The 132,061-nt window shown below is 41.3% G+C and overlaps 2 long non-coding RNA genes across 4 annotated transcripts; both read right to left on the bottom strand.

The window, feature by feature from the left end:
* Positions 1 to 10,489: 10,489 nt before the first annotated feature.
* On the bottom strand, positions 10,490 to 45,608 carry LOC121816804 (uncharacterized). Its single transcript, XR_006056512.2, has 4 exons — positions 42,600 to 45,608; positions 32,547 to 32,801; positions 29,845 to 30,040; positions 10,490 to 29,748 (listed from the first exon to the last, which is right to left on the bottom strand). It is a non-coding gene; the product is annotated as an uncharacterized LOC121816804 (long non-coding RNA).
* A 187-nt stretch (positions 45,609 to 45,795) lies between these two features.
* Positions 45,796 to 92,732, bottom strand: LOC121816803 (uncharacterized). Of its 3 annotated transcripts, XR_009596713.1 has the most exons (7): positions 92,639 to 92,732; positions 92,088 to 92,154; positions 51,940 to 52,024; positions 51,455 to 51,550; positions 51,207 to 51,361; positions 46,410 to 51,002; positions 45,796 to 46,320 (listed from the first exon to the last, which is right to left on the bottom strand). It is a non-coding gene; the product is annotated as an uncharacterized LOC121816803 (long non-coding RNA). The 3 variants fall into 3 exon arrangements; XR_006056509.2 differs by lacking the exon at positions 51,207 to 51,361; XR_006056510.2 differs by lacking the exon at positions 51,207 to 51,361 and having other exon boundaries at positions 50,923 to 51,002.
* Between the last annotated feature and the right edge of the window lie 39,329 nt (positions 92,733 to 132,061).

Raw genomic sequence — 132,061 nt, 5'->3', positions numbered from 1 at the left:
CGGCCAGGGACACTTCACCCTCAGGGCTTGGCCAGCTTCCACCTGGAATTTCATTTTTAGATATTTGGTGATGAAGGTGGGGGTGCTTTCCTTTTTCTAACTCCACATATATTTATAACTTAGATTTTTATAAGAATACTTTCCTGCATTGCTTCTTTTAAAATAAAATAAAATACTAGTCTTTCAATTCGTCCCAACAGCACTGAAATATATACATTTCCATATGTAAAATGGATAGCTAATGGGAAGTTACTGTATATATAACACAGGGGGCTCAACCTGGTTCTCTGTGACAACCTAGAGGGGTGGGGTGGGGGGTGGGAGGGAATGTCAAGAGGGAGGGGACATATGTATACTTATGACTAATTCAAATTGTTGCATGACAGAAACCAACACAACATTGTAAACTGATTATCCTCCAATTAAAAATAAACTTTGAAAACTAAAATAAATAGAACTTTGCAGTATTATATTAGTTAAGCCTCTGACTTCAATTAGACTCTCTTAGACTTATTAACCTTAGACTTAGCCTGACCTCTCTTAGGCTTATTAACCTTGGCTTGAACCTGCCTTCTGAGGCTTGAAATAGGTCCATCTCTTCCCCATAATTGTCCTGCCTCCATCCCTCATTCTCCTCTTTGCCTGGGCCCCACCACCGCCCTGTGCAAGGTCTCAATGGAACACCACACCAGGATGTTCTCAGACCCCACTGTCTTCTCTGTTCTCATGATAAACCCAGGCATTTCACAAGGTTAGTAACTCTCTTGGGCACGATGAGAAGGCATAGCTGGTCTCCCCACCATTTTCAGCCCCTAAGGCAGCAGAGTCCACATTCTCTCACTGTCTACCTTTCTCAGCTCTCTCGGGAACTCTGATGAATCCATTTCTTCCCATTTGAACGGAAACTAACTCCAGCTAGCTTAAACCAAGAGAAGTATATCATGATGGTACTGGGGGGTCTCAGGAAATTTAGACGGACTGTAAGAGGAACTGAGAAGTCTGGGGAGGACCATCTCTGTGTCTCCTCTCTGCTTATATATCTGCATTCTTCTCTCTCTACTGCCCATTTCCTTTGCTTCTTCACCACATGAGGGGATGTGGCTGCACCTTAGTAAACCAAGTGTCCAGCTACATAGAAAGACAAATTGGCTACCTCAGAATCCCAGTCCCAAATTCCTGGGAAGAGTGTCAGTTAGTCCTTTGTCTATCACCAGCCAGAAGAAAGAGGGTCTTATAGCAGCAGGTCATGTGAAAGGAGAATTGTTCACAGCTAGGCACCCTTTGGTGTATATGTATCACAGTCTTATAGAATAGACAAGTAATATTCTTTTTTTTTTTTTTACAAATAATATTCTTTCTAGGATTTGAGATTTGATTATGCTTTCAAGAAAGCCATTTTTTCTATTTTTACTGAAGTGGAACAAACCACAGACTTTGAGATGAGATGCATTTTCTTTTGAGTCTTTGCTTAGTTATTTAATGACTGGACAATGTTGAGACAATCACTTAACCTCTCTGGTCCTCAATGCCCTTGATTATGACATGCATTCAGAGGGTGATTGTGAATGGGGGATGATACCACTTTTCTGAAGCACCCACTTCACTGAGGGTTCTCAGTAAAGGTTGATTCTCTTCTTTTATTTAGGCTCTTAATAGTGAGAGTAATTCTTGTATAACGTCCTCGGTCCATGTCATTCCCTTGCTTAAAGCCTTCCTGGGGCCGCCCATACCTTCAGAATAAAGTCCTAGCTCCTCAAGATCATACAAAAAGCCCTGGAAGGTCTGCAGTCCCCACTATTCACTCCCCATCACACCTATGCCAGCTACACTTGCAGTTCTCAGCCCTCATCCTGCTCTCTATCCTTCCTGGTTCTTCTTCCCACCCAAATCTGAAACTGGGTCTGCCTAATGTCTACTCCTTCTTGGGGACTTTTCCTGGGAAAGTCTTCCTTGGCTATCACTTCCACCCACAAGACTATACTAAGAATCCCTCCCAAATGCTACTAATCAGGAACTTTCCTCAGCTTCCCTGGGAACCAGCCTGCCCAACTTAAAAGTTCTAGCGAGTTGGCATTGGAAGATAGCCCAGTCTACCGCTAATTTCCAGAAGGTTCCACCACTCTCATCCCAACTGACAACAAAGCTAAAAATGATTCCCCAGGACTTCCACCCAGTAGTCTTAGCATTTACCCTGGTGGTTGTTCTTCAGTCACGCAATCATGTCAGACTCTTTGCAACCGCATGAACTGCAGCACGCCGGGCATTCCTGTCCTTCACCATCTCCCAGAGCTTGCTCAAGTTCATGTCCATTGAGTTGGTGATGCCATCCAATCATTTCATCCTCTGTTTCCCCCGTCTTCTCCTGCTCTCAATCTTTCCCATCATCAGGGTCTCTTCCAATGAGTTGGCTCTTTGCATCAGGTGGCCAAAGTATTGGAGCTTCAGGTTCAGCATCAGTCCTTTCAGTGAATATTCAAGGTTGAATTCCTTTAGGATGGACCAGTTTGATCTCCTTACTGTCCAAGGGACTGTCAAGAGTCTTCTCCAGGACCACAGTTCAAAAGTATCAGTTCTTCCATGTTCAGCCTTCTTTATGGTCCAACTCTCACATCTATCTACTGGAAAAACCATAGCTTTGACTATACTAACCTTTGTTGGCAAAGTGATGTCTCTGCTTTTTTAACATGCTGACTAGGTTTATCATACCTTTTCTTCCAAGGAACGAGTGTCTTTTAACCTGGAACAACCCTCAAATTACTGGAAGCTTGAGTCAGTTACCCTCTCCCTCACTTCCCCAAATCTATCTCTCCATCCCTTTACTGGATCTCAGGAAATGCTGTTCAGAGAACATTCATCACCCCATTCATACTCTAGCTTGTCCCTATTCTTCTCAAAGTTTGGTGCTCAAGCCACCACCTCCCTATTACAGATCCTATAAACCTACTCAGTGTCAGACTGAGTCACTCTGGTGAGCAATCTACCTATATCCTATGGAGCTTCTGGTCAATCACACCCCCTCCAAACCCTTATCATATAACCTGCTGTCATGCCAAGTCCCGTCTCTCCCCACCCCTGGACTTAACAAGTGACTGAAGTTACACAACAAGCCAAGGGCCAAGACCAGAAGTCATTCCAAGATTTATGGTCTCTAATCTATCAAGGTCCAGCAATTTGTCTCTCCACAGTTCTCTGATAGCCTTCCATATGTTGATATAACAGTTTAAGTGTGACTGATGTTTACTAAGGGTCTACTCCATGTCAGGTTCTGGGCTAAGCAATATTTTCTCATTTAACCTTACTACAAGGACTTTACAGATGAGGAAACTGAAGTTTAGAGAGATTAAGAAATGTAATCAACAGCCCAATAGAATGGCAGGTTAGCTTAAAGAGCAAAGCAAAGTCTTAGAGCATACCAAAAATGGCAGCTTTGGATTCCCGTATTTCTCCCCTACAATTAGGAGTTTCCTAATTTTAAGCCATTAGTATACAAACTTGACTTCATCTAAACACAAGCGAGAGAGAGAAAATTCACGTCAGTCAAAGTCTGAGGGTCCAGAGAAACAGCCTAGCCCTCAGCTATTCATCTTCTCAAGTGTTCAGGTGCCTTCTTAGAAGATGTAGAGAAGACACACAGCTTTTGCCTCTCTCATCGACTCCTTTTGTTAACCTGAATGTGATGTAAGAACAGGTTTTGCAACCTTGAAAAGCTTCTACAGACATTTGCTGTCTGTCTTATACAACTGCATCTCTGATTAACTTGATTATTCCCAGTCAATCTGATGTCTGGACCACAAATTATTGTAAACTTTGGCTTGTTTACTTAACACAATTCCAAACTTTCCCTATATTCCATTTTTGAAAGGCAATAGTTACTTATTGTTATAGCTAAACCATGAAATGAGAAACCTGTGTTGGTTGTGTTGCTTCCCATGTAAAGAAGAGCTCATAAACCTTGTGACCTTCTGATGGCACTGACCAGCTTGACTGGCAGGTAGAGAAGTTCTCAATCATATCACTATCATTGTAATCACTGTAAGATGAATAGATATCTGTCCACCAAACCTTTCACCCACTTCTGGAACTCAGGGGGACCAGAGGCTATTAGCCAACATGCTGGGCAAAAGCTTCCAATGGAAATTTCTGCTGGTTGAACACGAGCTTGTTCTGAAGCGGGATCAGACATCTGACTGCTCAGTGTGTGGCTTCCCAGAAGATTCAGAAACATGCTTGATGTGGGTATGGGATGGGGACAGGGGAATTCTTGCGGTCTACAGGGCAGAGAAGTGCTCCAAACACAACATTAGGGTTTGGCAAAACCCAGGAACATCATGCCAAGACCTTTTCCCTTCACTTTTAACCCCATATGCATTTCAAAGGGAACTTAATCCTCATTTCAGGAGCAAATACACATTAGTCATCAGTGTATAGTGATATTAGCAGTAAGGACTCATTCTAAAATGCCCCACTCTTTTTTTCTTTCCCTATCCAATTTCTACTTATCCCTCAGAATCCAGTCTCTCCATATTAAGACTTCTCCATTGAATCTTCCCTGGAGAAGGACACAACAAACCACTCCAGTGCTCTTGCCTGGAGAAATCCAAGGATGGGAGCCTGGCAGGTTGTAGTCCAAAAGGTTGCACAGAGTTGGACACAACTGAAGCAACTTAGCATGCATCGACTCTTCCATAGACACTGTAGACAAGAGTAACCATTAGTCTATGACAATATAACACTCATTACTGAAAAGGTGGCTCTTGACCATATACAGCCTTATGGCATCTTTTGAATTATTTAACTATATGTATATGCGTATGTATGTCCACATTCATCTCATAACTTTCAATGCATTTAGTCAAAAACTGAGAACCTGCTCCTGCCAGACCTGTGCTTGCTGTTAGGGATGCAGTGGAGCATAAGAAAAGTGGATCTTGGCCCTTCCCTACCTCACCATGGGGAATCACATCAGTCAGAGTCCAGACAAGGGAACACATTCATAATGTTATTTCCAACTGAAAGGGATTTAGTGAAGTGAACAGAGTGCTTACAAAACTGTTGGGACAAGGAAGTCAAGGAACCATCACTGGACCATTTATCTCCACGGTATACAGTTTTAACTCTGATCTTGAAAATGGGGAGATGCTGTTACTACTGACACTGCTGTCTCTTCACAACTAACTCGAAGCTGGAGACCAGAACTGGGATGCCATGTGTACCCACCACAACCAACTCTAACATCTCTATGGCCTTGCTCACCAGCAAGATAAATTTACATGTATTTTCTGAATTTTGGAAAGGAAGGAAGGAGGGGATGAGCACGGCCAAAGACTTCTGTGTTCTACGCAGCCCAATACAGCAGTCAGGCATGTGCTAAACACAGATGACTGAGCTGCCTTCTCTTTCTTGCACCTGGTAGATTTCTTTTTATTTATTTTTTTATTGAAGGATAATTGCTTAACAGAATTTTATTGTTTTCTGTCAAACCTCAACATGAATAAGCCATGGGTATACATATATCTCCTTCCTTTTGAACCTCTGTCCCATCTCCCTCCCCATCCCACCCCTCTAGGTTACTACAGAGCCCCTGTTTGAGTTTCCTGAGCCATACAGCAAACTCCCACTGGCTATGTATTTTACATATGGTAATGTAAGTTTCCACGTTCCTCTTTCCATACATCTCACCCTCTCCTCCCCTCTCCCCATGTCCATAAGTTTATTCTCTTTGTCTGTTTCCCCACTGCTGCCCTATAAGTAAATTCTTCACCACCATTTTTCTAGATTCTGTATATATGCATTAGAAAATGATATTTATCTTTCTCTTTGTGACTTACTTCACTCTGTATAATAGGTTCTAGGTTCATCCACCTCATCAGAACTGACTCAAGTGTGTTCCTTTTTATGGCTGAGTAATACTCCATTGAGCATTCTTTGGCATTGCCTTTGGGATTGGAATGAAAACTGACCTTTTCCAGTCCTGTGGCCACTGCTGAGTTTTCCAAATTTGCTGGCATATTGAGTGCAGCACTTTCACAGCATCATCTTTCAGGATTTGAAATAGCTCAACTGGAATTCCAGCACCTCCACTAGCTTTGTTTGTAGTGGTGCTTTGTAAGGCCCACTTGACTTCACATTCCAGGATTTCTGGCTCTAGGTGAGTAATCACACCATCGTGATTATCTTGGTCGTGAAGATCTTTTTTGTACAGTTCTTCTGTGTATTCTTGCCACCTCTTCTTAATATCTTCTGCTTCTGTTAGGTCCATACAATTTCTGTCCTTTATTGAGCCCATCCTTGCATGAAATGTTTCCTTGGTGTCTCTAATTTTCTTGAAGAGATCTCTAGTCTTTCCTATTCTGTTGTTTTCCTCTATTTCTTTGCATTGATCGCTGAGGAAGGCTTTGTTATCTCTCCTTGCTGTTCTTTGGAACTCTGCATTCAGATGCTTATATCTTTCCTTTTCTCCTTTGCTTTTCACTTCTATTCTCTTCACAGCCATTTGTAACGCCTCCTCAGCCATTTTGCTTTTTTGCATTTCTTTTCCATGGGGATGGTCTTGATCCCTGTCTCCTATACAATGTCACAAAACTCTGTCCATAGTTCATCAGGCACTGTATCTATCAGATCTAATCCCTTAAATCCATTTCTCACTTCCACTGTATAATCATAAGGGATTTGATTTAGGTCATACCTGAATGCTCTAGTGGTTTTCCCTACTTTCTTCAACTGAGGTCTGAATTTGGCAATAAGGAGTTCATGATTAATCCATAGTCAGCTCCTGGTCTTGTTTTTGTTGACTGTATAGAGCTTCTCCATATTTGGCTGCAAAGAATATAATCAATCTGATTTCGATGTTGACCATCTGGTGATGTCCATGTATAGAGTCTTCTCTTGTGTTGTTGGAAGAGGGTGTTTGCTATGACCAGTGCAAACATCCTCTTGACTGTGTGGATCACAATAAACTGTGGAAAATTCTGGAAGAGATGGAAATACCAGACCACCTGACCTGCCTCTTGAGAAACCTGTATGCAGGTCAGGAAGCAACAGTTAGAACTGGACATGGAACAACAGACTGGTTCCAAATAGGAAAAGGAGTACGTCAAGGCTGTATATTGTCACCCTGCTTATTTAGCTTATATGCAGAGTATATAATGAGAAATGCTGGGCTGAAAGAAGCACAAGGCGGAATAAAGATTGCCAGGAGAAATATCAATAACCTCAGATATGCAGATGACACCACCCTTATGGCAGAAAGTGAAGAGGAACTAAAAAGCCTCTTGATGAGAGTGAAAGAGGAGAGTGAAAAAGTTGGCTTAAAGCTCAGCATTCAGAAAATGAAGATCATGGCATCTGGTCCCATCACTTCATGGGAAATAGATGGGGAAACAGTGGAAAGTGTCAGACTTATTTTGGGGGCTCCAAAATCACTGCAGATGGTGAGTACAGCCATGAAATTAAAAGACGCTTACTCCTTGGAAGAAAAGTTATGACCAACCTAGATAGCATATTGAAAAGCAGAGACATTACTTTGCCAACAAAGGTCCATCTAGTCAAGGCTATGGTTTTTCCAGTGGTCATGTATGGATGTGAGAGTTGGACTGTGAAGAAAGCTGAGCACCGAAGAATTGATGCTTTTGAACTGTGGTGTTGGAGAAGACTCTTGAGAGTCCCTTGGACTGCAAGGAGATCCAACCAGTCCATTCTGAAGGAGATCAGCCCTGGGATTTCTTTGGAAGGAATGATGCTAAAGCTGAAACTCCAGTACTTTGGCCACCTCATGCGAAGAGTTGACTCATTGGAAAAGACTCTGGGATTGGGGGCAGGAGGAGAAGGGGACGACAGAGGATGAGATGGCTGGATGGCGTCACTGACTCAATGGACGTGAGTCTGAGTGAACTCCAGGAGTTGCTGATGGACAGGGAGGCCTGGCGTGCTGCGATTCATGGGGTCGCAAAGAGTTGGACACGACTGAATGACTGAACTGAACTGAATATTCCATTATGTTTACATACCACAACTTCTTTATCCATTCATCTGTCGATGGACATCTAGGTTGCTTCCATGTTCTAGCTATTGTAAATAGTGCTACAATGAATATTAGAGTATATGTGTCTTTTTCAATTTTGGTTTCCTCCGGGTATATGCCTAGGAGTGGGATTGCTGGGTCATATGCTGGTTTTATTTAGGTTTTAAAGAAATCTCCATACCATCTTCCATAGTGGCTGTATCAATTTACATTCCCACCAACAGTGCAAGAGCATTCCCTTTTCTCCACACCCTCTCCAGCATTTATTGTTTATAGACTTTTTGATGATGGACATTCTGACTGGTGTGAGGTGATGTCATTGTAGTTTTGATTTGCATTTCCCTAATAATGAGCGATATTGAGCATCTTTTCATGTGTTTGTTAGCCATCTGTATGTCTACTTTGGAAAAATGTCTGTTTAGGTCTCTTTCCCACTTTTTGATTGGGTTGTTTGTTTTTCTGGTATTGAGTTGTATGAACTGCTTGTATATTTTGAAAATTAAATCCTTTGTCAGTTGTTTCATTTGCTATTATTTTCTCCCATTCTGAGGGTTGTATTTTCATATTGCTTATAGCTTCCTTTGCTATGCAAAAGTTTTTAAGTTTAATCAGATCCCACTTGTTTACTTTGGTTTTTATTTCTGTTACTCTAGGAGGTGGGTCATAGAGGATCTTGCTTTGATTTATGTCATCGAGTGTTCTGCCTATGTTTTCCTTTAAGAGTTTTATGGTCTCTGTTCTTACATTAAGGTCTTTAATCCATTTTGAGTTCATCTTTGTGTATGGTGTTAGGAAGTGTTCTAATTTCATTCTTTTACATGTAGCTGTCCAGTTTTCTCATTTATTGAAGAGGCTGCCTTTGTTCCATTGTATATTCTTGCCTCCTTTGTCAAAAATAAAGTACCCATAAGTGCATGGGTTTATTTCTGGGCTTTCTATCTTGTTCCATTAGTCTATATTTCTGTTTTTGTGCCAGTACCGTACTATCTTGATGACTCTAGCTTTGTAGTATAATCTGAAGTCAGGAAGGTTGATGCTTCCAACTGCATTCGTCTTTCTCAAGATTGCTTTGGCTATTCGGGGTCTTTTGTGTTTCCATATGAATTGTGGATTTTTTTGTTCTAGTTCTGTGAAAAATGCCATTGGTAATTTGATAGGGATCACATTAAATCTGTACATTGCATTTGGTAGTATAGTTGTTTTCACAATATTAATTCTTCCAACCCAGGAACATGGAATATCTCTCCACCTGTTTATGTCATCTTTGATTTCTTTCATTAGTGTCATATAGCTGTCTGTGTACAGTTCTCTTGTCTCCTTAGGTAAGTTTATTCCTAGATATTTAATTCTTTTTGTTGCAATGGTGAATGAGATTGATTCATTAATTTCTCTTTCTGATTTTTCATTGTTAGTATATAGAAATGCAAGTGATTTCTGTGTATTGATTTTGTATCCTGCAACTTCGCTAAATTCACTGATTAGCTCTAGTAACTTTCTGATACTATCTTTAGGGTTTTCTATGTACAGTATCATGTCATCTTCAAACAGTGAGGGCTTAACTTCTTTTCTGATCTGTATTCCTTGCATTTCTTTTTCTTCTCTGATTGCTTTAGCTAGGACTTCCAGAACTATTTTGAATAATAGTGGTGACAGTGGACACCCTTGTCTTGTTCCTGATCTTAGGGGGAATGCTTTCAGGTTTTCACTATTGAGAATAATGTTTGCTATAGACTTATCATATATGGCCTTTACTATGTTGAGGTAGATTCCTTCTATGCCCATTTTTTGAAGAGTTTTAATCATAAATGGGTGCTAAATTTTGTAAAAGGCTTTTTCTGCATCTATTGAGACAATCATGTGATTCTTATCTTTCAATTTGTTAATATGGTTATAACATTGATTGATTTGTGTATATTGAAGAATCCTTGCATCCCTGGAATAAACCCAACTTGACCATGGTGTATGAGCTTTTTGAAGTGTTGCTAAATTCTGTTTGCTAAAATTTTGTTGAGGATTTTTACACCTATGTTCATCAGTGATATTGGCCTATAGTTTTCTCTTTTTGTGTTGTCTTTGTCTGGTTTTGGTATCAGGGTAATGGTGGCCTCATAGAATGAGCTTGGAAGTGTTCCTTCCTCTGCAATTTTTTGAAAGAGTTTTAGAAGGATAGGCATTAGCTCTTCTCTAAATGTTTGATAGAATTCTCCTGTGAAGCCATCTGGTCCTGGGCTTTTGTTTCTTAGGGAGATTTTTGATCACAGCTTCAATTTCAGTGCTTGTAATTGGGTTGTTCCTAATTTCTTTTTCCTCCTGGTTCAGTCTTGGAAGATTGAACTTTTCTAAGAATCTGTCCATTTCTTTCAGGTTATCCATTTTATTGCAATACAGTTGTTCACAATAGTCTCTTATAATCCTTTGTATCTCTAATAGTCCTTCTTCATTTCTAATTTTATTGATTTGATTCTTCTCTCTTTTTTCCTTGATGAGTCTGGCTAAAGGTTTGTCAATTTTGTTCATCTTCTCAAAGAACCAGCTAAAACTAAAAGTTTCATTAATCTTTACTGTTTTTTCTTTCATTTCTTTTTCGTTTATCTCTGCTCAGATCGCTGATTTTCTTTCCTTCTACTAATTTTGGGGTTTTTTTGTTGTTCTTCTTTTTCCAGTTGTTTTAGGTGTAAAGTTAGGCTGTCTATTCGATGCTTTCCTTGTTTCTTGAGGTAGCATTGTATTGCTATGAGCTTCCCTCTTAGAACTGCTTTCGCTGCATCCCATAGGTTTTGTGTTGTCATGTTTTCATTGTCATTTGTTTCTAGGAATTTTTTTTTATTTCCCTTTTCATTTCTTCAGTAACTTGCTGGTTATTTAGAAACATGTTGTTTAATCTCCATGTGTTTGTGTTTCTTATAGTTTTTTTCTTGTAACTGATATCTAGTCTCATAGCGTTGTGGTCAGAGAAGATGCTTGATATGATTTCAATTTTCTTAAATTTACTAAGGTTTGATTTGTGACCCAAAACGTGCTCTATCCTGAAGAATGTTCCATGTGCTCTTGAGAAGAAGTTGTATTCTTCTGAATTTGGATGGAATGTCCTGAAGATATCAATGAGATTTATCTCATCTAATGCATCATTTAAGACTTGTGTTTCTTTATTAATTTTCTATTTTGATGATCTGTCCATTGGTGTAAGTGGGGTTTTAAAGTCTCCTACTATTATTGTGTTCCTGTCAATTTCTCCTTTTATGTCTACTATGGTGACTGCAGCCATGAAATAAAAAGACACTTACTCCTTGGAATAAAAGTTATGACCAAACTAGACAGCATATTAAAAAGCAGAGACAGTTCTTTGCCAACAGAGTACTGGTCAGGTCCTCCTGTCTGCTCTCAGCTAGTGTTCTGCATCCACGTCTGTCTGACGGTGTATTCCTGATGTATCCATGGAGAGAGATGTACTCCACATCTACCTATTCCTCCACCATCTTGTTCTCTTATGTGGTAGATTTTTAAGTCAAGTAATAGTTTACATTTGACATTTCTGTTTGGGCTGGATTGGTCTTCCTCTCCCTTACCTTTTTTTACTTAAGCTAAAAAATCTCTATTCATCTTTGAAAATACAGCTCAAGCATGACCTGTTCCTGGAAGTCTTTCTCTTTTTTCCTCTTGCCAACATAAGAACTGACCACTCTCTCCTTAGGTTCCCCATGCAAGCAAGCGTAGATTCTCATCATGAAGCCTACTCTACTTCTTTGCACTCATACCACCTGTCTCTTTACTTGACTGTAAAGTGTTTGAAGCAATTCTGTGGCATGTGATAGTGACAGAATTAATGATTGCTGAATGAATGGGCAAAGCTGGGGTTTTTACCACAGACTGAAAACATAGGTGGGGATTCCAGTAGTACCTATTACCCCATCTAGCCAAAGAAGAACTAAATAAATGAGTCTTCCTGTTTTCTTCTAGGCTGAAATTTTGGGCAGATTTTGTATATCTTAGCACTGGAATGTGCATACCATGTGCTAAGTCACTTCTGTCATATCTGACTCTGTGCAGCCCTATGGACTATAGCCCCCCAGGCTCCTCTATCCATGGGATTCTCCAGGCAAGAATATTGGAGTGGGTTGCCATGTCCTCCTCCAAGGGATCTTTCCACCCAGGGATCAAATCCACATCTTACATCTCCTGAATCTGCAGGCAGGCGGGTTCTTTACCACTAGGGCCACCTGGGAAGCCCTGGTGGTACAGGGCTTAGGGAAATTGCAAGATAATGTAGCAAAGAACTGAATAAGGGCAGCCTGGGCAAGGAATCGGTTCAGTTCAGTTGCTCAGTCATGTCTGACTCTTTGCAGCCCCATGGACTGCAGCACAACAGTCTTCCCTGTCCGTTACCAACTCCTGGATTCTCCTCAAATTCATGTCCACTGAGTCGGTGATGCCATCCAATCATCTCATCCTCTGTTGTCCCCTTCTCCTCCCACCTTCAATCTTTCCCAGGATCAGGGTCTATTCAAATGAGTCAGCTCTTCCCATCAGGTGGTCAAAGTATTGGAGTGTCAGCTTCAACATCAGTCCTTCCAATGAATATTCAGGAAGTCAGGAAGGTTGATTTCCTTTAGGATGGACCGGCTGGATCTCCTTGCAGTCCAAGGGACTCTCAAGAGTCTTATCCAACACCACAGTTCAAAAGCGTCAGTTCTTGGGTGCTCAGCTTTCTTTTTAGTCCAACTCTCACATCCATACATGACTACTGGAGAAACCATAGCCTTGACTAAACAGACCTTTGTTGGCAAAGTAATGTCTCTGATTTGTAATATGCTGTCTAGGTTGGTCATAAATTTCCTTCCAAGGAGTAAGCATCTTTTAATTTCATGGCTGCAATCACCATCTGCAGTGATTTTGGAGTCCAAAAAAATAGTCTGCCACTGTTTCCCCATCTATTTGCCATGAAGTGATGGGACCACATGCCATGATCTTAGTTTTCTGAATGTTGAGTTTTAAGCCAGCTTTTCTCTCTCCTCTTTCAATATCATCAAGAGGTTCTTTAATTCTTCTTCACTTTCTGCCATAAAGATGACATCATCTGCATATCTGAGGTTATCAATATTTCTCCCAGCAATCTTGAATCCAGCCTGTGCTTCATCCAGTCCAGCATTTCTCATGATGTTATAACTCCATATAAGTTAAACAAGCAGGGTGACAATAGATGGCCTTGATGCACTCATTTTCCTGTTTGGAACCAGTCTGTGGGTCCATGTCCAGTTCTAACTGGTGCTTCCTGACCTGCATACCAAGTGCAGGTTTCTCAAGAGGCAGTTCAGGTGGTCTGGTATTCCCATCTCTTTAAGAATTTTCCAGTTTGTTGTGGTCCACACAGTCAAAGGCTTTCGCATAGTTGATAAAGCAAGAATAGATGTTTTTCTGGAACTCTCTTTTTTTGATGATCCAACGAATGTTAGCAATCTGATCTCTGGTTCCTCTGCCTTTTCTAAATCCAGCTTGAACATACGGAAGTTCACGGTTCACATATTGTTGAAGCCTGGCTTGGAGAATTTTGAGAATTACTTTACTTGCATGTGAGATAAGTGCAATTGTGCAGTAGATTGAGCATTCTTTGGCATTGCCTTTCTTAGGAATTGGAATGAAACTGACCTTTTCCAGTCCTGTGACCACTGCTGAGTTTTCCAAATTCGCTGGCATATTGAGTGCAGCACTTTCACAGCATCATCTTTTAGGATTTGAAACAGCTCAACTGGAATTCCATCAGTTCCACTAGCTTTGTTTGTAGTGATGCTTCCTAAGGCCCACTTGACTTCACATTCCAGCATGTCTGGCTTATGTGAGTGATCACATCATCCTGATTATCTGGGTCATGAAGATCTTTATTTGTACAGTTCTTCTGTGTATTCTTGCCACCTCTTCTTAATATCTTCTGTTCCTGTTAGGTCCATACCATTTTTGTCCTTTATTGAGCCCATCTTTGCATGAAATATTCCCTTAGTATCTCTAATTTTCTTGAAGAGATCTCTAGTCTTTACCATTCTATTATTTTCCTCTTTTTCTTTGCATTGATCACTGAAGAAGGCGTTCTTATCTCTCCTTGTTATTCTTTGGAACTCTGTATTCAAATGGGTATCTCTTTCCTTTTCTCCTTTGCTTTTTGCTTCTCTTCTTTTCACAGCTATTTGTAAGGCCTCCCCAGACAGCCATTTTTCTTTTTTGCATTTCTTTTTCTTGTGGATAGTCTTGATCCCTGTCTCCTGTACAATGTCACGAACCTCCATCCATAGTTCATCAGGCACTCTGTCTATCAGATCTTGTCCCTTAAATCAACATCAAAATCAGATTGATTATATTCTTTGCTGCCAAAGATGATGAAGCTCTATACAGTCAGCAAAAACAAGATCAGGAGCTGACTGTGGCTCAGATCATGAACTCCTTATTACCAAATTCAGACTTAAATTGAAGAAAGTAGGGAAAACCACTAGACCATTCAGGTATGACCTAAATCAAATCCCTATGATTATACAATAAAAGTGAGAAATAGATTTAAGAGCAAGGAATAGGAAGCAGAAAAAAGTTAGCATTGGTTAGGACTCTTTTATTTACAATTAAATTAGTTGAGCTAACAGAAACTAGTTGACAGAAACTCAACTCAAATGAGACAAAGGAATAAAAGTAAATGTTCTGATCAGCATAACTGACAGGTCAGGATTCTGGCTCAGGCATAGCTGGGTCCAGTCTATACTCCCTGTTAGCCAGGGTCTATCACTCTGGCCCAGTTTTCCTCTGCAGCCTATGGATTTCTCACAGTGACTCTTCCCATATGAAAGCAAAGGTGATCACCAGAGCTCCCAACTTGGACTGTACATAGCCAGCACCTCAGTGGAAATAGAGAGTCTCTTTCCCGATACTTCTCCCAAATCTTTCTGCTCAGGATTGACTCTGTTGTGACCCAGTCTGGGTCCCAACTATCCCCACACAAAGCCAGGAGGCTAGAAGACCAGGCCAGGGTGCTGTGCCCACCCTGAAACCAGGAAACCTCATGGTCAAATCAATCCCATCAACATCCATGGGCTGAGTGTGGCTCTCAAAGGAAAATTGAGGTGGTGTTTTAAAACAGAGAAATGGAGATGTTGGGCTGGGAAAACAGCACATTTCCTGCAGTGGACATCTAGGACTTTGCTATCTCCAAAGCTACACTCTTCATTTTGAAAGAGACTTTAAGCTCTTCTGGGGCTGAAGAGCAACAGCCAAACTGGAGACATTCTGGGGGTGCTTCCCTGATGGGCTGCCCAAGGAGACTGGTACAAAACAGAGAAACTTTTTACATCATTTCTAAGTTTCAGTTGAGACTAGGGGGGAGAAGGGGAAAAGCCATCAGTGTGGGGTCTTGAGTAATAAAACAGAGAGTAAGAAGGAAGAGGAAAATGCTTGAGATGTAAATGTAATGAACAACAGGAAATAATTGAAAAGGAAGTGGCTTCCTCTCGTGTGTCAGGCCAGCCTTGGGAAGAACAAGAGAAGCACCTTTTCTGGAGCCTCAGCTGTTCTGCTGCCTTTCCAGCCGCCTCCTTGGAAAGAATGAGGCTTTAACAACCAGCGTGGTATTGGCGCTGGCTTCCACCCAAGCCTGAACAGTGCCCCCATTGAGGGACCCCGGGGCCAGCCCTGGATGCCTCTCCTTTCTCCTGCACCCCCTCAATGGGCCATTTGTGGGGCTAACAAGGACCGGGAGACACACTGCCCATCTTCTGCGAGCCCCCAGCAGCTGCAGGATTCCTCTACAGGACCCCTGCACATCTCTGCTAAGAGCCCAGCAGGATGGATGCTGGGTTCAGAAAGAGGTCCCTAGGAGCCTCCTAGATGGAAGAGAAAAATACTCCTCAGTTCTCCTCTCCCTTCCAGGCCTTTCTTCCATCTCCTGGGATGGTGTCGCTTTACCCTGCAAATATTTGGTATCCTGTCTTCTTGCAGGGTAGACACCCTCCCTGTTCTACTCTCCTTGCTGGTTGGGAGAAAGAAGAGAGACAAGGAATGAGCTGAGAGTTTATGATTGCAGCTATGTTCAAATAATCCATCTTTACAGCCCTCTTCAAAGGCAAGATAAAGATGACCTAGAGTGAAAAGGTGGCTAAAAAATTTCTATCAAACACCAAGATCACAGCTACTGTTTGTACTGATCTTATTGATCCCATAACAAGACAAAGGAATGGTAGAGAGCGATCTATTTCTCCAGCACCCTTTAGGTAATGACTGCTATTGTCCTGAGGAAACAGACCAGCATACTGTCCAGAGTAGGCAGATGAGGATGCATCGTCTGCAACTTCCTACCTCCATGGAATAGAAGGATGTGATTTTATATTTTCATTTAGGAGGTGCAAGTTGACCTCTGCCTAGATGTCTCCCTCCAAGAGCTTCTTCTTGCATATAAAAATCTCCCATTCTTGTAACACTGCCTTTGTTTGTAGGCTAAAGCAAGTGTCCATTTGTCCTAAGTTGCTTCCTGTCATGTCTGACTCTTTGTGACTCTCAGGACTGTAGCCCACCAGTCTCCTCTGTCCATGGGATTCTCCAGGCAAGAACACTAGAGTGGGTTGCCATTTGCTTCTCCAGGAGATCTTCCCAACCCAGGGATCAGACCCGCATCTCTTGCATCTCCTGCACTGGCAGGCAGCTTCTTTACCACTAGCACCACCTGGGGAGCCAAAAAGCAAGTGTGGTCGCCATGAAAAGAAGTGCTCCATGCTATTTGGTGGAAATTTATTGAAGTATCAATTTCTCAAAACCTCAAGTCTTATGAGTCATCAATATTGTGGTGGGATGCAGGTGATCCTGTCATTCCCAAAGTAACAGCTGGGCTAAAGGGGAGACGGGACAGCTCTAGAGACAAACTTTGCCTACTTAATAATGGACGGACTCTGAAAGGCAACCTAGAGCATCATCACACTTCAGTCTCCCCACAACCTCCTTGCCAGAAGGTTGATCTCTGGCCTCATTCTGCAGGACCAGGGGGCTTCCCTCCTTCCATGCCAGGGCATTTCACTTTTGAACAAATCTAGTTCATCACAGAATTTTCCTTTATTTTAACCCCCAAAGGATTTCCCTTGCAATCCTCAGACATCAACGCCAGTCTTAGACCAGTGCCAGACTGTCAAATTCCAGAAAACTCTTACCCTTTCTGATAAATATTTCCAGACAGCAATCATTCAGGACTCTTCCCAAGCTTTTCCTCTTTGGGCTAAATCATGGCTCCTGAAATTCCTGCAACAGTTTCCCACAGGATAGAGTCACTCAGTTTTTGTCTTGGACCCTTTTAAAGACACGGAATTCAGGAGAAGTTTGGCCAGGGTTAAAATAAAGGCCCACACTTAATAGGAGAATTCTAACTCCATGAATGTACTCTAAGAGTTGATGCTTGTCATGTGATATTGCAAGTTCCCGCTGAACTTCCTGGGGATAAAACTCATGAGACTTTTCCCATGGACATCTGTTAAGCCAGTCATCTCCAGTCAATTGAACAATTTTAACCTAAAATCTGGGATTCCCTGATGACTCAGATGGTAAAGAATCCACCTGCAATGCAGGAGACCCTGGTTCGATCCCTGGGTTGTAAAGATACGCTTAAGGAGGCCATGGCAATCTGCTCCAGTATTTTTGCCTGGAGAATCCCCATGGACAGAAAAGCCTGGCGGGCTGCAGTCTGTGTGGTGGCAAAGGTTTGGACACAGTTGAGCGACTAAGCACAAACAAGAGCACAACCTAAGATCTAATGTTCATTTCTTATAAAATTTTATCCTTTTTGTCTCAGTCCGTCAGTCTAACATGTGGACTTCTTTTAGGAATATTGATTCAGATTGTAGAATTTATGTAAGAGTAGTAGAATTTATCCTCAAATTTATGTAATCTACATACATCCAAATGGGTGTCCCCTATTTGGAATCAAATTATTAAGAAAAGAGAAGGCAACACTGACAAGCTCAGATGAATAGTCCTGAACTCAGTGTTAGAGACCTTCCAACGCTGTGTTAATACAAGAAAAATAGATTCCAGGATGCTGAGAACTCACTCCTGCTTTCCAGCCCAGAGACACCTCACATAAAAGAATACTCTACTGTTAGACAGAAGGAAGTATTTTTATGTTTTTCTTTAGTTGATTTTTGATAGGGGTGGTTGGTACTGGTTTCATACTATGCAAACATAAGATTCTAGGGATATAGCAGAAGCAATGGCTGTTTAACCTAGCTTAGGCATTAAGTAATGGGTCTCTGAGCTTTAAAGATTATGTTTTATTAAAACAGCCTTCTTGCCAAAATCCGATATGCTTCTTTCTAAGACAGATTCCCAAACCAAAGCTTATCCAATCAATATGACAATAAAAGGCTCATTGAAACATTATGTCTGTATTTTCCCAGAATCATCCAAACCTTTCCCTAAGAGGTGCTATGTTTTTATTTCCCAAGGAAAAAAGAGAACCACTCTATAAGTTATTTTCAGAAACTATTATGAATTCCACATCCAAGTTCTTGCAATCATATTTGAATGTTCAGTTAAGGCAGTTCTCAGGGTAGAAGCCTCCCAGGCTGAATGCAGAAACCCCTTCTGGCAAAGTCGTGTGAAAAATGTCTCAATCAGATGCTTTTTCTAAGCCATTCCCAAGCTTCACATCAAACAGAGGCTGAGTGTGAGCTGAAAGATGGCTGGATAATAGCGTGAGAATAAATAAGTCATTTATTTCAGGTTTCTAATGAAAAAGAATTTTCACTAAAAAGAAATGCACAGATAATTTCAGGTTTTGAACGAGTCTAATCATGGGGTGAACACCCAAAGGGAAACAAACCCAAGCAATTTTGTTATTTTGGGAGGTCAGGTCCATTGGACTATTAATCCCTTTCCTATAAGTACCTATTACAAATCATAAGTTGGATGATAGCTTACCTTGCCACATTTCAGTTTTATAAAGGGAAGTTTACTTCTCTCTACACAGAGCTTACCTTTTTCCCTTTCCAAACCCTGTTCAGTTTATCAATTGATATTGATACTCTTATTGATACTGATACTGGTACTCTTCTCAATCATTTTGTAGCAACTCTTCTGGTAAAATATTACTTCCCTCATCTAGTTCTAATAACCAATATCTTCCCACACAATGTCACCAAATCCATTCCTCACACTATCTCCTCATCCATCCCCTCCTTTATTTCCCTATTACTTTCTCTTGGGCTTCCCTGATGCAGAATCTGCCTGCAAAGACACAGGAGACACAGGTTTAATCCCTGGGTCAGGAAGATCCCCAGAGGAGGGCATGGCAACCCACTCTAGTATTCTTCCTATAGAATCCCATGGACAGGGGATTCTGGCAGTCTACAGTCCAAAGGGTCACAAGAGCCAGACATGACTAAACAACTCAGTGCCTCCTATTGGAGTGACATATAACGGGTCCATCAGGCTTTGGGGTTGCTCTTTCTTTTGATATCCATATATAATTCTTAGAACTACAGAAGGGTCAGCCACAGGATGCTTCCCCTGGGGGAGAGCCAGTCACCTCTCTCCTCAAACCCCTGGTCCAGGATCCTCCCAATCAGTCCTGACCCTCTTGTCCACTCTTTACAACCCTTTATCCTTTGTACACTCACTGTTCTTGCCTCTTCTATCAGTCACTGTCAACAGAAGTCCATGTTGCATGGACTAACGCTGAAGGTGTGGAAAATTTGGAAAGGAATTATTCAGTACATCATAAAATCTAACTCAGCTGTCACTGCTGCTAATGTCCATTTGTAAGGAATCCTTACCTGGCCAAGTTCCTGGGCATACCCTCAGAATGGAGTCCCAGCTACCACTTCTTCCTCACCCACCAAAAGAAAACTCAATCTTCCTCAATATTATGAAAAAGAAAACAACCCATCAAAACTCTACAGTAATTCAGCCATCTTGAAGTACAGGTATGTCTGTAGTCAGGTTTTTCAGAATCAGTTTCTTTTAATTTAGTAAAAACTTTTAATGACATAAAAATGCAAAAAGAAATAATGATATAAAAATGAAAAATTACTGGAGAATTATTTATTAAAAGTCAGACTATGTCAATATGATATAATAGCATTCAGTTCCTTAAGGTTACTGTGCTACCTCTAAAAGGAGCAGCCTCTGAGCAGATATTCACATCACCTTTCAGTTGTGGGAAAATTGCTTACTATGTAATGTTAGAGAAACCTAGGATCCAAATGGTATACAGAGTGTGATTTCAACTCTGTAAAAAATCTGGAAGAAAGCGTGCCAGATTATCAGTAGGAATTACAGGAATATGGGCGATTGCTATTCTATCGCTTCAGTTTTCTGTGCTTTTTAAGCCCGCTGGATAATCACTGTCTTTTAAGAACATGCAGACCATCAAGATTTGCATACACCAACACCTGCCTGACAGATGTAAGCCTGTTTTCAGGCTGAGGTTTAACCTAATCCAGAGGAAATGTCTCATTCTATGATTCTGCTCAGACATCACCTGTGAAGCCCTCTATGCCCACCCATCTTCCTCCCACGGGGCAATTGGTTGCTTCTTCCACCTCCAAACTATAATGCTCTGTACAACCCTTTTTAACACTTCTCACATCCGTATCAGTCAGGGTCTGTATCAGCTTATTACAAAGAAGCAATATAGAAGGAAATCACAAAAGATGGTGCACCCCCAGGGAATAGAAGGGGCTGGTACCACCTCTAGCCTGAAAGGGTAACAGGAAGGAGTGGTTCTCAGAGCCTGGCAAAGGAATGAGAGGGATGTTTGGCAGGAATTGGAACCAGCCTATAGCAAACCCTCAGGAAAGGAGCAAATTCACTCTCCTGGCTTCTTCTAAAAGTCTTCTGGTGTTTGTCAAGGGCTAAATCCAGCTAGAAGCCAAGAAGCAAGAAAGCTCTGTAACGTGATCTATGGATCACGGCAGCCTCCCAGGAAGAAAGCCGAGAGAAGGATGGTGAGTGGACCTGGAGGGGTAAACCAAAGGCCATTGCCTTCTCCAAAGATCTGGTACAGTCACACAATTTTTGATTTACAGGTGCAGCCCCAGTGTCTGTTACCTGAGGTCTCTCTTTCCCTTAATATTGCAAAGCATGCAATATTTCAGTGTATGGGCTGAATCTGCAAAGTCCAGACTCCTTGCATTTTCTCTCGAGTAGATTTCAGGGGATGAAACTTCTCCTGAGCTGGGCCTTACTTCATCCTGCCTGGCTTCTCCATCTGCCCTCCTCTCACTAGACCACTTCCTCCCGTGCTGGGCACCACCCTTCTTCCTTCCTCTTTCTCAAAGCAGTATGAATCCATGGATTACTGTATGTATCAGACATCTAACTGAGGGGTAGGGGGCAGAGTAGGCAGTTGCAGCACAGTGTAAGGAACAACGTCAACCATTTCGAACCATTTTTTCGTAAATATTTATCAACCATTCTCTGCTGTGAAGAATTTCTCATTTATGCTCACCACCATCTTCCAGGGACCCCATGCCCTCAAGAGCCTTCTCCTTCTAATGAAAAACCTCCAAAACCCTAAACTCTGTACCACTCTTGTCTAAATCTTGAGATATTTTACTGCAATGGTTTTAAAAAGTCAAACTGGATTACTTTCTAAATAAAAAGTTTTATTGGAACCAGGACCAGAATTAGGGTGAGGAAAGTGAGATAAGATTATACACTTGCAGGATCAGATTCTCTCTTCCTTTAAAATTTGCACCCTTTGTTCATCATGGACTTTTTTATTTTTTATTTTTTAAGTGTTACATTCTAATAGTATTTATCTTGATCACTAAGTTTTTTGGCATCCCCTTCTTTCTGCATCTAAGGCAAATGCTTCACATCACTTTTGTCCTGACCTTGCCAGTTCAGGAGGAGAGGGAAGGGCTCATCTTTCCACATTAAATATGCCCATTAAAGTGCTTTTCCAAACCAAAAGGTAACTCTTTTCCAAACAGAATTTTGAAAACAGCCAGTCAGTGTGTGTGTGTGTGTGTGTGTGTGTGTGTGTGTTTTGGCCACACCACACAGCGTGTGAGATCTTAGTTCCCCACCAAGGACCAAACTTGTGAAACAGGGTTGTGTTAAAAGCTCAGTGTCTTAACCACTAGACCACCAGGGAAGTCCCCAGACTCCTGCTGATTTTGAGAATAATTTCTTCCTGCTATCCCTCCCCATTAGACCATGAGATCCTCCAGGAAAATTCTACTTTCCTGCTTCCGTATCCCAAGTGCCTATATTAATAGATGAATTATAAATATTTACTAAATATAGAATCTAGGGCAAAAATTTGTAAGTAAGGTCAGTTTATTACTTGTTGAACCTATTCAGAGCTTCTCTTTTCCATGCTGAAATGAAAAATCTTAGAAAACTAGCTGGCAAAGTTTTAAAGAGCCTTCAATCTAATCTTTTCATTTCACGCATTAGGAGACAGAGGCTTATTTCCATGGTTATATTTGCATGGTTAATTTGCTCATGATTTACCAAGAGTCACTAGCATTTCCTACTGTCAGAGTGCCATCCTACCTGAATAATTTTGACAGCCTCCCACTGGAAAGATAGGAGTAAAAATTTCCAGGGCTTCAGGAAGTCCCCCCACCACCCTTATAACACTATCATCTCTCCTAATAGAAACCTAAGTAAGGGCACAGAAAGTGGAGCTCATCATGTGAGCACACACACGAGATGGGAAGTGGGAAAATTCCTGCCACAACCTAATGACCCGAGTCAGAACCAGGGTTTGAGACACAGAAATACAAACATTAAATGAAACTTTTCTATCCAAGCCAGAATATCTGTTTGCCCGAGGTAAAGGCATGCGTGTAAGAGCTACAGAGAGAAGGACACCGGTGCTAAGGAAAGTTTGTTTCTTTACAATGAACTCATTGTGTCAAACTGCTGAGGCACCCAGCAAGCTGACAAGAGTCCCTCACCCCTGTGCCCAGGACAGGCTGGCCAAAGGACATCTAGGGTGACAAGCCGCAAACAGTCAGCACTAATCTCTTATCCCGGAATAGCCCAAAGAACCCGTCCAACCTGACTGGCTGCCCTTCAGAAACGCCTTTGGAATTCTTTGTTCAGTCCTGCTTGGTTTACACTGGACTGTCTCTCCTGGGACTTCTCTGGTGACCTGATCTCCGGCCACGACAACATCCCCCAAGAGATCCACCAGCCCCTAGATTTGCCCAGCAGGGAACACAAATAAGATCCAATGAGAAGTAATGCATTCAAAACAGACGAGCAATGCATTCACACACAAGTCAGAGTTGCTGCAAAGTCTCTTCCTCACCGCATTCCCCAGGCAGAAAAGAGGTCAAACCGACCTTGAAGGAGAAACGGCCTTTTTTGGTCAGTTACCATGGCAACACCAGCCTTGTCTCCCTAGGGCACCTGCCCCTGGGGCTTGCACCTGCCAGCTGGTAGCCAGAGTGGCCCAGCAGCCTTAGTTCCCTGACATTGGGCTCATTTCACCAACAAAGGTGGCGGCAGTGCCAGTTGGCTTCATGCTATGGATACCTGCCCACTAAGCATTGGCCTGGACATCGGGGACTTTCACAAAGGCCAGCCAACAGCTGGCAGGCAGGCACCACCAGGTCACTGTCATTCTGGGCTGAGTTGGAGACAAAGGCTCTGTCTGTAACATGGTATCACCGCCCCCCACCCCCCTGCCCCCGGTGTTTTATTTTCAGCTCCACGTCCCTTCCTATGGGAGGACAATGTGGCTGAAGACGCCTTTCTTGGCTTTTTGTTCCTTTAGCGTTAACCTGCCTGTGTATGCTGCTGAGAAAAGCTCCCCTGTCCCATGTCTCGTTTTATTGCACATCAGAAAGCCACCCTCAGCCGGTGGTTCAGATTTGGAGCTGGTAACACAAAGCCGCATCAGACTTCCCCACCCTGGCTCTGCACCAAGGCCTCGGAGGATTTCTTGTCACATGAGGTTAGTGGAGTTTCACATCCTCTAAAGCAAGTCTCTGTTGAAACTCTCGAGTCTCACATGGCTTCAGCTCAAAACAACCACCCCACTTAGCTGCTCCCGAACTGTTTCAAGCATCGAATCAAGAGACTTGGGTTCTTGTTCAGCTTAGTCTACATAACCCTGAGCAATCACTGGTCCTCTATTACTTCATATGGAAAATTAAGGGCCAGTACAGCTGTCATTAGGGTCCCTTTCAACTCTTCCCTAAAAAAAATACCTTCGTTTTCCCTTTTCCCCTACTACTTTCTAAATATTTGCTAACCTGATTCTCTGAAAATGTGAAAATGAATAGAGATTTTTTTTTAGCTTAAAAAATAAATGGATATACATAACAATATGGATGAATTTCAAAATTTGAATGAAAGAAGTCTCACGAAAAGCTCTAGAACAAAACTAATTTATGGTAAAAAGAAATATAGGAAAGTGGTAACCTCTGGGAGTGAGGTGGGAGCAGGGACTTCCTGGAGAGAGGCATGAGGAACTTTCTGAGGCGAAGACTTTTATATCTGGATAAGGGTTTGGGTCACACAAGTGAAAGCCTTTGTTAAAACTCTTAGAATGTTCTTCTTGAGACAGATTGATAGAGGGATGAAGAGATAGGTAATAAAATAATTCTAACAAAATGTTCATTGTAGAATTTAAGTGGGTATATAGGTGTTCACGGTGTGATTCATTCACTTTTCTATATATTTCAAAATCTTCACAATAAAATATTGGGGGTAGGGGAATATGCTATAACAAATTACAAAATTCCCTTCCTACCCACTCTCTCCCTCTTCCTTGACTGTCATCTTTTTTCCCGCAAAATGAGTCAGTGGAAATGGCAGTATTTATTGACCTGAGTGGACAAGTCAACAGAGCTCTGCGGTGAGTAATTCCTTTATCACTGCCCATGGCCTTCAAGGAAGGAGGACACAAGTCCTGCATATCCAGAGCCCTTCCTTCCACCTCACCTTCCACTGCACAATGATCAGAAATGGGTTTCCTGTGAGGCTGGCTACCCGCCCACATCAGGGGTTGGTCTCTCTTTACTCCGCATGAATCTCTGTTCTGATTTTCAACATCCTAACAGCCTTAGAATGAATACATGCCAATTATGACATTTAATTTCAAATGAAATGGGAACATACATTTTTAGAATCACTCTGGAGGTATGTCAATTACCAAGAGACAAATTACAAACACATCTTTTACTAGACTCACTATGCTGCTACCCTACCATAAATAGAAATATCATAAATATGTTCCTGAAACACTGACTTTCTTGACCACTTCCCTTTAAGACTCTCAAAACACATTCTTCTTTGTTCCTTTTCAAGTTGATTTCTTCTCTCTGAAAATCTTTAAGCCAGACCCACACAAAAGAGCTTATGTTACTAATGTCTTTGCAGATACCACCAGTTCAGTTCAGTCACTCAGTCGTGTCTGATTCTTTGAGACCCCATGAATCGCAGCACACCAGGCCTCCCTGTCCATCACCAACTCCCAGAGTTCACTCAGACTCTCATCCATCATGGCACCACACTCCAGTACTCTTGCCTGGAAATTCTCATGGATAGAGGAGCCTGGTAGGCTGCAGTCCATGGGGTCACTAAGAGTCGGACATGACTGAGCGACTTCACTTTCACTTTTCACTTTCATGCATTGGAGAAGGAAATGGCAACCCACTCCAGTATTCTTGCTTGGAGAATCCCAGGGACGACGGAGCCTGGTGGGCTACCGTCTATGGGGTCGCACAGAGTCAGACACGACTGAAGCGACTTAGCAGCAGCAGCAGCAGCACGTCTATCGAGTCAGTGATGCCATCCAGCCATCTCATCCTCTGTCGTCCCCTTCTCCTCTTGTCCCCAATCCCTCCCAGCATCAGAGTCTTTTCCAATGAGTCAACTCTTGCATGAGGTGGCCAAAGTACTGGAGTTTCAGCTTTAGCATCATTCCTTCCAAAGAAATCCCAGGGCTGATCTCCTTCAGAATGGACTGGTTGGATCTCCTTGCAGTCCAAGGGACTCTCAAGAGTCTTCTCCAACACCACAGTTCAAAAGCATCAATTCTTCAGCTCTCAGCTTTCTTCACAGTCCAACTCTCACATCCGCACATGACTACTGGAAAACCATAGCCTTGACTAGACAGACCTTTGTTGGCAAAGTAATGTCTCTGCTTTTCAACATGCTATCTAGGTTGGTCATAACTTTTCTTCCAAGGAGTAAGCATCTTTTAACTTCATGGCTGCAGTCACCATCTGCAGTGATTTTGGAGCCCAAAACAACAAAGTCTGATACTGTTTCCACTATTTCCCCATCTATTTCCCATGAAGTGATGGGACCAGATGCCATGATCTTCGTTTTCTGAATGTTGAGCTTTAAGCCAACTTTTTCACTCTCGTCTTTCAATTTCATCAAGAGGCTTTTCAGTTCCTCTTTACTTTCTGCCATAAGAGTGGCGTCATCTGCATATCTGAGGTTATTGATATTTCTCCCAACAATCTTGATTCCAGCTTGTGCTTCTTCCAGCCCAGCGTTTCTCATGACACCATAGCAGACCTAATTCACAGCTAATTTCTTTGGAGGGAAAGAAATTGAAGGAAATTTAAAAAATACTAAGAAGGCAGAGTAAATCTATTTCCTCAGGGTAGAATTCATGATTTTTGTCTATTATTCTCATTGGCAAGTTAATAAAATCTGACAGAAATGCACATTTATTGAGTATCAGATATGGTCAAGGCCTTGAGTTACCCAAGGGATTAGTTTCTTCACTCCAAGCCAGTTTATAGTCTGATCCAGTGGAGGATTTCAAATATAAGCTTATACAAGGTTGAACAGTAAAATATTCAGATACTTGTTCCATGAAGCAGTGGAAAAGGTGTCCAAACTGCATGAACAATGAACCAAGGACTGGATGGTGGGAACTCTGGGAATTTAAGAAAGGACCTAACACCTCTGACACGAATGGAGCTCAGAGGTCTTACTTACAAGAAAGGGATTTCAGCTATGTCTGGAAGAATAAGTAGGATTTGGGGAATGCAAGAAGGGGAAAGACCACCTTGGGAAGGTAAGATTGGTAATTAAAGGGGCACTTCTGTTCTCAATACTTGAACACCAAAGCATCATTACATTTATTTACTTTAAATAAACAAGTAAAGCCATAATATGTCAGATATTGAGAAGTGCCACGGACAGGAGGTGTCGACTGAAGGGGTAAGGAGGGTAGTTGCTATGTTTTATATTTAAGATGGTTTTGCTGATAACCTGGGATGAAAGAAATGAGAGGGCAAGTTTTGTGTGTATCTGGACGAAGCTCTTCTCAAGCAGAGAGTCAATAGTGCAAAGACCCGAAGCAGGAAGAGGATCTACTTGAAACAGCAATAAAACCAGTGTGGCTACAACAGAATGAGTGCGGGTCCAGTGGAAGGGGATGGTGTCTGAAAGGTGGTTGATGCCAATCATGTGAGGGCTTTTAGAGCAATGGAGGGGCTCTGCTTTGTATGCAAGGTGAGATGGCAAGATGTGGCAGGTATGGAACAGAGGAGTGACTGGGTCTGATTTCTATTTAAAAGAATCACACTACCTACATGCTGAAAAACAATTGTAGTCTCTTATTGGCTATGACAATAATCCAGGTGAGAGATGATCATGGCTTGAACTATGATGGTAGTGGTAGAGATGGTAAGAAGGAGGAAGATTTTTGGAGGTTCAAGCCATGGGACTTCTTGGTGAATTGGACATGGGGTATGAGGAAAAGAGAAGAATCCATGACTTCAAGCTTTTCCTCTTGAGTAGCTCTTGGGAAGAATTGCTTCTTGCTTAAATGAGAAAGATTATGGGAGTAGTGGATATGGCTTGCGGGGGAGGGGATCATGAATCATGAGTTTAACACCAACTTGTTAGACTGGAGATGCTTTTTAGGTACTCAATTAATAGATACAACATATTACAGACATCCTATTAGAGATGTGTCTCAAGTATGCAGTTGAATATGCAATAGAATTCAGAGCTAAAATCCAGCCTGGAGATCCAAATGTTGATATTGTTAGCATCTGGATGATATTGAAAACCATGAGATCATAGTGAAGGTGGATAAAAAAGTAAAAGAGCCTTGAGACACTTCAGTGTTTGGAGGTCTGTGAGATGAAGAGGAACCAGCAAAGAAAGGGGAAGAACAGACCAACAGAGATACAAAGGTCAGAGACCAGTACCCCAAGTTAGGTGAGCTATCAACGTATCCAAAGCTGCTGGCTCTGGATACAAAATGAATTATAATGGGCAAAGCAAAAAGTAGCTGCCTGTGTCTCCTGCTGTGACATCTACATGCATGCATGCTCAGTAGTTCAGTTGTGGCTGACTCTTTGCAGCCCCTGGACTGTAGCCCTCCAGGCTCCTCTGTCCTTGGGATTTTCCAGGCAAGAATACTGGAGTGGGTTGCCATTTCCTCCTCCAGGGGATCATCCCAACTCAGGGATCAAACCCACATCTTCTGCATCCCTATTGCATCCACAGCCTCCTGTTAATAGTAATAACAGAAGAATAGTAATAATTAAGAACTACCGCCTAGTGAGCATCAATAAAATTCGAAGGATTGTGCTTTGGCAAATCTTGCATGCCAACTCTGATAGATAGATAGTAGCTACCTAGGTCATTGTGTTGAGGAGTCTGAGACTGCTTCTTAGCTTAAAGAAAAGGACTGAGTTGCAGGACTTCTCTAGTGGTCCAGAGATTAAGAATCCACCTTGTCATGCAGGGGATAGGGGTTCGATCCCTGGTTGGGGAGATAAGATCCCATATGCCGCAGAGCAACTAAGCCTGTGCACCACAACTCCTGAACCTGTGCACTCTGGAGCCTGTGTGCCATAACTAGAGAACCTGTGTACTGCAATGAATGATCCCACATGACATTAAAAACAAAAAAGATTTAGTTGTGATTCCTGCCACGGACATTGAGGAACTGGCCTCCTATTTGCCAGTTGTTCATGATCCCTGTAATAGGACTTTACATACATTTTCTATAGGGCTCACAACCCTTCAGTGGTGGTGTAATGAACACCATGTTACAAATGCAGGAACTTAGTTCAGGAAAGTTTATTGCTTGCCCTGAGTTGGCACAGCTAGATAAGGCAAAGGGGAGACCTGGCCCAGGTCAGCTGGCCTTGTCCCATGCTGCACAGTTTCCCCCCACCGCCGCCCCTATCAGAAAAGTGCACAGAATTTCAGATTCCCTCGGGTACACCCCTTCTAATTGAAGCCTATGCCACAGAAAGCATCTAATGAAAGGTATAAACTTCAAAAGTAATGGTTTCTTCATGCTTATATAGAGTATGGTCCAGCTGGATCCATGGACTGATTTAGAGAGATATGTTTGCAAATTTAAGTACAAGAGAAAAAGGAACAAAACATGACACAGGAGTAAAGTGATTTTAGCAGAAGTTTTTTTCAACCTAGGACAGTTGAAGATGACACAAATAAGAGCAATCAAAAATATGACTATTATAAGTCTTCATCATTCCCATAGCAACCTAGTAGTATTGCCTGCCAAAAAATAACTCAGTAGGCACCAAGAATTCTCAGCTTCTCTTTTAGCACCAAGCCCTTCCCACAGTCATTTATATTAACATTTGCAAAAGATTTATTTCCCTTTGATTCAAATAATTCCACATTCCCAAGAATATCTGGACTGGAGCATGGCCAGTTGCCTGCAGGGCCTGCAGCCGTCTCCCTGGTCCTGGGTAGCTCCCCGGGTGTGCATGAATGGCTCATTGTTAAAGACAAACCCACTGCAGAAAACACAAAACACAGAAGAGGAATCAGTCTCCTGTTCTGAGGACTAGTCTGGATTTTGAGCAATGAAACTGAGTGGGCGTGGCAAGCACCTAAGGCTGTTGTGAGTCAGTGATAGATGCCTCTCAGCAGGCCTAGGGCTCCTCTGAGATGCTGCCCGAGGTCACCATCAACAACTCATCCAGGAGATTCTGAAGCCAGATCCTTCCATGTAGCCATGCAGAAGGCTAGAGCGGACACAAAACTGAAAGTCATCTTCATCACCCCTCGGAATCTGTTAAGTACCAACTGTAAGCAGGAGGAAACACTATTCAGAGAAAATGGAATGGAGGTCATCTTCCAACGGTGTATGGCTTGACCCCCTGACCAAAAATCCAAGCAAAATGTGACCCCATATTTTGCTCTGATTTTTGCTGTTAGCTTTCTGCATATATATGTTTTCTTTATATATTGGCACACTTTGGGGAAAGATCCAACTGCCCACTTCAAAGTCTCTTAAAATCAAAGATTAAAAAGTGCTATAATTTTAGCATTTCTTGGAATTGATCAACTTTTCGCTAAATTCAATTGCAGACTGGATTAACTGCTTTCCTGATGTAAACTTTCTACATTTAGACCATGTTTATTATTTCAGAGATATATTGAAAAATGCCACAATTAATGCTTGATAAGTATAATTGAGTAACCACAGGCCTATAGTTCAGATATGGCTATTTTCAAAAAGTTACACCTTCTGATACTTATTTAGGCTTTTTACTGTCTTTATTTGAGCCGTTTCTTTTTTTAATTCACTTATTTTTAATTGTAGGATAATTGCCTTACAATATTGTGTTAGTTTCTGCCGTACATCAACATGAATCCAGCCATAGGTATGCATATGTTCCTTCCCTCCTCCTGATTCTCTATCCCACATCCCCCCTGCCTCCTGCCATCCCACCCCCTTAGGTTGTCACAGAGCACCAGGCTAAGCTTCCTGTGTTATATAGCAGCTTCCCAATAACTATCTATTTTAAATATGGTAATGTATATATTTCAATCCTACTTTCTCAATTTGTCCCATCCTCTCCTGCCCCTGATGTGTCCATAAGTTTGTTCTCTATGTCTAAGTCTCTATTCTTGCCTTGCAAATAGGTTCATCAATTCTATATATATGCATTAATATACTATATTTGTTTTTCTCTTTCTGACTTATCTCACTCTATAGTAGGCTCTAGGTTCATCCACCTCATTAGAACTGAAGACTACCATATTTCAAGATAAAATTTTCATATCGCATTTCTTCTCCCAGCTCTCAAAAACCCACCAAAACATATCAGGGAAAAGCAATGAAGTGATCCAGAAACAATAGACTAATTCAGCTAGGGTCATAATTCATTTATCTGCAAAAACAATACCTATATCTGCTCAAGTGAACAATATATCTGACTTTATGCCTTGGAGAAAAATAAACCTAACTTGTTAAAACATGCTTCTCTCTTTCAACTGCCCTACTTAACATTCTGCAAATAAGGCCAAAAATAAATAAATAAATAAAAGCTATATGGAGTCTAAACTTCTACCCTGTGGACATATCTCCATCTTCATTGAGGCCATTAATATATTAAAAACACTGATGAAGGGCTAGTTGTTGGGTAAAGTCATTTTTCCCTTGACATTTATTATCAGTAGAAAAGTTTTTCTGTTTTAATACCCACATTCTGGCATATAATTACTGTAATAAAGTCTATTTCACTCTGGGTGACTGCTGCCAGTATTATGAAATCATGGCAATGGTTGTAAAAATAAGGGAGGTCACAACCTTTCCACACACACACACACCCACTCTGCAGCTGATATTAAATAGCTTTGGTGGGAAAATGCAGACCTTTAAACTTTCTCTACCAAACTCAATGCATTCTGTATTTAACTTCTTCTTTAAAATGGTTTGTGTTATAAGAATTCAAAAACTGCGTATGGCCATGAAGGGGAGAAAAAGAAGAAGAAACTTATACTTAATTAGTTACCAAGTCCAACTTGGATATAGAACAATAACAACTATTTCCTTGTGCTAACTATTTTTAATGATATGCATTACATGCATCGGCCTGTCTATTGCCCAGACTGTTCCAGCCTCAATCCAGGTTTACTAATACGTTGTTGGCAAAGGACAGCATTGGAAAAAGTATCCATTTCGATGTTTTGCATTTTGATAGGGATAATAATGCTTAACAGCATAAACTGCCTCTAAATCCTTAAACCACCACCATGGCTTCCTGACAACAAGACAGTCAACCTCGAAGTACATCAGACACTGTACAAACATCCTCCTTATACCTCCAGCAGTACTCAGTATTTTGATTCACCTTCTCTGGGCTTAACCTGCTCAAATATTTTAATCCAATTTCTTTATTCTCTTACGTAACTGTAGGATGCATTTTTTCTCAATTCAAGTCAAGCTAATTCAGGATCATAATAAGGACAGATAGGCCCAGAAGGAGTATCTTGTGCATTTTTTAAAAATTTTCCATATGGAATAGGAATTTCTTTAGGAAGGATCTAAGGAAACACTGATTTTAAAAGTAGAGTTTTGGCTTTCCAAATAAAATAACCTTGAATAAAGATACTGCTTGGGAGATCAGAAGATCAGGATCTCTCTTTGCCCTTGAAATGGGAAATCCCTAGAATCCATTGTCTTTCAAAGTAACAAAGAGAATATGGATGCAAATAGAATGTTGGAGAACAAGTATGTTAGACCAACAAGAGAGTACCAACGGAGTACCATACAGAGAAAGCCAACCCTGGGACTGTCACTTACCCCTGCTTTGATCAGAATTCTGCTGTCATCTACTTTATTTCCTGGCCTTATGCATCAGGCTTTGTTTAGGGAGGAAAAGACCTATAATGACAACACTGGAAAACAGTTTGAGGCATGCACACCCTTGGACCAGCAATTCTGCTCCTAGATAAGTCTCCTGGAGAAAGTACTTATGTGCCCAGACTGCATGTCTAGGAATGTTCACAGCACATATGGGGTCATAATGGCTCCAAACCGGAAGCAACTCGTGTCCATCTGTAGAACAAAGGGTTAATACATTGTGGTGAATTCATACAATGGAAAACTATACAGCACTAGAAATTAATAAACCAGAGATTTGTGCCAAAAGATGGATGAAACTTGCAAACATAAGGCTGTATGAAAAAGGCAAGAATATACAAAAAAACCCACATATAATTATTCCATTTATGTAAAAATTTAAACCAGCAATATTAATCTATACTGTTTAAAGATATCAGTTCAGTTCAGTTCAGTCGCTCAGTCGTGCCCTACTCTTTGCGACCCCATGAATCGCAGCATGCCAGGCTTCCTTGTCCATCACCAACTCCCGGAGTTCACTCAGATTCACGTCCATTGAGTCAGTCATGCCATCCAGCCATCTCATCCTCTGTCATTCCCTTCTCCTCCTGTCCCCAGTCCCTCCCAGCATCAGAGTCTTTTCCAATGAGTCAACTCTTGCATGAGGTGGCCAAAGTACTAGAGTTTCAGCTTTAGCATCATTCCTTCCAAAGAAATCCCAGGGCTGATCTCCTTCAGAATGGACTGGTTGGATCTCCTTGCAGTCCAAGGGACTCTCAAGAGTCTTCTCCAACGCCACAGTTCAAAAGCATCAATTCTGGGCTCAGCTTTAAAGATATACATACAGGCAATAAAACTTCGGAAGAAGCAAATAAATGATTTTCACAAAAGTCTGAAGACTATTTCCTTTGTGGGATGAGATAAGGTTGTAATCACAACTCAAGATGGGAACTACAGGAAACTTCTGGGATGATAATAATGCTTTGTTCCTCATCCTTAAAATTTTTTCTATGTGGATATTTTATCTTTTACTTCAAACTTAAAAAAAAAAATCACTCTTAAAAAAGAGAAGTTTGAAAATTCACTTCTTCGTGGCAAAGATAAAGGCCTGAAGGTCGGAGAGATTAAGTCAATAGCCTATTTTTTCTGACACCTAACGCGTAGCTCAGTCACAGAGCCTCTTCTCCAGTGCTTTGGGCAGGGGTATATATACATTCTGAAGACTCAGAGAGCCTGTCTTTGCTGCATTCGTTTCTTCAGTCCAGTTTGCAAATTGGCCTACTCCTTTTCCTCCCTCAGCATCTCTCCTTGTGGGCCCACAGCCAAAGTCCACCTCTGAGCCCACTGGGCAGATGTGTACACGATACATGAATTCACAGATAGATACACACACCCACTGTACCTTGTACCTTCTCTTAGGTCTACCAGGCTTGACAATATTTCATATTTAATCTATAACCTAAAACCTATCATATTTTGCATTTTACAGATATCTAAAACCAAAATAAAGCTTGTTAACTACTAATATTAAATCTAATGCATCTATAGATACTTTTCAAATTGTTAATCATTCAGTTGTGTCCAACTCTGCGGGACCCCATGGACTGTAGCCTGCTAGATTCTTCTGTGCATGGAATTCTCCAAGCAAGAAAACTGGAATGGATTGCCATTTCCTTTTCCAGGGAATCTTCCCAACCCAGGGATCGAACTTGGGTCTCCTGCACTGCAGGCAGATTCTTTACCATCCAAGCCACTGCTTTTTAAGCATCCCTCCAATAAACTGTGGGGAGGACAGTACAAGTTGCAGACTTGCCATTTGAGGATTCTCTTCCTGAACTACTTCAGAGCTGCACAGAATATACTACTTTCATAATGGAGTTTTAAAAAAAATCTTTATTATCCCCTTTCTTTCTAAAAAACAACCAGTTGCTGAAAAAACATTTAGCCAGAAATTTTTTAGAAAGTAAAATTCTGAATTAAGAAATTCTAGGGAAGGCATTGCATACAGATACAAATAATAAGATGATTTTAAAGCTTACGCAGGAGTCTATTACTAAATTTCTCCAAGTATTATTGATGTTTTTTCATATTTAAAGATTTATTTTCTTACAGCAGTGGGAGCAGTTTTAGGTTCACAGCAAAAGTGAGAGGAAGATGCAGAGATTTCCCATTTACTTCCTGTTCCTACAAAAGCATATCCTTCCCCATTATCAGCACCCCCCACACACGAATGTTCTGTTTGTTACAGCTGATAAACCTCCATTGGCACATTATCACCCAAAGCCCATAGTTTATAGTAGGGTCCACTCTTGGTGTTGTATAGTCTGTGGTTTGGACAAGTGTGTAATGACATGTATTCATCATTATAGCATCACACAGAGTCTTTGCAGTGCCCCAAATATCCTTGGTGATCTACTCATTTATTCCTCCTCTTTCCTTTAACCCCTAGTAATCACTATAAAAAATAGTCTCCTTAGTTTTGCCTTTTCTAGAATAGTATATAGTTGGAATCAAACAGTACATAGCTCTTTTTAGATTGGTTTCTTTCACTTAGATATATTCATTTCAATTTCTTTCATGTTTTTTTCATGGTTTGATAGCTCATTTCTTTTTAGCACTGAATAATATTCTGTTGACTGGATGTACTTCAGTTTATTCATTCATTTACTGAAGGACATCTTAGTTGTTTCTAAGTTTTGGCAGTTTTGAATAAAGCTGCTATAAACACCCATATGTAGGTTTTTGTGAGGACATATGTTTTCAAATCATGGAGTTAATGCCAAAGAGTACAACTGCTGAATTGTATGGGAAGAGCATGTTTGGTTCAAAAAAGAAAGAAAAAAACACCAAACTATCTTCCAAAGTGACTGCACCATTTTGCATTGAACCAAAAACTTCAGACTGACAAGGTAAATGTAGAAAAGTGAAGCTTTATCTCATACATGAGGAATTCTAAGATAATTCTCCTAAATACCAGAACTACAGCAGAAGCTAAAAATCCAAGATAGACAATCCCACCAAGCAGAGAAAAAGTACAGAAGGGAAGAACAGGTAAAAACATAGGCCACAAAAGAAAAACATTTCGTAAGAAAAACCAAATAAAGGAATTGAGGACTTTCCTCCAAATTAACTTGCTGTCATTCTCAAAGAAGCCCTATGCAAGTTGGAGTTTTCCAGCCATGGATAAATAAGAAGGAAATATCATTTCAAGAAGAAATGGCCATAGGGGAAGAAATGCTTTTGTTAGAAGAAGGGCAGTATTTCCAATCTTGCACCTTATCAGTAGAAGGACAATGTAACCAAAGACATCTGAAGAAGTCAAAATCCTCTGTGTGTCATGCTGGTATCATGCCAGTAGCAGATAAAGCAAAACAAGAGGCATGATTGTTGTTTTTTTTTTCTTTGAAACAACCCCATGCACAAAGATTTGGTTTCCACTTTCAGTAGGATGAACTCATTTAGTTAAGATTCCAGACCATACCATTTCTTGAAAAATAATTCTCAGGAAATTTGCTCTCTGGTTCTCGTCTGTGCCTGACAGTTCAATCCCCACCCTTTACCATGCTGCTCCAGCCCAACAGCCCGTGGTGAGAGCCTCTTGGCTTTGAATTCCTGGGACCCATCACTCATTTGAACTCATTGTCACAGAGCACTGCAGAGGGGCTTCACCATTCCCCAAGCAGGCATGGTTTGTTTCCCCACCCAGATTCAAATGTCATGGGAGACAGACTTCTTGTGCTTTCTTGAGCATCCCCTACCAAAGTGCTGGGCTTACAACAGGGGCTCAAACCTTCCCCAGCGGTTCATCACTCCATGCAGTCTTCCCATCTGTAGCTCGGAATCACCAGAATTAAATTCCCTCACAGCACCACCCATCACGGGAGTCATGGCTTCCCCGACCTCTGTTCCTCCAGTGCCTTCTCTTTTTCTGTTTTACTTTAAAAGCAGATGGTGGACAGAAACAAAAATCACATCCAGGTCTACGAGTGTGCCTTTTAGGAAAACAACAGCTCTCAATACTAGGATACAGAGCAAGTCACCACTAAACTTGAACATACTCTGATGGTAACACAGCTCATAAATGGTGATAAGCACCTGGGCAGGATCACTGTGAACAACAAAGCAAATCAAGGAACAGATTGAAGCTTTCATAGTAATTTGGAATTGGACTCTCAAGGCTTTCAGTAGTACTGTTTATTCTGCTACAATGGGATATGTAGGTTCCTGAAAATTATCTGGTTTGTCAAAAATTGTGATATTGAAAAAACTGACTTTGTGGAAGGGGAAAATATGGAGATTAGGATTAAAGTTTCAGTCACAACAACCAACAGTAGAGAAATTTTACAATTACAAGTAAATATTATTATCTTAACCTAAAATGTATATATCCGTTGATTAAAGATGACAATCCACACTCAAATGTTTCATTCCACATACTCAGGAATTTCTCAGTCTTTTCTAGGTCCTTTAACTTTTATTTTGAATTCTGTGTGTTGAGCTCCTGGTCTTCAATCAAAGAACAAAGGAATATAAACCAAATGGCAGAACAACTCAACAAGGAGACACACAGCAGCATCTTCCCAGGCTTTGCGCGACCATAACTTTTCTCCCCCTTCTTGGGGTCCTACTCCTTCAATCACCCACTATAATTAAAGGTAGTTGTATAATGCAACAATGCTCCTTGATTAATAAAATACCTCATATCTAATTTCCATTATGAAAACTCCTAATATAAGAAAAATGGTTGGACTCCAGGTTCAAAATTAAATTGGGGCTTTTCACATCAATCACTGGCTTCCTGGGGCCACATCCACGATGTTTCTGCAAGAATTCTATGGCCATAAAGATAGCCTTGCATGCATGCGTGCTCAGTCGCTTCAGTCATGTCTGATTCCTTGCAACCCCATGGACTGTAGCCCACCAGGCTCCTCTGTCCGTGGGATTCTCCAGGGAAGAATACTAGACTGGGTTGCCATGCCCTCCTCCAGGGAATCTTCCCAGCCTGGGGATCAAACACACATCTGCCCGCATCTCCTGAAATGCAGGCGGATTCTTTCTCCACCCAGCCACCTGGGAAGCCTGACATTAGCCTTACCCATTCTTATTGAGCCCCTCCAGATTCACTTTTCCCTGGCAATGCAGGAAATACGGTTATTGCACAATAAACAAAATCCGAAAATCTAGTAGAAAAGGCCAGGTATGTCTCGTTAAGGTATAGGCACTTCTCCACAAGGATAATTTTGGAGGTAAGACTGAAGGGGCCTGTAGCCATACCTCCACGGTAACTCTTCATGTCCTATGTCTCACTGGGATATGGTTTTTAAAAAGAATGTCATCAACAGTGAAAACTAGCAAATTCCTGATGAAGGTGGAAAGAAATACGTATTAGGAAAAAAAAAGTCATCTGGAGTATCTTCTACAGAATCCACCAAGTCCATCCTAGATGAATGGGTGAGGAGTCTCACTTTCATGACATCTAATTAAGCCCATTAATCCCATCTGGTACTAACATATCAGTCTGAGCTTATTTGGGATTTTGACTAAAAAGCTTATATAAACTTTTGATTAACTCATTCTAAGTTATTGTGAGACCCTGGGAAAGTCAAACCTGATTGCTAAGTGCTCTATCTGGATAATATAATCCATCCCCACACTTCCAAGGAAGAGTTCAAAAGGCCCATTTCACAGATGAAATAAACAAGACTTTGCTCAAGAACATGTGCCTGGTAAACTTAGTGGAATCAGGATTAAACCCAGACCCTCTGATACACCCATATAGGCTTAACCACTACCCTACACTGCCTTTCCTGGATAAGCCACAAGAACAAAAGGTAGAAAAGATGATTGGTGATTTGCTGGTGCCCATATCACATCCTCAGGGGCTGGGGGGCTACAGTCCATAGGTTCGCAAAGAGTCAGACATGCCTAAAACCACTCAGCACACACACAGCCTTCTTTATGATCCAGCTCTCACATTCATGCGTGACTACTGGAATAAACCATAGCTTTGACCATATGGACCTTTGTCAGCAAAGTGATCTTTGCTTTTTAATACACTGTCTAGTTTTATCATAGCTTTCCTTCCAAGGAGGAGGGAATGGCAAACCACTCCAGTATTCTTGCCATGAGAACCCCTTGAACAGTATGATAAGGCAAAAAAAATTTGTATTAAATTATCCAAAAAGCAGTTCTGGTCCTCATGTTGTCATATGCTGCCCTTTTATACAATCTAGACAAGTCTTGAAGCTTAATTGACAAGTTCTCTTCATCCAAGTAAAACTTTTTAAGGCCAAGCTCTAATTATGTGACTTTAAGGGGCATATCCAGGACCCTATTGGTGACAGTCCCCTTAAATTCCTGAGGGTACATCAATAGAAGGAGCAGTGATAGGATGAGAAGAGACACAATGTTCATCCAACCCAACCCTATGTTTTCACAAATGAGAAAAGCAAATTGCTCAGAGCGTTGTTGGGCTGTGCACCATGCCCCTTGGGCACTAAGAACTGGAAGAACAGCCCAGTTGCCCACACTGCACTGCCTTCTCCACAAAAAGCCAAGCACGGACAAAACCCAGCCTGAAAAATCCTTCGTGGTCCCTGTCTCCTGTTGCTCTAGAATCAATATGGGATACTGCCTTGTGCAAATATCATAAAGACTCCCATCCTGCCTGTATGAACAGTAATGAAAAAGCCATAGTCCCTGAGAAACATACCATACAGTCAATTATAATCATATGTAGTAATCATAGGTTTGCAGAGTTCTAGAGCTGAAAGAGGACTGGTGGATGGTTATACATTACTAGGTGTCATTAAATTGGAAAAACCATATATTTCTCAAAATAACTAGCAAATTGTTTCTTTTTTTTTATTTCTCCAAATGTTTTATTTTTCCAGAGAGAGATAAAAATAATTAAGATTTATTGTGTGATTACTATGCTAACTGCCTTAAATGTATTACATATTCCCTACATTGTAGGTGCAATTAACACCCCTCTTTAACCCTGGTAAGTGTCAGTCGCTCAGTAATGTCAGACTCTCTGCAGCCCTATGACTGTAGCCCACCAGGCTCCTCTGTCCATGAAATTCTCTAGGCAAGAATAATGAAGTGGGTTGCCATTCCCTTCTCCAGGGGATCTTCCATACCAAGAGACTGAACCTGGATCTCCTGCATTGCAGGCAGATTCTCTACCATCTGAGCCACCAGGGAAGGCCCTTAACCCTGATAGCTGCGCCATAAACTCAGAGTAATAGTTAATATTCAAAAAAAGAATATCTGTGTATGCAATTCCTCACATAACAAGACCTCATAAGTATTTTTTTAGAGGCCTGTGACAGTAATGTTATTTTGACTGAAGACTTATTTTCAGTACACTGATTATTACAGGGGAATGTTATTTATTTGTTTGTTATGATAAAATACACATAACATAAAACTTACCATCGTCACAAATTTTAAATGTGCCATTTAGTAAATTATATTCATATTGTTGTGCAACCCATTCTAGAACTATTTCATCTTGCAGAACTGAAACTCTGTACCTACTAAACAACTCTGCACCCCACCCCCTCCCCCAGTCTTTGGCAATCACCATTCTACTTTCTGTTTGTGTGACTCTGACCACTTTAGATAACTCAGATAACTGGAATCATGCAGTATTTGTCTTTTCGTGACAGTCTCATTTCACGTACCGTCACGTCCTCAAGGTTCACCCAGGTTGTAGCATGTCAGAATTCCTTCCTTTTTATAGCTGAGTAACATTCCATTTTAAGCATATAACACACACTGTTTATCCATTCACCTGTTATGGACGCCTGGATTGATTCTACCTCTTGGCTACTATGAGTAACGCTGTTATGAACATAGGGGGTACTAGCAAATTGCTCTGAAGTAAGATAAACTGGTTACATTTTGTAGTGTTAATTCCAGCTCATAGTCATACATTTGTGTTCTCAAGAAAAGTGAACCTCAGTCCCTCTTATCCAGTTATTTACATTTGGAATAAGTTTAGCCTTTTGGCCAGTCATGATTGGGTGTAACCATTCATCTCATCACTCAGAGATGAAGAAATAGGCTCACAGAGGGCTGGCCTTGCAAGATTCATTTTACAAAGTGGTGATAAAGTTCTTTAGGGAGATAATATAAGCATAGTGATTATAAATATAAGTCTGGCATCAGAACTCCAGTTCTATCATTTACCAGCTGTGTGACCTTCAAAAAGTTACCTAACTTCTCTAAGCTTCAGTTCCTAGTCTCTAAAACAGAAGCAGTGATAATAATAATAGTCCTTGTGTCCCAGAGTCAAGGTAAGAAATAAATGAGATAATCATGTAAAGAATTCAGTGTAGTGTCTGGCATGCAGTAAGTGCTCAAGAGTTGTCAGCCTTTATTCTGTGGTTATAGGTCACCAATCCCAACCCCCTCATTAAAGATGAGGTCCAACAAGATAAAGCCCACACTGCTGCCTTGATGGGCACAGAGCTCTGGATGGGCAGAGCCCCCTTGTCTGACATGAAAGTGATCAGAGACTGACTACCTTTTTAATCATAGAAGTTTGCTCTATTTCCATAATTTGATTTTAAAAAATACACCACTTAACCTAAGGTTGACCCTTTTAAGCACACAGGCTTAAAAAAAAAAAATAAAAGCTAAGAAACAGGAACTGAAAATGTTAAAAAAATAAAATAAAATAAAATCTGAGCAAAACCAAGTAAACCTCACAGACATCTTGCTCCTAGAAAAATCCTTGACCCCATAAGTGTGTCTTAAAATCTTGTTCAAAATGTTATTTGGTTTTCTTTTGCTTTTGCATCAAATGTGAGTCATCATAGCCAGCGTGCAAAGATCACTATATTTTAAATAATGATCCCTGTGTTTACTTGGCTTTTTCTCAGGCTGTGCCTCAGCATTTCTGCCTTTGCAATTCTGATGGACTTAGAGTTTAACATATTTGGGCAGTTTGTTGGACTCAAGGCAACTAGGAGCCACATTAGGATAGAATCAAAAACTTTCCCTCTATCACCTTATACCTGAGTAATTCCTAGTCCCAGAGAGGAGTCTTCCAGCTCCAGCACCCTACCTGAGCCCCAGATCACAGCACCTTTCCACCCCATGGTATGCTTCCTCTAGCTGTCCACACAACTTGAGGAACCTACTTGGCCCTTCTTTGATCAGATTTACATTCCACAATATTCAGGGTTCATAGTGAGAAACAACAGTAAAGACTTCTTTCTTTCCCAGGTCATGCTGCTTTGCTCCTATTCACTGGTGATGCCTGCAGGTCAAGAACCACCCAGCACAGAAGTGGCTAGCAACTCTGGCTGTGCATTAGAATCCTCAGCAACACATTTTTGTAAAACTGCAAATGCCTGGAGGTCACCCTAGTTCATCTGAAACGGAACTTCTGAGGATAGAGTAGAGAATTCAGCGGTTCTCAGAAGCTCTGCAGGTGGCTGCGATGGGTAGGGAGGTTGAGAATCTCTGCCCTAACCAAAACAGGACGTCAGATTGCAGTATCGGGCACCATGCATCAAGATTGGCCACGCTCAAGGTGAAAGGTAGAACACCTCAAGCCATGTCATGGACCCCAATAAGTGACCCCAATTCATCACTAAAGGGAAAGAGGTCCTCTCCCCAGCTAATCTAGACATCAAACCCACACAACGCATTTCTAACTGCAGCTACTGAAGGCTTGATCCAACCTCCAGTCAACTGCACACCCTGAGTGCTCATCTTATCCAGCCAAACTCTGCTTCCAGTCTCTCTGCAGTGACTACGCCTGCACAACTAGACTTTACTGAAGAGTAAGCCAAGGAACAGAGAATTGTATTCAGCAATGGCTCTTCAGTTCACTTCAGTCGCTCAGTCATGTCCAACTCTTTGCGACCCCATGGACAGCAGCATGCCAGGCCTCCCTGTCCATCATCACCCACTCCCGAAGTCCACCCAAACTCATGTCCACTGAGTCGGTGAAGCCATCCAACCATCTCATCCTCTGTTGTCCCCTTCTCCTCTTACCTTCAATCTTTCCCAGCATCAAGGTATTTTCAAATGAGTCAGTTCTTCGCATCAGGTGGCCAAAGTATTGGAGTTTCAGCTTCAGCATCAGTCCTTCCAAGGAATATTCAGGACTGATTTCCTTTAGGATGAACTGGTTGGATCTCCTTGCAGTCCAAGGGACTCTCAAGAGTTTTCTCCAACACCACAGTTCAAAAGTATCCGTTCTTCAGTGCTCAGCCTTCTTTATGGTCCAAATCTCACATCTATACATGACTACTGGAAAAACCATAGCTTTGACTAGATGGACCTTTGTTGGCAAAGTAATGCCTCTGCTTTTTAATATCCTGTCTAGGTTGGTCATAACTTTCCTTCCAAGGAGCGTCTTTTAATTTTATGGCTCGGAGCCCAAAAAAAATAAATTCTGTCACTGTTTCCATTGTTTCCCCATCTATTTGCCATGAAGTGATGGGACCAGATGTCATGATCTTAGTTTTCTGAATGTTGAGTTTGAAGTCAAACTTTTTACTGTCCTCTTTTACTTTCATCAAGAGGCTGTTTAGTTCATGGCTCTTAGGAGATCACAGAGGCCACCACCAGCACTCTTTATAAACAAGACCAGAGAACACGAATATGGTCAAGATCTAGAAAGCAGGCAGATCATCGAGCTAGACATCACTCAACAAAGATGAAAGAGGCAGACATGCTGAAAGTGTTCAACAACAAGATTAAAAGGAGAAGAACATACCTGGAGGCCCATCCTAGTACAATCAGAGTGGCAGACAAAGAATCAAGGCAGAGACTGTAGAAACAGGATGAAGAAGCAGAGTGGCATGGTGGGTACATAATTGGGCTCTGGTAGTAAACTGTGTGGACTGAACCCTGGCTCTGATCCATAATTTGGAACAGGTGAAAAAAAAAACAAAATACTCGGAGCCTCAGTTTTCTCATCTGCAAAATGGGATAGTAAGTATTAAGATTAGCATAATAGCTGATACTCAATTAAATATTAGCAATATCATTGCAAGAAAAGGAAGCAGTTCTTAGCACCCAAGATAGAGGCTTAGTCAAAAGGAAATAAGACAGGGACTTCCTTGGAGGTCCAGTGGTTAAATCTCTGCACTTGCACTACAGGAGGCCTGGGTTCTATCCATGATTGGGAACTAAGATCCCACAGGCTGCGCACAAGACCGAAAAAAAAAAAAAAAGGAAATAAGACAAAAGGCCCGCTATCCTGTTACAAGTCAGAGCAGACCCTGCAGCAGAAAGGGAAGCCAGGTTACTGTGGTCATGGTGGTGATAGACCAGAGCTCTCAGTTCTAGTTTCTTTGTAAAAACAGGGTTTGACCCAGAGCCTTGGGCTGAGTGGACAGTGTGGCCTTAGCTGCAAAGGTTAGAGGCATGTAGGCAAGGGAGCCAAGCTGATCATTATACCCATCCATGGCTTGGCACAGGTTCAAAGCTGAGGGCACTCCCTGGGACTGCTACAGGTTACTTTGCTTTCAATCCACAGGTCCTTCCCCACGTGGCCCTTACCTTCAGGAATTACTTTAAAAAAAAAAAAAAAAACTAGTATTTTCTAACTCCAGCTGCAGGTTCCCATCTTAGTTTCCCTAGCACCTCTCCTGTTTTGCTTAGCCTCCCCATCAGCCTTCATTCTAGGCCCTTTAAACAGGCCCACGGAGTGCCCAGAGTCCAAAAGAAGGCTTTCTTCCCTACCCTTTCTCCCCACCCCCAGCCGGTCCCACACCCTGCCCACCCCCAACCAGCTGGAGTCTTATTAGCCTCCAACTCCACCCTATAAAGCCTTCATTTAGGAATTCTCATACATATTCCATGTTAATAACACCCACCATCTTCCCTGGAAAGTTCCCATTAGCTTTTCCTTAAGCTCTCAAAATACAGTAAGACTTCACATTCATGTCTTAACACAGAAACCTCTGTCCTGCTGGCTCTTCAGTTCAGTCATTAGGGAGAAGGGAAGCATTTGACAATACTCTGAAAACAAACCACATCAGGAAGTGGATAAATGGGGACATTTTTCTAAACATGTTTGCTTCTGACCTTCTCCCCTCCAGCCCCCCAAGCTGACATACCCAGGAGACTAGACCCGCACTCTGCTACTCATTGCAGCACAGAAGTATTTGGGGGTCTGTCCCCAGGACAGACCAATAGACCTATTCTCTTTCAGGACAAAGCTTGAGCGTTTAACCCTGTGCAGCCATTTCACAAATTAATGGTAAGGCAGTTATGCTAACATAGCTCAGTCATGTCCGACTCTTTGCAACCCCATGGACTGTAGCCTACCTGTAGGCTCCTCTGACCATAGGCTTCTCCAGGCAAGGATACTGCAGTGGGTTGTCATTCTCTTCTCCAGGGGATCCTTCTGACCCAGGGATCAAACCCAGGTCTCCTGCATTGCAGGGAGATTCTTTACCATCTGAGCCACATGGGAAGGCAGTTTTAGATCTGCGGTAAGAGGAACCAAGCTAGAGAGCCCACATGGAGCCATCTGAGAGCATTAATGTGGCTCAAGATCAACAGGCGTCCATCATAGAAGGTCAGAAACTATAACACAAGTTATAATGCAGAGGTGAAATCTCACAACTACATTTGGAAAACAGCACCCATATGCAATATTAATCTTCTAACATTAACTCCAAAAATTTTAATATTTCCAATATTAAGAATTTAGCACTAGATAACCACATACTGGGAAAATGCCAAAGAACTGATTAAAAGTTCACATTCCTTTGCTCATTTATTTTAAAAAAAATGATTTGGTATATGATAATAACATCTTTGGGAGATATGTTTTGCTTTCTTTTATGATTATTCCACAGCTGGAAATCAATTTAATTTGCATGATTTCTTGCACAGTTTCTTCTTTTGTTCTAAAGATTTTCTTGACCTCTTGTGCCTCAAAATATTTTACTATCAAAATAGCTGAGTTGCTATTATTTTTGAAAGACTTAATATAGAAGACTTTTAACAGTTACAGGAAGTTGAAGTTGACTTGAAAAGACATTATTGATTTCAATAGATTAATTATAATTTTAATTGACAGTGAAAAGCTGGGGAAAGAATTGAAGAGAACAAGAAGAATATGAGAAGAAAGGAGCTTCTTCAGTAAAACAATGTTTGTTAATTTTTTAACCCAAAATTGAATCTACTTTTTATTCATTTTCACCTTAAATTATAAACACATTTTGAGGTATTATTTTTAGATGTTTTTAATTTGTCTAGTCTAATATACAATCTAAAAATTTTCCATTTAGGGTGTGACAACACTTAAAAACAAAACCAAAACAAACACTTTTTCCTGTTCTGTATAAGGTGGGTGGATCAAAGAATGTCTGGGCAGATAAGGGAGCTTCAAACTTTGGGCAGCCCCGGTTACTGAAGAGGATAAAATGGAGGGTACTTAAAAATCATATCTGTGAACAGTTTCTTGCCCCAAAAGTCAAGGCAATTCTCTAAACACTTACTGGTAAATGTGCAATTCAGTTTGCTACATTTCACTTCTTCACAGGCTTCAAAGGCTACAGATTTGAAATTTTATTGGGTGAGAAGGTTTTGAAACTCAAGTTCCATTTATCCTTGGCCAAGTCCAGCAGTCGGATTCCTGGGATGCAGACAGGGGAGGGTCAAACTGTTGAAATGGTTTTTGATGATTTCTTCATCACTCAAGATCCCCAGAGAAGGAGTCAAAAATGGTTGGTGTTTTGTTTCAAGTATGAGTCTAAAATACAACCGAGAAGAGTTTTTATTTTGTTTTGTGTTTCAGCAGCCAAGACCTAAGATATTCTGATTCTGTAGATTGAGTCCTACCTTTCTTATTGGGTAACTTCTGTTTGTTTGGTTGGTTGACTGGTTTTTATACTGGGTACATTGATGCTTTGAAAGAAATCTGAGACTTGTTAGAAAGGGAAAAAGGAAAAAGAGATTTTGAGTAGGTGCATTAACTATCTGGGCTTCTCTGATGGTTCAGCAGGTAAAGAATCTGCCTGCAATGCAGGAGATGCAGGAGAAGCATGTTCAGTCCCTGGGTTGGGAAGATCTCCTGGAGAAGGGCATGGCAACCCATTCAAGTATTCTTGCCTGGAGAATCCCAAGGACAGCTATCTGTTGCTATATAACAAATTACCCACCAAACTTTTGGCTCTAAGCCTTTCAAGGCAAACCATTCAATATCACGGTAATCCAAGTCTACGCCCCAACCAGTAATGTGGAAGAAGCTGAAGTTGAACGGTTCTATGAAGACCTACAAGACCTTCTAGAACTAACACCCAAAAAAGATGTCCTTTTCATTATAGGGGACTGGAATGGAAAAATAGGAAGTCAAGAAACACCTGGAGTAACAGGCAAATTTGGCCTTGGTGTACAGAATGAAGCAGAGCAAAGGTTAATAGAGTTTTGCCAAGAGTACGCATTGGTCATAGCAAACACCCTCTTCCGACAACACAAAAGAAGACTTTATACAAAAAGTGCACAGAGCCCTAACCACTGAACCACCAGGGATTCCTGACCCTTAATTTATATTTCATATACCACTGTTGATATTTCATACAGCCACAGAACCTGGGACACACAAACAAATATTTTTTGAATAGGTGAGTTGAGAAATGTACACTTCAATGTACACTTACTGTGCCACACTGCCAGCTTTTGGCCAACAGTTAGCAATATAACCATTTTATTAGGACTTCAGCATTTCCTTCGGCAATTATTTCATAGGAGTGATTTTCAAATGATATTCTAAGGGGGCCCAGATGGAGTACCCAGAAGATATCTCCTCAACCCTTCTTGATTCAATCACAGCAGCTCCCCTGACGTCTATTTTTACATGTTGGCCTTCCTCTGAAAAATAATTCTTTAACTAAAAAAGGCGGGGGTGGGAGAGTTTGAAACTAAAACTTTCTTATGCATTTTGCCTATGTTATTTTAAACAAACATTAGAAAACGGAAAAATGAAACTGTGGATAGTGCTAAAAAGTACTGTACTCTAAAGTTAGAAATACTTGGGGAAGCCCAAAGCAGTAAACACTTAATGTCAATTCAGTCATTAGGTTTAAGCTGGTTAACTTTGGATTCAACTACACAAAAATTACACACGCAGGGACACACACACAAAAGACGGGAAAATATATGCAAAAATCTAGACGGATGTAATTAAATATTATGTCTTAAAAATAAGTTCAAATTAATTAAAAAATTTTTTTTCTAGTTCTTGAAGAGTAAGGACTTTCTGAGAACATATGAACCTATCTTTTGACCTTTGTGTCACTTTCCTATTAGTTTTGGGGTACAAATTACATAGAGAGGTAGAATCTTATCTGGATGTCTATAAATTTTCTGGATTCATCATTTCATATCTAAAATTCCCCACATTTCCATGGCTAGCCAGACCCTAGTCAAATACTGAAAGTGTTTCAAAGGGCCCTTTACAGCCATTGGGCCTTGACCTCATCTGAAGCTAGACAGACTATTTGGATTTATAGCAAAATAGCCTTCCTTCTCCCAAGTCTCAAAAATCACAAGTCTCTCAAGTTATCTTCTAATTTTGTGTGTTCTATCTTAGCATAGGGCAAAGGTCATTTGCCTTACCATTAGCTCCAAGTCCCTGTTGATTTTAAAGTACTCAAATATCTACGCATTGACTCTAAAACTTCATTAAGGTATATCATAGCCTCTTAATTATTCCCATAGAAAGAAACAAGGAAAAAATTAATGAATTAGTCCTGACTTATAAGGGAAACAAAGACCTGAGCTATTGAATTACACTATCTAAAAGTGAATGTTATGGATTGAATTGTGTCCCCAAAACGGTATGTTGAAGTCCTAACCCAACTCTGTGACTTTATTTGGAAATAGTCACTGCAGATGTAATCATAATGGAGTAGGGTGAAGCCCTAATTCAAAGGTAATTTTTTAATCTATTTTGGCTCCAATTGTAAAGTTGAGAGACTTCCCATTAAAATCTAGATTCTAGCTTCTCTTAAGAAAATCTGGCAGCAAACTAAAACTCAGGAGGATTCTAGTCCTTCTGCATCTTATCTGCCTTGAATTATAGTTGTTTTTATACCTGTTTAACCCTCTTCCAAGGGCTTCCCTGGTAGCTCAGATAGTAAAGAATTTGCCGGCAATGCAGGAGACCTGGATCTGATCCCTGGGTTGAGAACATCCCCTGGAGAAGGAAATGGCTACCCACTTCAGTATTCTTGCCTGGAGAATTCCATGGACAGAGGAACCTGGTGGGCTACAGTCCATGGGGTCGCAAAGAGTTGGACACAACTGAGTGATTAACATGCACATACCTTCTTTCAAACTTAAATAAATCTCACTTATCTATTCATCCCTTATCACAGCAGTTGTCAAACTTTAGCAGGCCCCAGAATCACCTGGAAGCCAACCCACTGGCCCTACCCCAGAGTTTCTGATGCAACAGGTTTGGGGTGAGGCCAGTGATTTGCATTTCTAGAATTTCCCAGGTGACACTGTGGCAGATGGTCCAAGGACCACACTTTGAGAACCATTGCCCTACAACACAGTGTAGGGTCCTGCACATAAAACGGGTTCAATAAATTGCTCAATTATTATAATTATTCTATAGAGATTAAGAGGGGCTTCCCTGGTAGTTCAGATGGTAAAGAATCTGCCTGCAATGCAGGAAACCCAGGTTCAATCCCTGGGTCAGGAAGATCCCTTGGAGAAGGAAATGACTACCCATCCAGTATTCTTGCCTGGAGAATTCCATGACAGAGGAGCCCATTCCGCTACAGTCCATGGGGTGGCAAAGAGTCAGACATGACTGAGTAACTAACAGTTTCATTTTCACTTCAGAGATTAAGAGCACACAGATACCATTTGCAACTTCCAATTTCATCACTATGACTTTTCACAAGTTACTGAATTTATTTGTACCTCTAGAGCCCTCCTTGTTTAATTAGAAAAATAATAGCACTTGTGTACCCCAAAAGGCTGGTATCAATATAAAATGAGTCAATACAGGTAAAATGCTGCAGCTGATCATCAGTGCTCAGTAAACATTAGCTATTATTACTATTTATTAATTTTCTTAGTCTGTATGTTTGAAGCCAGAGTCTTTCTCTCATTTTCCTTTAAGTAACCACCCCCTGGACCTTCACCATTATCTAAAGCTGTGCCTCACCCATTACAGGCACTGAATAAACATTTCCTGAATGAATGAAGGAAGAAGCTAACACACACTCAAATTGTGTGGGCTGAATATGTCAGTTAGGACAACCAAGCTGAGTTGACACTTTTCTAGAACCCTTATAATTCTAACACAAAGCTGAATTAACATGGGTATTCCCCACATTAAAGTGTAAACTCAGAGATGATTGGTAAGTGTAATAATTCCCCAAAGGGGCATTAACAGCTCGCTTTTTGCACACACCCTTGGCGCCAGACACTGTTCCCTGTCCTCTGCTCATTCACCCGTCGAATCAGACCTCGTTAATGTAAAACCTCAAGTTGATATATCAGTTAGCAATTGCATTTGACTGCTTGTGACAGACACCAAAAATAATGACCTGAACACACAAAGGAATTTTCTCTCCTAAGGAAAGACCAGAGGAGGCAGGTCAGAGCTGGTGTGACAGCTAAACCAAGTCTTCAGGGACCAAGGCACCTTCTCTCTTCCTGCTCCACAGCTCAACCCCCAGCTCTGTCTTCAAGGTCACTGTGGTGTCCAGCATGGCTAACTGGGGCAACAGCCTCATATCAGCTTTCCAGGCAGCAGGGAGACGGGAAGGGCAAAAGTATCTGCCCTCCCTTTGCAGAAGGCTTCCTGGAAGTCCCACAGAATCCTCTGCCCAAGTCCAGTCAGCCGAAACCTGGTCACACGGCCACACCCACCCCAGGGGAAACTCGATCTTTGAGCTGAACCCATTGCCGCCTTGGGAAGCCAGCTTCTGTTAGTAAGGAGACAGGGAGTGCCGGTCTAGAGAGCATTTGCTGTGTGTGTCTGCAACAGCTAACCCATGTACACACATACACACTCACACTCTTCATCCTGGGCTCACACTGAACAACAAATCACACGTTCGGAATACACGTTTCAAGCTTGTTAGGTAAGTTACTATGAGGGCAGGTTTCACTCACACGTTTCTGCCATCACTTTTTTAATGAGGCAAAACATGAACCTTAACCGTATCTCAGCTTTGGGGAAAGCAGCTGGCTCAGGCCTCTGTGCTGTGCATGTGAGGAGTGTGAATTTGGATCACACACACACACACATACACACTGTGATGACGCTGGCAGTGGGGATAAAAATAAATACCTCCCAACACCCTCCACATTGTGATCGTAGAATTCAAACCTTGAGCCTGAGGGTGCTGAAAGCAAACAGCAGGAAAATGAACACCCTGTAACACCTCCTTCAAGGAAAGCTGATAGGATCTGCAAAAACAGGAGACATCTTTCAGCCAGAAACTCTCCTCTCTCTCCCTCTCTCCCTCTGTCTTTCTCCTCTCCCCCTCCCCATTATCTAAAATGTATCAGGGTTGCAGTTTTAATTAACTTTGTGACTTAAGTTGTAAAGCACCTGTATACAAACACCCAAGAGCACCTCCTCCATTGAAACCCTCTAAGCCCGCAGCTAACCTGGATTTCCAGCTCCTCTGTGGTCGGAGCCTCACAAGGCAGACAAAAACTCCTTTATAAAAGTGCTCGGAAAGAACTGAACCCTGAAACGATAGGGTCTCTGTTCTTTGTGCAGGTAGGCAATTTCCCAGCTAGGTTTCAGGTTTTGCAGTTAGCTTTTGTAATGACAATAAAAGAGAGATAGTAACCTTTACAGTGAGTGGCAGCAGCACGCTAACACTAGGCTGTGTGAAAACGGATCACATTACCTGGAGCCTCACATTGCAGTGGGGGGTTACTGTACAAAACTGGGTTCTGTTGTGGGCATCCAGGTAGCCTTTCTTCACTGAGGCAAGCCACTGCACCTGTGTGAAGAGGATTTTTTTTTCCATTAAAGGACAAATTCCCTCCCAGCAATTCAACTGATATTGAAAGTCACTTGCTAAGTGGATTTGCTGTGGGTTGGGGGCCGGGGAGGGGGGAATGGGCAGAGAGGAAGAAATCTTACAAGGAGCAGGGCAAGCCTCCATAGGCTGTTACTACTAAGTATACTACGAGGCTAACTATACTACATAGGCTAAGTCTCATCACAGGGTGAGATTGTTCAGGGATACCCTTGGTAGCTGTGTGCGACCTTTGGTTACCTGGATTAAACTGCTGGACTAACAGATTTTGGAAATTGCTGGTCATCGTCAGTTACACTTTCCTGTGATGAGAATGAATGCTATTGAATTAGGAACTGATTGGGATTTACCTGGTCACTTGGTGGTTAGGACTCCACGCTTCCACTGCAGGGGTCATGGGTTACATCCCTGGTCCAGGAACTAAGATCGCGCAAGCTGCAAAGTGGCAAATAGAAAATAACTGTTTTCAATTCTGAAAACTTTCTTTTAACTTAGTTCATGGAACATGAGCACTGCATACAATTATACCCTTCCTAATAAATACCAACATTAAAAATCACATTTGCAAGTAGAAAATCATTCTTCGTGCTGACCTTCTGCTAGTATCACTTAAAGAGAACGGTTCTTACCTATCAATATTAATAGGCCTTCTCCACATCACCATGGAGGGATTGAAACTGTGTGGAAGAAGGGGTGGATGTTGGAAATTCAGTGTCAATAAAGGCTGCTCAGTTGACAGATGTGTACTGAGGAAGACAGTCATGCAATCAATAAACATGTATTTATTGTATTGTACACCACTCTAAGACACGGTTCTAGGAACTAACTAGACCAAATGCCTACCCTGGTAGAGCTCAAACCAACATTTCTTACTCTGATGCACAGGCAATTTTCTGCACTTTTGCTGAGGCAAAAAGATCAGTAAATGCACAGCTGTTAATAATCCTCAGGTGTTTTACCCTTTAGCAAGGGAGATAACCAATTCCATGTTAGGAGCTTTAAAGGATACTGTCAGTGCTCAAAAGAGGTTGCATATGCATGTGAGGTGGTCTGAGACTAATAAACTTACAGAGAAAACCAAATGGGTACCAATTGGGAAGTGGCTGAAGAGTTGCAGAAGGGAGCATGGTAAGATGAGCTCAGCCCAGGAGGGTGGTGTGGGATTGGCTAACTTTGTATTGGAAGTCTAGGGCGGGCAGCCCAGGTCCCTGGCGTGCTGTATAAATTCCTGCTGGGCCCAACAGGCCATCGCTGAGGGCCAGAGCCCATCAGGATCATTTTAACCACGTGTATGTGTCCAACTCCATCTCTGAGGCTTCCTAGAGGCTGAAAAGGATGTACCTCGGGTCAAAAGCAAACTCAAAGAAGTATTGTGTTTGGCCTGCAAAGTTTTTTTTTTTGTTTTTGTTTTTTTGAGTCAACATTTCAAAATCAATGGAGATAAAAATTAATTTTTAAAATAAAAAACTATAGCAGCCAAAAACAAAGTACCTGTGGCACTAAAATTAAAAAAATTTAAAAACAGGATGGGGGACACATGTACACTGCAATATTGTAAAGTAATTAGCCTCAAATTAAAATAAATTAATTAATTTTTTAAAAAGGAAAAAATCAATGGAGATTTCTGTCCTCTTTAAAAGAAGCTAGAAGATATGCCAACACTAGGCCTGAACCATGGAAATCTGAGTCCAGAGCTTAAATTTCTGACCTCCACCTCACCATCCAGGGTAGGCAGCCCTTGCCTTCCCCACACACAGTCCCCACCACTTCCTGCAGCATCGTCTACTCTGAAGTCATCCATCAGATGCCATTTCTTATGAGAGTTACAACACTGGTATTTTATAGCAAAGAAATATCTTCTTTTAATGTCACTGTCAAATATGGGGACATGACAGACCTGAAGGACTATGTATCAAGGGGGAAAAAAAACCCAAATATCATTTGCTTCATTCTACAGTTATTTGCTTCATTCACAATTAGTACCTATTGTGAGCCAGGTACTGTTTTAAACACTAAGGATATAGGGGTAGGTGGTGTGAACATGTTCCTTCTGTGTCAAGTTGTTCCTTATTTGTGAGCAATAGACAATCATCATAAATATAATTGCACTTCAGAGGGTGGTACACAATATGAGAAGATAAAAAAGCAAGGATAGGGTACTGGTGGAGGGTCGGTGGCAGGGTCAGGTTGGGCGGGGTGGGTAGGGACAGATATGTTAGTTACAGAAGGCTGCTCCAACGAGGTGACGTTTGAACAGACAGCAGAATGAACTGGAGGAGTGAGCACTGAGATGTATTTCTTTGTGGAAGGGGAAAAAAAGTCTTTCACTGTATTTAATATGCAAAGGGTTTTTGTGTCAGAAGACCCCATGACATTACTATGAAATAAACCAAGGTAACAATTACAGAGCAGCACACAGAAAACCTAAGGCCCAGTTTTCAAAAAGCCTGCTTTCTAAATGAAATGATTTTCAAGTTTATATTCAGTTCACTAAAGACAAAAATTCAGGTTGATACTAGTAATCAAATTATTTTTCAATCTTAGCAACCTTATGGAATAGGGAAGAATATCTCCATTCTATAATAGAAAAGTAAGACAGAACAGTTAATGAAAGCCCTTGCTTATGGCAGCATGGTTACTAAGTAGACAAGACAAGACAAGGCTAGTCTGACTCCAGTCCCAGCATCTTTCTAAGGCTAGAGCTTTAATACTGTTCCTCCTCGGCAGCACCTGTAACAAGAGCAGAGTGTGAGCAAACCTGGGGGAGGAAGTGAAGTGGTACGGAGCTTTAGAGGGCCAGAAGGTGTTTTTGAGCATTAGCTCTAGGTACAAGGTTTCTTCATGATCTCATGTCATTTTTGAAATACAAACGCATTTTACATCTGTTCCTTAATGTATCTGTATTCTTTCAATTTGGGTCAAATAAACATACTACACGAAGATATGCTGATTTTTTTTTTTTTTGGCTTTTGCTTTTTTTAAATTGGGTATAACCAGTTTGATTCCTGGGTGGGGAAATCCCCTGGAGAAAGAAGTGGCAACCCACTCCAGTATTCTTGCCTGGAAAATCCCATGGACAAAGGAGCCTGGTAGGCTACAGTCCATGGGGTCTCAGAGTCAGACACGATTAAGCAACTAATTAGTACAACTATAATTGCTTTACAATGCTATGTTATTTTCTACTGTACAACGAAGTGAACAAGCTATATTATACACATATCCCCTCCCTCTTGGACCTGCCTTCCACCCACCCACCCACCCCCATCCTCCATCTACGTCATCACAGAGAACCAATGTGTCATTTTTACTGCTTAATTTTGCCTATGCGTGTGCTAAGTCACTTCAGTTGTGTCCAACAATTTTGCAACCTCATGGACTGTAGCCCACCAGGTTCCTCTGTCCATGGGATTCTCCAAGCAAGAATACTGGAGTGGGCTGCCATGCCCTCCTGCAGAGGATCTTTCCAACCCAGGGATCAAACACACAGCTCCCGAGGCCCCTGTATTGCAGGCAGATTCTTTACCACTGAGTTACCATCTACCACACCCCATGAAATTAAAAGACACTTACTCCTTGGAAGAAAAGTTATGACCAACTTAGATAGCATATTCAAAAGCAGAGACATTACTTTGCCAACAAAGGTCCGTCTAGTCAAGGCTATGGTTTTTCCAGAGGTCATGTATGGATGTGAGAGTTGGACTGTAAAGAAAGCTGAGTGCCGAAGAATTGATGCTTTTGAACTGTGGTGTTGGAGAAGACTCTTGAGAGTCCCTTGGACTGCAAGGAGATCCAACCAGTCCATTCTGAAGGGGATCAGCCCTGGGATTTCTTTGGAGGGAATGATGCTAAAGCTGAAGCTCCAGTACTTTGGCCACCTCATGCCAAGAGTTGACTCATTGGAAAAGACTCTGATGCTGGGAGGGATTGGGGGCAGGAGGAGAAAGGGACAACAGAAGATGAGATGGCTGGATGGCATCACTGACTCGATGGACGTGAGTCTGAGTGAACTCCGGGAGTTGGTGATGGACAGGGAGGCCTGGTCTGCTGCAATTCATGGGGTCACAAAGAGTCGGACACGACTGAGCGACTGAACTGAACTGAACTGAACGTCCCAAATGCACTGAGTACCCTAGTTTAGAAAACAGGGCCAGAAGCCCTGCAGAATTAACTAGCAGAACCAGGGCTAGCAGTCACTTGAAGACCTACCAGGCTACAGACCATAATATTCTACATCACATGCAGGATTTTTAAGATACATAAATATGATTAAACTATTTTTTACATCACAATAAGCAAGCACGTATTACAAAGTGGTATCCAAGTATCACACGTTCAGATTACTTGCTGTAATTTTCAAGATGTTGAGCACATCTGGAGATAAAATAGTGCAATCTAAGAAAACTGGGGATGGCAAGATCCAAGAATGAAGTTACTATCATTGAACACAAATCAGTGGATTACTGAAACAAGTTTCCCTTTACTGCATTATGTCATTTTTCATTAAGAATAAAATGCAACGTTATTGCTCTGGAATGTATCACAAAGATGCTTTCAAGGGTTGATATCTCTGCTCTCTTCTAATCATAAACTATTACATATGGGTTTCTGGGGTTCTATGGATTACACATGCAAAGAACTCTCCCTTCCCTTGTCTTTCAGTCTTCGTGTAATTGCAGGGAGTACTTATCAATTTTTAGCTCATCTGTCATCTGTAATGGACAGACCCCCTTCCCTGACTTTTCCCTAAAGTGAAGTGAAGTCTCTCGGTCGTGTCCTACTCTTTGTGACCTCCGAGGCTCCTCCGTCTATGGGATTTTCCGGGCAAGAGTACTGGAGTGGGTTGCCGTTTCCTTCTCCAGAGGATCTTCCCAACTCAAGAGATTGAACCTGGGTCTCCCGCATTTGCAAGTAGACGCTTTACCCTCTAAGCCACCAGGGAAGCCCTTTTCCCTAAAGGACTCTATTTATACTGCACCTCGTATTTTACCCAATCTCCAAGGAGAAGGATGAACTTGGAAAGAGTCTTTCCTCAACCCATTCATCATGCTTGCAAATGGCTGGCGTCAGTCCGCATTATTTCCCTCACATTCCAACACATGTTGTTCCAAGGCATCTTTCCGTACCATGTAGGAAAGGGCTCCACACGCCGAGAAACAACCAAGGAATCTGATACTCAATCCAAAGACCTTTGAAGAAGATGCTGATGTTGGTTCACTTGAACTAAAAGCTGCTAGAAATGAATCCGGGTGTTAAGTTAGTAGCGGGTTTAGAAGGAAGATGCGGAGCTGTCCTTCCGGGGCCCATGTCAAGGGAGGTGGTTGGGGGAAAGGCTTGTTTCACTTGTAAACCATCTGAGGAAGCAACTGACAAGGCAGTTCTTTTCAAATGCTTTCCTGTGGCCTCTGGCCCTCTGCTGCTTCCCTCTGTTCACTTCCTCTGCCTCCTTATTTCTGTCCTCTAAAAGGACTGATGATGCAAATCACTTCAGCCCCCACTTGCTCCATGGCCCTGGGTCAGGCTGTCCTTATCTGTCTTCCCCTTTGCTGGAACTGCCTGTCTAACATCTCCTCCCTCAGGTCTACCCTCCTACTGCCGCCAGAGCAAACTCAGCAAAGCACAGACCTGGTCCAGTCCCTCTCCTAATTAAAAGTCTCAGAGGCTTCCCATGCCTGCAGGACAGGTCCTTTTCATAGGACCTGGGTTATATTTCTCTTCCATCGCCCCCTGTACTCCAGGCCCTACCCTCCCTCCACCTCACCTGTGCATCTCCTGGCCTCTCCAAATGCAACCCATCCCCGCCTTCTCTCTGCCTGTTTGGCTGATGCTTGAACTCTTTCACAATTCAGCTCCCCTCTCTCAAACATCCCCACTCCACCCCAGCTCCACTCAGAGCACCTCAAATGGAGCTCTAACTTAGCAAGTATATTTTAACTTCATTTGTTCTACCACCTCTCCCCAGATCCCACCATCCCACAGAAGATAAAAACTGGGTCTTCCTTTAAAATCCCCTCCCTCCGGGGCACAAATTCCCCCCCACATCCAAGCTACCCTGCCTTGAAGAAACCCCAAGACTGGGAACTGAGAGGTGCTGTAACAGGTGCTCAGGATGGGCCCCCAGGAGCAACACTGGGGCCTGTCCAGCACAGCTGCAGCAGAAATTGTGTGAGCTGAGGGCGCACGCAAAGGGCATAAGATGTGTTTGCTGCAGTCACTCAGATCTGAGTAACCATGGAAACTCAGAGTAGGAGAGCACCGCAGAGACCCTGGGACCAGCCTCTCACGTAGGGCAAGGATGCTTTCCCAGATCACTGACAGTGGGCAGCTTTTGCTCCTCTCCTCCCTTGACCTAGCGAAGTGTTATCACCAGACAGCTCACTGCTTGGCATCTCTGCTTGCCTGCCTGCTCATTCACTAAGTGGTGTCTGACTCTTTGCAACCCCGCAGACTGAAGCCCACCAGACTCCTCTCTCTCCATGGGATTTCCCAGGCAAAAATACTGGAGTGGGGTGCCATTTCCTTCTCCAGGGGATCTTCCCCACTTGGGGATGAAACCCACATCTCCTGCATTAGCAAGCAGATTCTTCATCACTTTTCATCAAACAAATTGATCTGATTTTAATAATATTTAAAAATTAAATAAAGTAACATTGCGTGTGTTCTAAGTCACTTCAGTCATGTCCAACTTTTTGCGACCCACTGAACTATAGCCCACCAGGCTCTTCTGTCCATGGGATTCTCCAGGTAAGAACACTGGATTGGGTTGCCATTTCCCTCTCCAGGGGTTCTTCCTGACCCAGGGATCGAACCCGTGTCTCTTACATCTCTTGCATTGGCAGGCAGGTTCTTTACCACTAGCACCACCTGGGAAACCTTGAATGCTTAGTATATGCCAAGTACTATACTAAGAGCTTGGCATGTACCATAATCTTGATAAGTACCTCCTCTGGTAGATACAGTCATCACCTCCATCTTCTAGGTGAAGACTGTACCAGATGCTGCCTGTGCTTGCCCATCCGCTCCAGACTCCTCATTTCAGTGCAAGCTGGCAGACTCCCCTGTGCCCACACCTGCATCTCTGGGCCAGAGCTGAGTTTCCTGGACTATATTTGGCCAGAAGTGCCAGAGAATTAACACCGCCTTAGAAGCATCCTTCACCCAATGGTCAAGAGGACCACTCCTCAAGTGGACTGGCTCTGCAGTGGGTGGCCTACATTGGCTCTCAGAGTTCCCCAGTGGGGCAAAGCTCTGGTCCCACAGTAGTAACACACTTGATAACTCCGCTGTCCTTGGCCATCTTCCCTTCAACTGCTCACTTCCTCATCACCCTACAGTGTTTTCTGAAGATCACCTCCCAATATTTGCACTGAAACTGGGTCTACTTCTGGACAGCCTAATGAAGACAGGGAGCCAAAGCACAGAGATGTAGGGAAACGCTCAGGATGATGTCTCACTCCAGGGCCCTCACTTGTCTCCACTAGCCTATACTGCTTTCCCACCCAGGCTCCCCACTGGAGAAAGAAATGCCGTTTTCTCCTTCCTCTATAATCAAACACATGAAGACCATTCAAGCAGCTCCCAACCTTTCTCCTGTGACTGTTACAAATGTGGTTTCCATGCGCATTGCCCCCTCATCAGGCACCCTGTCTAGCTTCAAATTCTCCACTTATAATTAAACATATGAATTTTTTTCTGCTTTAAACCTTTCATAATTACGTACACATGTTTCTTAATCCTGTTTTATTGTAGAAGCAGAGAATTCTAGTAAGCCATTCAATTTTAACCCTATTTTAATATGAAAAAATTCCTAGGACTATTTTTATGTTCAAAATAGCATCCAAATAGGCACAATGTTGAACTGATTACAGTGAATCTTATTAAATATGGCAATACCAGTAATGATTATGTTCCTAAGTTCTTATAGATTTAGCAAGATATAAATATTGACCATCTACTATTTGTTCATTAACAAAATAACAATAAACACGCTAATAGACTCCTACTGTGCATCTTACTCAATGCACCCTCATCCAGAGATCCTGGATTTTCTTCTGATATAATTTCTCTAGCATCTTCCAAATTGGCTATAAATAAAAATTCAGGTCTCAGAGATGAATTCAATAGAAAGTACCCCTAGAAGTAAGCACTTCAGAGCAGGTTGTGTAAAACATCTTTAATAAGTTTAAAGTTCTTGAACTGGAATCAATCTAGGTACAAGGAATCAATCTAGGTACAGTGTGTGTGTGTGTGTGTGTGTGTGTGTGTGTGTGTGTGTGTGTTAGTCACTCAGTTGTGTCTAACTCTTTGCGACCCCATGGACTGTAGCCCACCAGGCTCCTCTGTCCATGGGATTTTCTAGGCAATAATACTGAAGTGGGTTGCTGTTTCCTTCTCCAGGGGATCTTCCCAAACCAGGGATCAAACCCAGGTCTCCTTCAGTGCAGGCAGATTCTTTATCTTCTGAGCCACCAGGGAAGCCCAGGTACAACATAGTCAATGTTAAAAATTGATAACTTCAGGAATTATGTCGCAGATTATGAGATGACAGTTTACAGAATATTAGGGTAAGAAGAACATCAGAGAACATCTATTTCGATTTCATCTTTTGCAGAAGTAAGACAATACAAACAGGTGGTGACATAATCAGAATTAGAACTTGGGTTTCTAAGCGCTCAATTCAATGCTTAATCTATTTATCATAATCTGTCACATATCCTGAATAATTCACTTTCCATCCATTTACAATAGAGTATCTTTATGTATGGAGTCACAAATTCATCTCCATAGTAATCAGCACCTGGTTTGGTAAATGAAACTAATCAAATTTATGTCTCAGGAATTTAAAATTAGGACAAGAGACTGAGTCAGTGGAGAGAAACTGAACTGAAAGACTATGCTAAATAGTATAGAATTAACACTAGGTGCCATTTTGGGCCTATACAAAAAGATTAGTGTAAGTTACCACAGAGTCCCAAAGCATAGAGAGTAGCCTGAGTTTCACTTTCCCAAAGTTTTTCTGGAGTCTGGTGACATTTGGACTTCATGAAGGTTATTTGTATTTTTAAGTAATATCCCTCAATGAGCTTACTTGAACCAGCTTAAGTAGATTTCCCTTCCTTGTAACAAAAGTCTCTGAGTAGAAGGCTCCTCCCTCTTTTTGCTTCTAAACTAAGCAACTATAAAGGTGAGTGTTGAATATTGGGATAGTAAGAATGGGCTTTGGGATCAGCACAGAGGACTGAAATAACGCAAGAGACTGAGTTTAGCCAAATGGCAACTGTGGTTAGAGGCTGTCGTGTTGGAAAAGAGGCTGAGATCTCCAACTTGTTAAGTCAGTTTAGCGGCAGTCCCTTAATATGACAAATATATAGGTTTTGAGTGGTGCATTTTCTGCCCACTTCCAAATCTAGATTTACCCGGGTCATTCCAAACCAAATTAATTTTCACAAACTGAACTCTCATGTGAATTTTCACAATGTGAACGCCCATATTTTAGGGGCGGGTCAGTATTTAAGTGTGGAGTAGGAAATGGCAACCCACTCTAGTATTCTTGCCTGGAAAATTCCATGGATGGAGGTGTCTGGTGGATTACATTCCATGGGGGTCGCCAGGGGTCAGATGTAACTGAGCAACTGACCACCACACACGCAGGCACAGTACCTAAGTCAATACAGCCTCTTCTAATTTCACACTGGTCTTATTGGTTTCCTGGACCCCTCAGACAGTCAATACACCTAAATATAATACAGCATTTTAAAAGATCTTCTACCCAGTAGCATTAAACACAGTTGTATCAGCACTATTTGTTCTCAACCAGCAGCCATTTTCCTACTTCTTTGTTGACAGAATCCTGATTATTCAGGGTTCTGTCAACAAGGTGACCCCATCCCTAGCTTACCAGCTCAAGAAAAAAAAAAAAGATGAATTTAAGATAATCATGAAAATGCCATTCCCTTTTTCAGTGATTGGTACAGACATGTCCTTGTCTAAATCTAGCCAGTGAAATATCAATAACCTCAGATATGCAGATGACACCACCCTTATGGCAGAAAGCGAAGAGGAACTAAAAAGCCTCTTGATGAAAGTGAAAGAGGAGAGTGAAAAAGTTGGCTTAAAGCTCAACATTCAGAAAATGAAGATCATGGCATCCGGTCCCATCACTTCATGGGAAATAGGTGGGGAAACAGTGGAAACAGTGTCAGACTTTATTTTGGGGGGCTCCAAAATCACTGCAGATGGTGATTGCAACCATGAAATTAAAAGACACTTACTCCTTGGAAGAAACGTTATGACCAAATTAGATAGCATATTCAAAAGCGGAGACATTACTTTGCCGACTAAGGTCCGTCTAGTCAAGGCTATGGTTTTTCCAGTAGTCATGTATGGATGTGAAAGTGGGACTGTGAAGAAGGCAGAGTGCCGAAGAATTGATGCTTTTGAACTGTGTTGTTGGAGAAGACTCTTGAGAGTCCCTTGGACTGCAAGGAGATCCAACCAGTCCATTCTAAAGGAGATCAGCCCTGGGATTTCTTTAGAAGGAATGGTGCTAAAGCTGAAACTCCAGTACTTTGGCCACCTCATGCGAAGAATTGACTCATTGGAAAAGACTCTGATGCTGGGAAGGATTGGGGGCAGGAGGAGAAGGGGACGACAGAGGATGAGATGGCTGGATGGCATCACTGACTTGATAGACATGAGTCTGAGTGAACTCCGGGAGTTGGTGATGGACAGGGAGGCCTGGTGTGCTGCGATTCATGGGGTCGCAAAGAGTCGGACACGACTGAGCGACTGAACTGAACTGAACTGAATATTTATTGAATGATAGCTATGTGTCCTCCTCCAAGGATTTTACAGGAACTCATTTTTTCTTTCAATACAATTCTATAATATAAGGTCTATATCTGTCCCTACCTCCTGTCTTCTTGAAAAGTGAGATAATTTATTTTCTTCATGGTTTAAGTCATTTTGATTTGGATTTTCTATTACTTGTCACTACAAACATTGGAACTAATATTCCTATTAATTTGTTCTCTTCTCTTTAGAATCCCATTTCAACATGTATACAAAGATAGCAAATGGCAATTCTTTCCTTCCTAATTCCTATAAGAGTGTTTTTCAGATTTTTTTTATGTGGAACGTTTTTAAAGTCTTTATTGAATTTGGTCCAAAATTGCTTCTGTTTTTGGTTTTTTGGCTACAAGGCATATGGGATCTTAACTCCCTGACCAGGGATTGAACTTGCACTTCCTGCATTGGAAAGTGAAGTTTTAACCACTGGACCACCAGGAAGTCTCTATAAGAGTTTTTTCTTATCATTACTTTGAGTGAAAAAGAGGAGGCAGAGGAGAAAAAAATCTCATTTTCATGTTAGATTTATTATTGTGTGTGCGTGTGTGCTCAGTTACTTCAGTCATGAATGACTCTTTGTGACCTTATGGATTGTATCCTTCCAGGCTCCTCTGTCCACGGGATTTTGCAGGCAAGAATACTAGAGTGGGTTGCCATGCCCTCCTACAGGGCATATTCCCGAACCAGGGATTGAATCCACATCCTCTTTATCTCCTGCATTACAGGCAGATTCTTCACCACTGAACCACCAGGGAAACCCAAGATTTATTATTAGGATACCTTGTTATTAGCTTTATTCATGAAAAATCACTTTGTAAGTAAATGAATTTGAAGTAGATTTTCAGTGCAAAGATGTACAAATAGCTCTTTCCACGCTTGTATTGTTTCACTTAGGAGTATCATTTGCTGAAGCAATGATTGATAGATTCCTCAATTTTTCATCTCAGGACTCTGACTGCATAGTTACTGAGTGCAATCCAGTCTTTTAATTTTTATGATTTCAATTTTTGGGCCATTTCAAGTTATTTGTTCATTAGTAAAACATTCCCCCATAAAATAACATTTTCACTACATGCTTCTTGGTACATTGTACATTGGTTACATTCGTACATACTTTTGAAGATATAGGAAAAACTATGTTTATTTAGTAGATGTATGTAATAGCCATTATATAGGCTCTTGGCTATTACATTCCTAATAGTATATTAATAAATTATGATTCATGTGTTTTCTTGTTGCTCTCTGGCCAATAAAAGGCAATTCAATCTGACAACTTTTATACGTTTTATATAAATATTTGAACTACATTGACATAGCTTAATATAGTAGTAGAACCAAATAACTAGATGTAAATGCTAACTCTGCAATTTACTCTATTTGTAGCACTGGGCGAGTTAATATTTTTGTGCCTCTATTTCCTCAGATATAAAATAGGGATGATAATAATAATAATAACTATCTTTTAGGGTTATTGTGAGGATTAAAGGAATACATACAAAGCACTTAGTAAGTTCCTAGCACATAGTAAGGACCCTAAGTGTTCTCACTATTATTATTACCAGGGTTAATCCTAATTAACAGACAACTTGGTTAACAGTGGCTTAAACCATGAGATTCTTTACCAACTGAGCAGATAATACCACTCTAATGGCAGAAAGTGAAGAGGAACTAAAGAGCCTCTTGATGAGGGTGAAAGAGGAGAGTTAAAGAGCCAGCTTAAGACTAAATATTTTAAAAAACTAAGATCATGGCATTTGGCCCCATCACTGCATGGCAAATAGAAGGGGAAAAGGTGGAAGTAGCGACAGATTTCCTCTTCTTGGGCTCCAAAATCACTGTGGATGATGACTGCAGCCATGAAAAAAGAAGATGATTGCTTCTTGGCAGGAAAGCAATGACAAACCTAGACAGTGTATTGAAAAGCAAAGACATTACTCTGCTGGCAAAGGTCCATATAGTCAAGGCTATGGTCTTCCCAATGGTCATAAACAGTTGTGAGAGCTGGACCATAAAAAAGGCAGAACAGCAAAGAACTGATGCCTTCAAACTGTGGTGCTGGAGAAGACTCCTGAAAGTCCCTTGGACAGCAAGAAGATCAAACTAGTCAATCTTAAGGGAGATCAACCCTGAATATTCACTGGAAGGACTGATGCTGGAGCTAAAGCTCCAGTATTTTGGTCATCTGATGCTAACAGACGACTCATTGGATAAGTCACCGATGCTGGGAAAGATCAAGGGCAGAATGAGAAGAAGACATCAGAGGATGAGATGGCTGGATGGCACCCCTGATGCAATGAACATGAACTTGGGCAAACTCCAGGAGATGGTTAGGGACAGGGAGGCCTGGCGTGCTATAGTCCCTGGAGTCGCAAAGAGTGAGACACACCTGGGTGACTGAAAAACAACAATACCATAAGAACACATGTTATTAATATTTACTTAAGAAATGTGTTGGCCTTGGGGCTGGTTTTTAACTCAAAGATACCATTAAGCAGTCAGGCTCCTCCCATCTTTCTGCATTGCCATTCTCATTGTATTGGCAAAATTTCCCCTCAAAGTCTGCCTCTATGGCTGCCTCAATAGGATGAGGGCAAAATTTTTTAAAAAAAAATTCATCTCTTGATTAATATTTATCTTTTCAGAAGAAAAACATCTCCCAGAAATAGTCAATAGATGTCTTCTTTATGTCTTATTGGCCAGAACTGTGTCACATGACCACTTCTAGACCAATCACTGGGAAAGAATACAATTGCCATGATTGATTTAGACTAACCACGAGTCGCTTTTCTGGGGCTGGGCCTTCTGTTGCCTGATCAAGACCAGGTTTCTATCACCAAGGGGAAAAAAAGAATAACCACTGGGTATACGACCAATAGTGTGTGTCATCAACAAGCATTCATTTGTTGCCTGCTATATGCTCAGCTTGTGCTCCTAATGAAACCACCAAAAGAACAATGATATTTTCTTTTCTCCTACTTATTTGACATCTTTAGATTGAAAGCTACTTCTGCTAGGCCCTGCTAAATAACTAAACTAGAGCCTTTAAGCCCACCTTCCTAATCCACTCACTCTGAGTGGCTTCTGTCCCCCAATATGGTGGATCTTCCTTTTCTCGGTTGAATCTTTGCATTCCATCTCCAAGTTCGAGTAGTGATAACTGAAGGATTGAACAAAGAGTGAACGATCCAAAACTCCATGTTTAGAAGAACTGAGCACCCCAGATACCCAGGGGCAAATTCCATTTGTCTTCTTTCTTCATTCTATTAAGGACCTACTATGAGCCAGGCACTTTCATAAAATTCTTTCCATTAATTCTCATCCCTAAAACTCCATGAAATGTGTTTCAGGTAGAGGAAAGAGAGATTAATACAGATAAAATGACTTGTGCAAAGCCGTCAGCTAGTAATAGGAAAAATAATTATCCCTTATTGACCATACTCTACATTTGAGCCATGCTCTGTCCTAAATACCACTCATGAATTCAGTCCTTTAATTCTCTTAACCACCTAGTGAAGTAAGGATTCAATCACTGATACTTCCCAAGCACCCTCTATAGATGAAAAATCTGCAGCTTCAAAAGCTAAGTAAGTTCAAGTTCACCCAACTAGAAAGTAACAGGTATTCTACAAAGCTGGGTGTAATTCAAACACTTCCTGTTAAGTCCCACCCACCCCTACACTGCAGGAAATTGAACCCAGGCCTCCTAACTTCTGGGCCTATTCCAAAATCCCTAAATCAGAATGGAACACTCTGATGTTTTATTCTACCAGTTTGTTCTGTGAAGTGCTCTCCAAGTAGTTCATAATTGGTCCAGTTGTCTAAAACAAAGTTGGGAATTTATCCAAAAGTATTTAGCAAATTAACAACTCCATCTTTCCTTTCTGAGAGCAGATAGGCAAAGCTAGCTGATTCTTATTGAATTTAAAGAAAGAGACTCTTGGGGAGACAGATTATCAACATTCATCATGTTTTTGCTTCGCCCTCAAGACCCAGATTAGAGGTTAACATTTGAATTAGGCAAAATCACACAGTTGTACACTTTACCTATGCTAAATTTTGTTAACTGCTCTGTGTTTTAAAAATAATATGACTAGGGACTCTGCTATAAACCGTTAAGACCTTTTATGTGCTGTTAGCCCCAGATTAGAGCTTCCCAGGAAAGAGATTTCACAATTGCTAACTGCTTCAACTTCACCCCCGAAGGAAGATTTCTATTCCTGAGTATCTATGTTATGTGGCCTTCCTCTGGGAGCCTCCTACTCAAAAGTCAACTGGGGTGCTATCCATAGAAACATAGAGTTCAAAGGATCATTCTTTGCCTGTTTGCAACCCTACTAGGGACTTACAAGTAGTGTAGAGAAGTATTTCTTTTATTTCTTTTTCTTTCAGTTTTTGTTTGTTGCTGCTTTACCTTGGGTACCTAAGTGTTAAATATTCTTTTGTTTTTGTTCAGGCACTAAGTTGTATCCAACTCCTTTGTATCCAGCCCCAGTACTGTATCCCATCAGGCTCCTTTGTCCATGGGATTTCCCAGGCAAGAATAGTGGAGTGGGTTACCATTTACTTCTCTAGGGTATCTTCCCAAGCCAGGGATCAATTGACAGGTGGACTCTTTACCACTGAGCCACTAGGGAAGCCCAGGTTTTAAATATGTCACCAGTCAAAATATTATCAAATCCTGTACCAAAATGCATTTATTTTCATAAAAGCATGAGGTTTCAGATAGCAGAACCTGATAGCTGAACTCTGACACTAACTCCATAGCCCTATACAGCTGGTTCTCAAGTAGCTGGGAAATTGTGTTTTAGGGAAGCACATGTGTGCTGATCAAGCCAACTTATATAAACAACCCACCAAGTTATTAAAAGATGGTATAATAATCCTAGTGACCAAGATATTTAAGAAGATTCAGATGCCTGTGTAAAATAAATGATTAAAGAAAACAGTGTGGTAGTTATATTTACAGTTTTCTTTCATTTGTATACCAAAACAAACACATATATACACCCTCCAGAAACCATGTCCTGGGTTAGTATCTGGCTTTGCCTTCCTTCATGTCTAGTGGTAGGAGATAGAAGAAAATGTCCCTTCTAAATATAGAACAATGAAATATAATTAGTGCCATAATGCATGGACTTATAAAGAACAGGGGAAATGAGATGAAGAAGCAAGGTTTTTGACCCCCAAAAATCCTTTAAAGATAATTTTCTGGTCTAACAAAGACTTGTTTCATAAAGAAAAAATTGGGGCTCAGAATTAAGAAGACTTCAGTATCCTCCTTCATTTGTGTGAAGTACTGATATATGTACCCTGCCATGTGTAAAACAGATAGCTAGTGGAAAGCTACTATACAGCACAGAGCTCAGCCTGGTGCTTTGGGACAACCTAGAGGAGTGGAATTGGGGTGAGTGGGACGGACGCTTAAGAGGGAGGGGATGTATGTATACATACAGCTGATCGCTTTGTTGTACAGAAGAAACTAACACAGCATTGTAAAGCAATTATACTCCCCCAAAAAAAGAGTATATATGTGTATAACTGAGTCAATTTGCTATATAGCAGAAACTGGCACAACAATGTAAGTCAACTATACTTCAACAAAACAAAAAAAGAATTCCAGTCCTAAAAAACAGTCTCCATCATACTTTCTCTCCCACTCATAAGAACTTTGTAAAAGATATTCTGGAGAGAAAATGTTATTTATAAAAACAATCCCAAAACATTAACAAAATGGCAATAAGAACATACATATCAATAGTTACTAATACTTTAATTAACAATTTAATGTAAATTGGCTAAATAATCCAACCAAAAGACACCAAGTGGCTGAATGGATACAAAAACAAGATCTGTATATCTGCTGCCTACAAGAGATTCACTTTAGATCTAAAGACACACAGAAACTGAAAGTGAAGGGATGGGAAAGTGTATCCCATGCAAATGGAAATCAAAAGAAAGCCAGGGCAGTACATATATCCGACAAAATAGATTTTAAAGTAAAGAATTGCAAGAGACAAAGAAGACATTAATAATGATTAAGGGATTAATCAGAGAAGAATATGAATATATATACACCCAACATAGGAGCAACCAAATATATAAGCAAATATTAACAGACATAAAGCAAGAAGAAATTAACAGCAACCCAAGAGAAAATGCTTTCTGTAAGGAGCTTAAAATGTGAATAGCATAAAAAAACCTTAGAGCTGAGACAGATTTCTAGTTTAGGATCAAAAGCACCACTGCCATAATTAAAATTGTTCTCTAACACAGAGGAACCACAGCCCAGTGCTGCCAACTTCCAGCCCTAGTGTTTCAGCTAACCACAAGGAGTTAATAATTATTGAGTACTTACTATACAGGCTAAGCACCTACATGCATTATCTCTTTTGAAAAATCGTGTTTGGAACAAAGATTTACTTTCATGCCTAGAGCACAGAATCTATGCTAGAGATTATGTTCAAAGAAATTATTTCACCAAAATAATTGTAGTCACTTTATCAGCTGCTTTGCAAACACTGATTTTTTTTTTTTCTTTAAGACTTTGGCTCAGAAAACACATTGCACAGTCCTCTAAACCCAACCTTAAAACTGTCCTTGTCTCAATTTCTTGCTCTTGTTTGAAAAGCCAGACTTGACATAAAAGTACGACTTCACTGGGTGTGACTGGCAGGTCCAGACAGGAGAGGTGCACATTTCTTTTTGGGGATCAGCAACTTCAGAGCAACGTCTCCGTGTGGCTAACATGCGGATCTCAGGGTGAAAGCTGATCTAAGTAAGCTGAAAAAGAGAATATCTGATAACAAAACAGGGAGACCCAACTGCAGGTTAACGTGGAACAACTGCCAAGTCTGGAGGCCAGTTGAGGCTGAGAGGAGGCGTGACAGCCGTGGATCCTGACAGAATCAGATCAGGTCTTCCAACATGCCTGTTGGTGCACCGAGGAAACCAGGAGAGCCTAGGGTAGCACCTCACAAAACCAGCTCAGGAGAGCTGCCCAAAAAGTGGTCCATAAGGCAGCCTGTACAGTCTGCAACCCTGAAACAAATATTGCTCACGAATGTGATGCCAGATGGGCCACCTCTCAGGAGCAAATGCCATCTTTCTTTCCATTAGTTCAGAAACTTGCCTTCCGGAAATCAGAGGAAATCAGCTCTGGAAAGGTTGGATGTAGTGGAAGTTGTATATGTTTACAACTCTGTGACCATCTTTTTAATTCTTTTCTCCCCTGCCTGTTCAGTAACCTTTTTCCTTCCATGAAAGTATTTTTTTCCTTTGCAATGGGATTTTCATCTTAGGGTTAGATTACATTCATTTTCATTTGTCCTACAGTGTGTTTTCTTTAAAAACATTTCTATAAAAATAAAAGTTGTCTACTATAGAATATACAGGAAAAAAAACACAAAGAAGAAAATTAAAATTATACCTAATCCCACCACCTGATTACCACTGCTAATCTTTGTCTTTATTGAATTCAAGTCTTTTAATTTTTCTTTGTTTGTATGTATATATGCCCATACTTATATTGTGTGAATGTTTGTACATATAGTCAGTTATTTTATAAAATTGGGATCACTCCAAGGTACAGTTTTGTGATCTGCTTTTTTCCACTCAATATGATGGCAGCATATTCTCAAGCCATTACATATTCTCTGGAAACACATTTTTTTAAATGACTATAATTACTCTTTCTATTCAGCCTTTGACATTGAGCATAGTACTTTAAATGGAGTGATATATGGATTGCTCCCCCTTTTTAATGTAACTTTGAGCCATTTGTATTTGATTGCACTCAGCTTAATGCACTTTCCTATTGTTTTTCAAGATCAGACAATTTAGGTGCAACCAATTAAACTGGAAATACTAAGACTGAGAACATCAGGAAAGATTTATTGCTGGTATAAACTATCAAGGAAGCCTAAGCCAGCTATATTTCTCAAAACAGCCATATTTACAATCAAATAAAGTTTGTCTCCTTTAAATAAGAGATAACTTATTTTTTATGATTTTAGATATTACAGTAGGCTGACTTAGTCAGGTCACGACCTGGGATGGCACTAGGCTAGCTACTGGATATTGACTTGCAAACATCTGAAAACTTTTATCCCATTAGATGTTATTTGTTAGCATAGAAAAATCTGGATAATTGCCTGCATTATCAGTAGGACTTAACTTTTGAACAGCTTTTATTCCCAGTGTTTGAGTCCACGTGTTTGGCTTCAACATGGTTGTTTGGAGCTCTCAGGAAACATTCTCCCGGAGAAATAGGCTCTAAGTGGTAGCTGACAAGGAACCAGAGGCATTACATGCCACACTCAGTTCAGTTCAGTCGCTCAGTCGTGTCTGACTCTTCGTGACTCATGGACTGCAGCACACCAGGCTTCCCTGTCCATCGCCAACTCCCGGATTCTACTCAAACTCATGTCCATTGAGTTGGTGATGCCATCCAACCATCTCATCCTCTGTCATCCCCTTCTCTTCCTGCCTTCAATCTTTCCCATCATCAGGGTCTTTTCAAATGAGTCAGTTCATCGCATCAGGTAGCCAAAGTACTGGAGTTTCAGCTTCAGCATCAGTAATTCCAGTGAATATTCAGGAATGATTTCCTTTAGAATTGACTAGTTGGATCTTCCTGCAGTCTAAGGGACTCTTAAGAGTCTTCTCTAACACCACAGTTCAAAAATATCAATTCATCAGCACTCAGCTTTCTTTATAATCCAACTCTCATATCCATACATGCTACTGCTGCTGCTGCTAAGTCGCTTCAGTCGTGCCCAACTCTGTGCGACCCCAGAGACATCAGTCCACCAGGCTTCCCCGTCCTGGGATTCTCCAGGCAAGAACACTGGAGTGGGTTGCCATTTCCTTCTCCAATGCATGAAAGTGAAAAGTGAAATTAAAGTCACTCAGTCGTGTCTGACTCCTAGAGACCACATGGACTGCAGCCTACCAGGCTCCTCCATCCATGGGATTTTCCAGGCAAGAGTACTGGAGTGGGTTGCCATTGCCTTCTCCGCATCCATACATGACTACTAGAAAAACCACAGCTTTGACTAGATGGACCTTTGTTGGCAAAGTAATGTCTCTACTTTTTAATATGCTATCTAGATCGGTTATAGCTTTTCTTCCAAGGAGTAAGCGTCTTTTAATTTCATGGCTGTGATCACCATCTGCAGTGATTTTGGAGCCCCCCAAAATAAAGTCTGTCCTGTTTCCATTGTTTCCCCATCTATTTGCCATGAAGTGATGAGACCAGATGCCATGATCTTTAATTTTTGAATGTTGAGTTTTAAGCCAACTTTTTCACTCTCTTCTCTCACCTTCATCAAGAGGCTCTTTAGTTACTCTTCACTTTCTGCCATAAGAGTGGTGTCATCTGTGTATCTGAGGTTATTGATATTTCCCCTGGCAATCTTGATTCCAGCTTGTGCTTTATCTAGGTCAGCGTTTCTCATGATGTACTCTGCATATAAGTTAAATAAGCAGTATGTCTGGCTCTAGGTGAGTGATCACACCATCGTGGTTATCTGGGTCATGAAGATCTTTTTTGTATAGCTCTTCTGTGTATTCTTGCCACCTCTTCTTAATATCTTCTGCTTCTGTAGGGTCCATACCATTTCTGTCCTTTATCAAGCCCATCTTTGCATGAAATGTTCCCTTGTTATCTCTAATTTTCTTGAAGAGATCTCTAGTCTTTCCCACTCTGTTGTTTTCCTCTATTTCTTTGCATTGATTGCTGAGGAAGGCTTTCTTATCTCTCCTTGCTATTCTTTGGAACTCTGCATTCAGATGAGTATATATTTCTTTTTCTCCTTTGCCTTTAGCTTCTCTTCTTTTCTCAGCTGTTTATAAGGCCTCTGTCTTTTTGCATTTATTTTTCTTGGGGATGGTCTTGATCACCACCTCCTGCACAATGTTACAAACCTCCATCCATATTTCTTTAGGCACTCTGTCTATCAGATCTAATCCCCTGAATCTATTTCTCACTTCCACTGTATAATCATTAGGGATTTGATTTAGGTCATACCTGAATGATCTAGCGGTTTTCCCTACTTTTCTTCAATTTAAGTCTGAATTTGGCAATAAGGTGTTCATGATCTGAGCCACAGTCAGTTCCTGGTCTTGTTTTTGCTGACTGTATAGAGCTTCTCCATCTTTGGTTGCAGAGAATATAACCAATCTGATTTCGTTATTGGTGATGTCCAGGTGTAAAGTCTTCCCTTGTGTTGTTGGAAGTGGGTGTTTGCTATGAACAGTGCATTGTCTTGGCAAAACTATTAGTCTTTGCCCTGCCTCATTTTGTACTCCAAGGCCAAACTTGCCTGTTACTCCAGGTATCTCTTGACTTCCTACCTGTGCATTCCAGTCCCCTACGATGAAAGGGACATCTTTTTTGGTGTTAGTTCTAGAAGGCCTTGCAGGTCTTCAAAGAACCGTTCAACTTCAGTTTCTTCAGCATTACTGGTTGAGGCATAGGCTTGGATTACTGGGATATTGAATGGCTTTCCTTGGAAACGAACAGAGATCATTCTGTCATTTTTAAGCACTGCATTTCAGACTCTTTTGTTGACTATGAGGGCTATTCCATTTCTTCTAAGGGATTCTTGCCCACAGTAGTAGATATAGTGGTCATCTGAATTAAATTTGTCCATTCCTGTCCATTTTAGTTCACTGCTTCTTAAAGTGTCGATGTTCGCTCTTGCCATCTCCTTTTTGAACACTTCCAATTTCCCTTAATTCATGGACCTAACATTCCAGGTTCTTATGCAATATTCTTTACGGTATCAGACTTTACTTCCATCACCAGTCACATCCACAACTGGGCATTGTTTTTGCCTTGGCTCCATCTCTTCATTCTTTCTGGAGTTATTTCTCCTCTCTTCTCCAGTAGCATATTGGGCACCTACCAACCTGGGGAGTTCATCTTTCAGTGTCATATCTTTTTGCCTTATCATACTGTTCATGGGGCTCTCAAGCATGAATATTGAAGCGGTTTGCCAAGGGGTACCATATAACTTCCCTGGTGGCTCAGATGGTGAAGCGTCCACCTATAATGCGGGAAACCTGGGTTCAATCCCTGGGTCGGGAAGATCCTCTGGAGAAGGAAATGGCAACCCACTCTTGCCTGGAAAATCCCACGGATGGAAGGGCCTGGTAGGCTACAGTCTGTGGGGTCGCAAAGAGTCAGACACGACTGAGCAACTTCGCCTTACCTTACCATATAACAGTGTAATAATCACACTGGGAGAACATCAGTTCAGAGTACTTTAGTGGGACCACTGACTTTTTTCTCACAACAACCCAGCGGCAGTGGTAAGGATTCCAGAGAGCAACCTCAGAACATTCAAAGAATCAAAGTCCAGTCCTGAAAAAAAAAGAAAAAGGCCCAAGGGCTCCAGGGAAGTGTGTCTGCTCCTCAGAGCCTTCTCAGTGGGGTTCACCTTCCAGACCCTCTGCTCTGAGCACCTCAGGGTGATCTACCTGCTTCAACTTTCTGCCATTACCATCTATGGACACTCCTCAAGCTTGACTCCCTACACTCGCCCTCTTTCCAAAATTTTTAAACCTGACTTTTCCTCTAAAAAGTTTAAAATCTTTTTTGAAGTTTGCCTAGGAGTTGGTGCTTCCAAGAATACTAAGAAAAAGTGAAAGCTTCCCTGCCAAGTCCAACCACAATTTTAGCATTCTATAGAAAGACAAGGAGGAATTAGAGAATACAGAGATCTAGAGGAAAACAGGCATCTACATTTCAGAGGAACACTCCATTCCAGTGATTCTCCTGAATATCAGGGCCGCTGGAGAGCAAGAAGGAAGAGTGAAAGGGTAAAGTAGAGACTAGGCTTCTCCCACGAGGGACCTCAGGAATATTACAGGAGAAATCTATTGGAGAATCAGCTTCCCGTCTTATTTTCCTCCATGTTGCTACTATAATATCACCACTTACGTGGATAGTAAACAGGGAAGTCAACGGTTCCTAAATTCCTACCATTGTCCAGGCACTGGGGCTTTTACAAATGAGGAAACTGAGCCTCAAGGAGGTTAAGTTAGAAACAAAGAAAAGCAAGAAGAGGATGAAGCTCTTAGCAGGAGTGAAGCCAAGAAGAGCAAGTTGGAGGACAGAAGGAAGCCCCGGAGAGTGTCAGCTGGGAAGGGGAAATGGCTGTCTCTTCCCTGTCTGCCATTCCCTATCCCTGCTTACAATGGGGCTGCCATTCCAAAGACCATTCCTACATATGGAATGAAATTAAGGCGTGCATCTGTTGATGGGGCTGTATTCTGATTTGACATCATGTTTACGCCACCATGATATATTTCGGTTTCTATCAAAAGAGGCTCAGAAAAAATTACTTACAGTTAAATGTTTCTATCCAGGCATTTGTTCTTCCCTCCCTTCTCATCCTGCACTGTCAAACTGAATTTTGTTCCAAGATCCCACTTAAGTCTGCAGTTTTTAATTCTGCAAACGAGTTGTGGTTTAAACATGAATTCAACTATTTTCAAAATGGATCGTGTATGTCTTACTTTCAGTTGTTCTTATGTAAACAGGACTTTTTTTTCAACCTGGGACATAACCAAACTCTAAATTTCATTTCTTTCCCTTTAGCTGGTTATATCAGTTTAAGATTTTAAGCTAATTTGTTTTAAAGCCTTCTAACAAATCGAAGTTATAGGATCTCTCCCCTAGGAGAGTCTTTCCTAATCTCTAGGAAAGTTATCTTTCCTATGATAATTTAGAGCTTTCTCATCTTATTTTGGGGCTTCCCAACTGGCAGTAGTAGTAAAGAACCCACTTGCCAATGCAGGAGAGATAAGAGACAGTTCAGTCCCTGGATGAGGAAGATTCCCTGGAGAAGGTCATGGCAACCCAGTCCAGTATTCTTGTCTGGAGAATCTCCTGGACAGAGGAGTCTGGAGGGCTACAGTCCATAGGGTTACAAAGAGTCAGACACGACTGAAGCGACTTAGCCTAGCATAGCATCTTATTTTAATAAATCATTTAGCATTATTCTCACTGATAGGTAATATTAACAACAACAACAAAACCCATTCCTAAGTGAAGGAGATGGACTAGAAAGCTCAGACAGGAATTGATATCTTAGTAAATATTCTCTGATACTTTAGCAAAGTTCATATTTCTGCTCAGTTTAGAACTCAGCATTACAAATGTTGGAGAAACAAAAACATGAGCATTCCAGGGAAAGTCTTATTTTTGAAAAGCAGGAAAACACTCGACAACATGCAGAAAAGGTCCAAACTTTTCAACAGTGAATCAGGAGGAGTGTGAAGTTCCTACCAGTACCAACATCAACAAAAATGGCTATTTCAGAAGTCTTTGGACTGCCTAGTATATAGAAAAAAATTCCTTGGGTTTCTTCCTGTCCCCACTGTCCCCTAAGCATGGAAAATAAGCAGCAGCTTCATTAGCACTACCCTCAGTGAGGCTGCTTCTTCGCAATCTAAGCACACTGGACAACTTTATTGCTGAAGAAAAGCAGGGTCTAGCTCCTCAGGCTATAGCCATGCCAAATCCCAGAGGCAAAACAAGATTGCCTTCCTTATCATGATGGGATGTAAGATGTCTCTAAGGCTTACAGTTTGACTTTTACAGCACTTCCCTTGGCCTTCAGAATTACTCTGTATTTACAAGGTACAGTCTCTTCATTCCCAAAGGCAAATTTATTTGCTAAAACTGGAACAAAAAGTCAAAGTCTAACGAGTTCAAAGACTTCAGGTCCAAAGAATTTCTGAAGACTTTGGATTCAATTTCTATTTCGTGCCTTGGGGTTATTATCTATGTGGATTAGGTTATTGTGGATATGGAGAACTTGCTCTTTCTTTTAAAAAATTATCCTTAAAATTAGATGAATGTAAAATTATGGCAAGTCAATGTATTTATAGCATATTGGTATGACCTATTATGCTATACCATGCATCATTGCTTTACTTTCCCCATTCAGTCACTAATAATTATGTTTTAAAATAATAAGCCCTATCTTTCATCATATTTACAAAGCACAAGTTTTCAATAACTGTAATTTTTCTTTATAAAGAGTTACATGATATCTTTCAAATGAGCCTGCAGTTTAAAGTATCCAGTTCCATTATTACGACTTCCCTTTATTTTAAGTGTACTTATTTTATAGTATCTTAATTTTCATATTGCCTTAATAAGTTCCTGGGATATACATTTTCCTAATTTTTATTCTGTTTCATCTTGTGATATGTGGTGTGTGCGTATGTGTGTGAATGGATTCTGTATGCTGTGGATTGTAGAAATATGCTTATTTTTATTTTTTTCTCTAAAGGGAGCCCTAGGGGTTTCATTAGTCTACAGTAAGTTCCTATATCGATTTTTCAGCTTGGGGGTCCCCAAGAAGCAGGTAGGGTAAATTTGGATTTCTAGAATGAGAGGGTTAGACAGCACATCAACTCAATGAACAGGAATTTGAGCACACTCTGGGAGACAGTGGAGGACATTATGAGCCTGATGTGCTACAGTCCACGGGGTTGCAAGAGTTGGCTATGACTTAGCGACTGAACAGCAACCTCAAAAACATAGAATTTCAATTTGTCACGAGAAGTACTTTTTCCACCAGGACCCTGGGTACTCCTGAGCTTCCTTGGAGCTTCCCTGGGCCTGTGGGGAATTTTTAAAGTTTACTTTTTACTAAAAGGGAAGGCATCCATAGCCCTGGCTTCAGGCTAGGATCTCAGCAGCCAGGAGTAAGCCAAAGACAGGTCTTTAGGCATTGAAACCCTACCATCTATCTCCCTAGGCATTTGGGGCATGTATCAAAGTCTAATTCTCTTCTGGACCATGATGACAGCTCCTCATGAGCTTATCATCTTAGTTTTGAATTCCCTCTTTTTTTTTTTTCTGATACCTGGAGATTTCTCCTTCTTCCTTCCAAGTAAATCTTTCTATTTTTAACATTTTATGTTAAAATTTCTATTTTATTTTAAAAAATTTATTTTATATTGAAGTAGAGCTGATTAACAATGTTGTGTTTCTCTCATGTGTACACCAAAGTGATTCAGTTATACATATACTTGTATTGATTCTTTTTCAAATTCTTTTCCCATTTAGGTCATTACTGAATATTGAGCAGAGTTCCCTATGCTATACAGTAGATACTTGCTGTTATCTATTTGAAATATAACAGTGTATACATATCAATCCCAAACTCCCAATCTACTCCTCCCCTGCCACCCTTTTCCCCAGTAACCATAAATTCTAAGTCTGTGAGTCTGTTTCTGTTTTGTAAATAAGTTCATCTGTATCATTTTTTTGGATTCTGCATGTAAACAATATCATATATTTGTCTTTCTCTATCTGACTCACTTTACATAGTATGATAACCTCCAGATCCATCCCTGTTGTTGAAAATGACATTATTTCATTTAAAAAAAATTCATTATTGTTATGTGTTTTTTGTGTGTACAGAGCTTCTACAACAGCCTGTCATGTTGCTGGAACCAATGATCTAAAAAACCTTTATGTAATTTTCTCATTAATTCATCAGGACAGGGAAGTAAGCATATTTCCCCAATTTTAGAGGAGAGTAGAAATTCAGATGTTTTAAGTCATAGAATCAATTCATGATGGAATAAGACTGGCGACAGCTAGGCCAGTGCTCTTTCCATTCGGAACTGTGGCTCAGACCCAGTCTACTGGAGATTCCTCGTCAAAAGAACCTTTTGGCACTAGAAATTGTCTTCAGGCCCAATAAACAATGCCTTGACACATATATCCTATTATGTTTCAATTATATCTAAATTTTGTAAATAATGAAATGTAACTTCATTTAAAAGTAAAACTCCAAGTAAATCTACTCGGTGCCTAATTCAGAGATATTGGCCACATAGTCCTAAGGAGATTACACACACACATGCATACACACACATACACAAATATATAACAAAGGATGACTGTGCACTAGTTCTCATAGCAGCAAAACGTAAGAGAAAATGTAAATGACCAATAATAGGGCAATGAATAAACTATGATATTACATAGGGGTTAAAAAATTGTGGCTCTGTGTAAACTGACATGGAACAACTTTCAAGACAGTGTTGAGTTGCAGCATAATACAGAATGATGTAGTTTGTTAAAAATGCATATACCACACATAAAAAGCAGTACCAAGTCTTTTTATAGATGCACATCTGTATATGAGAGTAGAGAAAAGTTAAGGGTGGATACAAGCTACGCTACTAATAGCAGTTCCCTCCAGGGAGGGGTCTGGAAATGGAGCTCAGGTCAGGAGATGGAAAGCAGGCTCCATCTTTAGAGGCTGTATAACTGAAATTCATAACCAGTTGTATTTAAGTGCTTTCAAAAAGAGGCCATGTAACTGAACTCACAATAGCTTTTTTTTTTTACATTGTGTTATTTCTGTCAACAGACACTAAAAAAACATATGTTAAGCCATGAAAATTGTTGAAGCACTGTGGGCCTCCTAATCACATTACTGGTGACCTCTGTCCTTAGCCACACGCCTCTTTGTGTAATTAATGGCTATGCTAATAAGGCTAGAAAAGCAATCCGGAATTATTGTGAAACTATAAATCCTGGGTACACAAAGTCCATGACTAAGGCTAGTAGGTCACACTGAGGTGTACATTAAGAAGGAAAGAGTCATGGAAAACAGACTGTAGTTTCTTCAAAAGATTAGAAATACAGTTGTCACCTGATCTAGAAAACTCACTCCTGGGCATATATCTGGACAAAACTCTAATTCAACAGAATACATGCACCCTTGTGTTCATACCAGCACTATTCACAATAGCCAAGACATGGAAGCAACCTAAGTGTCTACTGACAGATAAATGGATGAAAAGATGTGCTATTCATGTACAATGGAACCTTATTCAGCTACTAAAAAAGAGAATGAAATAATGCCATCTGCAGCAGCAATATGGACGGACCTAGAGGTTATCATATTAAGTGAAGTAAGTCAGGAAGAGCAAATATCGTATGATATCACTTACATATAAAATCTAAACTATGACACATATGAACTTATCTATGAAACAGAAACAGACTCTTAGACATTGAGAACAGACTTGTGGTTGTCAGCAGTGGGAGGGGAGGCAGAGGGATGAATTGGGAGTTTGGCATTAGCAGATACAAACTACTATACATAGAATGGATAAACACCAAGGTCCTACTATACAGCACAGGGAACTGTATCCAATATCCTATAATAAACCATAAAGGAAAAGAATTTTTAGAGAAAAGAATGTGTGTGTGTGTGTGTGTGTGTGTATAACTGAATCAGTTTGCTGTAGAGCATAAATTAACACATCAGTAAATCAACTATACTTCAATAAAATAAATTTAAAAGGAAAACAGGAAGTATCATATGAACCTGCTGCTGCCACAGAAGTTAAAATATCACAGGCTCTCACTGTGCAAGCCTGCCTTTACTCCTACATCAAACTATAAAATCGACCAGATATAAAGATCAAGCAACCAAAAAAATTCATGTCTTTCTTGCGTCTTTGTTGTATATTGTTTTCTCTCTTGGAGATCCTTGCTCATTGCTATGGCAGAAGCACACTAGGTATTTCTATTACCACTGAGAAAACAGCACTTTTTTTGTTTTCCCCTTAGATTCACTAAGTTTAAAAAAAAAAAAAAAGTAGCCAAAATGTATTGAGATCCCCTTCTGTTACAAATGTCTAAAAATACAGGCTGAACGACCTTTAGGTTCAAATCATTTTTAGCTACTAAAGATCAGGTGGTGTTCCAGGAGGGCTCCTGGTGAAGAGGCCAAGAAAGAAATGGTCAGGGAAGGTGCATTCTCAGACAGACACTGACTATGAGTTAGCTTCTCAGGTGGCTCAGTGGTAAAGAATCTACCTGCCAATGCAGAAGTCACAGGAAACGTGGGTTCGATCCCTGGGTCAGGAAGATTCCCTGCAGGAGGAAATGGCAATCCACTCCACTATTCTTGCCTGGTGAATTCCATGGACAGAAGATACTAACGAGCTATAGTCCATGGGACTGCAAAGACTCAGACATGACTGAAGCAATTGAGCACCCACACAACAATGATAATAATAATAAAAAGATCTAGCATAATATCAATGAAGAAGTCAAAACACTCATGGATGTAAGTGCCTCTCAGTGAGGTTTAGACCCATGCTGCCAACCAAAGTCATAACTCAGGGTTTAGAGAAAGCAGTTCTTATTCAAAATAAAGCTCAAAGGTCATGGGAGGAATTCTCCAAATGCTTGCTTTCAGTTCAGTTCAGTCACTCAGTCATGTCCAACTCTTTGCGACCCCATGAACCGCAGCACGCCTGGCCTCCCTGTCCATCACCAACTCCTGGAGTTCACTCAGACTCACGTCCATCGAGTCAGTCATGCCATCCAGCCATCTCATCCTCTGTCGTCCCCTTCTCCTCCTGCCCCCAATCCCTCCCAGCATCAGAGTCTTTTCCAATGAGTCAATTCTTCGCATGAGGTGGCCAAAGTACTGGAGTTTCAGCTTTAGCATCATTCCTTCCAAAGAAATCCCAGGGCTGATCTCCTTCAGAATGGACTGGTTGGATCTCCTTGCTGTCCAAGGGACTCTCAAGAGTCTTTTCCAACACCACAGTTCAAAAGCATCAATTCTTCAGCACTGCGCCTTCTTCACAGTCCAACTCTCACATCCATACATGACCGCAGGAAAAATCATAGCCTTGACTAGACGGACCTTAGTCGGCAAATTAATGTCTCTGCTTTTGAATATGCTATCTAGGTTGCTCATAACTTTTCTTCCAAGGAGTAAGCATCTTTTAATTTCACGGCTGCAAGCACCATCTGCAGTGATTTTGAAGCCCCCCCAAATAAAGTCTGACACTGCTTCCACTGTTTCCCCATCTATTTCCCATGATGTGTTGGGACCAGATGCCATGATCTTCGTCTTCTGAATGCTGAGCCAACTTTTTCACTCTCCTCTTTCACTTTCATTAAGAGGCTTTTAGTTCCTCTTCACTTTCTGCCATTAGGGTGGTGTCATCTGCATATCTGAGGTTATTGATATTTCTCCTGGCAATCTTGTTTCCAGCTTGTGTTTCTTCCAGTCCAGCGTTTCTCATGATGTGCTCTGCATATAAGTTAAATAAGCAGGGTGACAATATACAGCCTTGACGTACTCCTTTTCCTATTTGAAACCAGTCTGCTGTTCCATGTCCAGTTCTGACTGTTGCTTCCTGACCTGCATACAGGTTTCTCAAGAGGCAGGTCAGGTGGTCTGGTATTCCCATCTCTTTCAGAATTTTCCACAGTTTATAAAAAAACATCTATGCTTGCTTTAGACTACAATTAATTTCCTATCACTTTTTAAAGAACACATATCCTGATAAAAGAACATTTTCATACAGATTTAAGCCCTTTAATCCACTTTCAAATGCAATAAAATCATTCCTCAGATATTAGCTGAAAAACACAAAGACTCCAGAGTCTTGTGGAACCATGGAAATAAGGAAATGATGGTTTTTAAATAAAGCATTAACTTTAGAAATGCCAACCCAGCAAAGCCCTTAGCTGTTTTTGTTTTTGTTTTTTTTTTTCAGTTTCTTCCTCGTAAGTGCCACTATACACTTTGTCTACTCAAAATTTAACGAGTTTTAATGTTATCCCTTCAAGTAAGGGTTCATCTGTATCCACTGAAATTTCCTTATAAATCTGAACAGAAGTATCTTAATTTCCCCCTCTAGATAGAACCTTGGTTGACAGGTTGCAATGAAAAGTTGCATTGCATAGGAAATTAAACCATGTATTCTCATCCTTCGTATGTGGCTTAGTTGTTCTCAGCTGTGCGTTAAAATCTCTATCTGACATCAAATAGGTGGGCAGTTTGGGTAGATACAGGGATTCTCTGATGGCTCAGACGGTAAAGCGTCTGCCCAAAATGCTGGAGACCCTGGTTTGATCCTGGGTTGGGAAGATCCCCTGGAGAAGTAAATAGCACCCCACTCCTGTGCCTAGAAAATTCCATGGATGGAGGAGCCTGGTGCCATGGGGTCGCAAAGAGTCGGACACGACTGAGCGACTTCCCTTTTTGGGCAGATATGCTAAAAGTAAACAGAGTGAGAATTAGGTCTGATATTCCAACAAGAGCATGTGTTATCACACAAGTCAAAGACCAATAATCACAGGAGTGTTACTTCCACCCAGGTCTTTACAAATCTATTTAATTTTTCCATTTAACAGAGCAGGAAACAAATTACTAGGGCTGCCATTGAATAGAGCACTTTGCTTTAACGCATTCTCCAATTCTCAGTGCTACTTTGTGAGGGAGACACTATCCCAACTAGAGATTAGGAAACTGGGACTGAAAAATACTAAGACTTCCTTCAGATCTCCCCTCAAATGTCATCCGTGAGGTAGTTCCTTCTTAAATAGAAATCCCTCCCTGACACTGCCTTCAGTCTACTCCTCATCTTGCTTTTTTCTCCCTGCCACTTACTTCCAGCCTGACACATCATACATTTACATCTTGTTGTTTGTCTCACCGTTCTTGCTTATAAGCCTCATGGGCTTTACTTTGTTCACGGCTATATCCCCAGCACAGAAGAGTACTAGGCCCATAGTTGGTGCCTAATAAATATTTGTTCAATGATGAAATTATTAAAGAAACCTGTCTAAGGCCACTGAGCTAGTATTTGGTGGACCTAGCACTTGGATCCAGGACTACATCTCTTGAGCATGAACTTTTAAACATTTTGCTATTACTTGAGGTCACTTCATTTTCTCTAAGGAATCAGCTTATTTCACATCAAGATATTTTGCAGGAACTCCAGGCCATTCTTAATTTTCTCTGGTTACCTCCCTTGCTGTGACTACACTATGAGGATACTTATTCGAAGGACTCCCAGACGGACTGAGAGGCCTAGATGAGATTCTACCCTTAGCTAATGAGAGATCAAATCTCTCTACATCTCACTTCTTTAACAAAGAGCATTCTTTCTGTTCCAGCTTTCACTCTATTATTCTAAATTTTCAGAACGTGCCAAGGACTCCCAAAATGATGGCGAAAGCCTCCAAACCAATTTCAATGAAATTAAAAAATAACTGTGTATATCTTACATTCTGCTTACCCAACCCCCACCACCAAAAATAAACCCAGAACACCTATTGATAGAAAAATCTGCAAGAAAACACACAAAAATATTAACAGAGGTGGTTTGTGAGACCTGGGATAATTTTAAAAATTTGTTACTCTGTACGTACTATATTACTTTTATAATGATATAATACACTTTATTTTAAAAATAAATCTAAAAATAAAGATACAGCCAACATAACTCTTAGGGAAAGCAACAAGGGAAAGCAACTCTTATCAAGAAAGCAACAATTCATCTGTTCTATTATTTTTAAAATACCATTCTGTGTTAGTCAAGAAGCAATAGTTAGAACCGGACATGGAACAATGAACTGGTTCCAAACTGGGAAAAGAGTACCTCAAGGCTGTATACTGTCACTCTGCTTATTTAACTATATGCACAGTACATCATGCAAAATTCTGGGCTGGATGAAGTACAAGTTGCAATCAAGATTGCTGGGAGAAATATCGATAACCTCAGATGTGCAGATGACACCACTCTTATGGCAGAAAGCAAAGAGGAACTGAAGAGCCTCTTCAGTTGAAAGTGAAAGAGGAGAGTGAAAAAGCTGGCTCAAAACCCAACATTCAAAAAAATGAAGATCATGGCATCTGGTCCCATCATTTCACGACAAATAGATGGGGAAACAATGGAAACAGGACAGACTTTATCTTCTTGGGCTCCAAAATCACTGCATATGGTGACTGCAGCCGTGAAATTAAAAGACACTTGCTCCTTGGAAGAAAAGCTATGGCAAACCTAGACAACATATTAAGAAACAGAGACATTACTTTCCTGACAAAAATACTTATAGTCAAAGCTATGGTTTTTCCAGCAATCATGTATGGATGTGAAAGCTGAACCATAAAGAAAGCTGAGTGCCAAAGAACTGACACTTTTGAACTGTGGATTTGAAGAAGACTCTTGGGAGTCCCTTGGACAGCAAGGAGATCAAACCATCAATCCTAAAGGAAATCAATCTTGAATACATTGGAAGGACTGATGCTGGATGTGAAGAGGTGACTCATTGGAAAAGACCCTGATGCTGGGAAAGATTGAAGCCAGGAGGAGAAGGGGATGACAGAAGACAAGCTGGTTGGATGGCATCACTGACTCAATGGACATGAGTTTGAGCAAGCTCCAAGAGATGGGGAAGGACAGGGAAGCCTGGAATGCTGCAGTCCATGGGTTTGCAAAGAGTCAGTCACAACTGAGCAACTGAACAAAAACAATGACAATGTGTTAAGCACTATATTATTCCTCTAAAAAAACCCAGATGATCAGTCTTTATAAAGTTTAGAAACAACAAGAGTCAATGATTACAAGATTTTCACTTTAAAAAGTGGGTTAGATTTACTGAGAAGATAGGAAGAAGAGAGACCTACCCTGACCCTGAAGCATGTGTATTTTCCATAGACACCATGTAACTGCCAGGTTTCATTCTAACTCAGGCATGTGTAAGAGTCAACTTAACACTACTCAGTTTGAGGGTAGGCCATGAGTTTTGATCAGAGCCAGGACACTTTTCTAATGAATATAGGGTGGAATTCTCAGTTTGGAATTCTCCCCCTTTCCTTCCTCCCATTATGGTAGTCCCCTTGACCGTCTCACTCTCCTGGTCCCTGGAATCTCTGCCCCTCTGATATTTTCTTTATCCACCTCAGTCATGTTGACAGCCAGCATCTCGATGCCCACTCTCTCAGATTTGCCATAGCAGAACAACACATCTAACAAGAGAGACAGGGCAAAAAGAAAGCAGCCAGGCTCTTCTGTAGCCACAGTTTATGGACTCATTAATAGTCTCAGTGTTACCTAGTCTTTCAAAAACAATAGGGCAGTAATTAGCTTGGCTTGGCCAGTCAGCCAGCCCACAGTAAAAGGCAATAAAATGGGAATAAATGGAAAGATAGAAAATAAAAGAGGTTTATAAGCAACATACCTTAAAACATTTTATTATCTTTTAAAATGAGAAGGCTTAGACTTTTAATTCCATAATTAATAGCCCATGAAGCTACTTGTCTGGACAGAAGGCATACCATCTTTAAGCACCAGAACGAGACTGCCTAGGAGCACAGCAAGGCGCAAATTATGAAATTTTTTATAGACAGCAATGATGTCTCAAATCCTCTGATCTTCCTCATGAATTCGCTCCCCGAGAGTAGTAAGTGTTCTGCTCTCCCTGAAGGAGCCACCTGGACTGGCAGCCTAGCAGCTTCCCAGGGCAGTTAGCAAGCACTTCTTTACCTTTAGTGGAAGCCACAAGGTTTATTCCTGGACTTGGTTCCCGCTTCACAGACACCCCAGTAAGCTTTCAGTGTATACACACACACACATAGACACGGGCTTCCCTGGTGGCTCAGAGAGTAAAGAATCTGCCTGCAATGCAGGAGACCCAGATTTGATTCCTGGGTCAGGAAGATCCTCTGGAGAAGGGAATGGCTACCCACTCTAGTATTCTTGCCTAGAGAATTCCATAGACAGAGAAGAGCCTGGCAGACTGCAATCCACGGGTTGCAAAGAGTCAGACACGACTGACCGACTATCGCTTTCACACACACACACACACAAACACATATATATATTAGTGTATATGTGTGTACACCCATATATATGTATATATTTGTGTATATGTGTGTACACCCATATATATATATTTGTGTATATGTATGTACTAAGTCGCTTCAGTCATGTCTGACTCTTTGTGACCCCCTGGACCGTAGCCCACCAGGCTCCTCTGTCCATGGGATTCTCCAGGCAAGAAGACTGGAGTGGGTTGCCATTCCCTTCTCCAAGATATGTATATACATATGTATGTATTTCAGTATGTTTCTGTAAATATATTGATATATACACACTCACATGCATATATATTAAATATATATAATGAACTAAGCACAAAGCCAAACATAAATGCCACTTTGGTTTACACCAATGCTGGATTTCAATTTATTCAAGTTTTTTCCATGGTCCTTCCGACTTGCAATGTTACAATGGAGAAGGCTTAAATGTTTCAGACTAGAAGTGAGACAGTTGGGATCGTCTCACCACCCCTATCTGGTTCATCTCCAAATCTGTTTCCTCATCAGCAAAAATTCCCTGGTGGTTCAGACAGTAAAGAGTCTGCCTACAATGTGGGAGAACCGGGTTTGATCCCTGGGTCGGGAAGATCCCCTGGAGAAGGAAATGGCACCCCACTCCAGTGCTCTTGCCTGGAAAATCCCATGGACGGAGGAGCCTGGTAGGCTACAGTCCATGGGGTCGCAAAGAGTCGGACACAACTGAGCAATTTCACTTTCACTTTTCACTTTCATCAGCAAAAAGTAATGCTACTGTTGTTGTTGAGGAGGATGGTCCTGGTGGCATTGTCCCCACAGTCTTGTTTGAGAAGGTGCTGCTACTGTGGTATCTTGAGTGGTGCAGGAGCAGTGAGCTATGCTGAGATCCTAATGCCCAGGAAAAACCAAGGGAGGGAGGAGCCGAAGCTAAGGGAACATAGCTGGGCAGAAAATGAGCCCTCAAGGGTAGCAGCCAGCAGCCAGAACTATAGTGTGCAAAGGGGCAAGGTGACCTCAAACTAAGCACACATCAATATGCATAACGCTCTGAAGCTGAGTGGACATAGCACCTAGAGACCCCAGACAAACAAGTACCAGCACACCAATTTAGGATGTCCTGGTGCAAAGCAGGATCTAACTCAGGGGAAAAAAAATCTGGAAAGGGTTAAGGAGTACATATTGTCTCCAGTTAATCAAGTTACACTTCAAACCTAATTCCAAGGTTGAAAAGTAATCATGAGGGGAAAGACCACAGCTCTTACCACAGTGCTCAGACCCACTACCATCCCAGGATCAGGGAGAGCCAGGTGCAAGGCAGGAAGAGGAAACAGAATTGCTAATACCCTCCAGCCTTCATCAAGATGGCTCTGGACTGGAATTTATCAGTGGAAGATCCTTGATATTATAGCAAATGTGCGGGGGGTGAAATAGGGAAATGAGGGACTGCCTTGAGATTCATTGAAATTTACCAGTGAAGGTTCTCAGCTCCCTGGCATTAAGTAATTGAAAAGCCCCAATGGGAAAGCAAATGTATTGAGATAAGTACCATGATAGTTAACATTTGACATCCACCCTAGCACTGACAGTTAGCGGAAAACTGCTTTTAAATCTTTGTGCTTCCTGAAAGTGAGCATGTGCATGAAAAATCAATACCTCTGAATTCATCAGTGTATTTCTACTATCAGTAGACGGGGAACATGGCTCCTTGGGGCACAGGCCTGGGAACTGTCTCCTTAGGTATCAAGTTTAGCAACAGGGACAACTATCTTCCAGGTTCTACATGGAACCACCCTCCAAAGCTAGGAGAGAATACTCAAGACTAGGAATTTTTATCAAGCTCCAGTCTTGACACTTTCAGGGAACCCAGTGGTTACAGCTGATCTTGACCAGGAATTTCCTAACCAGCTTCTGGATAAATGCTTAGATAACATTATTCTCACTCTGTCTGGGTCAGTGACTAAAAGGTTAGTGGTGTTTTGTTTTAAAACTTTGGGGGAATTTGGTCTCTTCCAAACAGAGCAGCTTGCTCACAACAATGTTTTTCAGGCTGCTCATGGAATCATCTGGAAACTTAAAAAAAAAAACAACATCAGCATCAGGGCCTCACCCCTAGAGATTCTGACTTACTGTGTATGGGGTAGGCAATATGCCAGAGAATGTTTTCAAAAGCTCTTCAGGTGAACCTTAGCCCTTCTCAAACTATTAATGTGCAGCTGAATCCCTCAGGATCTTTCAAAACTCACAGATCCCAACCCAGTAGGTCTAAGGTGGAACTTCGAATTCTGTATCTTTAACTATTATGCAGGTGATGCCCAAGCTGTTTGTCTATAGGCCATGTATTGACATGTCAGAAAATGGGGGATAGGGTCAGAAAAGAGGGTTTCACCCTCATTTCCTCCCAGGGGTAGGTGGGTAGGTAGGTGAGTCCTTCCTAACCAAAGCAGACTCCACCCCCACCCCAGATCTGTGGCTTTTTCTTGAACTGTCTGCCAAGTTGAGCAGATGCTCCCAGATCTCAAAGATGACCTTCTGAGTTCGCTACGAAAGTAAGCAATTATCTAAATGCCCAGGAAGGCCTCAAATCAATCAAGGCGACACTAATGGGAATCCAGGAGCCAAGCAGTGAACTTTAAACAACAACAAAAAAATGAATCTGCTTTTGTTTCACTCTGGCTCTGTGCTTGTGGGGAAACTCCATGAGCAGAAGCTTGTGTGGCCCTCACCCCATCAGATGGTGAGCAGGGGCTGCAAGGGAGGAAGAGGGCCCCCTTGATGCACGGTGGCTTGGCAGGGCTCTCCTCACAGTCCACAGACCTCTTGGACTAAGCCTTGGCCCCTTTGAGAGGGGCCCGGTGAGGTCCTCCTGCGGTGGGCGCCGCTGTCTCCTCCGTCTTCACCTTCCTGACCACCTGCTCTCCTCACATCCCTCCCTGATCAGACACGCGGAGCAAGAGGAACTGCAAACCCTGTCTGACCTCCAGATCTGTGCAATCCTTCAGCCTTACCTCCCAGGATATTCTTGTTTCTCCTCCCAAGCTAGGGGGGACTGTCTGCTCCACCAGAGCTCTCAGAATGGAATCCCCCACCTGGAAAGTCTCCCTGTTGCATTTCTAGTGACCAAAACACTCCTACTTTCCAAGGTCCTGCTTCAGTCCTATCTTTCTTGTCAATCCTACCCTCAGCTACCAGCCCCTACACCTTCCTGGACACTTCTAGAACCTTCCCTTGTCAGCTACAGCTTCCATTAATACATGCTCTGCTGCTCTCGACTTACTATCTTTTCACAAGAATATGGCGTTTCTCCTTCAGCTCATCAGAAACTGGCCAGCAGCACGGTGTCTGTACTTTCTAGTACCTCCTGTCCCTGGGGCAGTTCTTTTGTAAACAGAGGCTCAGTAAGATTTGCCACCTGTTTACAGAGAGTGGATGAAGCTGAGGTTCCCGGAGGCCAGATTCTCGGTTGTGTTCACTGACAGACAAGCCTCCCCGCCACTAACAAAAGCCTCAGCCGCCTCACTGCCTCAGATGCCTCTGAATCCAGGTGTGTTCAGCATGAGGTAGCACCAAACCATCCCTCCCCGACAGTCCCCCAGAGCCCTGGGCTTCAATCCAGCCGGTCCAGTCCAGGCCAACCTTCGTGCTAGGATGTTCACTCAGTTCAAAAACGGAACCTCGGGCCTACATGATTTTCACTCTTTGTAAAGAAGTCAAAGGTCTTTGCAGGATCAGGCCCTCGGCCCGTTCCCTTTGGACAGAAAAACAATAGGGTGTGGTTGGCAGAAAAGTAGAGACCCTGCCAAATAACCGTCTCGGAGAAAAACCACTCACACAGCTAGAACGAACAGATATGGCCACTCCACCAGCCCTGAGCAGAACTCTGCATCGGTGCAGGGTACACAGAGGAATACCATCCAGTGCCGACTAGCCAGGAACCACCACCAAACTTTTCAGTGGGGGGAAACTTTTCCCAAAAGAAGGAAAACAACAGCAATGGAAATTACCATGTGATTCTTGGAATGTACCATGGGAATCCTTGGAAAGCAGAATCTTGCTAAGAGGTCTCAGGAACGTCCCAGTGTACTGGAAGCCCTTGACAAACAGCAAAAGAGAAATGACAGGGCTCAAAGCTCTACCTGCTTTTTTCTCTCCCAGGACACACGGCCAAAGACACTGCCCTCGCAGGCACAGAGGGCCTGTCCCAGCCAGCTTCTGTGCTGGCCTTGGGCGCTAGACTGTTCTGAGTCCTCCGCCACCGCCCTCAGGTGCCGCCGCCCTCAGGCTCCTCTTTTGTTCAGTCCGACTTCTCCCTGGGTCCCAGTGATCAGGCCTCACAGAGAGGGAAGAGCGTTAGATGCACTCAAGGTGGGGTGGGGTGGGGGGAGACTTAGCAATTAAATTGCTAATTAAGGAACTACCAACCTGAAGAAGCTAATTTGCACTGACCTATTTAAAATATCTAGCAGCAGATCAGGCAGCCATTGAGGCACAGCCCTTTTATGCGTCAGCCAACTGGCTTTCTTTCAGAGCAGCGGCTATCAATAATTCCATGCTGAGGACCATCTGATAGGAAATCAACCACTGGCCCCTGGAATGCCAGCATTCCCCACTGCTCTGTTTTCCCAGTTGTCAGCTCTGTTTATAAATTGTCCATTTATAGCAAATCCAGCACCTGCTATGAACACCTCATCCTGCCAAGTGTTGGAGTACGTCTCAGAAAGAGGCACTATAGACTTTTTCAGTTCCTTTTAACCTTTTCCCGGTCCGGGAGTTTGAATATTTGCATAGGAATTCTGAAGGAGGACATATTCTGTACAGAAAAGGCTAGATGATCTATTAAAAGTTAGCATTTTGCTCTACTTAAAAAAAAAAAAAGACAGCAAAGCATCATTCTCTTGGGATACACAATGCTCTCTTTCTGAACAAGTCTGACATTGGGACACATTTAAAATAACCCCTAAAAAAAATTCCTCAGGGTAAAAATGCTCTGGAGAAAACTCAGGGAAGGCTTTTTTTTAAACTCTATTATGTAGCTTTTTAGCTCGCTGTCAGCACAGCCGCTTAGCAGATAACGCTGCCGGCTGCTTGAACCCATTATGTAAAATATATTTTAAAATACCATCTTCGGTGCTGGAAACGCACTATGTGACCTAGAATTTTTTTTTTTTCTTGTCAAATTATCCATCTATAAAGTGCCTAGAATTAATTCTCAAAATTCCACCCCTGCCCCCAACCCCAACATGTTTCTGTTCATTTTGCTCTATGCAAAACAAAATAAATCTATGGCACAAGCAGAATATTCATGGAGTGTGGGTTCCTGGTTTCTAAAGGGTTGTGAAGGTCAAACCAGACGTGTGTGGATAACCTTGGGGTGGTGGGGCAGCCGGCTTGATGCTTCGGTTTACAGCTTGCCATGGTAATCCTCCTCAAGCAGAAGATTGTCACCCTTTTAAAGCCCTGAGGGAGACCCTGAGGAAGACCACGTGGGCAGAGGCAGCTGGACTCAGGGGGCAGCATTCCTGAGCCCCAGCTCTGCCTTAAGCCAAGGAGGCAGACCCATACTTTTAGGAGAGGACTCAAGGGCTTGATGTTTCTTCTCTTTTAAAAATAGAAAAGTTGCGTTATCTGGCTATAAAAGACAACCCAGGCAAGATTATTATTCATGTTAGAGCAAAGTTAGGTGGTCATGAAATCAGGAGAAACTGAAGTGATTCAAAAAATAGAGTCAGAGAGCATGAAATTAAACACCTGTGATACTAGAAATGTTGCTCTGACACAACGTTTCTTTCTTTGCACAGGCTAAGGTCCTCAGCTTTCCAGAGCATTCCAAAAACTTGTAGCTTTTTGTCACAGTCCATATAGATTAGGCTAATCTTATATTGCATAGGCATCAATTATTTCCTTCCATAGTAGGACTGTGCTTCATCAGTTGCGTATTACTCCCAGGCAAACATCCTCGCTTACTTTTTCGTCACTGGATGGCTATCTGTTTTACCAACCTGGATTCTCTCACTCATCACAAAAGTCAAGCCCCTGTTACCGGAGATGATCTCTGAGATGCCCCTGCTGGAGAAAGGAATGTGCAAATTAGGAGACTACAAATCAGTTTGAAAACTCAATGACTCGTTCCCATAAATCTGTGTCCTTAATATTAAAAATCATTTAGAGGTGCTGAAAAGAAAGAACTGATCGCTAACAAGAAGCAGCAGCCCTACTCTCTTTAGGGCATGGATTAGTAGTTGAGAGGAGTAACTCAGATCTAAATCCATATTCTGCTACCAAAAATAGAAAAGAGGAAACCTTTGAAAGCAAAGGAGGCCTAAGAATAACCATCAGCAACTAGCTAGAGCGACATGGGCAGGAAGCAATGCTCAAGTGGCAATTTTGTGCTGCCTTTTTTTTTTTTTTTTTTTTTTTGTCCCCCTTCCCAGTGGCTTTCACATTCATCCTGTTAAAAAGATAGCTTCCAAAGACAACCCCTCCACACAGACACGGAGGCCTTCAGAGCCTGCCCTTCTGCAGCAGCTCAGAGGTCTGGAGCTCCACATACCTTCCACGAGGCCTTGGGTTGGGTGCTACTTCCCCCCATGAATCACTTCAATCTGTTTAAGGCTGCACAGTGAACCCTTCACAGGCCACGTTCTGCACAGCATCCTCAGCAGGAAATGGTTGGCTGAGCAAACATTTGTTTCCTGTTTTGCTTTTGATGATTTTACATTTCAACTCAAGCTAGCTTTCCTCTTTTTGTTTTTGTAGTAATGAAAATCAACACACCGAACCAACAAAATTGGTTATATCTCACGTGCTTTGAATGATGCTATTAAAAATACACTTGAATATATCTTATAAGAGGTATTGGTGTTAGAAGAGGGCGACGAAGCTTCGGAATGGCCTTGGGACTGCTGGAGAGGCACAGAAGATAAGAGCATTAGTAGAAGGAGGTTGAGGCAGCTTAAAAGCCTGAGGTTGGAAACTAGGGGATGGGGAGAATGCAGATGAAACAGACATTGAGAAGACAGAGCCTCTGCAAGCCATACAACTTGATGCAAATTAGAAGGAGGTGCCCCTTTTGCTGAGCACACACAGACCTGTGAGGGCACAGGGCTGGTTTGGCCAGGTGCCCTTCTGAAAGGCAGAACCTGTGTATAACATATGTGGTGCTCGGGAAAAATGTGTACAAGAGACTGCAAGGCCCAAAGGAAAAACTGACCAAAAAAAAAAAGTCACTGATGCTTCTGGTAGCATACAGGAAATCCTGTTTTGAATCATAGATCTTTGCTGGCGGGTGTGGGTGGGGGAGGACGGTTGGCAAATTTGATTTCCCCAAACTAGCTATATCAAAACGTCCTAGTGGAGCTTTTTATCCTCTGTCATGTTTTACATGATACCTGTATCATTCATCTCACAAGAGCTTTGCGTTCATCACATCTAATGAATAACATCACGGATTAATACAATTTATATTTGTCAGGATCAAAATCCGTGCCTAGGCAAAAATTGCTGTAACTAGTTATAATCCGAGCACAGCCCTCAGCCAAGACCTAAAAGCACTTGGATTTCACAGGATGAACAGTTGGGGACCCTTTACAGCCTTGATCTCAAAACCCTTGAATGTCTTATTGAAATAACTGGTTAAAATTCAGCCAAACAAAAAAATACAAAAATCTCCACTCCTCAGACAGATTGTTTTCCCAAGGTCATGGCCCCAATTTGTAATATAATTCCTTATCAAATCTGTCTGAGTTAGGTCCATGAATTGCATCATGGTTAGGAAAACTGAAGTGGGTGAAAAATGAAAATCTCATAGAAAATAGAGAAGAGAAGAAACAGAACGTGACATTTCATACCTATAACATAATCAGTATGTAGCAATGCACTATTCTCACTCAGAGCATTCAATGACCACTAGGGAAACATTAATGGTGACAATTTACAGATTTTATAGCTCCTCAACCGCTGTCCATGCACCATCTTGTCAAATCCTCGTAACAGTTCTCTGAAGTACGCGTGGTTTGTCATCACCTTTCAGTAGATGAGAAAACTGAGAATTATACAAGCTGAGAGACTTGCCCAAGACCATCCAAACAGTGAATGACAGGCCAGGCTTCAATTCCAGGCCTTCTGACTCAAACAAGCAACCTTGCTAATATGCTGGCTTTCTAGTTCAAACAGAGGCATTGTCTCTGAAGATGGTCTTCTGCATCATGGACAGGTCTACCTATTTCTGGGATGAAAAACAGCCTGATGTGGGATGGGATCAGCAATGATCCCAAATAAGTTTATTTGTTTAATTTTTTAATTAGATTCCACATATAATGATATCAGATGATATATATCTTTCTCTGTCTGACACTTCACATAGGATGGTAATCTCTAGGTCCATCCACGTTGCTGCACATGGCATTATTTCATTCTTTTTTTGGCTGAGTAATATTCCATGCATAGGCATGCCACATCATCTTCAGCCATTCCTCTGTCAAGGGACATTTAGGTTGCTTCCATATCTTGGCTACTGTAAATAAGAGTTACTATGAAGACTGGGGTTCACGTATCCTTTTTGGTTTTCTCTGGATATATACCCAGGAGTGGAGTTGCTGGATCATATAGTAATTCTATTTTTAAGTTTTTTAAGGAGCCTCCAATACTGTTCTCCATAGTGGTTGTACCAATTTACAGTCCCACCAACAGTGTAGGAGGATTCCCTTTTCTCCATACCCTCTTCAGCATTTATAATTTGTAGACTTTTTGATGATAGCCATTCTGACCAGTGTGAGGTGATTTTAACAGAAAAGTGTTTAAGGAAGTTTAAAATAAGTCTTGCAGGGAACCCAAGGCTAAGGCTGATTCTACAGGTGGGGTGCATAGTTGATCACTTATTTGACCAACCATCCAAGTGAGAGTACAGTCATATGTGCCAGCTCAGCATCCAGCTCAGTAACTTCATGTTAAAGGCTAAGATTAAGATCCTTCAGACAGTTCCTCTGCCAAACACATTTTTGGAGAAGTAAGATGATAACTGGTTTCAGTTGACAACAGTCTCTGAGTTGTGTGTTTCTGTAACATCCTATCTTAATTCAGATTGCTGATTTTAAAAGTATTTTTCAAAATTGAAGATGGCTCTTTACCCTTTAAAGAGTCTGAAACCCATTTGAGTGGCTATAGAATATCGTTATCTCAAGTTGTCTAACAAGTACCGATATACTTTGGGACATTGTAAGGTCAAGGATGGCAGTGATCCCTTAGAAGGTCTGCTTCCTCAAAGATTTCAGCCATGAAACCAAACGATGATGACAGATGGCCAGACTATCTACCATCACATCTTTACAGTAAAAGCATCAGCCCTTAGAATACATCTAGTATAAATGACAGATACAATCTAACCAAGTATCAAGTGATAGTTCCAATAAGTAAAGCCGTACTGCTTATCTTCAGTCCTGCGTGTCCAAATTACGTTGTTTAAAAATATCATTTCCCAACCTACTCTATGATACCAGTTCCACTTGTAGTTCTCTAACCTAGAAAAATTCTCGTTTTTATGAGATGCATGCAAAAATGTTCATGGCAGTACCGTTTGTTATTTTTTTTAAGTTAGAAAAAACCTAACTGGCCCTCATGAGAGAAATGGACTTAAGTGTTTTGACTCAGTGTGAATACAGAAGAATGATGATGAATACAATGAATGGACTGATGTACACATTTCACGATGGATAAATCTCAAAATATTGTTGAATGAAGAGAAGCAAACTGGAAAAGACCATGTTGAGTGCGCTAACTGTTGCAATTAATTCAGGCTGCTACAACAATATAACCACAGACTGGGTAGCTTGCAAACAGCCAGAATGTATTTCTTACAGTTCTGGAGGCTGGAAAGTCCAAGATTATTGTGCCTGCATGACCAGGTTCTGGTACAGACATCTTCCAGGTGGCAGATTTCCAACCTTTCACTGTGATCTCACATGGAAGGGGCCAGGGACCTCTCTGGAGCCACTTTAACTCTATTTGTGAGGGCTCTGCCATCAAGATGAAATCACTTCCTAAAGCCTCCGCCTTCTAATGCCATCATCCTGGGAGATTAAGATTTCCATGTGCATTTGAGGGAGGTGTCTCACAAGTACTCAGACCATAGCACTACTATCTAAGCAAAAACTTAAAGCATAAAAAGTAAGCTATGAGTACTTACAAACATGAAATAAATATATCAAAACATTCATAGAAATTACGCATGTCGACATCACAAATGCTTATCTCTGGGGAAGGGTAAAAGAGATGAGGAGAGCTTTACTTATAATTCTTTTCATCTTTAGATAGATTTAAAATTCTTTTCACAGTAATTAAAACAGTATGCTACTGGCATAAAGACAGGCATATCAACCAGTGGATTGGAAAAGGAAGCCCAGAAATAAACATCTCTGCCTATTTGGTTAAATAATTTTTAACACAGTTGCCAAAACCACTCAATGAGGGGAAACGATAGTCTTTTCAATGAAAGAAAAGGGAAAACTGGATATTTATGTGCAAAAGAATGATGTTGGATTCATACTTTATACCACATATAAAGCTAAATATATAAGATTAACTCCAAATGGATTAAAGATCTAAACATAAGAATGAAAACTATAAAACTCTCAGGAGAAAGTGTGGGGGGAAAGCTTCATGGCATCAAATTTGGCAATGACTCCTCGGATATGACACCAAAAGCATAGGCAACAAAAGAAAAGATAAATTATTCTTCATCAAAATTAAAAATTTTGTGTATCAAATAGCACTATCAACAAAGTGCAAAGGCAACTCACAGAATGGGAGAAAATATTTAAAACTCATATACTTGATAAGAGATAAATATCTATAAAATATAAAGAATGCTTACAAGTCAACAACAAATCCAATCTTAAAGGGCAAAGAACTTGAATAGATAGTACTCCAAAGAAGATATACTAATGTGCAACAAGCACATAAAAATATATTCAACATCACTAATCATTGCTACTGCTGCTGCTGCTGCTGCTGCTGCTAAGTCGCTTCAGTCGTGTCCGACTGAAGCCCACCAGGCTCCTCTGTCCCTGGGATTCTCCAGGCAAGAATATTGTTGAGTGGGTTGCCATTTCCTTCTCCAATGTATGCACGCATGCTAAGTCGCTTCATCAGTTCAGTTCAGTCACTCAGTCGAGTCTGACTCTTTGCAACCCCATATACCACAGCACGCCAGGCCTCCCTGTCCATCACCAGCTCCCGGAGTTCACCCAAACTCATGTCCATTGACTCAGTGATGCCATCCAACCATCTCATCCTCTGTTGTCCCCTTCTCCTCCTGCCCTCAATCCTTCCCAGCATCAGGATCTTTTCCAATGAGTCAACTCCTCACATTAGGTGGGGTAGCTCCTCTCGGCCGCCGCGCCTGACCTCAGACGTGGGGAGGTCAGGGTAGGTCAGGTGCGGGGAGGTTAGACGTGGGATAGCTCCTAAGTCACTTCATAGGGTACTGCAAGTTAAACAAATGAGATACCACTTCAAATCCATCTGGATAGTTATTTTTAAAAACAAGACAAAACTGTAAATATTACAGAAAATGCAGAGAAACTGGAATCCTGATGCATTCCTGATAGAAATGTAAAATGGTGCAGCCATTGTGAAAGGCTACATGTTGGTGCCTCAAAAAATTAAACTTAGAATTGTCAAATAATCCAACAATTCCACTTCTAAGTATATCAGTTCAGTTCAGTCGCTCAGTTGTGTCCGACTCTTTGCGACCTCATGGACTGCAGCACGCCAGGCCTCCCTGTCCATCACCAACTCCTGGAGTCTACCCAAACCCATGTCCATTGAGTCGGTGATGCCATCCAGCCGTCTCATCCTCTGTCGTCCCCTTCTCCTCCTGCCCCCAATCCTTCCCAGCATCACAGTCTTTTCCAATGAGTCAACTCATTGCATGAAGTGGCCAAAGTACTGGAGTTTCAGCTTCAACATCAGCTTCCAATGAACACCCAGGACTGGTCTCCTTTAGGATGAACTGGTTGGATCCCCTTGCAGTCCAAGAGACTCTCAAGAGTCTTCTCCAATACCACAGTTCAAAAGCATCAGTTCTTCGGTGCTCAGTTTTCTTTTAGTCCAACTCTCACATCCATCATGACTGCTGGAAAAACCATAGCCACGACTAGACGGACATTTGTTGCCAAAGTTCTGTTTCTGCTTTTCGGTATGCTATCTAGGTTGGTCATAATTTTCCTTCCAGGGAGTAAGCATCTTTTAATTTCATGGCTGCAATCACCATCTGCAGTGATTTTGGAGCCCCCAAAAATAAAGTCTGACACTGTTTCCATTGTTTCCCCATCTATTTCCCAGGAAGTGATGGGACCAGACACCATAATCTTCGTTTTCTGAATGTTGAGCTTTAAGCCAACTTGTTCACTCTCCTCTTTCACTTTCATTAAGAGGCTTTTTAGTTCCTGTTCACTTTTTGCCATAAAGGTGGTGTCATCTGCATATCTGAGGCTATTGATATTTCTCCCAGCAATCTTGATTCCAGCTCGTGCTTCTTCCAGCCCAGCATTTCTCATGATGTACTCCGCATATAAATTAAATAAGCAGGGTGACAATATACAGCCTTGACGTACTCCTTTTCCTATTTGGAACCAGTCTGTTGTTCCATGTCCAGTTCTAACTGTTGCTTCCTGACCTGCATACAGGTTTCCCAAGAGGCAGGTCAGGTGGTCTGGTATTCCCATCTCTTTCAGAATTTTCCACAATTTATTGTGATCCACACAGTCAAAGGCTTTGGCATAGTCAATAAAGTAGAAATGGATGTTTTTCTGGAATTCTCTTGCTTTTTTGATGATCCAGCGGATGTTGGAAATTTGATCTCTGGTTCCTCTGCCTTTTCTAAAACCAGCTTTGAACATCTGGAAGTTCACGGTTTGCTTACTGCTGAAGACTGGCTTGGAGAATTTTGAGCATTACTTTACTAGCGTATAAGATAAGTGCAATTGTGCAGCAGTTTGAGCATTCTTTGGCATTGCCTTATATCCCTCAGTAAAAACAAAGTTTAAACAGTTACTTGCACACTAATGTTCATAACAGCCGAGAGACGGCAACAACCCAATTGTCAACTGACGGACAGATGGATAAAAAAAATGTGTACACAGACATAATGGAATATTATTCTCCCTTAAAAAGGAATGAAATTCTGATTCATGCTACAACGTGAGTAGCTCTTGAAAACATTATGCTAAATGAAATAAGCCAGTTACAAAAGGACAAATGTTGTATGATCCCAATTATGTAAGTTACCTAGAAGGACCAAATCATAAAGGAAGGTGTTATTGTTATTCAGTTGCTAAGTCATGTTCAATTCTCTGCGATCCCATGGACTATAGCATGCCAGGCTTCCCTGTCGTTCACCATCTCCCAGACCTTGCTCAAACTCATGTCCATTGAGCCAGTGATGCCATTCAACCATCTCGTCCTCTATCGCCCCTTCTCCTCCTGCCCTCAGTCTTTCCCAGTATCAGGGTCTTTTCCAATGAGTCAGCTCTTTGCATCAGGTGGCCAAAGTATTAGAGCCTTATCTTCAGTTTTCCAATGAATATTCAGGATTGATTTCCTTTAGGATTTATTGGTTTGATCCCCTTGCTGTCCAAGAGAGTCTCAGAGTCATATCCAGCACCACAGTTCAAAAGCATCAATTCTTCTGCCCTCAGCCTTTTTTATGGGCCACCTCTCACATCTGTACATGACTACTGGAAAAACCATAGCTTTGATGATATGGACCTTTATTGGCAAAGTGATGTGCTGTCTAGGTTTGGATAGTGGTTACCAAAGGCTGGGGGAGTTGTTGTTTAATGGGTTCAGAATTTCAGTTTGAGAGGAAAAATTCTGGATATGGAAAGTGCTGTTACACAACTATGTAAAGGTACTTAATGTCGCTAATTGTACATTCAAACGGGTTAAACCTATCATTTTTGTGTTATGTATACTTATCACAATAATTTTTTATAGTGTGGGAGAGAGATGAATCAAATATGGCAAAATGCTAAAGTTAAAATCTTTTTAAAACTCAATCTACTGATGGTCTGTTACATTAGTTTCTGTACTTTTCTGTGTATTTGAATTGTCTCAGCTGTTAATTTTTAGAAACTTCAAAGTAACAGTTTTCTGAAAATTATTCTGACCCCTACTGTCAGGTAGAATGATGAGAATATATAATAAGGTATTAGAGGCTGAAGGTTGGCTCTCTAATTACTTGATTAGATTCCTGTGATCTAAAACAATGCTTCTCAAATTTAGCATGCATACAAATTACCTAGAGGTCTTATTAGAATGCAAATTCTGATTCAGTTGGTCTGGGTTGTGTGCTAAGTCACTTCAGTCATATCTGACTTTTACTATCCAATGGACTGTAGCTTGCCAGGCTCCTCTGTCCATAGAGTTTTCCAAGCAAGAATACTGGACAGGGTTGCCATTTCCTACTCCAGGGGATCTTCCCGACCCAGGAATCAAACCCCATCTCTTAAGTCTCCTTCATTGGCAGGCAGGTTCTTTACCACTAGTGCCAAAATGCAAATTCTGATTTAGTTGGTCTGAGGTAAATTTCCATTTCTAAAAAGCTCCCAGGTGATGCCAGTTCTGCTGGTCCTCAGATATATTTTGAGTAGCAAGGACAGAAAGAATGATAACATTCTACATATATTATCTTCCATTTAAAAGTTTTCTTAATTATGTACTTCTAGATAGACAATTGAAGCTAGATTTGATTATTCTTAATTGTCATCTTATAATTTGTTTGATAGGTTACTGTAAAGCAAAAGTAAACAAACCCTAACTATTATTGAAGATATTTCACAAAGACTACATGTTTAAAAATCCTAAACTGGAAACTTTGACTCAGCTGTCAAAATCTATAATAAATGCATACTTTAGGACATACTAATCTGTCTTCCCCAAACGAGTTGTGAAATAGGAATTGCTTTAGCATACACTGATGGCAAGTTACTTCACTTAATTATATGGTCCTTAAACCGGCTCTTTATTTTGTAAATTCCAGGATAATCCTAGGTTGGGAGCTAATAATTTCACCTACCATAAGAAGACTGATTAACTGCCCAAAACTGAAAAAAAAAAAAAACCAAAAGAAGATTTCTTACCAGAATTGTTTAGGATCTGTTCTGTCTGGTGGGCTGCTAGGTGCTAATCTGGTTAAGTGAATTAAAGCTTCAGGAGATAATACTCCCAGAATGGGCTTAAATGTGATCCACCCCATTGCCAAAAAGACATCCTTTGTATCCTCCAGTTAACCACTGGCCTGCTGGGCTCCTCTTAAGAACCAAGTGGTGCCTGCGTGTGTGCCAAGTCACATCAGTCATGTCCAGCTCTTTGCGACCCTATGGACAGTCGCCCACCAGACTTCTGTCCACGGGATTCTCCAGGCAAGAATACTGGAGTAGGCTGCCATGCCCTCCTCCAGAGAATCTTCCTGACCCAGGGATCAAATTCTCCTTGCCTTGCACGTCTCCTGCACTGGCAGGCAGTTTCTTTACCACTAGCACCACCTGGGAAGCCCCCAGAACCAAATGGTGAGATTCTCTAGGTGAGTGTAGTTGATTAAGAGTAAGCAAATTCAGGCATAATCATCCCACTATGAGCTTGTGGTCTTTTTTTTCTCAAATCCAGGAAAGTTTTAAGTAATGTAAGGCTATGTGTAACATTCACTAATATTTCATCAGCCTTTGCTTTCGGAGGCATGAATTGTCTTTAGTCCAAACTGAAAATTTTGACAAATACCCTAGGTCAATGGTTGTTTGCTCTTCCAAACAGAATAATTATACTAATACATATGTACAGCTAACTTTCATGGTGCCCTACCTCTGTGCCAAGCTTTGTTCTACCTGCTTCTCATGAGTTCTCTCATTAAATCCTTATATAACAACCCTGTGAGGCAGGTATGACTATCATTAACTCACAGTTAAGAAAACGGACTCAAATCACTATGTTGTACACCTGAAACTTATAATATTGTACCGACATGAATTTGAGCAAACTCCGGGAGATAGTGGAGGACAGAGGAGCCCGGCATGCTGCAGTCCGTGAGTCACAGCTTAGCGACTGAACAACAACCTCAACTCTACCTCAAAAAAACAACAACAACAACAACAAAAAAAAAAACCCCACAGCAAACACAGATTCAGAAAATAAAAAAATATGTCCAAAGCCACAAAGTAGCAGTTTCTTTCCGATGCTCAATTGCTAGTGTTAATTGTAATTGAGAATCCCAGTCATGAATGGTGTCAAACAGGGCTGCACCAAAATACTTAGTAGAACTCCAGTAAGTTGGAAGCATGCCCCTTTCTTACAGCAATCATTCTCCTCCTGTCTTTATTCATGCTCATTTGGAGCAGTCATTAGAAACATATGGGCCTGCTACTAATCGCTGTCAAAATTTTTTTGATTTTTGGCAGAGTCTACAATATTTAAGTAAAAGTTCACTAGAACCTCTGTTGAATTACTCAGCTCAGTTTAGCCACTCAAGGTAGTTAATATTAGGAGGGCTAAAATCTAAGGGTGTGCTGAAGTTTCTTTCTGAAGAATGGCTGGCTATAGTGTGGGCCTGGAAATAAAAAGCTGGGGCTTGGATGGTGTCAGTTTGCTTTTGTTTCTAAGGCAATTGAATTCCCTCCCAAATGACTTACTTTCCGCACAAAATCTAGTTTTTTGGCAAGTAGAAGAACTCTATATACATGTGAGATATTACTAGTTCAAAAGGAGGTCATGCTGAATCAAGAATCATCTATCCACTTGCTATGTGAGTGTCAGAGAGCTCACACTCTGGGTAGGTCAAAGGAGGAAAGAGCTCAAAAATATTGATAGCATCAAGTCAGAAAACAGAAAGCCCAATATATTTCAATCCCATTTCTAGTCTTAAATTATAGCTTTTACTGATGGAGTCACTATTTCAAAAAGACATTCTGCAATTAAACATAATTCAGGGGCAATTTGCTTGTCAGAGGCTAATGGCCGACTCTTCTGGATTCACAGAGCACATATTTCTCAGGATCTGAAGACACTAAAGATTTATTTATCTTAAGATTAGGGGACCAAGAGGCTTCCTAACAATACAGAAAAATGAGTGATCATTCTTTTCAAATTAGCAATTACAAACACAACCAAAAAATATCAAAGAGAAGAAAAGCAATTATAGGGCCTAAAGTACATTTCCCTTAATTTTCTTTAACCTCACAAATACGGAGAGAAAATGGCAGGTAAAAGTTGCATCCTGAGAAGAGTTAGAGCTACAGCAAGGCCATGAGATATGGAACATACTGTATTTCTTAGTTTGTTTATTTACACATTGAGCCACCTTAATTACTTCTTTGGGGTTATGCTAAAGGCATGGGTTTATTTAATGAAAAGTAGAGTTAGAGATCATCTCTAGGCCACTCGCCACAGATGCATAAGCAGAGATTGATGGAAATGCTGGGTTAATGCACAGGCTCATGGCAGTTTTGCACAGAGCACTGGCCAGTGCTTAACTGATGAGGAAACATAGGAAACACAGATACTGTAAAACAAAGATCATTTATTATTATACTCACTGTATTTCCAGACTTCATGATTACCTTGTAGAATTCAACCGATTATTCTAATAGACTAGGGCTTGTCAAGAATTTTGGTCTTGGAATCTTTTCACACTCTTAAATTACTGCAAACCCCAAAGAGCTTGTTTTTAGGCAAGTTATATCTATCAATATTTACTGTGTAAAAATTAGAACATTTTAAAATATTTATTCATTAAAAATAAACCCATTATATGTTAATATAAATAATGTTATAGTGAAAAAAAAACTATTCTCCAAAACAAACAAAAAATCAGTGAGAAGAGTGGCTTTGTTTTACATTTTTGTCAATGTTGATGTCTGGCTTAATATAATGCAGCTGAGTCCAGAACAACTGTTCTGACATGTTTTGGTTGAAGTAATAAAAAATTTCCACCCTCATTCACATATACAACTGGAAAAGAGGAACATCAATAACTTTTGCTGGTAATTGTAGATATTCCTTTTTCGATATTATACCAAAATTCAATAAGTAGTTTTCTGAAGATTAGTTGCAATGTGGAATTTATTTATTTATTTATTTTTTCAATGTGGAATTTAAAATTGCATGAATAAACTTTTCATACTGGTACATTAAAATTCATTGATTTTATGCACTTCCATAGATCTTTTACCTGTGTTATAATGTAACACTACACATTGTTTAGGAAGTGTTAGTTCACTAAAATTATGTGAATCTTCCAAATTGTTGGACATTTCTTTATGCAATAACAAAAATGTACATATTAATATATAGTAACACTGATCTCATAAAATCTAGATGTTGGGATGCTGTCAAGCTCGGTGATGGGCACAGTATTAGACTTTCAATTTTTGCTTCAAATCTCAGAATTTTTAACACTTATTTTTAATTGGCAAAGCTCAGATTTTAACATTAGCAAAATATCATTTGTTTTCCTTAAAGTGGTGTTTTCCCTTTGTTTACTTTGGAAAATAATGTCAGCCAAATACCTGTATTTGAATATCCACGATTTGTCTGTCAGTCATTCCTTCAAGTAAAAACAGTGTTCCAAAATAAAGTTCTAATTCAAAAAATAAAATAAAATAAAGTTCTAATTCAAACAATTGAGTTGCATTCTTTTTTTTTTTTCAAGACAACATGCTGTCATTGATGACAGAAGTGCTTCATAAAGCAGGCTTCCCATATCATCACACAGAATATTAAAAAGTCATGCTAACTGTATGATGGTGAAGAATGAACACAACTAGTGCAATCTGGTGCCACTGCTCTGATTTGTGTTAAGGCGCTCTCACCTTTACCCACCATAGCTTTTGTGTCATCAGTGCAAACGTCAATGCAGTTGAAAAGGCAAGTTTTTAATGAAACATTGCTCTGACCTTGCAGACTCCCTGCAGAGTTCTCAGGAACACCCCTACGGGTTCCAGGGTCACATTTCGAGAACCACCAGAGTGGACTCCAGCCCGCATAAATACTTGTCTTGCTTGAATGTGTGTTCTTTAGGGATAATGACTCTGCAGTTCTGTAGCATGTGGTTACTGAGCAGATGTTCCACCAGCAAGAAGACTCCTGATGAAGACCAAATGTTTTATGCTGCAGTGCCACTTTCATTTGGAAACTTGTCACTCTGCTTGTATGTCATTGTCTAAGAGATAGATGATAGTAACCATGAATGTGGGGAGAGCCGAACTGCAGCAGGGAGTCAGGGGGATGAGACTGGAAGGATGTGGGAATCTCAACGACAGACCTAACCTAGCTGATTCAGAGCCAGGGCCTGAGCCCCACATCTGGCAGGCCATCACAGTGCTAGGAGCCCCTGAGAGGGAAGCCTGGCATCTGGCATTCCAAAGGGCCTCAGGCAAGAGAGAGCTGGCAAGGAGATTGCTGGGTCTGTGTGCTGGGCATTTCCAAAGAGGACGTTATTAAGCCCTGGGGCCCCTTCCCACCACTGTGGCTTAGTTGGTAGGACTTCTTTGTTCATCATCCTAGATCCCTTTCAACACACACCACCACGCTCCAGTCCCAAATGGACAGTGAAGTTTCAAGAGAGGAACAAAGTAGCTGCTCGCCTCCTCGTAACCCAAACTGGGGACCCATTATCTGAACAGACATCTTGAGGTTGGACATTAGAATTCAAGAATTCATGTTTAAAATATCTGTTTCTGATGTGAATCACTTTCTTTGTAATGTTGTGGTTTTTTTTTTTTTTTTTTTACTTTATTTTACTTTACAATACAGTATCGGTTTTGCCATACATTGACATGAATCCACCACGGGTGTACAACAGTTCCCAAACATGAACCCTCCTCCCACCTCCCTCCCCATAACACCTCTCTGGGTCATCCTCACGCACCAGCCCCAAGCATCCTGTGTCCTGCCTCGAACATAGCCTGGCGATTCATTTCTTACATGATAGTATACATGTTTCAATGCCATTCTCCCAAATCATCCCACCCTCTTCCTCTCCCTCAGAGTTCAAAAGTCCGCTCTACACATCTGTGTCTCTTTTGCTGTCTCGAATACAGGGTCATCGTTACCATGTTTCTAAATTCCATATATATGTGTTAGTATACTGTATTGGTGTTTTTCTTTCTGGCTTACTTCACTCTGTATAATCGGCTCCAGTTGCATCCATCTCATTAGAACTGGTTCAAATGTATTCTTTTTGATGGCTGAGTAATACTCCATTGTGTATATGTGCCACAGCTTTCTTATCCATCAGCAGATGAATGGATAATGTTGTGTTTTTAAAACTCATAATCTTATTATTCAAAAGTGGCATCTCTCTCTCCACGGGTTCTGATGAGATTTTCATTGTTTGGGTAACAAGAAGGAACAGTTGAGGGAATGGGTGTATACAATGTCTTTTGTGAACAGAAAATACTTAAGGGGCATTGTGAAAAGTTCTTTCACCAGTACTACATAATTTTATCCATAAGCAATTCTTCTTATATTTTTAACATCTGTAAGCAATTTCCACCTTATAGATGGAGAAATTGAGGCACCTAGGGCTTAGATGACTTGGGTAAATCAGTGGGTAAGATATAGACATGAATACTATCAGCCCAATGTTTTCTCTCCTACATCAGTGGTTATACCCCCCAAAAAAATTCAGCCCGATTTTTATACATATTGTTGATTATATCTGAAGTATTAATTAGGAGAGTAATAATGACAGGGAACACTTAGTATCTGTCAGCCACAGGAAAGGAAATAAAAGTTTACAAGAAAAGTTTTTCTATGGTAAAAAAAAATACTTTAAAAAATTGTTTTAAAACGTATATGTGTCCTAAAAAATAAACTCAAAATGGATTAAAGACTTAAATGTAAGGCCAGAAACTATAAGCTCTTAGGGGAAAACATAGGCAGTACATTCTATGACATTGCAGCAAAAGCCTCCCTGACTTAACTCCAGGTATAATGGTAAAAACAAAAATAAAAACACTGGACCTAATTTAAACTTAAAAGCTTTTTCACAGCAAAGTAAACTATAAACAAGATGAAAATACAACACTCAGAATGAGAGAAAATAATTGCAAAAGAAGCAACTGACAAAGGATTAATGTCCAAAATATATCAGCTCATATGGCTCGATATCAGAAAAACAAAGAAACCAATCAAAAAATGGGCAGTTGCCTAAACAGACATTTCTCCAAAGAAGACATACAGATGGCTAACAAACACAGGCAAAGATGCTCAACATCGCTCATGATTAGAGAACTGCAAATCAAAACTAGAGTGAGGTATCATCTCACACTGGTCAGAATGGCCATCATCGAAAAAATCTACAAACATTAAATTCTGGAGAGGGTGTGGAGAAACGGGAATCCTCTTGCACTGTTGGTGGAAATGTAAGCTGATAGCGCCATTATGGAGAGCAGTATAGAGATTCTTAAAAAAAAAAAAAAAAAGGAAGGAAGAAATCTATCATATGCCCCAGCAATCCCACAGCATACACCCTAAGAAAGCCACAATTCTAAAAGACACATGTACCCTCAATGTTAATTACAGAAGTATTTACAATAGCCAAGATATAAAACATGCTACTTTGAATTGATCTGTGAACCCAGTTGCTTTGTTCACCCTATCTTTGTTCTATAAAAAGAGCTTCTGTTGGATTTTGATTTATAGTACTAAATATACTCTGACAGAACTAAGCCAAAGCCCCAGTGTTCTTAAAGCTTCATTCAATTAAAGGTAGAAATAAAATGAACCTTCCTGCAGTGCAGATAACATTCATACTGGGTGGAATATTTTTTGGAACAGTGATGGTTTCTGCTGCCTATATCTCTGCTTTTGTCATTGGACTTCCATCTCTCACCTGGGCATTTAGCTCATTATAGATACCTGAATTATCAATAACAACTGATTAGCCCTTTATTAGGACATTGTGACACAGCTGTGTCTGTTGATAGTGGTTTCTCTTCACTCACCCCAGCCTGCCATCTTGCACCCTGCCCTTCATACGTTCACAAAGGGTAGTCAGCAAGCAGAGTTGACTCAATTAAAACAAAAAACAAAAAAACAACCAACACTGCTATCAAACCACTTCCAAAATGCTTAATCTATTGATAGGGAATCAACAGCATATCCTCAAAAGAATATGTGATTCTTATTTTGTCTTGAATTTGTACAGGGCATTTCTAACAGTGAAAATCAAAGCACTCCTGAAGATATCTTTAATCATCTTAATATTGATTCGGTGCTTTTAGTGTTTCTGACATTATTCTAGCTATTGTGGGGGGATGTAAGGCCTGCTTTCTGCCTTATTAGCCTAAAATAGATGCAGGAAAATAATAATTATAGCTTATATGTCAAGGCTTATCCTGAAGATATTGTTCTAAATGCTGTATGTACATTATTGCATTTTCTCCCCAATTATTTGGGTAGGTATTGTCAACCCCATTTTACCAGCAAAGAAATTGAGGTTCAGAAAGAGTAAACAATTTACCAAAAAAATTTAAGTGCTTGTGTTATGACTTAAATTTATGCCTCTTTGATTTTAAAATTACCTATAATGCTACGAAGTGTAAAAACTTAAAATAGTAAAACATCCCCCCCAAATTACAATGAACATATCTAAAATGTTCCTACAACTTTCTAGTCCATAGATAGAAAAAGAAGTCACGTAAATATCAATAATGCACAAATCCTGTTTTGTTTCACTGTACCCAGAGAGTAGCAGGCTGCCCCTTCCCCTATTAATTCCAGAATTTGCAAAAAGAGATGCAATCTCACACATGCCCTCAAACAGCCCTATCAACGAGGGCTCTACAGAACTTGAAGAGTTAGAAGTTGACTTTGAAGAACAAGGAGCCATCCCCTTGGTATAATGAAAGAAAGACTCTCAGCTGGCTATATCAATAGTGTTAAGAGGACACACAGATAATTCCGCTAATTTATATTTAATTTTGGAGTGTGCTCAGAGATGGTCACTTACATACACACTCACAGATTGAACCTGGTTTCCCAAATCTCAGTCATTAATAAGGGCATTCATGTCTTTGGAACTTGAATTATAAATAAGAGAAGTTTATGCAAATATGGAATTGGGGAAGATGAGAAGTTTATGCAAATATGGAATGGGGAAGATATTTTTTTAGGAAGATGGGGAATTTTTGAGCTTGTTCTCTGTTACAAAGAAAATAACATGTTCACTGTACTAATTTATCTCCCTGAACACACAGAAAGAATACATTGTCTGGCTTCTTCTGCAGACAAGTTGAGAACCGAGGGAATATGAATGAAAATAATTAAGCCATTTGTTACTCTGCTCGGTAAAAACATCTCCTTCCATCCTCCAGCCTGCTCTTCTCCTTCATGGAGGTCTTGGAAACCCCATGTTCAGATACTATAATCAAACAAGGAAAGAAGTCTGAATCCTTGAGTCTTTCACTGGAGAGGAGATGCTGAGTAAAGCCACCTGACCTGAGTTAAACCCCAGCCTGAGCAAAGAAATCAATCTTTGTTCCATGAAGCCAATGAGATTTGGGGAGTTGTGTTACCAAAGCACTGTTTGATCTATCCTGACTGACTTCGTCCCTTGGAGGAAGCTCCGGGACTCTCAGCAAACTTAGCAAACACCAGCAATGTTTTTCTTCAGGAAATCACTGTTTGATGCTTAGAATAATAAACAACTGGGAGAGAGATTGTGGGAGACCTGGAGTCATGTCACCCAAAGATCGTTTGGTGCCAAGATGATAAGGGAGGAAAGGGCCTAACAGGAACAGTACCGCAAAGGAGCAGCAAAACGAAGCCTGCATCTACTGGCAGGTCCACGGGAGGATATGCAGGGCTGGATTCTGAGGTCCTTGATCAAGAGGGCTGAGACATGAAACTGGACAGTGAATGGTATGCCCATTTGGGATTATTTTTCAGAGAAACAGGATTCAACCCCTTGACTGAATGAGGAGATCCTGTAAACTTACTAGTATCTTGGCTCCCAGAAGTTTGGAAAAGGTGGTGGACATGCTAAGTAAAGTTGAATCCAGAACTACTGTGGTGGTTGATAGATGAAGGGATTAAGAAGCCCAGAGAAGTGGGCATGCTGGATGGATATATTAGACAGAACCAGAAGACTTAGAAGATTACCACAGGATGGCCCAAAGAATACACCATTTGTCAAGACGTAAGGTATACACTGGGCTTCTCCGTTGGCTCAGTGGTAAAGAATCCGCCTACCAATGCAGGAGGTTTGGGTTGGATCACTGGGTCAGGAAGATTCCCTGGAGTAAGACATAGCACCCCACTCCAGTATTCTTGCCTGGAAAATCCATGGACAGAGGAACCTGGTGGGCTACAGTCCATAGGGTTGCAAAAGAGTCAGACATGACTGAGCGACTGAACAAGGATACACTAGCAAGAGGGGTGAAGACTTAGTGGTGGGTCCCCTTGTAGGCCAGGGCTGACCAAGGTAGGAAGCACCATGACAGAGCTGAGCTTATTAAGGCAAAGGAAATGAGAGCACCTTACAACCTGCCATCTGGGTAGCAGCCCTTAACTGCCAGAAGCCAGGGGTTTGTGATGACTGCAGGAACCAACAAGGCTGTAGTGGCATTCTGGGGTGCCTAACTCAGAGCAAAACATCCAAAGGGTCAAAATCATGGATGAGAGGCAAGGTACTACTCAGTTTGTACTAGTAGATAATGTTAAGGACAGATGACTGGAGACTGGGGGCACTCATCCCAGTAAAAAGTCACAGTTCTTGCCCAGTTTCTGGGCTTGAGCCACTTTTCAGAAACTACTGATTGAAGATGTGGGCAAGTCTCCAGGAAAGAGAACACTTATACTATTAAGAAGGAACCACAAGCCCTGAGAAGGCTTTTGAGGTTCTTAAGATAGTATATCCCACATTGAGGGATACTTGGTAAGTCCATATGTTGGGGGACCCAAGAAGCTACTCTATTTTTGTGGGGCCCAGAACAGCAGGTCTAGCCTATGATAAAAGTAACCCCGCCACTAACTAGGGCCATGTGATCTGCACACATTGTGATGTTGAAAGTATCCATAATAGGAGAAGATTCCATGTGGAACTGATAACAAGTCTCAGTGGGAGAATTATACTACAGATGTTACAGGTGTTAATCCCCGACTTGGTGTCTGCTCCTAGGAAAGCCAACCTACGGCTGGGGTAAATGGGATATTTCTAACATTGCCCTAGGGTTAGGAGGCAAGATAGAAAGAGAAATTAGGTAAAAACACGAACTTTATAAGAAGCATATATTTTAGGTCTATTTATATATGATGTTTCTGTGTTTAGAGAATAAAAATTACTTCCATAAACAAAAAATTCACTACTTCCCCCCATGAAACACGTTCTGAAGAATATTGCTAAGATTCACTCCGTGTACCTTTCATAGAAGGAGGCCACTGTTCTTTATCTTTCCAAAGTCACACAAGACCCAGCACTCAAGCAACAGCAGCAAAGCCTTATCCTTGTATTCACTGATGAAGGCTGTCAAAGAACTGAAGAACCACAGAATACTGATGGAAAAGATTTTTCAGATCTTTTCTCGTCTTCCTTTGGAGCTATGCCTTGAGACCTAAGAGGAAATCTATGGGGGTCTTCTAGGAAAGGCTCTTGCCCTAATGAAAAGACTCAAAAAGACTTACAAGACTCACAAGCAACAGTGAATTCTCCTCTTCGATCTGATGGACCTGAACCCTTGGCATACTAAGTCACTTCAGTCATGTCTGACTCTGTGCAACCCTATGGACTGTAGCCCACCAGGCTCCTCTGTCCATTGGGGATTCTCCAGGCAAGAATACTGGAATGGATTGCCAAGCACTCCTTCAGGGGATCTTCCCAACCCAGGGATCGAACCTGCGTCTCTTAGGTCTCCTGCATGGGCAGGTGGGTTCTTTACTGCTGTCGGGAGAGACATCATTGTGAATATGGCAGTGCAGTAAGACAAAGCTGATATCTGTGAATATCTCCCTGGGCTATCGAGCCAATCCATGAAATAAGCATACGTCCAGATTTTGATTTTGACAGAATATCTTCCTTATTTTAAAAGTCATTTTTATACTTGGATACTCTGATTCATGGGCTTCCCTGGTAGCTCAGCTGGTAAAGAATCTGCCTGCAAAGCAGGAGACCCCTGTTCGATTCCTGGGTCAGGAAGATCCCCTGGAGAAGGGATAGGCTCACCTCTCCAGCATTCTTGGGCTTCCCTAGTGGCTCTGGTAAAGAATCCAACTGCAATGCAGGAGACCCAGGTTTAGTTTCTGGGTTGGAAAGATCTCCTGGAGGAGGACATGGCAACCCACCGCAGTATTCTTGCCTGAAGAATCCCAAGGACAGAGGAGCCTGGAGGGCTACAGTCAGTGGGCTCACAAAGGCTCAGAAAGGACTGAGCGACTAAGTACAGCGCAGCACTCTGATTCATAGCCAAAGCACCCTGATTATGGATTATCTAATCTAATAGATGGGTTTCACAGATCAAGAAACTGAGACGCTGAGTAAGTAGCTTGCTCAACACCCACGGTGATTAAGTGACAGGACTACAACTCAAATACAGACGTCCTGACTCTTGGACTAAAGCACTTTGTACCAAACCTTAGAGAACATTCTAGCTGGGACTGAAAGGAAGTGAGATGACTGAGAGGGGCCTGGCTCTGAAGGGAAACAAGCCCAGGCACCCAGGGAGAGAGGGCTTCTGCTAGTGAGTGAGGATCCCTTCAGGACAGAATTCCAGCCAGTTGTGAGTGACTCTCCTCCCTGGTTCCTGACCTCCTAGCCCATCCTGCGTTCCCAGAAAGCCAATGAAAAGTAAGCTTTTACAATGTCACTGTCCTAGATACATAAAAATAACATTACTGTACATGACCAAAAGTGAACCAGATTCTCTGAATTTTTTTTTCCAACTTCCAAAAATAGTTAGGACTTTCTGCCAAAAAGAATGGGACTTCAATTCCCATGAAAAAACATCTCTCCATGGCATTTGCTCCAATGTAGAAATAATTGAATACACTCTGAAGAATGGAATTCTCAGGGCTCTCACCCCACCCCCCTGTTTTCTGAAAGTAAAGGGGCGGGGGGTGGAAACGGGACAACCACAATATAGTAAAGAAAGCCCTAGACTTGGAGTCAGGAAAACTGGGCTCTAGCTTGAAGGGCACTTTTGCCATTCCTTTCAATCACCCAGTGATTTAACCCTTTCTTTACAGGATTGTGGAATATCTCATTGCGTAAGTTTGAAAAGCCAGATACTTCTTTTCCCAGCCTCCTTTGCAGCTATCATTTTAAGTTCCACTCTGAGGGTTAATCTGATGTGTCAACCTACTGGACCATGGTGTGCCCAGAGATTCAATTAAGTGATACTCGGGGTGTGTCTGTGTGTATGTGTCTGGGAGGGTATGTCTGGGTGAGATTAACATTTGAGTCAGTAGACTGAGGAAAGCAGATTGATTGCCTTCTACAGTCTGGGAATGCCTCGTCTAATCCCTGGAGAGTCTGAAGAGGGCAAGAAGCAGGTAAGAGAGAATTTGCTCTTTCTGCCTGAGCTTCCTCAAGCTGGGAACTGGTCTTGTCCTGCTTTCAAATTCAGATTGGAACTTATACCATTGGCTTTGCTAGTTCTCAGGGCTTCAAACTCAGACTGAAACTATACCATCAGCTTTCCTGGGTCTCCAGGCTTGCCAACTGCAGCCTCTGGAACTTCCCAGCCTCCATCACCTTGTGAGCCAGCCCCTTACAGTAAACCATAAACACACAGGAAAGTATATATATATAAATATACACACACATATACATGTATACACGCACATATAAATATATACTATTTTTCCTGTTTCTCTGGCATATCTATGTTAATATTATCCACCAGCCCAAAAGCACCATCCCCAGATTTTGAACAGAAAGCCAGTGTGTCAAAGGAGGACCTGGAAAGGAGGGTTAGTGAAGAGAAGAAGAGGAAGAAGAGAGTTGATTAAGCACTCCTAGTTGAGATTTGACCTGGAGTCACAGGAAAGCATCGTATGGTTTTACAAAATGACGAAAGGTGTGGGGCTTTTGTTTTCTCTCTTGGTGTTGAGGCCTTAGATGTTGTTCATAAGTCAGACTCTGACTCTCAGCTGCACTGGAACCTCCCTGAGGAGAGAGCCTTTAATAACCTGTTTGCCACTCTATCCTCAGCACTTACATCAGTGTCTGAAATCCTATATCTGCTCAAAAATGTTTGTGAAATGAAGTCCACTTTGCGTAAGACATGTCAGCCATTTCTTGTAAATAGGATCATTTTGTTTTGAGACTGATCAAATCAAACCTTGCTCGATCTAGGAGCTTTAAGGAAACCTCAGGCTAACAGAAGCATAATCTTAACCATAGAGGTTTAGATTTGGCCCAAACTTCAGGTTTGACTTTGATTGCAACAAGTCATAACAAAAACATTGCACGTTTCTCTAAGAAGAAGGGTCTAGTGACCGGTGCCTTGGCCAAAAGGGTGATATCTTCCAGTCACGCACATTCTCATATCTTGTGCCAGGAGTATGGGGTAACAGCACCTGCCAGGACCACCTCCAACCAGACACTCTCAGCAGTGGCTCAACTGTCATTCTGGTCTTGCTTATTACATTTTGCTTATGCAATTAAAGGATGAAAGGGGGATCAAGGGAGCAAGCAGATCCCCTTCACAATGTAGCATGTAATCAATCTTTACATTTTGTTACTTATTGATATGTTTATTATACTCCAAGAGAATTTTAGTTCATAAGTTAGCAGAAGCCTAAAGTTAGATGTGTACAAAAATTTAAAATGTTGCTCCTTTTATCACAATGTTATTTCTTCAGGCCAGTATGTGGGTGTGGCAGTAAAAAAAGGCAGGCACACACAGACCCTGGACAGTTCTAAATTGGAACAGAAACTTCTGGGCTGACCCTGGGTGTCCTAAACCACTTTAAGGTGTAACCAACACGAGCTAAGTCTTCCTGAGCTTGTGTTGCGTGCCAGTCACCATCTCAGCGCTTTATACATATTAACTCAGGTAATCCTCACACTTCTCCAGGAGTATGTTACCATCATCATCCCCGTTTTACAAATGAGGCAAGGCAGGCACAAAGGAGTAACTTGCTCAAATTCACACAGCAAGGCAGGGAGGAATCAAGATTTGGACTCACATCTGATCCCAGAGTCAGTGCCCTTAACTACGCAAGTGAACGCTACCCAGAAAATTCATTGCCTCCCACCAGAAATAACATGGTGCTTACTTCCAAAAAGATGAACCAGGGCTAAGAATCAGTGAGTAGAGAAGGAAGAGGAACAGAGTTTTTGTTTGTTTGGTTTTAAGTCACAAAAAACTCCACCCCTGGTGTTGTTTGCTGCTGACTAAAAACATAAGATGCTCATAGAAAACATGAAAAAATAACAAAGTATAAAAAATAAAACATATCTCATGTAAATCTGAGTTCTTTCACCCCACCCACGGGTTTCCCTCATTCATCTGCCCACCTACCCAAGTATTCAGTATACTTTTGCCTTGTGCTACACTTGACTCTGTAGAACAAGTGAAATAGAACAAGTCAAAAAACCATCCAATTTTGGTTAGTTTAGAAGCAAAAACAAAGCACATCTAAGAAATGTCTTCTTGTGTACAGTTTGAAGCAAGCTGCAATTAGAAGTGATACAATAGAGCACAGAGGATTTTAAGGCAGTGAAACTAAGCTGTATGATACCAGATTATACATTTGGTAAAACCCACAGATGGTTCAACACCAAGCTTGAACCCTGATGTAAACAATGGACTCTGGGCAATTATGATGACTCGCTTCTAGGTTTATCAATTGTAACAAATGTACAACACGCTGGTGGGAGATGTTAAGAGTGAGGGAGGGGAGGCTTTGCAGACTTGGGAGCAGGGGATATAAAAGCAAGCTCTGTACCTCCTACTCAGTTTTGTGGTAAATGTAAAACTGCTCTGAAAAATGAAAATTAAACAATTAAAAATTAATAGTGTGAAAAAAGTCACACAAATTTAAAACAATGGATGCTTTGTATTTACTCTGGGCAGCACACAGTTCTCAGAAACTCTATGAGTTAACTCATTCAGTCCTCACTACAACCAAATGCAATGAGACTATCTTTAAATCCCCCTCTTACAGATAAGGAAACCCAGGGGCAGAGAAGCTACACAAGTCACCAGAAGTCACAGCTGCTAATAATGAGTGGAACCAGCCTATGACCCTGAGCAGTGAACCCTCCAGAAGCCACACTTCTCATTTCTATCCTCTGTTGCCTGCCTCCCGGGAGGTTTGGAAAGCTAAGGATGGAGGGATTACTTCCTGAGATGGGCAGGGGTGGGTGGGGAGGAGGGAAGCCCAAGGGTGCCAAGAGAGGGACACAGGAGCGATTGAGGCAGGTGGAGAACAAGTCTTCACTTTTCCCATTCCTGAAGTATTTTAGAGCCTCACAATACCAGGGTGGAATTCTAGATTTCTGGTCATTGGGTGGAGGGTTCACACCAAGCAAAATGACAACCTTTCCCGGAAAGGCAATACTGGCTGGCATGCCCAGCACTGACAAGCACTGTGGATACAGAGTCTTTAGAGCAGAGTAGAAGGTCCCTGTCTCAGTTAGTCGTGGTGTCCGGGGCCTCCCTCTTCCTTCCCTTCACAGCCCTTTCTATCTCAAATCCCTTCCCAGTGAGGGCTGCCCCAGGACACCGCCCTGCCAGCATTCCCCACACCCTCTCGCCTGGCACCTCTGGCCAGGCTGCAGTTGGGCCCCCGAGGCGTGGACTGGCTGGGGACAGCCCAAGCTGAACCTCGGAGAACGGGAAAGTTCAGTGTTGGCCTGAGGCCGGGCAGGTCACTCAACAGTAACTGCTCGTTCTCCATCCCAGTAGAGCCCTCGGCATACATCCAGACCTGCTGAGGGAGGCTGGTCTTAACAGGCTCCTGCCCTCCACTCATCCTCCTTCAAGGGGCGTTAGCAAGATTTCTTCTGACTGAAATTTCTTTCTGCGGAATTTTTTAAGCATTCAGCCACTTCTGACACTTAAAACGCTACCAGTCTAAACTTGAGTACATTTTCAAAAGTGGTGGGTGGTAACTTAAGTCCCAAGAGGGTTGCCATCAGTTTCCACCCTCCCCGTAAGCACTAGTCGCTCTCTGCCTGGGAGGTGGAATCTAGCCGTACTTACCCTGGGATCGGGGCTGGCCTCTGCTCTGAACAGTAGAAAATGAAAGAAAGGACATTGTGCCAGCCAGGGCCCTAGCCTTGAAGGAACTGACCGCTTCTCCTCCCACCTCTGGGACCCCCGAGTGGGACGAACAAATCCAGGCCACTCCACTTCACTGGACAGGCCACCTGGTGGAGGAGCATGGCGACATTAGACTCACACATGAGGAAGCTCTGCTGGATGTCCAGCCTGGTGAAGTCTTCCAGTGACTCCAGCCCCAGCCTCCACTTGAGTGTATGAAATCCCAAACAAGAACTGCCAGGTTCAAACCATTCTACCCAGAGACTCCTGAATGATAAATAAATAAAGTCGTTCATTTTAGGATCCGTTTGTTACACAGCAACAGATAAGCCAAATTATGGTCATTCACTTTAACCCAGTAATTTTAAGAACCTAGAAAATATTCTGGAATATAGACCAAGGCTCACAAACAAACATGTTTAGTACTTCATTAATGATCACCAAAAAAGTAGAAAAATAAGATAATAGTTAAGTAAATTGTATACGTGATCTCTTATGTAGTCATTAAAATAATGCCTAAGTGTTTAATATCATGAACTGTTTACAATATACTAATCAAAAAAAAAAGAAGGAAAAGAAGTTGAGTTCCTCAAATTGTAAATACTGTATGGCCACATAATAGATGTATAGAGATGATTGGAAGTTCATTTGCCAAAATTTTAGCATTTTTAACTGAGTCTTAGAAATGGATGATAGTTATTTTCTCCTTTATGTATCTCTGGATTTTTCCAAGTTTTCTACAGCGGGCATGCATTTTTATTTTTTGGATTATAAAAGGCATGTATAGCCATCATAAGAAAAATAATTCAGACCAGACTAAAGGTCATAAAAGGAAAGTGATAGTAAAGCCAAGGTCATCTTATAGAAATAACCACTGTCAACATTTTGGTGTTAACATTTAGGATTTATTTTCCTCTATAGATTTCCATATAGTCAAATGGACCTTAGGAAGTATCACTACGAACAAAGCTAGCGAAGGTGATAGAATTCCAGTTGAGCTACCTCAAATCCTAAAAGATGATGCTCTGAAAGTACTGAACTTAATATGCCAGGAAATCTGAAAAACTCAGCAGAGGCCACAGGACTGGAAAAAGTCAGTTTTCATTCCAATGCACAGGACTGGAAAAGGTCAGTTTTCATTCCAATCCCAAAGAAAGGCAATGCCAAAGAATGTTCAAACTACCGCACAATTGCACTCATCTCACATGGTAGCAAAATAATGCTCAAAGTTCTCCAAGCCAGGCTTCAAAGTACATGAACCATGAAATTCCAGATGTTCAAGCTAGATTTAGAAAGGGCAGAGGAAGCAGAGATCAAATTGCCAACATCCACTGGATCATCGAAAAAGCAAGAGAGTTCCAGAAAAACAACTACTTCTGCTTTATTGATTATGCCAAAGCCTTTGACTGTGTGGATCACAACAAACTGCGGAAAATTCTTAAAGATCTGGGAATACCAAACCACCTTACCTGCCTCCTGAAAAATCTGTATGCAGGTAAAAAAGCAACAGTTAGAACTGTACATGGAACAACAGACTGGTTCCAAATCAGGAAAGGAGTATGTTGAGGCTGTATACTGTCATCCTGCTTATTTAACTTATATGCAGAGTACATCATGAGAAACGCTGGCTGTATGAAGCACAAGTTAGGATCAAGACTGCGGGGAGAAATATCAATAACTTCGGATATGCAGATGATAACACCTTAATGGCAGAAAGCGAAGAAGAACTAAAGAGCCTCTTGATGAAAGTGAAAGAGGAGAGAGAAAAAGCTGGCTTAAAAGTCAACATTCAGAAACCTAAGATCATGGCATCTGGTCCCATCACTTCATGGCAAATAGATGGGGAAACAATGGAAACAGTAACAAACTTTATTTGCTTGGGTTCCAAAATCACTGCAGGTGGTGACTGCAGCCATGAAATTAAAAGAAGCTTGCTCCTTGGAAGAGAAGCTATGACCAACCCTGACAGCATATTAAAAAGCAGAGACATTACTTTGGTGACAAAGGTCCATCTAGTCAAGGCTATGGTTTTTCCAGTAGTCATGTATGGATGTGAGAGTTGAACTATAGAGAAAGCTGAGTACCAAAGAATTGATGCTTTTGAACTGTGGTGTTGGAAAAGATTCTTGAGAGTCCCTTGGACTGCAAGGAGATTCAACCTGTCCATCCTAAAGGAAATCAGTCCTGAATATTCATTGGAAGGGCTGATGCTGAAGCTGAGACTCTGATACTTTGGCCACCTGATGTGAAGAACTGAATTATTGGAAAAGATCCTGATGATGGGAAAGGTTGAAGGCGGGAGGAGAAGGGGGTGACAGAGGATGAGATGGTTGGATGGCATCACCGACTCAATGGACATGAGTCTGAATAAGCTCCAGGAGTTGGTGTTGGACAGGGAAGCCTGGCGTGCTACAGTCCATGGGGTCACAAACAGTCGGACACAACTGAATGACTGAACTGAACTGATAAGACTTCCATATGTAACAGTGCATTTTTAAACAGGCTAGGATATTGTACATGCTGTTGTTTTTATATTTGTACCTGTTTTGTAAGGACATAAATATTTAAAACTAAAGTTGATATAATTTTTCTGAGAAATCTCATGGCCTTTAACCCTGTTTCACATACAAGTTTGCAGAGATATGCAAGTACACACAAATAATATAAACACAGGGGCAAACCTACCAGGCCCAAAATGATAGGGTAAAAATTATGACACTTAACAGCAATTCACAAATGAGGAAATCTGCTATTTAGCCAACATGAAGGAGAAGACTTCTCGGGGCTCCCTTTTCTCTTACAATAGCAGGCCTTTGTTAGTGGACTTTGAACTTGACACTCATCCACAGTAAGTGAGGCCTGTTATACACAGAGGTTACAGGCAGAGCTATGCCCAGCCAGCCTGTCTGAGTTATCAATAGAACTCTTCCTCCTCTGCCTCAGGCTGGCTCTCTGACCTTGGACAAATGACTTAATTTCTGTAAACTTCCATTTTCTTATCAAAAAAACAGAGGCAAATCTATTAATGACCTCAAAGTGATACTGTGTTGAACTGGGCAGTCCATGTGATGTGCGTGGCACATTCAGTTAATATCTAGGTGGTGGTGAAGTCATTCTTATTTTCTAGGAAGGGTTGTTACATTTGATTTGACTTGAGTCCCAACCAGACAACTGGCATTTAGTCCTTGTGCATATTCTGCTCACATTATGATGAAAGATTGTAAAGACTGGGAAATGAAAAAAGCAACAGCAGCTGACATTATACAATGTATAGTATGCATGCTACAGTAATGTTCCACAGTCTGTTAGTATTCCATGGCATTAACAAAAAGCTTGGAAACAGGAAGAAAGGTTAACATTCAGATGTTTACACATTTTATTAGGCATTAGACATAACAACAAGAAGTGCTGTACCCTTAGAGAAAGGAAGAAGAAGGCAAACACAGTTTTTGCATGTGTTTAATATGCCAAGCAGCAGGCTCAGAGCAGCTACAGAACTAAATCCTCCAGACACATATTATTATACCCATTTTACAAGTGGGAAAACTGAGGGTTAAGGAAATTAAGCAATTTACCCAAGGGCATACAGTTGGTAAATGGGTGACCCAGGATTTGAACCCAGTGTGTTTGATTCCAAACTTCTGAGCTCAATCACAAGGATAATCTTCCCAGAAAATTCTACGGTGTAGCCATTACCTGCAGTGTTACCCAAGGTTACCTCCTAAGAGGGTCTCCATGCTGGAATACACAACATCTTTTCAGAATAGTCACTCCTTCATGGCCCACAGACACTGGGTTGGTGAAAAGTTTGTTCGGGTTTTTCCATAAGCTGTTATGGAAAGATGTTTTTCCATAACAGCTTATGGAAAAACCCAATGAACTTTTTGGCCAACCCAATACTATTTTCCTGTTCAGAGGTTGATTTCATGGCTCCACATTCCATCCATGGGATTTTCCAGGCAAGAGTACTGGAGTGGGGTGCCATTGCCTTCTCCAAAAATTACCTAAACAGGATTTTAAACAGTCTCCCATTTTCCATGGTTTCCCCTGGTCAACCATGGCCTGGAAATATTAAACAGAAAATTCCAGAAATAAACACTTCATAAGTTTTAAATTTCACATCATTCTGAGTAGCATGATGAAGTCTTGTGCTATTCCGCTGGGAACATGAATCAGGCCTTGTCCAGAGTACCCCACCTGGTAGTCTCGTAGTAGCCATGTTGGTTATCAGATCAACTCTCGCAGGGTGGCCGTGCTTGTGTTGAAGTAACCCTTTACTAATAATGGCCCCAATGCATAAGAATAGCGATGCTGGCAACTCAGATAGTCTCTTACTGAGCCTAATTTATGAATTAAACTTTACCATAGATAGGTATGTATAGAAAAAAAAACATTATATATAGGGTTCAGTACTATCCACTGATTCAGGCATCCGTTGGGGGCTTAGAACACATCTCCCACGGATAAACCAGGGCTACTCTCTCTATGGAGGTTCTAATTTACTATGCCTCATGGCCCCAGGCCCATCTTGGGCCAACTGAGCCAGCGGAGAAAAGCACTGCTCTCAAGTTTGCCAAGGGCCCCCTCTGCTTCCAAAGGGATGCTCAAGTAGTTTCCCCATCCCCTCAGCTCCTGAGATTTTCCCTCCATCCAGCAGTACCTATAGCTTTTGTCCTCGGTTTGCTCTGCTCTCTCTCTCATTGATTCTTTGCCCTGCCACCAGTGTGACCTTAAATCGCTTTCCTGAATAATCCACTTCCCCCCCTTCCACCACCACCCTTTCAAAGTTTCCTAGAAAGCGTTGGTGAAAGCATGTTCTATTTGTTTGTTTCAGTATGCTTGGGAAACCACTCTCTGTGGAAAAGGAAATAAAAAAGAGAGAGAGGAAAAAAAAAAAAAGATGCTCAAAATCACCATTCATCGTTCCTAGGAACCTACCCTCTCAGTGATTTTTAAGAAGAGAGGAAAACTTGTTAAACCTCTCTTGCCCCTAAAATTCTCTGGCAGGGATGCTTCTGGCTTTTAGAAGTGTGTTCTGGATAGGCAGGCTATCTTGGGGGCTGGATGACCCTAAGGAGCGACAGCTTCTGTTTTCTAAAAGTTACATTACTTAGTCCATGGAACACTCTAAGTACAAGGACCTTATTCCTCAGAGTGTTCAGTTCTTAAAAGTCTCAGACCTTCTAACTGCTAGAAGGGAAAAACCACCCGGAATTTTTTTCCCCAGTAAAACCATATTAAAATATGACTCCAAACTAACAAAACAAGATTTCTCTGCTTTAAATGATGTACCACTGTTGTTTCTGCTGACCACTCCTTCTGGCACGTTCTATATTCACATATGAAATACAATTCTGAAAATACTTCTTTTGACCTATGTAAGTCTTTATCCTCCCATGTTAATTGTTTATCTCCACCTCAATTATCTCACAGAGACATCAGTCAATGTAAAACTTTTACTACTTTTCACTGACAAACCCACAGAAAGGGGCTTTTATTTGAGATGAATTAACTGTTCTCTCCCCTTCTTCTATGACAGTTTAATATCTATGTGGCCACAAGAAAAGCTTTCAATAGCTCAACCTTCAGCCCTGGCTCTGGTGAGAACCAGGAATAAGAATGATAATCTTGTCTAAACAACCTGAAACCGATTCCAACCTCGACAGAAGGTTTTGCAGTTTTGCCTCCCAGAAGCATCCAAGACTTTAGGCAGAATGTGAGAACAGAAACCGCGACACTGCAGTACAGGCTTCTCTTAAAAGGATTTTGGTTTGATTCATCTGCACCTCATTATTAATTTACCTTTCGCTGCAGCAGAGGCCAAAGGAAAAATGCCCAAGAACTTTTAAAAGTCACTCAACATCTTTTTTTTTTTTTTTTTTGTACACATAAGCATCTTCTGGAGAAGGCACATTAAAATGTAGGAGTTTTACAGATGATGTGAAATCAATTGAAATCACGGTCAGACAACCACGAGGTGGACCAGGTTGCTGCAATATTTAAATACACTTGTTTAAAACTCTTCTAAGAACACAGATGTAGATGTGGAAGTGGATACACACTTTTATTCTGCACCGATAATCATGAACGATGACTACGTTTAGTTTTCATTTCACGCTCAGTGTAAAGCTACTCGGTTGAGCTTTCTAACCATATGCTAGTGACAGTTTCTTTCTAATGTAAGAAGTGTTATGGTCAGTGAGGCTATTGTCCATTTTAATTCTTCTATATTCTTATGTTAAAAACCAAATACATTCTATTTTTAAATTAGATGTCATTTTACCCATTCTATTATTCAAAAAATATTGGGGAAGTGAGAAGCCATCTCAATAAAGTTAGAACTGGTAGAAAAGCACTATGCAAGACATGCTCTAGGAATCCAAACAGATTTTTTTTCCTGTTAGCATATTTAATTGCCTGCCCACTCATGACTAGTAGATTTTAGTTGTATTATGTTCTACTTGTTAAACTTTATGAAATTTAAAAAAGCACTTCAAGACCCACCAGAATAGAGAATTCTTTGAATGCCATCAAGTTATCATATGGTAATATTAATATTTAAGTAGAGCCATAGGAGAGGGGGGAAAATCTATGGTTTCATGAACTCTACTGCAGGTTTTGAGTAGAGTATGCTGTTCCTCAGAGCTATGGGTACTTTTATATGTCTTTACTGCTTTGTTCCTCACAAAGTATTATTGTTTTATGCTTTCCATTGTCCAGTCCCCCAGAACCTTGACCGAAGAACCAGCAGTCTGTGCGGGGTTTGAATTCACCATTAACACCCAGGGTAACCTCAGTCCACAGAATGTAAGAGGACAAGCGAGGCAATGTTTGTGGAGTCCACTGGCTGAATCCGTTCCACTCCAGAAGAAATGCCCCAATTGTCCCTCCTAAGCAAAAATTGCCACGATTCCCCATAAACATGCAGTTGTCCGCTGACTGTTATAAATAGACTTTAATACACAACCAGCTGTCTGAGAGAGTTTATAACTGTTGACCAAGGACACAGTGGGGAAGGGAAATGGGAGATTTCCACAGAGCAGGAGAATGGCTTGTCAGCAGTGAGTGAGCTTGTGCACAGATCCCCCATTTAAAATATGTCAGCATGCCTGGATTTGAGCTAAAATTAGGGGACAGCACAATGGGCTTCATGTGGGAGCCTTCAATAGATACTCTATTCTTCTCTCATGGGCACCCTTGAATTCAGGATTGTGAAATAAGTGGCAGTTACCAGCAGAGAGCCTGTAAAGTGCTGGTCAAAGGAGATATTTCAGATGATACAGAGCAAGATGCACCAGTTGGGCTGTGATAGAATTAACCTCTGCCCCTAGCTCTTCCCATTTCCGGTGCTATTTTTCTTTGTATTTTCCAAGATGTCTCCTTTGCCTTCTTTTCCAGCCTCCCCAGATAATCATTCTCTAAGAGTATTCTGAACAGTTTAGTTTAACTAGACCCAATCCCTGGGGCAAAATGGTGTCTCAAAATCTAATGGGGTGTGACAGAATGGGGCCCAGAGCCAGCCTGCTCTGAGTTTCGACCAGCCAGCGGGAGATCACTGGATGTGACTGTGGCTGAAAATGGATGGGCTGCTGTTGCAAAGCTCAGTGAAACTAAGCAGGGAAGGAGAGACATGCTTTCAAGGAACAAAGACGGATATAAAGGAGACAGACAGAAGACAGACGCAGAAGTAGAACCCAGAGGGAAAGATGTACGTTTCTTTCCCCTGTAAAATACGTAGGAGCAAAGAATGAGGATCATATTTTAAAAGAAAATAGCGCAGTGTGTGCATTTTTCAGATATACCTTTTCCCAAAGGTCTGCAAAATATGCTACAAGACACTGAAATTTCTCTTCATATCCTCAGTTTAATCCCCACCCCCAAAAAAAATTTTTAAGAGGTATTCTGAATTTTAATTGAAGTATAATTGACTTTATATTAAATTCAGGTATGCATAATGATTTGATATTTTCTTATGTTACAAAACAATCAGCATGATAGGTCTCATTACCATCTATTATCATACAGACAGTACATAGTGTTTTATTATTTCCTCCACACTTTACATTTCATACTCATGATTCACTTCCTTTCCAACTGGAAGTTGGAACCTCTTCATCCACCCCCCCCCCAACTTATTTCACTCATTCCCCTCTCACCACAGCTTTCCCTTTAGCAGCCATAAGTTTGCTTTCTGTATCTATGCCTCGGTTACTGTTTTGCTTATTCACTCGTTGTTTTAGATTGAATATATGAGTGCTATCTCATGATATTTCTTTCTCTGTATGACTTATTTCACTTAGCATAACACCCCTTAGATCTATCCACGATATTGCAAATGGCAAGATTTCATTTCTCATGACTAATATTTCCTTGTGTGTATATGTATCCCACATCTTTAGCCACTTGTCTGTGGACACATATGTTGCTTCCATATTATGAGGGTATTATAAATTCTCTCTGGAAAATAAGCTCTTATGACTGGTGCTCTGTGAAGACCTAGAGGGGTGGGGTAGGGGCAGGGTGGGAGGGAGGTTCAAGAGCAAGGGGAAATATGTGCACCTGTAGCTGATTCATTTCATTGTACAGCAGAAACTAACACAACATTGTAAAGTAATTATATTCCAATTTTAAAAAATGATCATAGCACAGTAACGGCATATAACTTTAAATGCCTTGTGAGTATCCACCAATAGTATTAATACACTTGGTTAATTGGAACTATGTTCCTATGCAAAGGAAGTAGTCTGGCAGGGCTCACATCAGGCCTAATGGTAATGATTTTGGGATAGGATTGGTGGTGGAAGGCAGGCCTTTCATTCATAAACTTTACTATTCTTTACATTTATAGCATAAACTACTTCCATAAATGTGTTAGAACTTCACTGGCAGAGGTACAAAAAAAATATCTACCAAACAAGTTAGTACATCTGCTTTACAAAATACCATAAATCTGAGAAAGAACTTGGAAAAGATAAGAGCCAGAAACTGTCCTGTCTTCTAATTGAGTCCCCATCCCAACCACCATTCTTCCATATTGCCAACTCCATAAATTATGCTGCAAGGGGCAGGCTGACATGGAAAACTATGACCATCTGCTGAGAACGTTGAATGCAGCTATATTAAGATTTCCAACTATAAGTGATGTATATTCCTGCCCTTTCCTAGAATTTTATAACCGATCAGATAACATTAAGGTACTGAGTAAATGCAGAATGTCAACTTGAACTTTCAGTTTCTCTTCTGCACCGACATCTAACAAGTAATTTTTGCATTTAAAGCCACACTGGAGTACTTCCTTATATTTTTGTAGCTAGGTTTCAGAACCTAAAACCAGAAGACATGACTAAACACTGTAAAGGACAAACATTTCAAAGAGCAGTTTGAATTGCTTCTCTTTTCTGGGATCCTTGACAATAAGACTTGAGACCCAATATATTCACTCATTCTGATTCAGACACTCAAGGACCTCAAAAGAAAACATGAGACTCACAAAACGGTTACAGATTCTAATCATTACTATATGGATTATAAAAGGTTATTAAAGAGAGCAAAAGAGCTAATATAACTAAGTTAAACCATCTTTAGGCAGTGGTGGTGGTGGTTTAGTCACTAAGTTATCTCCGGCTCTTGCAACCCCATGGACTATAGCCTGCCAGGCTCCTCTGTCCATGGGATTCTCCAGGCAAGAGTACTAGAGTGGTTACCATTTCCTTCTCTAGGGGATCTTCCCAACCCAGGAATCGAACCCGGGTCTTCTGTATTGCAGGCAGATTCTTTACTGACTGAGCTACAAGGGAAGCCCATCCTTAGGCAGAAAGTCGCTCAAATGATAATGAGAAACAACCTGTCTATTGGGGGGCTTCCCAGGTGGCTCCGTGGGTGAAGAATCTGCTTGCAGTGCAGGAGATGCAGAAGATGCGGGTTTGATCTCTGGGTGGGAAGATGCCCTGAAGGAGGGCATGGCAACCCACTCTAGTATTCTTGCCTGGAGAATACCATGGACAGAGGGGCCTGGCAGGCTGCAGTCCATAGGGTCACAAAGAATCAGACACGACTGAAAGGACTGAGCATGCAATCTCTCTGTGAGGTCAAAGTTCTCTGCCACCAAGGGTCAGTCTCCAGCAATGTCCTCCCTGTCCGGTGGTGCCCAGACTCCCAGCTGACACTCACTAGCAGCTAAGGGCTGGAGTCTTCCACCATGGCTGTCCCATACAGAGTGCTCCCTTGAATTGAGTCCTCACCTACTCCAAAGAGGCTAGGAATGTTAGGTGTGGAGGAGTTGACCATCTGAGGCTTAAGACAGCTTTGACCCAGCTGCAGGCCTATGAGACAGAGACAGAGAAGTGGAGGGAAATAGATTGAAAGGGTCCAAAAACAGAGCCCTGTTTAACACCAGTGAAGGTTCTCCCCCAACCCCAAGGGCAAACACACCCATCCTAGCTCCTCCTTCCCCTCCTATGGGACCCCCAAGGTAACACTACACCCAGCCAACTCACTGTCTGGAGCAGTAGGCAGACGTCCTGACACGTGGTGGGCCCGGCTCACTCAGTGATGGGGTAAGAATAGCACTAGAGGGGCCTCTGCTCCTGTCAAAGACAAGCATCCAAGGAGGAGTTACTCTCATAGCTCCATCCTTCTTACTGTGCTTTGAGAAATAGATACCAAAGAGCTTCAAAGAGCTCTCGTCGCTATGAGGACTAATCTGAGTCCCCAGTAGAGTCCCAAAACTTGAGTGGCTGTGGGGCCAGTGGGAGGCTCCAGGGTGTCTCAAAAGCAGCCTCATGTTTCTATTAGAGATGTGTTCGTGCAACACACACTCATTGTGTTCATCATCTTGGACCATCAAATAGAAAAGCCTGACCTCAAAGGGACCACTGACCTCTGTGGAAGAGCCAGGTGTCTCCTGATAGGAAGGGAAATTGGATGCAACAATACACTCTCTGCAAGCAGCTCTGTGAAGTATCATCTTGTGATCCTACAGATGACAGAGCTTCTCTGCTGGACACTTAGCCTGGCCGCCCTAGCTACCAGTGACACTGGCCTGGGGACCTACATCAGGGACAAAGGGCTCCTGCAGGTAGGCAGGTGAAACAGAAGGCACTGCTCAAGGAGCCAGGACATAACCAGCAGCCCTGTATCCCGCTTGCCATCGGGTGTGGACATGCTTGTTCAGGCCAGTGTCAGCAACTAAGTGATGGAAACGTTTCCTTGGCCATGAGAGTGGGTACCAGCTCCACCTAGTATATTAGTAAACAGTAGATAGATCTCCAATAATGATCCTCTCTCCGACTGATAGGATGGAGAGACAATGGAAAAAGAACCCAGAAGGAATCTTTGGGTGCTCCTCCAATGATCCTCAAACTCTAAAAATAGCTTAGCTGGATGGGGGTGGGGAGCAGTAGGCATTCAGGCCTGCAACTGTATCAAGGAAATCCCCGAGAAGAGGGCTGATTCAAAATGGAGAAGCCAGTAGCTGTATAGAATGCAGGAGCCTGTAAAGAAGAACAGAGGATGCTGAAGGAGGCTGCCATCACAAAGTATCCAGCCAAGGTTTTCCTCTAATGGTGATAGGGCCTTCTCAAATGATAGGGCCAAGTCTTAGCAGACCCAGGGCATGTACACCCATTGACCCACCTCCCACCAAGCCAGCTCTTGACTCCTCAGCAGTCGGGCATGGAAAGAGCTTCCTCTAATCCCATCACCTACCACTCATACTAAGACCAAGAAGGATAGCCCTGGGATGGACCATGTCCCAGTCACCATGGCCCAGGACAAGCCACTAGCCCTGTCATGTCTCATAACACACCCTAGTTGCCCAGGCTAGTAGGTTACACTCCACATTTTAGAGCATCCATGCATACAGAATATTAAGGGCATCAGCCACAAAGCTTAAGAATGCCTCACCCATCAGAGCTGCAGAGCTGAGACCAGGAAACACACTTCTTTCGTGCTAGACCCACTTAGGGTTATTTCCTGACTCTAACTCCTTGCTGTATCACCCAAGAGGTTCAAACTGTGGTCACTTACTACTCCTACACTGGCCCCACAAAATGCTACCAGACAGTGTTTGGAACATTCTTTCCCTGGCAGGGACCAGAACTCCAGTTACGTACTCTTGAACATGAGGAGGGAGCCACATTGCCTGGCAGAAAAGATCTTATCCACTCAGGAAGGCAGAATCTGGCAAGAAAAGTCCAATAGCTCTACTCAGGTAAACCACATGAACCAAAAGCCCAGAGCCAGAAGCACAGAGACAAAGCAACAATCCAGAGGGGCCCCTCTTACTCCTGACCCAACATTGTACCTGCTCTCAGAGGTTGGTGGCCCTATCCAAGGCCTTTAAATAGCCTTGTGCACAGGTGTAAGCCCTCAACCAAATCACACTGATTTGCACACCTCATACACAGTCAAAAAAAGAGAAACTTGTGGTTTATTTATTCTCACTTAAAACTTTAAAGTGTGCCCCAAATTGTACGAATCAAAAGGAGTCACAATCAGAACATTCCATCTTTAGAAATGCTCCGCCAACATTAGCTTATGAACTCACTTGGCAAGCTGGTGAGGTAGGCGTGATTATCCTTGTTTTGTGGATGGAGAAACTGAGGAAGGAGCATGTAATGACTTGCCCAAGGTTGGTATGAGGCTGCGCAAAATGCAGAGTAGACACTATGTTAAGACGATTGCTTTGGAGTTTTGTCTCCTAAAAATCAAGAAATACAAAACAGAACCAAAGGAGAAAAAACACTTAATTTGGAAAAACAAGCTTTGGTGAAAAGAATAGGGTTTTTTTTTTAAGCTAAGAACAAAATTTCACAAGCTAATAATTTGTGTGCCTCCAAGGTTCCTGCTAATGACTGCCACCTAAACTGTGGTTATCTTTCTAGTCAATGAGAGGTTGATCGTAATATTCTTTCCATCTGATATGCTTTACTTTTCAATGAGTAGGTTTTTATGAAGCCCCAATTAAATATGTAGTGAGCTTATGGAATTCCTAACATATATGGATGGAATTTCTAGCAAACATGACTTTTCTTTTTGTTTAAATTAATCTTCAAATTTTCAGCCAAGAATAAAGCAGTTGCTCCTGAGTAATTCCCAGAATTTCCCTAAATGACTTCAAAAGCTATATCAAGTATGAACATGTTAAGTAAAATCCTTCATGAATTTTTAAATTGTTCTAAATAAAGATTTTCAATAGTAATCTTGAATGAGAGGCTTGTTTTAGTAATTTATAGCTAAGCAGCTGTTGTTTGGGTAGCATCTTCAGTTTCTTTTTCACAAGAAAATCTGAAAATGAGTCATGTAGACAGGAAGACCAGATTGCTTTCCATGGTAAATGTTATTATATTCTTGTCTCATAGAACTTTTAAAGTTTCAGAAAAGTAAACACCAAAAAGATCATTTGTTAACCATTACACTGGGGAAAACATTAGCCAATGACATATTCAACTTATATTCCAATGAACTTTCTATTTTCACATGTCATTGCCACATGATCCCTGAGTGTATGTGATTACCACATAGGCTAGCAAAACACAAGTCAACTTTGCTGATGCCCTGCAAAGTTCAGCAAATTGTTCTTCAAGGGTGCAAGGTAGGATGGACTTCTCAAGTTATTTCCTCTATGCCTGTCTGCATCACTCAGTTCTGTCCTCTTGGACTCGGTAAGAATCAGGAGTTGATGAAAAGCACATAGTTACTGATATGCTCAGGATCCTCTTGGCACTTGAGCTAATTTATGTAAAGCATATGTTATAAATTATAAATTGCAGTTCTCATCTGTAGACAAGAATGTCATATATTTCAGTAATGCAACTATTTCTAAGCTTTTGATTGAGTACCAGCAAGAAGAAATTAACATTTAACCCTATATCTATGTGTATTTATTCATTCGTTAATAAACTACATATGTATATTCTCTAATAACATATTACATTATATATTATGACATAAGGCTTCCCTGGTGGCTCAGATGGTAAAGCGTCTGCCTGCAGTGCGGGAGACCTAGGTTCGATTCCTGGGTTGGGAAGATCCCCTGGAGAAGGAAATGGTAATCCACTCCAGCACTCTTATATTACTTTATATTACATTATATATTATGACACAAAAAAATAGAAGCAGAAAAGGGATAAGAATTTAGCAGTTTCTTCTTACTTTCAATAGATAGTCTTCAGAGATAGTTTGCTGCTGTAAGGGAATGTTAACTCTATCTTGAAAATAAAGGATGATAATTATAATTAACATTTACATAGTATAGGTAAATACTGCTAAATATCATTAATTCTAGTGCTTTACATATATTAACTTGTTTTATCTTGGTATCAGCCTTATGCAAGAGGTATAATCTTCACTTCCCAAATGATGAAACTGAGAACAGACTGGTCACGTAACTTGTCTGTGGCCAAATAATTACAAAAAGGGATGTGATTTAAACTGAGGCAGTCTAAAGCTAGACTCCAGCTAATCTGGAAATCTGAAAGCCTGGAAAGTTGTTATCCTTCTAACTAGGAAGTGACAGAGGCTCCAATGCATTAGTTTCCAGAATACCTGCATAATGGCATGTATCCTACCATATTAAAATTGTTGCTTTGAGTGTTCCTTTCTTCCAGTAAAATGCAAACTCCTTGAGTTTGGGGACTGAAGTATTTTTATGTTTGCATCACAGCTTTGAGCATAGTGCCTCATATTTAGAAAGCATTTGTTGAATGGATGAC

Source organism: Ovis aries, chromosome 16, assembly GCF_016772045.2.
Source record: "Ovis aries strain OAR_USU_Benz2616 breed Rambouillet chromosome 16, ARS-UI_Ramb_v3.0, whole genome shotgun sequence".
In the NCBI taxonomy this organism is placed as follows: Eukaryota; Metazoa; Chordata; class Mammalia; order Artiodactyla; family Bovidae; genus Ovis; species Ovis aries.
Note: the sequence above shows the minus strand (reverse complement) of the source record. Positions and strands in the feature narration are given on the sequence as shown.